The sequence below is a fragment of the Megascapheus bottae genome, chromosome 30 (assembly GCF_031878675.1).
Source record: "Megascapheus bottae isolate mThoBot1 chromosome 30, mThoBot2.hap1, whole genome shotgun sequence".
Lineage (NCBI taxonomy): Eukaryota > Metazoa > Chordata > Mammalia > Rodentia > Geomyidae > Megascapheus > Megascapheus bottae.
Window position 1 is genome coordinate 3,201,805 of NC_143538.1, and position 138,176 is coordinate 3,339,980.

At 49.7% G+C, this 138,176-nt stretch overlaps 5 protein-coding genes and 1 non-coding gene across 16 annotated transcripts in view; all 6 read left to right on the forward strand.

Annotated features, from left to right (window-relative positions):
• Hexa (hexosaminidase subunit alpha) overlaps positions 1-15,308 on the forward strand; it is a 20,771-nt gene extending 5,463 nt beyond the window's left edge. Inside the window, exons 2-14 of the mRNA XM_090321722.1 lie at positions 1,097-1,189; positions 2,196-2,261; positions 5,308-5,354; positions 6,290-6,400; positions 8,599-8,700; positions 9,103-9,235; positions 10,232-10,412; positions 11,523-11,606; positions 11,857-11,929; positions 13,087-13,270; positions 13,416-13,506; positions 14,038-14,142; positions 15,085-15,308. Coding sequence (XP_090177848.1) covers positions 1,097-1,189; positions 2,196-2,261; positions 5,308-5,354; positions 6,290-6,400; positions 8,599-8,700; positions 9,103-9,235; positions 10,232-10,412; positions 11,523-11,606; positions 11,857-11,929; positions 13,087-13,270; positions 13,416-13,506; positions 14,038-14,142; positions 15,085-15,148 — 1,334 coding nt within the window. The 3' untranslated portion in view covers positions 15,149-15,308. The remainder of the gene's footprint in view (positions 1-1,096; positions 1,190-2,195; positions 2,262-5,307; positions 5,355-6,289; positions 6,401-8,598; positions 8,701-9,102; positions 9,236-10,231; positions 10,413-11,522; positions 11,607-11,856; positions 11,930-13,086; positions 13,271-13,415; positions 13,507-14,037; positions 14,143-15,084) is intronic.
• Positions 15,309-23,467: 8,159 nt separating this feature from the next.
• Positions 23,468-45,208, forward strand: Celf6 (CUGBP Elav-like family member 6). 3 transcript variants are annotated; one of them, XM_090321355.1, is made up of 12 exons: positions 23,468-23,760; positions 28,070-28,152; positions 36,224-36,272; positions 40,610-40,738; positions 40,843-40,922; positions 41,018-41,161; positions 41,411-41,543; positions 41,637-41,783; positions 42,027-42,107; positions 42,330-42,473; positions 42,875-43,030; positions 43,762-45,208. In XM_090321355.1, exons 1-11 carry the CDS (start codon positions 23,499-23,501, stop codon positions 43,000-43,002), a joined length of 1,380 nt encoding a protein of 459 aa, XP_090177481.1. In that variant the 5' UTR covers positions 23,468-23,498; the 3' UTR covers positions 43,003-43,030; positions 43,762-45,208. The 3 variants fall into 3 exon arrangements, with proteins under 3 accessions (XP_090177481.1, XP_090177483.1, XP_090177482.1); XM_090321357.1 differs by lacking the exons at positions 23,468-23,760; positions 28,070-28,152 and adding exons at positions 34,885-35,065; positions 35,962-36,099; XM_090321356.1 differs by lacking the exons at positions 23,468-23,760; positions 28,070-28,152 and adding an exon at positions 34,885-35,065.
• Positions 45,209-49,507: 4,299 nt separating this feature from the next.
• Positions 49,508-79,755, forward strand: Parp6 (poly(ADP-ribose) polymerase family member 6). 7 transcript variants are annotated; one of them, XM_090321637.1, is made up of 24 exons: positions 49,510-49,632; positions 50,930-51,184; positions 53,869-54,041; positions 55,455-55,532; positions 56,527-56,621; positions 57,069-57,129; positions 57,372-57,462; positions 58,142-58,208; positions 61,323-61,472; positions 62,654-62,864; positions 63,637-63,690; positions 66,144-66,239; positions 66,712-66,804; positions 67,926-68,051; positions 69,239-69,304; positions 70,167-70,234; positions 71,910-71,958; positions 72,183-72,295; positions 72,707-72,779; positions 73,403-73,472; positions 78,500-78,579; positions 78,899-78,962; positions 79,123-79,207; positions 79,383-79,755. In XM_090321637.1, the coding sequence occupies exons 3-24, from the start codon at positions 54,039-54,041 to the stop codon at positions 79,483-79,485; spliced, it is 1,896 nt and encodes a 631-aa protein (XP_090177763.1). In that variant the 5' UTR covers positions 49,510-49,632; positions 50,930-51,184; positions 53,869-54,038; the 3' UTR covers positions 79,486-79,755. The 7 variants fall into 7 exon arrangements, 6 of the variants coding, with proteins under 6 accessions (XP_090177763.1, XP_090177768.1, XP_090177767.1 ...); XM_090321642.1 differs by having other exon boundaries at positions 62,654-62,804; XM_090321641.1 differs by having other exon boundaries at positions 49,511-49,632; positions 72,186-72,295.
• Positions 79,756-86,776: 7,021 nt separating this feature from the next.
• On the forward strand, positions 86,777-105,273 carry Pkm (pyruvate kinase M1/2). Its single transcript, XM_090321654.1, has 12 exons — positions 86,777-86,868; positions 91,481-91,597; positions 93,464-93,630; positions 93,932-94,023; positions 97,420-97,551; positions 97,661-97,847; positions 98,642-98,912; positions 99,446-99,596; positions 99,758-99,910; positions 102,543-102,709; positions 104,115-104,296; positions 104,591-105,273. The coding sequence occupies exons 1-12, from the start codon at positions 86,819-86,821 to the stop codon at positions 104,695-104,697; spliced, it is 1,776 nt and encodes a 591-aa protein (XP_090177780.1). The 5' UTR covers positions 86,777-86,818; the 3' UTR covers positions 104,698-105,273.
• On the forward strand, positions 88,300-88,439 carry LOC150044141 (small nucleolar RNA SNORA29). The gene has a single exon (XR_016533332.1). It is a non-coding gene; the product is annotated as a small nucleolar RNA SNORA29 (small nucleolar RNA).
• Positions 105,274-121,462: 16,189 nt separating the features above from the next.
• Positions 121,463-138,176, forward strand: part of Gramd2a (GRAM domain containing 2A) — a 19,462-nt gene continuing 2,748 nt past the window's right edge. The window contains exons 1-10 of one of the 3 annotated variants that reach the window (XM_090321450.1): positions 121,463-121,658; positions 122,406-122,463; positions 122,753-122,828; positions 123,527-123,630; positions 124,174-124,272; positions 124,507-124,578; positions 125,245-125,307; positions 126,125-126,260; positions 126,753-126,852; positions 127,438-127,546. In XM_090321450.1, coding sequence (XP_090177576.1) covers positions 121,546-121,658; positions 122,406-122,463; positions 122,753-122,828; positions 123,527-123,630; positions 124,174-124,272; positions 124,507-124,578; positions 125,245-125,307; positions 126,125-126,260; positions 126,753-126,852; positions 127,438-127,546 — 930 coding nt within the window. In that variant the 5' untranslated portion in view covers positions 121,463-121,545. Of the gene's footprint in view, positions 121,659-122,405; positions 122,464-122,641; positions 122,829-123,526; positions 123,631-124,173; positions 124,273-124,506; positions 124,579-125,244; positions 125,308-126,124; positions 126,261-126,752; positions 126,853-127,437; positions 127,547-127,724; positions 128,275-138,176 lie in introns of those variants that run through there. The other 2 variants (XM_090321449.1, XM_090321448.1) reach the window with 2 other exon arrangements.

A 138,176-nucleotide genomic window follows, 5' to 3' on the forward strand; every position in this document is an offset into this window, starting at 1 on the left:
CCAGAGTCAGACCAGCCTTTCCTGATTTCCCCTGGGCACTCCTGGTCCCCTGAGGCTTCCAGTCTTGCTGTCCCAGCCAGACTCACGGTGCACCTGTTCATGTGCTTGTTGGCTGGTGGGTGTGGGTGTAAGTAGGGGCAGCTGTTTTGGCCCCTGCCTGCCCCCTGCTCCCTCCAGAGCTGAGCATGGCACCACAGAGACAGGAAACCCCAGCTGTGACTGTTTACCTCTTGGGAGATGACCCGGTGTCCTTCCTGTTTTGCCACTTCCCTAGACTTTACTGCTGGGATCACATTCAAGCCTCTGAAATTAGCAGCCAAAGCCAAACAGCCATTTTGGCATCATTGAAAGTGCTCAGGGAGTTCATTAATTTCAGGCTTCAAGAGCTAAGATGGCTTCCTGAGGTTCAGCAGAAATCTTCCGTGGTTCGAAAAGAATCTTTAAGAAGGGGGTGAAGGATGTAGGGGGCAGGGGTAAGGAGTGGGGGAGTGGCTCCAGGTGGACAAGCTCTGAGTGCTGCCTCTCAAAAGTATGGTCTGCACCTTAGCTGATGTCTGGAATATATCATTAGAGGGAAGCTAATATGACACTAGAATGTACACCAGATCTGGGATTAGTGGCTCGTACCTGTAATCCCTAGCTTATTGGGAGACTAGATATGAGGATCATGGTTTCAAGGAAGCCTTGGCAAAAAAGTCTGTGACCTCCAGTGAATCACCAGAAATAGAGCTGTGGCTTAATTGGTAGAGCATCGGCTTTGAGTATAAAAGCCAAGAGAGAGCCCTGAGTTCAAGCATCAGCTCCAACACCAAAAAGAAACAAAACAAAATACCATGCATCAGTATCTGAGGGCTTTTCCTGAAGAGGACACTTATTTCAGGGTACCTGCTCTTATCTCATTGTACACCAATACTGCAAGTATTCTGCTCCCCAGGGAGCAGTTTTAGAAAAGTCTAAGAGGGAGCAGATGGCAGAGCCCCTCCTGTGCAGCACATGTCCTATGGGGTAGAGGCTAGGGATCTCTGTGGAGGGCCTTGGCTCACCATCTTGCTTCCAGGGTCAGGACAACCACACTAAGTTTCCCTTGTCCTTGCAGGAAACCGGCATGCCTTGGAGAAGAACATGTTGGTTGTGTCAGTGGCCACGGCGGGCTGTAATGAGTTCCCATCTTTGGAGTCTGATGAGAAATGTAAGTACTGCCCTGGCCCCTAACCTGCAGAGCAGGCACTGATCCAGAGCTGGAACAGATGTCCTGGCCCAAGCCACTGCTGCTTGGCCCTCTGCTAATGGGACGGACATAGTTTTCTGCTAACAGCTGATGTGAGCTCATGTTTCTGGCCTGGGCACTGTTCCTGAGCTCTTCAGCACAAAGCTACTTCCCTACCCCTTGAGCCACAGCACCACTTCCAGTTTTCTGGTGGTTATTTAGAGATAAGAGTCTCATGGATGGCCTGGAGTTTGGCCTAGTGGTTAAAGTGCTTGCCTAGCATGCACAAAGACCCGGGTTCAATTCCTCGGTACCACATACATACAAAAAAAGCCGGAAGTGGTGCTGAGGCTCAAGTGGTAGAGCTCTAGCCTTGAGAAAATCCAAGGACAGTGCTCAGGCCCTGAGCTCAAGCCCAGGACTGGCAAAAAAAATAAAAATAAAAAATAAAAAAGAGTCTCATGGAAAAGTCCATGGAAAAGTGCCTGAGCTTGCTTGGAACCATGATCCTCAGATCTCAGCTTCCTAAGTAGCTAAGATTACAGGTGTGAGCCACAATACCCCGGCTCATGAGCTTCTTTTTGCTCAAGGCTAGCACTGTACTTCTACAACACCATTTCCAGCTTTTTGGTCAGTTGCAGGGCTTGAATTCAGGGCCTGGTGCTGTCCCTGAGCTCTTTTTAAGGCTAGTCCTTTACTGATTTGAGCCATAGCTAGCTCCATTTCTGGTTTTCTGGTGATTAATTGGAGATAAGTATATCATGGACTTTACTGCTTGGGCTGGCTTTGAACCATGATTTTCAGATCTCAGCCTATTGAGTAGTTAGGATTATAAGCATGGCCCACAAGCATCCAGCTATGTATTTATTCTTTTAATGGGATCCTGCTGGAAGTTTTAATTCCAATGATTCTGTAAAATATCTAGTCTAGATTCTGAGAGTAAAAAAATGAACCAAATGAATTTTTGTTTGTTTTTGTATCATTTCAGACACCCTGATCATAAATGATGAGCACTGTTTACTGGAGTCTAAGACTGTCTGGGGAGCTCTTAGAGGTAACGGGGTGGGGTGGGTATAGGGATGATAGGGGATTGTCGGCATTGATGGGGTAAGAGGACAGCTTGGGGACCTGGTGAAAACTCCCACTGAGGGTGTCTTTCTTTACTAAGGAGACCAGGTTGAGTCCCTATCCCCATGCTGCTCTGCCCAGATGTTGGCAGGCCTCACCCTCGGCAACACAGGGGACAGTGAAAGAGTCTTCAGTTGCTGGGGAGGGGCTGATGGCTGCTACACATCTGCCTGTCCAGCTCCTACTCAGCTCATGCCATCAGAAAGCCTTTACTCTCAGCTACTAGAGAGGCTGAGAGAGGAGAATCGCTTGAGCTCAAGAGCTCAAGGACAACCAAGCAATAAAGCAAGAGCCTATCACTTAAAGAAAAGAGAAGAAGAAAACTGGACAAAAGAAATCCACAAATATATTTCATGCATGTGCCAGTATTTGGGCTTGAACACACTGCAGGGATGCTGTTCTTTAGCTTTTTTGCTCAAGGCTGGTATTTTACCAGCTACTCCAGTTCCTCTTTTGGCTTCTTGGTAGTTAATTGAAGATAAGAGTCTCTTATATGTGTCTTCTCAGGCTGGCTTTAAACTGGGATCCTCATATCTCTGCTTCCTGAGTAGCTAGGATGGCAGATGTGAGCCACTGACATCTGGTGATAAGTATACGTGTGTGTGTTAAGTTAAATGGTGTCCCTTTTCTAGAGCAGATGGTAAGCCTCATCCTTCCCCTTCACTGGAGAGGGATTGAGTTACTAAATCAAGACTTGCTCAAACCTCTGCTGGTGACAAGGTAAGGAAAAGTCTCCTGAACACAGCAATTTGTTTTAGTTCATCATCATCCTGCCACCTCTGCTGCCATCCTTTAGGGAATAACTGATAACTCTCTCTGATTCTGGGCAGGTGCTCCTTAGTCAAGAGCTGGAGTGCTTGGGGTCAGAGTGCACCAGTGATGTGCTTCACCCTTGGCTCTGATTGAACAGATAAGACCTCATAGATTCCTAGTTTGTTTGTTTTTTTCCATTTCCAGCTTTAGTTTTTTCTATGGATGTGGTACTGAGGAATTGAACCTGGGTCTTCATGCATGGTAAGCAAGCACTCTACCACTAGGCCAAACTCCTGGCCTCTCATGGATTCTTTTGATTTAGAAATGTAGGGGCTTTGAAGATTTTCTTTTTCTTTTTTCCTTCTTTCTTTTTTTTTTTTTGCCAGTCCTGGGGCTTGACCTTAGGGCCTGAGCACTGTCCTTGGGCTTTCTCAAGGCTAGAGCTCTACCACTAGGCCAAATTCTCAGCCCAGATTTTCCTTTTTAATTTATACAAAGGAGTTGCCATTTATCAAAGCAGTTTATGAATACAGTCTATCTTTATCAGTCCTTACACTATGCTCATGTCGGCTTTTTTTTTTTTTTTTTTTTGCTGGTCCTGAGGGCTTAAACTAAGACCCTAGGCCCTGTCCCTGAGCTTTGATGCTCAAGGCTAGTGCTCTACCACTTGAACCACAGCACCACTTCTGGCTTTTTCTGAGGAGTTCATTGGAGATAAGAGTGTCACCGACTTTACTGCCTGAGCTGGCTTTGAACTACAATCCTCAGATCTCAGCCTTCTGAGAAGCTAGGATTACAGTCATGAGTCATTTCAGGATTCTTTACAGGATTCTTTTCTGGGTTTCTAGAAGTACGCCAACTGTTGAGAGTGCACCCCCACTTTATACTTGTTCTGTCTGCATGTGAGCCTTGCTAGTCTCTTAAGAGACTGAGTTGGTGAGATTGGCAAGCTTCCAGTGGTCTGGTCTCTTCTCATACCCTAAAGACAAATCATGGTGACTCCTGGTCACTCCTGGTTGGTTAAGTTCAGTGATGGCCTCAGGCTGTGGGAAACTCCATCTCAGATCACTTTTTCTGCACAGTCAGTAGAGTCTGGGATAAGGGAAGATGAGTAGACTAGCCTTTCCTTGGCTTCCTTCACTCCAGGTAAGCTGTATCCATGGGAGGCCTTAAACCTGGCAGATCTTCTTAACTCTGTATCTTTCCTGAGAAGCACACACATCATCCTTTCCTCTGGTGTGTGTTTGTTTTGGTGTATATCCTGGAGCTTGGGTGCCTGGTTGCTATCCCTGAGCTATTTTTTTTTTCTGTAGGTCATGAGGCTTGGACTCTGGGCCTGGGCACTGACTCTGAGCTCTTCAGTTCAAGGCTACTTACCTACCCCAGAGCCTGGGTGTTGTCCCTGAGCAATTCAGCTCAAGACTACCACCCTACCCCTTGAGCTATAGTGCCACTTCCGGTTTTCTGGTGGTTTAATTGGAGATAAGAGTCTTTAGTACCCAGGCTGGCTTTGAATCATGATCCTCAAATCTCAGCCTCCTGAGTAGCTACAATTATAGGTGTGAGCCACTGCACCCGGCTTGTCCCTTAGCTTTTTATTCAAAACTAGAGCTCTGCCACTTGAGCCACAGTTCCACTTCTAGTTTTGTGGTGGTTAATCAGAGATAAGACCCTCACAGACTTGGGGCTGGGAGTTTGGCCTAATGGTAGAATGGTTGCCTAGCATGCATGAAGACCTGAGTTCTATTCCTTGGTACCACATACATAGAAAAGCTGGAAGTGGTGCTGTGGCTAAAGTGGCAGAGTGCTAGCCTTGAGGAAGAAGCCCAAGGATAGTGCTTAGGCCCTGAGTTCAAGCCCCAGAACTGGAAAAAAAAAATCTCACAGACTTTCTTGCCTGGCTGACTTCATATCACCCTCTCTTCTGAATGTCTTTGCAAATTCAAGGCTCAGGAAACAAAGATAAAAAGCATGTGAGGGGTGAGATTACTGGGGTGGTGAAATAGTCCCCTCCTTTCAAGGAGGATACTGGAATCCCTTCCCTGGCCACCTCCCAAAGTAGCCAGGGAAACCGGCTTCCTGTCACATTCTTGATGAGTCTTCAGACCCCTTTGTGTTCACTGTGTATGTATGCCTTGTGCTCAACCCCACTGAGAACCTGGCAGGTGAATGTATTTCTTCCTCTCTGAGTTTTCTCTCTGCCTCTCCACTTCCCACAGGTCTGGAGACTTTTAGCCAGCTTGTTTGGAAATCTGCTGAGGGCACGGTGAGTGTGGGCTCCCAAAAGGGCTCCTTTGTTTATTTGTTTGTGTAACTTTTGTTTATTTTGGTGCCGATCCTGGCGCTTGAAACTCAGGGGGCCTGGGGATTGTCCTGAGATTTTGTGCTTAAGGCTAGTGCTCTACCATTTGAACAACAGCTCTACTTCCTACTTTTCTAGTGATTCATTAGAAATAAGAGTTTCAGGGACTTTCCTTCCCTGGGCTGGTTTTGAGTTACTCAGACTTCTAAGTAGCTAGGTAACAGGCATTAACCACAGGCACCTGGTAAAAAGGGTTCCTTTTTAAACTCTGGGGTTTTCTCCAGGGGCCTAGAATATACCAAGGATTCTGGGGAAAGTCTTGATTTGCTTTTGACAGTTGTGGTGGCTTTAGATAGCCCCAGCAGTTGAAGGCAGATATGAGTAGAGGAATGGCTTGGTAGATTTATTATTTATTTATTGCCAGTCCTGGGGCCTGAACTCAGGGCCTGAGCACTGTCCTTGGGTTTTCCTCAAAGTTAGCACTCTACCACTTAAGCCCCAGCACCACTTCTGACTTTTCTTCTGTGTATGTGGTACTAAGGAATTGAACCCAGGGCTTCACGCACGGTAGGTAAGCACTGTACCACTAGGCTATGCTCCCAGGCCAGCTTGGTAGATTTGGTCTATTTGAAGTTACCGTAAGATGGCTCTCCCTAATCATTTCATAATGACCTGGCTGCCATAGTTCTTTACAAATACACCTGTCAGTGGTCCAGAAACTGCACAGCCTGTGCCCTCTAGCTGGACAGTGCTTCTGATTGCTGGATGTCGTGGTTGGCGGGGAAGAGTTAGGGACAGATATACTGCAGAATCTCACAGTGGCTTTTCAGGGGCCTTGGGACAGTTTCTTCTTCACCCTCACCCTGAATCCTGATATGTGCAATGATTGATCTCCACAGTTCTTTATCAATAAGACGAATGTTGAGGACTTCCCTCGCTTTCCTCACCGGGGCTTGCTGCTGGACACCTCACGCCATTACCTGCCTTTGACTATTATCCTGGACACACTGGTAGGCCCTAGGCCTTCTTCGTGCACGGGGTTCTGGGGTGATGAACAGGGGATAGACCAAGTTCCATGAGCCTCAAAAACAGAGATGCTCAGTGCTGACTGGCTCAAATCTATAATCCTAACTACGCAGGAGGTTGAGATCTGAGGATCACAGTTTGAAGCCAGTCTATACAGGACATGGAATTCTTTCTTTTTTTTTTTTCCTGCCAGTTCTTGGGCCTGAAATCAGGGCTTGAGCACTGTCCTTGGGCTTTTTCAAGGTTAGAGCTCTACAACTTGAGCTATAGCACCTCTCCCAACTTTTTCTATATATGTGGTACTGAGGAATCAAACTTTGGTCTTAGTGCATGCTAGGCAAGCACTCTACCACTAGGCCAAACTCCTGGCTCAGGACATGAAATTGTTGTATCCTATTAGCTGTAAATGTAGGTACAGCTCAAGTGGTAGAGCTCTGACCTTGAGGGAAGAACAAAAAACAAACAAAAAAACAACTCAAGGATACCACCCAGACCCTGAGTTCAAATCCTAGGACCAGTACAATTGAAAAAAGAAAGAGAATAAAAGAAAGTACATAACACACACCTAAATTTGTACAGCTGGTTGCTGTGGTCCAAAAAACAGACAGTTTGCAAAGATGCAGAAAATGTTTGTTTTGTTCTGTTTTGTTTTGTCAATTGTAGGGCTTGAATTCAGCAACTGAGCACTGTCCATGAGCTCTTTTGTTCAAGGCTAACACTGTACTATTTTTTCATGATTAGTGACAAAAGTGTCATAGACTTTCCTTCCCTGGTTGACTTTGAATCACAATCCTCAGATCTCAGCCTCCTAAATAGCTAGGATTACAGGCAGGGCCACTGGTGCCTGGCTCAGAAAGTATTTCAGAACTTGGCTTCTCTGGCCAAGGAGTGCCGAGTTGAGATTGGATAGTATTGGAGGAAAACTGTGTGCAAAGCCTAGCTGGGGAATTACCTAGCTTGAGTTTGATGTGCAGTCTTCTCTATCAACTGCTAATCCAATGCCTATCTGTCTTTCCCTGTGTTTCCATGGAGTCAATGGAGTAATCTGAAAGTGGGTGTGGGGGTATGCATGCATGCTTGTGTGCACATGCATATGCCACTTCTAGGGCTCGAATACTGGTAGCTGTCCTGAGCTTTTTCTTTTTTTCTTTACTTCTTTTTTCTTTTTTGTTAATTTGTTTTTATTGTGGTTCAGAACATAGGATGAGAAGGACCACTTTGGGGCACACCCTTCCCCCAGGAAATGTCTCTTCTAACCCTGAGGTGCTTTTTCAAGACTTTTCTTTTCCTTGGCACAAAACCCACTGCTGACTGGCTCTTCCTTGGAGGAGAATTTCCTCTTCTTGGGGCAGGGAGGCTGGCTGCCTCTTCTGGTTCATTTTCCACTTCCTCCTTAGGTTACTTCTTCCTCTTGGAAGGACTTATGCTGCCACCAGCTATCTCTTCAACATCACTACTAACCAGCTCCTTGGGGAAAAACGTTTTCTTTTTCTTTTTTTTGGTGGGGGGAGGTGGAGAAAGAGACAGAGGACTCTGGTTCTTCCACCCCATTTTCCTTGGGAGCCACCTGGGGCTTTTTCTTTTTTTTTCATGTTGTTTCCTCATTCTTTGGCGTACTGCTGCTACTCTGAGCTTTTTCATTCAAGGCTAGCTTGCTACTACTTGAGCCACAGCTCCTCTACTGGCTTTTTTGATGGTTAATTGGAGAAAAAAGTCTCATGGACTTTCCTGCTTATACTGGCTTTGAACATGGATCCTCAGATCTCAGCCTCTTGAGTAGCTAGGATTATAGGCATGAGCCACAGGTGCTGGGCTGGCTTCTGAAATTTATGAGTCATGGGCAGTGCGTTCCCAGAATACCTCAAGTTGGATAAGCTCCAGTCACATGACCTATCACCAAGGGCAGGAAGAAGTGTTGATCTTTCCACCCTCTTCTCAGTGGGGCCATATATAAATATATATATATATATAAATATATATGAACAATAGACCCCCCCCCCCACTTCTGGACATGTCCTGGGAAAAAAGCACACTGAGGCCTCCTGGCATGCCAGGGAAGGCTCAGTGGCACCGATGACCACCTCTCTGCAAGTGGCAGCAGGTTGAGCTTTGTGGGTTGCATGGCGCAGCCTGGCCCCCCATGGGGCTGTGATGGATTCATGGGATGTACTCTGACCTGCAGGATGTCATGGCATACAATAAGTTCAACGTCTTCCACTGGCACCTGGTCGATGACCCTTCCTTCCCGTACGAGAGCTTCACATTCCCAGAGCTCACCCGGAAGGTAGGCATTCGCCTGGAGCCCTGCCGGCTAGGATGAGGACTTCCACCTTAGCTGACCCACTGGCAGGAGGGAACGGCAATGGCTCTGGAGTCACAGCACTTGGTTTCAGGTTCAGCTGTTGCCATTCTTCTGCTCTGGGACCTGCAGGAGATGGTTCCCTCCCCTAGTGGTTGGCAAATATTCTGTTTAGTGGGCACAGTTCTCCGTCTTATGTACCCCATTGCCCTGACTGCTGCTCAGATGAAAGTAGATGTGTTGGCGAGTGGGGAACAACGATAGAGAGTCTTCAGGATAGGCCCCGTGCCCCTGAGGATATGGGCCAGTGTTCAGATGCCCGAGGTGTCTTGGGGGGCATTTTGAGCATCAGGACCCCGAGTCTGAAGGGCACCTTGGGCCTTTCAGGGATCCTACAACCCCGTTACGCACATCTACACAGCCCAGGATGTGAAGGAGGTCATCGAGTACGCGAGGCTCCGGGGCATCCGGGTGCTGGCGGAGTTTGACACCCCTGGCCACACTTTGTCCTGGGGACCAGGTAAGAATGATGCCCAGTGTTGGGGGGAGTTTGCTGATGGTTCTCAGAGCCATTTCTAGGAAAAGAGTCATGTTGTACTATTGAAATAGGAGCAAATTCTTCTCCAGGGCCCATAGAGGCTGCTGCATCCTAGGGTGGGTGGGAGGACTGACCCCCAGGGTAAAATCCAAAAAAGGAAATTCAGTGTACCCCACACGTCACTCTGTGGCTCACTCACTATCTCCTCTATGGCCTCCACCCCAGAGTGAGCAGCCCAGAGTGAACCCGAAAGCTCAAGGCTTAGTAAAGGAAGAGTGAAGCTGGGTGCTGATGCTTCATGGCTACAATCCTCCCTGCTCACGAGGCTGAGACCTGAGGACTGTGATTCAAAGGCAGCCCAGGCAGCAAAATCCTTGCTCTCCACTTAACAACCAGAAAGCCACACGTAGAACTGTAGATCAAGTGGTAGAGCTCTAGCCTTGAGCAAGCTCAGGGACAGCATGTAGGTTCTGGGTTCTAGCCCTAGAACCATCACCAAGGGGAAAAAAGGTAAGATTTTGAGGGTCTAGGGGGTGTGACTTGAGGGGTAGAGCACCTGCCAAAACAAGCAGGAAGCTCAGTATTCAATCCCCAGTTCGGGCTAAAGAAAAATAGGCGGGGGTGCCACTTGATCTCAGCCTCGGCTGGGAAGGGCCTGAGCTCAGGGAGATGCCCCTGAGGAGTGTGGAACATCGGAGTGATGAGGGCCCCATGGGGAAAGATGGGGCCAGAGGGCTCTGTCGAGAGCACCCTTTCAGAGCAGTGTGTCACAGTGTATCTGCGCTTTCAGTTACCTGCCTGTGACCAGCTCTGTCCAAATGTGGACATATTTGTGGCTAAACATTTGCCTGTGAGCTTCAGAGACAGCATGTGATGTTTATGAACAAAGTTGTCTTGCTCTACATGACTTGTCCTGCATGCTATTATGCATGGGGCCTGTGTATGGGTGACACTCACGTGGGCTCTCTGTTATCATAGGTATCCCAGGGCTACTGACTCCCTGCTACTCTGGCTCTCAGCCTTCTGGCACCTATGGACCAGTGAATCCTATTCTCAACAACACCTATGACTTCATGAACACATTCTTCTTGGAAGTCAGCTCTGTCTTCCCGGATTTTTACCTTCACCTTGGAGGAGATGAGGTTGATTTCACCTGCTGGTATGAACCTCCCCACTCTTCCCACCCCAGTTGACGAGTGGCTAGCTCAGAGTAGAGAACCTCTGACACAGGGTCCTATTCCAGCCCAATGGGAAACCCTGTGTGACATTAGTAAGGCTGACAGTGGAACCCCTCTCTTCCTTCTCTCTCTTTGCTCTCTCCTATCTTTGAGATATTTATGGAAATACCAACCCTGACCTCAGAAATGTCTTGGGAAATTTTCGAGGTAGAGAAAAATAGGGCCTGCACATCAAGGCTTCAAATAGTGAACAAATCAGGAGCTGGTGGTGGCTCATGCCTGGAATCCTTGCTACTTAGGAGGCTGAGATTTGAGGATCAGGGTTCAAGGCCAGCCTAGGCAAATAAGTCCAAGAGACTCTTACCTCTAGTTAACCACCAAAAGCTGGATATGGAGGGATGGGTGAAGTAGTAGAGTGTCAGTCTTGAATGGACAAGCTAAGCAAGAGCTGGAAACCCTGAATTCAAGCTCGAATACATGAGCAATGTCTAAATACACGGCCTGATCAAAGAGTTATTCTCAGAATTTCAGGCTAATAGATGGCAGTATCTACTATTAACACATAATCCAAACCCCTCAGAGCTATTTAGCTCAAAAGAGGCTGAGTGGCCAGGTGTTGGAGGCTCATGCATTTAATTGTAGCTATTCCAGAGGATAAGATGTAGAGGATTATAGTTAAAGGCCACCCCATTGAGAAAAGTCCATGAGATTCTGTCTCCAAAATAATGAGCAAAAAAGCAAGCCTAGAGGCATCGCTCAAGTAGTATAGAGCCCACTGAGGAAGCAAGCCAAGAACAATAGGTCCTGAGTTCAAGTCCCGACCAGCTCCCCAAAAGGCAGAGGGGCTTCAAGAAGTGGACACTGGTACACAGAGGCCCCTCAGGCTTGGCACTCTGCTCTAAGCACCACTGCCCTGCCCTACATGCCTGCCTTGCTGCAGCTCTGCTTGGTCATGCCTTCCTTCCTGGGACAGCCCAGACCCTCAGTGCTGTTTGCTTTTCCTAGAAAGGGGTAGTTGCAGAAGCCAGAGAGGAATCTCTAGGCCTTAAGGTTGGTAAGAGACCTGATTTTCCTTTTCTCTTGGAATTCAGGCGATCCAACCCTGATATCCAGGCCTTCATGAAGAAGAAGGACTTCGATGACTTCAAACAGCTGGAGTCCTACTACATCCAGAAGTGAGGAAGGCAGGGTTGGGGGGTACATTGAGGGTCGCCTCCTCTGGGGTCTTAGTCAGGCCCTGCTCGCCCACTCTCTGGGCCCCCGAAGGCTCTTCTCTGTCCTGTCCTTTCAGGTCCCAACCCTGGGGAAGCGACTGCCCAGTGAGGGCTAAGCCCCCCGGCCAGGCACCACCGCAGCACCCCAGCACGCAGCCCAGAGCCTGGCTGGGCTGAGCAGACCCTCTCTTGACGCTCCTCTCCTCTCCAGGCTGCTGGACATAGTCTCTTCTTATAACAAGGGCTACGTGGTGTGGCAGGAAGTGTTTGATAACAAAGTTAAGGTGAGTGGGGGCAGAGAAGGAGAGGAAGGTTCCTATGGTGTCTCCAGCCATCTCCTGCCAGGCTTTGGTGGTTAAAGCACTTAGAGACATCTCTCCATTTCCCTCCAGAAAAGCCACGGAACAGCTGGGCTTAGAGCCACAGAATGTGGCTTAGTGTAAAGTCCTTGTGTAGCATGCGTGAAGCCCCTGTTTGATTCCTTAGTACCACGTAAACAGAAAAAGCTGGAAGTGGCTCTGTGGCTCAAGTGGTAGAGCACTAGCACAGAGAGGCTCAGGGACAAAGCCCAGGCCCTGAGTTCAAGCCCTAGGACTTCCAAATAAAAGAAAGAAAAGCAGCCAGATGGGTTGGTGTGGTGGCTTACACCTGTCATCCCAGCCACTCAGAGGCAGAGGTCTGCGGATCAGAGTTCCAAGCCAGTTCGAGCAGGAAAGGCCGTGAGGCTCTTTATCTCCAGTAAACTACCAAAAAGCTAGGAGTGGTGTTGTGGCTCAAATGGTATAGCTCTAGCGTTGAGTGAAAAATCCCAAGGATAGAACCCAGCCCCTGAGGTCAAGCTCAGGAGCAGCATACACACACACACACGCACGCACGCACGCACGCCCTCACGCCCTCACACACACTCATGCAAGCCCCTGGGTTAGAACCCAGCCCCTGAGGTCATGCTCAGGAGCAACACACACACACACACACACACACACACACACACACTCATGCAAGCCCCCGGGTTTAGGTGCCAGCACCTCTGTCTGTCTTCCACATTGAGAAGGAATCGTAGTTCCATGCGATTCCTGAGTCATGGGTCTGGCTCTTCAGGATCTGGGGAGATGGGCTGCCTTTTATCTGTAAGGTCCCAGCTCCCATCCCCCACCCCCCCACGCCCCCTCCCACAAGAACATCTAGACTATTGGACTTGGTGGCTTCTGGGCCCTACTGCTGTCTCCTGCTTCCAGCCAGCATTCCTGTCCCCCTGTGGCCTGGGAGGCTGCAGGGCCCTGGGGAGGGACAGAGCAGGCAACTCCCCTCCAGCCCTGGCCCTTGGCGCAGCCCTAGGTCTGAGCTAAGCTATCTGGAATTGTGGGAGTATCCTATGCCATGGGGACCCAGGGCAGCCTGCATCCCCAGGCCTGAGAATTTCCTCAGCCTTATGCCATAACAGGTTCGGCCGGACACCATCATACAGGTGTGGCGGGAAGAGGTGCCAGTGGGGTACTTAAAGGAGATGGAGCAGATCACCAAGGCTGGCTTCCGGGCCCTGCTCTCTGCCCCCTGGTACCTGAACCGCATCACTTATGGCCCCGACTGGAAGGACATGTACACCGTGGAGCCCCTGGCATTTGAAGGTGGGGGCGGGGCGGGGACCCGGAGATTTGCCTTAAGTTTCTGGTCAGGAAGTGGGGTGATGCAGGTGAGGGGAGGGCATCTGGGATGGTGGTTGAGCAGTCCCCTCCCACACATACACCTATGATTCTCTTGCTCTTCCCTCAGGTACCAAAGATGAGAAGGACCTCGTGATTGGGGGGGAGGCCTGCATGTGGGGAGAATACGTGGACAGCACAAACCTGGTCCCCAGGCTCTGGTAAGAGGGACTTGGGCATTAAGGCAGGGCTTCTCCCTTGAGAACCTAATCCCAGCCCGCCAGCTGGAGCTTGGCTTCTGGGCCTTAGAGAGATGGAGCCCTGATGGGCTGGGACTTGCCCGGCTCCCTCCTGCAAACCCCTTCTCGGAGGGCAGTGATTATTAGGTTGTAAGTCCCACTTGTCTGTGGAGCTTGTGTGATCCGGAGGGCACAAGATCCTTGCTCAGCACCCAACAGCAAGTCTGTGGCCTCTGGGCTCCCCAAGCCTGGCCAGATGGGCCGGGCTTACCTTTGCTGGACAGCGGCCACTGCTGTGAGTCACAGCCCCCAATGTTCCTTTATCATCCAGAGAGGAGAAGGGTGGATCACTGTCCACAGCTGAACTGGTGCTGAGTGAAGTATGAGTTCCAGCCCTTGGCCCTGGCTAGTCCGGGCGTGCATGAAGGGTGGTGTTCTGTGGGTTCTGAGCCTCCTCAAGGAAGCACAATGCCCCCCAGCCTGCCACTCCCCACCCCACCCCCCTTTCCCCAGGCCCAGAGCAGCTGCTATTGCTGAAAGGCTGTGGAGTAGCAACTTGACGACTAGTCTGAACTTCGCCTATAGACGTTTGTCCCGCTTCCGCTGCGAGCTGCTGAGGTGAGCAGGCTGGGTGGGGGGCTGAGACCCCGTCCTGTGGAGGAAATAAGCCCTGTGCTCAGCCCTAGGCAGGCTCCACCTCATGTGCCATAGCTCACAAGACAGATCAGAGTACCTGACCCAGAGTCCTCAGCTATAGGACTGGAATGAGGTCCACTTCCATGGGTCCACATGACACCCAGGCCCCTTTGAGATGCCCATAATTCACTGTCATTTCCCTGGCCCTGCCATTGACTGGGGCTTGAGGACCTCAGCAGAGGACACACAGTGTGAGGCCTGAGGCTTAGCCATTTACAACGTGCTGTGCGACTTTAAGCGGCCTCCTTGCCATCTCTGAGCATGTTGTGTATTTGACTAAGGAAGGGAGATTGAGCTGGTATTCAAAAACTCAGCTTCATGCCCAGAAAATGGACTGGACAGCTTCTCAGGTCCCCTCTGCCCTCCACTGCCACCCTGCAGTGTTTCCAGCATACAGGGACCAAGAACAGGGGGCTAAGGGGTTTGGAGTCCTGGGCACCTTTGGGCCTGGGCCTCCTTTGGGTTTTGTTTGTTTTTGTTCCCCCCACTGGGGCTTGAACTGTTGGCCTTGCATTCTTGTTCAGCTTTTGTTCTACTCTTTGGGTGCTGTCTCTGAGCTTCTTTTGCTCAAGGCAAATGCTCTACCACTTGAGCCTCAGTGCCACTTGTTTCTGTTTTTGTTTGTGTTTTTTGGGGTAGTTTGTTGGAGATGAGTTTCAGGGGCTTTCTGTCCTCTAAGTATCTAGGATTACAGGTGTGAGCTACCAGTGCCTGACTCTTTTCTTTACGGGTTACTTGGGGTGGGGGTACAGAGACAAACAATAGAAAGTGGGTGATGCTCCTGTGGTTTTGGTATGCAGTGACATTTGGGGGTTCACTGTTGGGAGGTGGGGCTTACCTTACTGTCTGTGTGTCCCCCTGCAGGCGAGGCGTCCAGGCTCAGCCCATCAGTGTAGGCTACTGTGAACAGGAGTATGAGCAGATCTGAGCCCACAGCCCCACGCACCAAGGAAGGTGCTGGCCCTGACAGCGGTGGGGGGCCAGGCTTCTACTGCACTCCGGCCGGCTGGGAACAGAGCCCCGAGCCACCATGCCTGGAGAGAGGAGACTGGTGCTGGCGCTGGTGTTCAATAAAGAGTGACGTGGTATTTCTCTGTGATGATCATGGGTTACCTGTGTCAGAAAAGAAAGTATCCATGGCCAAAGGTCATGGCCACGTGCATGTCCAGGAATAGTTCTGTGTGTGTGTGTGTGTGTGTGTGTATGCGCTTGGGCTTGAACTCAAGACCTCGCACATTCACTTGGCCTTTTCATGCAAGGTCCATTGGCCACACAAGCATCGTCGTCCCTGCAGGAGGGAGACAGCAGCCTACAGCCAGCGTCCATCTGACCTGGGTCCACATCTGTTTTCCACCCATCTCTACCTGCCCTGAGCTAACCAGGACTACTGGGGCCTGCTAGTTCTCTCTGTCACCACCAGGGGGCAGGAAAGTGTCACGCTGGATTCCTGACTCCCTTGGGAATGTAGAGCACTGGTGACTTTGCTAGGTGCCCTGTCCCCCCAGTCTGGTGAAAAGTGGTGGCACTGAGGTTTCAGGTGCCTCTTAGTGGGTTACCATAGGGATGGCATGCAAAAATTGGGGGGGAAAGCCTTTAGCTGGGCACGGGTGGCTCCTACCTATAATCCCAGCTACTCAAGAAGCTGAAAACTGAGGACTGAATTTCCAAGCCAGCTTGGCACATGAGACTTTTATTTCCAGTTAACCACCAGAAAACCAGAAGTGGCACTGTGGCTCAGGGGGTAGGATGGTAGTCTTTTTTTCTTTTCTTTTTGCTAGTCCTGGGCCTTGAACTCAGGGCCTAAGTACTCTCCTTGGGGTTTCTCAAGGCTAGAGCTCTACCACTTGAGCCACAGCACGAGTTCTGGCTTTTTTCTGCATATATGGTATGGAGGAATCGAACCCCAGTCTTTGTGAATGCAAGTCAAGCATTCTACCACTAGGCCAAACTCCTGGCCCTAGGGTGGTAGTCTTGAGCCAAAGAGCTCAAGGATAGTGCCCAGGCCCAGAGTTCAAACCCATGACTGACCCCTCCCTCCCTCGCGCCGGCAAAAATAAATAAATAAAAGCATACACTGACTTCAAACTGGGCCTAGCAGTAGAGTGCTTCCCTAGCATACATGAAGCCCTGGGTTTGATTCCTCGGTACTACATAAACATAGAAAGCCTATAGAAATAGTGCTGTGGTTCAAGCAGTAGAGTGCTGGACTTGAACAAAAGAAGCTCAGGAACAGTGCCCAGGCCCTGAGTTCAAGCCCCAAGACTGGCAAACACACACACCTCAAATTAACCACCAACATGCCTGAATAGAGGCATAAGTGAAGTGGCTAGAAGCATCAACTGAGCTAGCAAGCTAAGGAAGAATATAAGACCCTGAGTTCAAATCTTGGTACCTGCACACACTAAGTTTCAACAGGCTTTATTTTATAATACAAATGGTTATGTGCATCTTTATTTTGTGTGTGAGTCATGGGGCTTGAACTCTGGGCCTGGGTACTGTCACTGAGCTCTTCATCTCAAGGCTACTGCCCTACCCCTGGGCCCGGGGTTGTCCCTGAACTCATCAGCTCAAGGCTACTGCTCTACCCCTTGAGCCACAGCCCCACTTCCCTTTTTCTAGTGATTAATTGGAGATAAGCGTCTCACATTCTTTAGTACTCAGCCTGGCTTTGAACCACTGTCCTCAGATCTCAGCCTCCTAAGTAGTTAGGATTACCGGCGTGAGCCACTGCACCTGGCTGATTAGATGCATCTTTAATCACCAAGTATGTATAGGCATAAACCCTGGCTTCTCATGATTTCTAAAAATCCTTTGGAAAGTGAGCTGTGTGTTTCTGCATTTTCCAATCATGTTATTTTTCTTTGCCAGTCCAAGGGCTTGAACTCAGGGCCTGGGCACTGTCCTTGAGTTTTCTCAATGTTAGCACTCTACCACGTGAGCCATGGTACCACTTCCAGCTTTTCTGTGTATGTGGTATTGAGGAGTAGAACCCAGGGCTATGTGCATGCTAGGCCAGCACTCTACCACTAGGCCACCCTCCCAGGCCCAATCATGTTATTTAAATTAAGATGTCCATGAGCTTTGTTTTGCTTTGGGGTGTGCGTGTGTGTACTGGAACTTGAACTCAGGACCTGGGTACTCTTGGTTGGCTTTTTTACTCAAGGCTGGCACGCTTCCACACGAGCCACACCCTACACCTATTTTGTTTTGTTTTGGTTAATTAAAGGTAATAGTCACTTGTCTGAGTTGGTTTCAAACTACCATCCTCAGATCTCAGCTTCCTGAGTAGCTAGGATTACAAATGTAAGCCATCAACACCTCACCTGGTTTTTAAAGAGATGAAACATCACATTCTTCCTCAAATTTTATTTTCTTCCCCTAAATATGACTTCCCCAAGTTGATTTTAAATCTGGCTGTCTTCTGAAGTGTCTGGTACTCAGCTGTGATTTTTCCTCATTATTAATAAGTCTTTTATGGCTTGCTTTACAGCAAACTACAAAGGGAGGCTTGGGAAGCCAATCAGTCAGAAAAGGTGGGTGGGGTGAACGAGAGAGTACATGCACTGAGTGACAGTCACTGGTGGGAGGGTGCTTGCTCCACTAGTGTGCCACAGAATGGGAGAGAGCCTGTGACTGGGAATCCAAATATTCTACTTACTATGAAAGAATGGGAACAAAACTGGAATGTTTGGGGGGGGGTTCCTATCCATTTATGGGGCTTGAGGGCTTGAACACTGTCCCAGAGCCTCCTGTTCAAGGCTAGCACTCTACCAATTGAACCACACCGTCACTTCCGATTCTGGATTTCTGGGTGCTTTATTTGAAGATAAGAGTCGCTGGGGGACTTTTTTTTTAATCCAGGCCAGCTTTTGAACCACGATCTGCAGATCTCAGCCTTCTGAGTAGCTAGGATTACAGGCACACACACACACACACACACACACACACACACACACACACACACTTGACTAGCAAGTGCAAGGCTCTGGGTTCAATCCCCAGCACTAGAAGAAACAAACAAATTGGGCAGCCACCTGTCATCCTAGCTACTTAGGCAGTTGAGATCTGAGGATCAGAGTTAATAAAAGGCATACTGGGCGGGGCGGGGAGTTTGGCCTAGTGGTAGAGTGCTTGCCTAGCATGCATGAAGACCCGGGGAGTTTGGCCTAGTGGTAGAGTGCTTGCCTAGCATGCATGAAGACCCAGGTTTGATTCCTCAGTACCACATACATAGAAAAAAAGCCAGAAGTGGTGCTGAGGCTCAAGTGGTAGAGCTCTAGTCTTGAGAAAGTCCAAGGACAGTGCTCAGGACCTGAGCTCAAGCCCAGGAGTAGCAAAAAAAAAAAAAGCCATACTGGACATCTTGTCTACTAAATCACCATCCCCACAGCTCAAAAAACAACAACCATGAGTTCAAGCCCCAGGTCTGCCAAAAAAAAGAAAAAGGTACAATCTATATCTCTGTTAAACAAGAAGTCAAAAATCTAAGCAACCTAAACTCCATTCAAATAATAGTTGAAGAAAACTCTAGCTTTTCCAAATTGTTAATAAAAATATATAGGCAGACTTTAATACATATAAATAAAAAGATAAACACTTCAAAACTAAAGGCTACTTTTCCATAATAGTACACAGGGATGTTGGATTGAGGGGAGGATAACATTGGGGATTGAACCCAGGGCCTCTTGCTTGCGGCCCCAATGGGGAAGGAGCTGGAACAATCTTGCCCTTAGAGAAATGCCTGAGGGCCTGTGCAATAAAGTATGATGAGCAATTGATTGGATGTACTAGGAAAAAGACTCAGATCCACAATGGTAAGTCTAACATTTGGGTCATGTCTCCACTGGGTATAATTGCCAGCTTTGAATAAGAATTTGCGGTGACACACTTCTGGCAAAATTACTGGTATGAGGTTTAAAAGAATTCAAAGTAAGACCTGAAAATTTAAATCTATGAGAAATCAGAGAGCAAATTCTGGAAGTTAAGCAAGGGTAATTATTTTATGAATAAGATTCCAATTGCCTAGAAGAAGAACAAAAATTGATAAAATGGGACTTCATCAAAGTTTCTGCATAGCCACAGAAATAATTACCAAAACCAAAAGACAATATACCAATTGAGAGAAAAATCTTCACTAGCTATCCAACAGAGTATTGATATCCAGAATATGGAAAGAACTAAAAAAAGAGCAAGAACAAAAAAAATCCAATTAGGGGCAGGTGTTTGGCCTAGTGGTAGAGTGCTTGCCTAGCATGCACGAAGACCCGGGTCAATTCCTCGGTACCACATACAGAGAACAAAGCTGGAAGTGGTGCTGAGGCTCAAGTGGTAGAGCTCTAGCCTTGAGAAAAGTCCAAGGACAGTGTTCAGGCCCTGAGCTCAAGCCCAGGACTGGCAAAAAAAAATCCAATTAATAAATGAGCAATTGAGCTGAACAGTTTTCAGAAGAAATACAAATGGCTAATAGCTACGTGAGGAAATGATCAACATTTTTAGCTATAAAGACAATGCAAATCAAAGCTACACTGGTAACTCTCCTGAGTTACAAGTTGTCTTGTCAAGATGGGGATTGGTAGTGTGGCTTAGTGGTAGAGTGCTTGCCTAGCATGCATGAAGCCCTGGGTTCCATTCCTCAGTACCACATACCCAGAAAAAGCTGGAAGTGGCACTGTGGCTCAAGTGGTAGAGTGCTAGCCTTAGCAAAAGTTGCTCAGGAACAGTAACCAGGCCCCGAGTTCAAGCCCCAGGGCTGACAAAATGAAAAAATAAATGTTCATGAATAGTATTCATCAGCAATAAAACTAAATTTCAATTTTTGATAAAGTATTGATATTTCAAGAATATGAAAGAAAAGAAAGCAAAGAGCAGCAGCCACTGGTGAGGATATGTGGGGAAGAGAACCCTTACATACTGACAGATAGTGGAAATGTAAACTATTGCAACCACTATGGAAACCAGTATAGATGTTTCTCATGAAGCTAAACATGGGCCCTTTCCCATGACCCTATCTTAATGTTATTGGTTAGAAATCCAAAGGAATATGAATCAATATAAAAGAAAGATATTTGTTGCCCCACAATAGATAAAAGGATCCAAAAAATATGGTACTTATACACAATGGAATTGTACATAGCCATTAGAAGTAAATAATGTCAATTGCAGGGAAATGGGTGAAACTAGAACAAATCATGTTAGTGAGGTAGGCCAAGCTCATACAGACAAATGATACGTGTTCTCTCTGGTATGAGGAAATGAGTTCTAAAATATACTGGGATATGACAATTTATACAGGAATCTAGATACACATAGACCAAAAGAGGATACCCTTAGAAGAGAAATACAAGAGTACAATGCCTAAGTGCCTTTTTATATTTATATAAAATAATGTACAAATTGAAACAAACTCCAAAATATGGAAACAAGAGGCCACTCTCTTTCTCCCTTCCTTTTTTTCCCTTCAGTTTTCAGTTTTTGATGAGTCTATCTTCTTTGTCCTATGTATATTGTATTCGAGTGTACATCTTTGGAAGGCTGGGGAGAGGGCATGGAACTGAAGGACAACTGAAAAGTGCAGCTGTGGAGCTCATAGGATACTGATGAAAGTGATCCCTACAACCTGTGGGTGGAGATGGAGGGAGGGACTGGGAGAGAATGAGGGAACCGGAGCTGCAGTATGAAAGGAAGTATTCTCATTACCTGACTCATGTAATTGTAATCCCTCGTACATCAACTCTATAATAGTAAAGTAAATTAATAATAAAAACAATGATATCTGCAAACCCATGTTTGTTGCAGTATTGTTCAATATCCAAATCTTGGAATTAACCAAAGTGTCCAATAACAGATGAATGGATAAAGAAAAAGCCTTGGGCTGGGAGTTTGGCCTAATGGTAGAGTGCTTGCCTAGCATGCACGAAGTCCTGGGTTCAATTCCCTGGTACTACATACACAGAAAAAGCCACTGATGATACTGTGGCTCGAGTTGAAGAATGTTAGCCTTGAGAAAGCTCAAGGACAGTGCCCAGGACCTGAGCTCAAGCAGCAGGACTGGCAACAAACAAACAAACCAACATGTAGTCTACACACACACACCCCATGGAATATTACACAGCTATAAAAGAAAATAAATGATAGCATTTTCAGGAAAATGGATAGAATTGGGGAGAAGGAGAGAGCCAAATGGCTGAATGAGGATGATACAATCAAAGTAGTTTGTTTTCACATATGAAAATGGAATGATGAAAACCGTTGAAGTTTTTTAAGGAGATGGGATAAGGGAGAGTGACAGAAGGGTGAGATTGACAGAGATATTTTGTATACCTGTTTGGAAATATAATAATAAACCTTTGTAGGACTAAAGTAGGCTAACAAAAATAAAATAATTGACCTGGAGCGATGAAAGATTTGTAGTCTACAGGCTAAGTGCAATGGCTTATATCTATAATACCAGCTACTCAGGGGACAGAGATTGGGAGAATCAAAGCAAAAAAAAAAGTGAGATCCTGTGTCAACCAATGAGCAGGGTATGGTTAAATACTCTTATACTTACAGCTCTGTGGGAATGCATAGTGATTATTTCTGGAAGACTCAACTTGAATTGGAATCAAGAAGATTTAACCACAAGAAAGTCTCGTGGGTTCTGGAGCCGGTGTCTCACACCTGTAACTCCCGCTATTCAGGAAGCTGAGATCTGAGGATTGAGGCTCAAAGCCAACCAGGACAGGAAAATCTGTGAGACTTTGTTTCTGTGTGTGCATGGGGCGGTGCGTAATGGGGCTTGAACTCTAGGCCTGGGCACTGTCCCTGAGTTCTTCATCTCAAGGCTACCGCCCTATCCCTTGAGCCACAACACCCCTTCCCTGTTTTCTAGTGATTAATTTTAGATAAGAGTCTCTCTGTCTTCAGTGCCCAGACTGGCTTTGAACCATGATCCTCAGATCTCAGCCTCCTGAGTAGCTAGGATTACAGGTGTGATCCACCACATTCAGGGAGACTCTTTATCTCCAACAAACTACTCAGAAACAGTTGAAATGGCCCCCAGCCATTGAGACGCTTGTCTGCAATTAACCAGCCAAAAGGATAGAGCGGAGGCACGCCAAAATGGCAGAGCACCAGCAAGGAGAAAACAAGCAGAGCAATAGGTGCAAGATGCAGCGTTCAATCCCAGTTCTGCCCTCCACAAGCCAGCTAAATAACAGAGATAAAGAGGGGGGTGTGGGGGGGGAGATTAGTCCTGCTAGGGGCTCATGCCTATAACCCTAGCTACTCAGGAGGCTGAGATCTGAGGATCGCAGTTAGAAGCAGTTGGAAATCAGCCTGGGCAGACAGACCTACCAGATCCTTACCGCCCATACACCAGCAAAAAGTCCTAGGTAGAGGTGTGGCCCCGGTGGTGGAACTCAGGGACAGCGTTCAGGCCCAAGTTCAAGTCCCAGGACTGCGCGCGGGCGCGCACACACACAGCTTTACACATTTTCCACTTCTGTTGTGTATATTTGCGACCATCAGGGGCAAACCTTAAATCGACTGTGAGTGATAGATATTTAGATGCACGGTTTGTCGATTTCCACGTTCCTTCGCCCCGCGCCCAGCACCACCAGCGCAGGGCCGGCCGGCTTCTTTTCAGGATCTAGGAGGGGTGAGGAAGCAGCTGAAGACACCTACAGGATGCGGGATGGGGAGTGGAACTCCCGCAGAACACGCTCGGGCTCTGGGCAGAGCTCCAGCCCCGCTGACAGCCCCAACCGCGCAGGTCGACGCGGCCCGGGGCGCACACGCTCGGCGGCCCGCGACCGACCACACCCGCACACACTCCACGCAGGCTGAGCATCTCCGGCTGCGGTTGCCATGGTGAGCCCGGAGCGCGTGAGCCCCGCCGTCCCGCCCCCGGCCCCGCCCCCGGCCCCACCCCTCCGGCTGAGCGCGGCCAGCTCTCACTCTGATTGGCCACCGCTGCTTCATTATGCAAATCGCTTGCGTAGCCTCCGCGGCCAGCTGTCTGACGTCACCGGGCACGGGGGCGGGGGCGCGGGGCTGGGCCGGGCGAGCTCGGGCGGGAGCCCCGGGGAGCGCGGCGCGGGGACCTGCAGCTGGACAACCAGCTTCCCGCCGCCGCCGCCGCCGCTGCCGCCGCCGCCGCCGCCGCCGCCGCCGCGCCCCCCCCGGGGCCCCGCCCCGGCCCCGCCCCTCCCGGCCGGGCCCCGCCCCCGCGCCCCCCGGCCCTCGCCTCCGGGCCCGGGGAGGGGACGGCGGGCCAGGCGGGCGCAGCGGGCGGGGACATGGCCGCGGCGCCCGGAGGGTCTGCGCCGCCCGCCGGCCCCGGCCCGCGCCTGGCTTTCAGCACCGCGGACAGCGGCGGCGGCGTGAGCGGGCTGCGCCCGGGTCCCGCCGTGCCCACGAAGGACCACGACGCCATCAAGCTGTTCGTGGGGCAGATCCCGCGGGGCCTGGACGAGCAGGACCTGAAGCCGCTCTTCGAGGAGTTCGGCCGCATCTACGAGCTGACGGTGCTGAAGGACCGGCTCACCGGCCTCCACAAAGGTGCGCGGGGTCAGCCCAGCCCAGCCCGGCCCGGCCCGGCCTCCACCGGCCCCCCACACCGAGCCCCACGCCCACAGCCACCTCGGTGCCAACCACGCTGCCCCCGCCTCCCCCGCCCCGGCCTGCGCGCACCCCGACCCTCGCGGCTGTGAACTTTCCACCTCCTCGCTCGAACCCTGAACCCACCCCTTCCCAGAGCCCTCCATCTGCGACCACCCCCACTCAGGCCTAGCCACTCGTGCCTCCCTCCCACGGGCACCCCATCTTCTGCCCTCCAACTTCAGCCAACCCCCGAACCCACCCAGCACCTGCCTTTGACTCAGTTTACTTTCTAGCCTCCCGGACCCCAAACTCTGCTCCTCTTCAGAACCCAGACGTCATTTACGAAAATCCTCTCTGGTCCACATGAACCCCTCATGTTTCGCCCCCCACACACACCCCAACTCTACCCTTTTGCCAGAATTACAGCACTCCACCTCCTCCTATCCGAGTCTGGAGCCCCAGCCTCAGCCTGGAACTTCCACCTTCCTGCGGCTCAAATTTTACCGAAGCTGAATCCACCGCTCTCAGCCTAAAATTCTCCCTCCCCAGCCCTTTTCTTTGCTCCTTCCCAATGCCCCCTGATGGCCTCTGACTTTCCTTCCCTTACAGGCTGGTTTCGACCCAAGCTTTCTTAGGGTGGGTCCAGCTGATGGTGGGGAGTGGGGGGGGAGAGGATTTTTCTCACTGCCCTTGCCGGACAGGGAGGAGCCCAGCCACACCTCGAGAGAGAGAGAGAGAGAGAGAGAGAGAGAGAGAGAGAGAGAGAGAGAGAGAGAGAGAGAGAGAGAGAGAGAGAGAGAGAGAGAGAGAGAGAGAGAGAGAGGGTGGAGACTTGTTTACATGCAGAAAGTCTGTGCAGGCTGGGCTTGGAGTAACCATGCCAGAGTCATAGGATAACATGGAAGAGAAACACTCCTATGTTTTCCCCAAGCCACCCACCTGCCATAATTTGGGGGTTTGGGCAGGGAAAGGTTGCTAACTTGCATTCATGATCTTCCTGAGAGAGGAGTGGCAGGCTTTGGATCTCATTCCTGAGGGCTGGACTGCCTTTTTCATCTGGGAGAGGGCTCCGGGAAATGCCCATAGAAGGGGCTGGGACCATCTGGATAGGGGGTGTGTCTTCCGCGCTTGGGGTGGGGTCATGCCAAAGGGCTGTGGAATGAACAAGATCACACCATTCCAATTCCTTATCATGCCATCCAACTGCCTGTCTTTCTGTCTCGCCACTTATAGTAACTTTTTTGTACGCTCTAGACATTGATTTTTAGCATGTACATATAAAGTCAATTTTATAGGTCATCTGTACAATAAAGGAAGTGTATAGAATCCTTCTCACACTTTACAGTCAAATGCTGTCAGTTTCTGAACTGTTCCCTCATCCACGCTTTCTCTCCAATTTGGCTCTGATTCTTCCTGGTTTGTTTGTTTGTTTTTTATTTGTTGGTCTTTCAACCCATGCTTCTCTGGATCCTTCCATTCTTCCACACTCTGTTTCCCCCACCCCCCCCCCCAGGCTCCTTTACAGAGCAACCAGGCTTTTGACCCTTCCAGAAGCTCCTCCCCTTCTCCCCCCTCTCTGGTTCTGACATCAGATGACATGATCTGGTGGCAGATGATGGAGCTGTGATGTAAGCAGCATCAGGTGTTTGGTGATTTATTCCCAAACCAACCTACACCTTCCCAAGAAAAGTGTTTCCTTGTAAGATAAGTCAACATCACCCCACTCTCTCCCCAGCAACAGTGATGTCCAGGAGTGAGAATGACTCATCTTCCTTCTGATAGCTGGGTACCCAGGGAGGCAGCCACAGGGCTTCAAAAAGAAGCTGAGTCTTGGAGTTAGAAAGTTCCAAACCTGGGGCCAGGAGTTTGTCCTAGTGGTATACTGCTTGCCTAGCATGCAGAAAGACTGGGGTTCAATTCCTTGGTACCACATACCTAGAAAAGGCCAGAAGTTGGTACTGTGGCTCAAGTAGTAGTGCTCTAGCCTTAAGAAAGCCCAAGGAGAGTGTTCAGACCTCTAACCTCAAGCCCCAGCACTGATACCAAAAAAAAAAATGCTTTCACTCTTCCCTCAGCCTCAGTTTCCCCTGGAAATAATCAGGGTTTAGCCAAGTGTTTTCTTGAAGGGTCCATTTTATTCAATAACCCACTCATCTCAAGACAGCAGCCTGATTGAAGGCACCAGGAAAAAAAATATAGACATTTTGCTTTTCTGTGCTGAGGTCTAAGTGGAAAATGACATTGTCTTTAATGATTTCCCACAGGCCATTTCTCTTCCTTCAGTCCTCCTTCCTAGCCTCCAGAGGCTCTCTCTCTCGCTCTCTCTCTTTTTTAAATACAGGTCTCACCACGTCACAACCCTACTTAAAACCCTTGAGTGGATTTCCACAGCTCTTAGGAAAAGTTCAGATAGAGGCTCACTAGGCTTTATGTGACCTAACCCTTACACCAGCCACTCTGTCCCATTACTCCCTGTACCACCCTAGCCTTCTGTCCACTTCCTGACACAGTAAGTTCATCACTCCATCTTCATACATACTACTCTTTGTTTCTGACAGAGCTGCCACCATTCCCGTCACCTGCTTCTAGAGGCATCCATATTCGTCTTGAGGACTGTGTTTTTCCTTTTTGTTTTTGGCCAGTCCTGAGGCTTGAACTCACTGGGTTTTCTCAAGGCTAGAGCTCTACTACTTGAGCCACAGCACCACTTCAGGCTTTTTCTATCTATGTAGTACTGAGGAATTAAACCTGGGTCTTTATGAATGCTAGGCAAGTACTCCACCACTAGGCCCAACTCCTGGCCCCTAAGGCGGTGTTTTTCTTGAGCTATCACCAGTTCTTTGGACTCAGTTACTCTGCTGGACTGCTGTGTTATTTGATTCTGCTGCTTCTCTATGCTAAGTTCCATAATAATTCCCCACTAGAGGCCAGGACCTGATGGCTCATGCCTGTAATCCAGCTACTCAAGAGACTGAGATTTGCAGAGCACCAGTGCCTTACACCTGCTATCCTAGCTACTCAAGGAGGCTGAGGTCTGAGGATCATGGTTCAAGACCAGTCCAGGCAAAAAAGACTCTTACCTTCAATTAACCATTAGAAAACTGGAAGTGGCACGGTGGCTCAAGTAGTAGAGCACTACCCTTGAGCTGAAGAGCTCAGGGACAGTGCCCAGGCTCAGAGTTCAAGCCCGATGACCAACGAATAAAAAAAAAAAAGAGGCTGAGATTTGAGGATTGGAGGAGTTTTATTTTTTTTTATTTTTTATTTTTTTTTTTTGCCAGTCCTGGTCTTGAGCTCAGGGCCTGAGCACTGTCCTTGGATTTTCTCAAGGCTAGAGCTCTTCTGGCTTTATTTCTATGTATGTGGTACCGAGGAATCGAACCCGGGTCTTCATGCATGCAAGGCAAGCACTTTAACCACTAGGCCAAACTCCCGGCCCCTGGAGGAGTTTTAAAGCCAGCTGAGCAAAAGTATCTGTGAGATTCTTATCTCAAATTAATCAGCAAACAGCCAAAAATGGAGCTGCAGTAGAATGGTAGGGTATCAGCCTTGAGCTCAAAACCTAAGGAACCAAGTCCAGACCCTGAATTTAAGCCCCAGGAATAATAATAATAATAATAATAATAATAATAATAATAATAATATTTTCCCCACTCTAATAAGTATTCTGTATTTTCCAAATGAACATGTATTCTATAAATTTGGGGGGAGGAAGATTCTTAGCAGCCTACTGTTTCTGAAATCAGAAAAAGAGAAGCAGGAGTATTTTCCCTAGGCAAACTTCTTTGCTCTCTGCCAGAATTGGGACAATAGCCCCATTATGAGGCCTTATCCTGAAGCCCAGGGTTGGAAAGAAATCGAGACTGATCCAAGACAACTTCATGAGTCTGTATGCACAAAGAAAGAGAGATCCCACGTTAAACATGAAAACAAAATGCCTTAGGAAGGTTTAACACCAGTGGGACAGCTGGGTGGGTGGGGAGGGGAAATGTGGGATGGGATTCAAACATGACTGGATATGAATACTTTTGTTCCTGGGAAGGAGGCCAGGAGCCAATGAGAGAAGGAGCCATATCCTGGGTCAAAGGTCCTCCCACGTGAAGACCCTCCCTTCAGAGGTAGTGGAGGGCAGGGAATAGTACTTACTCAGGAGTAGTGTTTTTGTTTAAAAGAGAGTCATATTGACTTTGTCAACTTAATGGTGTCTTTCCAAGAAGATTGTTGGGGGGTTTTGAAGGCCACCCTGAATTCATCTCTTCCTCCTCAGGCTGTGCCTTCCTTACCTACTGCGCCCGGGACTCTGCTCTCAAGGCCCAGAGTGCACTGCATGAACAGAAGACTCTGCCAGGGGTAAGTCCACAGGATGGGGGTTGGGGGTGGAGAGGGAGGTTAGTAATGCCCTGTGAAGCTAGGCTGGAACTCTGGTCTAGCAGTGTTAATTTTCTCTACCTGTGTCCTGAACAACTCCAAGTTCTGTGTTATACTCAGTCTTCTGTTTCAGAGAAGCAGGCCCAAGAATCTGGCACCAAGCGTTCCAACCCATCTTTTAAGCAGAGACATCAATTCTGTGATCTAAGCCCATATATGTCATCTTAGCCAGGTCCTGGTGGCTCATGCCTGTAATCTCAGCTACTCAGGTGGCTGAGATTCTGAAGATCATGGTTTGAAGCCAGCTGGGGCAAAAGAGTTCATGACTCTTATCTCTATTTAAGCAGCACAAATGCCAGATATAGAACTGTGGCTCAGGCACAGTGCCCAAGCCTCGAGTCCATGGCTTGGTACTAAAAAAGAAAAACAGGTGTCCATCTTGACTAAGGCATGACTTCATGTGTCATTTGTCACTGGCATGACCATATATGTTATTACAGGGCTCTGCTGGGGTGCCATTTTTTCCAGTCTTGTGGTTCTTGATGGCTCTCTCCTCTGGTCTTCTTCCTGTGATACTTTTTGGGGTGTCAAAACCATCTTCCTTCCACACTCCAGACACTTGGATAACCTGAGACCTGATCGATAGGGAGGCAGGCTTCTAAGAACCAGTCATGCTTGATCTGGCTATTGCTTAAGGGCTGTCACTGGACAAATGGCAAAGTGGGATCTATTGTCTATGTGATAGCAAGCCAGCTGCTGGTGGCTCAGCTCTGTCATCCTAGCCACTCAGGAGGCTGAGATCTGAAGATTGTGGCGTGAAGCCAGCCTGGAATGGAAAGTCAGTGAGACTCATTTCCAATGAACTAACAAGAAAGTTGGAAGTAGTGTTGTGGCTCAAGTGGCAGAATGCTAGCCTTGAGTATAAAAGCTAAGGACAGTGTCCATACATATAAAAGATGCTAGATTTAATTCTTAGCTCTTCCATGAAGCAATTCTACATCTCTGGATACATAATTTGGACTCTCATGCTTAGTACCTCATCTCTAAGGAGTAGTAACTCCTTGCTCACTGGTTTGTCATGGCGATTCATTGAGGCCTAGCAAGTATTTGACACAGGGTGAGATCTCAGGAAACACAACAGTGGGGGACGAGTGTTTCTGCCATCAGGTTCTGTAGTGGTTCCAGACATCAGAATCAGAGAGCATGAAGCACTGTCATTGGTTTCGGCGCAGTGTAAGGAAATGTCCTTTATGAACTGAATGTGTAAATAATGGGACAATCTTTACCAAGACCCGACCACACTGTGACCAGGGTGACATCCAAAGCCAATCTGAGTGACTGAAACAACTGGAGCATCACCCTTGAATCTCAGTACCACATTATACCAACTCATCACCATTACCAACTCTTCGCATGCAGGCTGTGGGCATCAGGCAGTGTTGAGGGTGGATTCAGGCCCCATCCCTGACTGGCTCTGGGATTTAGGCAAACTTTTATATGTAGACCTCACTTCCTTCATCTGTACAGTGGAACTCACAGGGAACTATAATGGCTAAGTCATGTAACATGCACAGTCAATCTAATAGCCAAAAGTTCTCAGCAAAGCTAGCTGGTGATAGGGGCCTCAGTATAGAATTCTTCATTCACCTCACAGAGGGAGCAGTGACTTGTGCTGTAAGAATTGACAGTCAGTGAGACAAGTTGTGACACTAGTACAAGAAGTTGGCCTGGTGAAGGCATAGACAGAAGGGCTGTGAAGAGAGGTGTGTGACCCTGGGGGTTCGGTCCAGCTGGGGTGATCTGCATAGGGCAGATGGACAGATGGTCATAGGAAAACTGTGTTGGACAGGCCCAGGGGCTTGGGCTTTATCCTCAAAGCCAATGAGAGGCACTGAGAAAAATGAACGTGAACCTTTTCAACCTGCTGGGGGAGCTCTGAGTCCATCAGGGCTCCTGAGCTGTGGCTCTAAAACCCTAGAAAGCTAGGAAAGTTCCTAAAGCCAAAATAAGTTGGATGTGACTGGTTCACACCTATTATCTCAGCTACTCAGGAGGCTGAGTTCTGAGGACTGTGGTTTGAAGCCAGCCTAGGCAGAAAAGTTCGTGAGCCTTAGCTGCAATTAATTAATAAAAACCCAGACGTGGAGATTTGGCTCAAGTGTTAAAATGCCAGCCTTGAGTAAAAAAATGCTTCAGGGTGAACACTAGCCTGAGGCTCAAGCCTTAGTACCAGCACAGAAAAATAAAAGCAATCATAACAATATAGATGGCTGGGTCATTCTCAATGAAGAAGGAACTGTATTGGCATCCTCATTTTATGGATAAGAAAACCAAGTCTTAAAAATAAAGCAACTTGGGGCTGGGAATGTGGCTTAGTGGTACAGTGCTTGCCTAGCATACATGAAGCCCTGGGTTCCATTCCTCAGTATCACAAAGAAAAAGCCAGAAGTTAGCCAGGTGCAGTGGCTCACACCTATAATCCTAGCTACTCAGGAAGCTGAGATCTGAGGATCACAGTTCAAAGCCAGCCCGGGGCACTAAAGTCCATGAGACTCTTATCTCCAATTAACTACTAGAAAAGTGGAAGTGGAGCTGTGGCTCAAAGGGTAGGGTAGTAGCCTTGAGCTGAAGAGCTCAGGGACTGGGCCCAAGCCCAGAGTTCAAGCCCCAGGACCTTTGTAAACAAAACAAAACAAAAAGAACTTACCAGAGGTAGTTTGTGGCTACTGATAAGGAGATTTGGGTTTGGAACCCAATGAGTCTGGCCCCAGGACTTACTTACTCACCTTCTGCTCTGTTACCTAAGCCAGGCTGGTAGCAGACAGGGGTCTTGTGTGGTGAGGGACATCTGCCCTCTCCTGTGAACATGGCTTAGCTTCCTCAGCTTCTGCCAGGATTAGCTTTATTCATCCTCCCCAGCTTAACAAAGTGAAAATTAATATTTAATTATTCTCCTAACTGAAAATCAATGTCTGTGTTGGCAAGCCCCAGCAAAGTCCAAGCCATCAATCTTTCTTCTAGGCTTGCCAAGGGCAGCAGCAACTTTAGTCAGCTGAACTCAGGCTTTGCCAGCTACAGTGAGGAACTGGTGCCTGTCTCTATAGGCACTGGGTTCTGGGCACTGCTGCCACCTGCTGGAGACACAAGGATAAGACTTCAGTTTGGGCTCCTGTGAGCGTATGGCAAAATCCAGGAAAAGTTCCGACAACCGCTGAAGAGAAAGACTAAAGCCTCAGGGAAAATACTGAGGGAATCTGATGGACTAAGACCTCCTCTTTCCTTCCCTGCCTCCAATTGAAGTCTGGCTTCTGCTCAGCACTTCAGTCCACTGGGCTCCCATTTTCTGTAGTCTTTTTTTCCCCCCAGCTACACAGGCTTCTTTCAGGCCCACTTTAAAAAGTAAGGCCCATTTCAGCCCCACTTTCTGGGATTCAGAATTTGAGCTCTTATTGGTTTGTGTCCCTGCCTCTGACCTCTACTTTCTTTGGGGAACAAAGCCCATCAAACTCAGTAGAGGAAGCAACATAACTGAATAGGGAAATGAATTTTTTACAAGTTGTACCCTGCCCAAAATAGCTTGTGCCCAGTGCCAAGGGCTCATGCCTATAATCCTAGCTATTTGGGTGGTGGAGAATGGAGGATTGTGGTTCAAGGATCGTCAGGGCAGAGAAGTTCACAGACCTCTTCAGGACATGTTGCTAGCACACCTGTCACCCTGAACTGCATGGGAGGCTGAGATAAGGAGGATCACACTTCCAAGTTAGACTGGGCAGAAGTGTCCTAGAGACTCCACCTCAACAGAGGGAAGCTGGGTGCGTTGGTGTGTACCTTTCATCCTAGCAACAATGGGAGCCTAAAAATACTCAGTTGCATTGTGGGTATACACCTGAGCAGGAAGTGAGACCCTATCTCAAAAATAACCCAAACTAAGAAAGGACTGGAGGCATTGACTCAGCAGTAGAACATCTTCACAGCTAGTGTCAGGCTCTGATTCAAACTCCCTCAGTATGGTCAAACAATGAGGAAAAAATGTGGGTGGAGGGGGCAAACAAAAGCTAAAATGTAAGGGCTAGGAATGTGGCTTAGTGATAGAGTGCAAGAAGCCCCAGGTTCAATTACTCAGTGCTACATAAACAGAAAAAGCTGGAAGAGGAACTGGAGCTCAAGTGGTAGAGTGCTAGCCTTGAGCAAAAGAAGCCACGGACAGTGCCCAGGCCCTGAGTTTAAGTCCCAGGAATGGCAAAAAAAAAAAAAAGCTAAAATCTAGCTATATTCTATTGACCAAGTTTTGCATATTACTGAAGGTCTATATCAGCCCAAAGGAAGGGGTACATTTTTTAAAATATACTTTTATTGCAGCATTTTTTCTTATTCATTTTTCTAGTATTTCATATAACAGCAAAGAATTAGCAGATGAGGCTGAATCTTTGCCCTCCACGAACTTCCAACCCAGAACTAACTCCTTGCACCTCACTAGGGCTATACATGGACGGGAGTGGGCTGAGGAGCTACTTTGAAGAACAGATACTATCTTCTAAGATCTGGTGTATTGGGGGGAGTGCATCTAGAAACTTCTGAGATTTGGGGAATAGCATGAGCTGAGGCAAGAGGGTGTGTGGAAAAAAGAACTGAAGCTACCTCCTAGCTAATCAGGAGGCTGAGATCTAAGGATCTTGGTTCAATGTCTGCCCAAGAGCAAAGTCTGTGAGACTCTTATCTCCAATAAACCACCTAAAAACCAGAAGAGGAGCTGTGGCTCAAAGTTGTAGAGTATTAGTCTTGAGCAAAAAAAGCATAGGGACAGCGCCCAGGCCCTGAGTTCAAGCCTCACAACAACAAAAATAGAAGAAGAAGAAGAAGAAGAAGAAGAAGAAGAAGAAGAAGAAGAAGAAGAAGAAGAAGAGGAGGAAGAAGAAGTGGAGGAGAAGGAGGAGAAGGAGGAGGAGGAAGAAGAAGAAGTGGAGGAGAAGGAGGAGGAGGAGAAGGAGGAGGAGGAGAAGGAGGAGGAGGAGACGACAACGATGACTGAAGGTTTATTGGGAGAATGGCAATGAGGGATTATGAAATATTTACTAAGACACGACTAAAGGACTTATTCTCAAATATGACCATGGCTACAGTCAAGGTTAAGAGGAGCTGGCTACTCACACTTGTAATCCTAGTTACTTAGGAGACTGAGATCTGAGGAGCACAGCTGAAAGTCAGCCCTGGCAAGAAAGTCCATGAGACTCTTCGCACCCATTAATTAGCAAACAGACAGAAATGGAGTTGTGGCTCAAGTGGTAGAGCACTAATCTCGAGTGAAAAAGCTAAGGGACAGTGTGAAGGCCAAAGTTAAACCATCACACAAAAACTAATGAAGGGCCACAATGCAACACATGGCATCTTCATTAGCAGATAGACAGACAGACAGGCCTGGGAAAATCTCAGCTCAGCCACGTACCTGCCATGCGATCTTAGACAAGTGACTCAACCTCCCTCAACCTCAGCTTTCTGTGCCAGTAGCATGCAGACCATGCTCTCCCCTTGCTGAACATCTGGGAGGACTCAGAGACTCCAGGAAGGGCCTGGTGCATGGGGTATTCGGGGCGGGGGAAACCCTCAACAACTAGTAGCATGATGTCTGTGAGCCCAAGAGAAGGCCCTCATGGAAGTTACCAGAAAACGCGAAGGACATGTCTGAGTGGTAAAAGGCTTGGGTCTCCAGCTTTAGGCCTGGGCCCTGGCAGGTGAGCAGGGAAACATGTCCTCTTCATCAAAGGGTGGTGAAGTAGATAGGGGGAGGACAAGGGGCGTCTCCCCAGAGCACCAATGAACAGCATCTTCCAGGAAACCCATTGGGGAGGGAAGCAGCTGCCATGGAAACCGCTGCTGTCACTTGCGCTCGTCACGCCAGACCCCAGAGACTCTAAGAATCTATTTAAGAACTAATAAAATAATGATGGTCTTGATCACCCTCACCGCTCCCCACCCTTCCCTAGGCTTCTTCCCCTCTGTCCTTCCTACCAGGCTTCTCCCTGTTTTTCCTGATTCCTCCCCACCCCCTCCCCACCCCCCCAAAAAAACCCCCATGCTGCCATTTCCTTCCCATCGCCACCAGTAATTCCATTTCATTGCCCCTTTCTAAGTCTGTCTCTTACTTCCATCATTTCTGTCCTGTGTGTCTCCATCTCTCCGTGGCTCTGTCTCTTGGTCTCTCTCCCACAGTCACAGGTGGCCATGTTCAGGGACGGGTCCTGTCCTCTTGGTCCCTGGTCTCGGCCAGTCCACACCTGTCCAGCTTGCCTTGACCTGCTTGGATTGATCTGTCATCCCCTCTAGACTACAGCCTGAATCCTGCCAATGTCTCGGCCCCCACCCACAGTGGGGTACACGCAGGTGCTTCACCACCAGCGGGTGGGTGTGTCAGGGTTTTAGGGGGAGAGAGAAGGGATGGCACCAGTTCGGGTTTGGCCTGCTTTCCTTTGCTTTATTTTATTAAAAAAGGAAAATTCCCTCCCCACCCCTCCTATCTCCAAATTTGATCCAAAGGAAATTGCTCAACTGTGACTGCCAGGGTGTTACCATGGTTACCGGGTAGCACTTGTGGCTATGGTAACGGGAAGCTGCCTGTTGTCTCGGCAACGAAGGGATGGAGTGGCCCCTGATTGGTGCAGAAGCAGTGCATTTCCTGAGGGGAGGGGTTCAGATCATCACCTTCTCAGGCCAGTTGGGCATCAGCACCCCTTCCTCCAAGAACGGGAAGGCCGCTGTTCTTTCCTCCTGGCTCTCAGCTGTCTCCCCCCGCCCCCAACAATAATCCCTCATATCCCACGCACCCAGCTCTTGGCAGTTTACCAAGACCTTTTGCTTCCCCATTACCTCATGTGGCCCCCACAACACCCATGAGAGGAAGGTGAGATGGGGATTCAATCATGAATTCACTTAGGGTGGTTGGAGGGGTGGGGGAGGGTGGGAGGGGAAATGCTAAAATCACCTAGGACCTTTTTCAAATTATACAGTCCCTCAACTTAAGAATCAAATATGGTTCCCAGGTGTTTTTTTTTTGTTATTGTTGTTGGTTTTGTGTGTGTATGTGTGTGTGTGTGTGTGTGTGTGTGTGTGTGTGTGTGTGTGTGTGTGTGTGTGTTTTAAACCACCTGAGACCAGGGAACCCTTGAATTAAAAGGCAAAGCTGGTTGGAGTTGGGGTGTGTGGGAGAGGTGTGGAGAGAGAAGCCAAGCTGCTGTCCAGGTTTGTGACTTGAGACAGGTTTGGGAGGAGAGACCAGCTCTGGTCTGATTTGGGTATGTGAAAAGGACTGTGCCAGCCGGCCTTCTCTAAGTCAGGATGTCCAGCAAGCTTCTGAGAACATGGGTCTAAGGCCCAGGAGAAAATGGTGGGCCGAGAGACGCCACATCGTGAGTCACCCTGTGTGGGTCACAGCTGGTGATGGGGGTGTGGGTGAGACTATCCAGGAAGAATAAATGGGAAGAGTGAGCTCTTCCCCGGCATCCCCAGAGGAGGGGACCCCAGGGAGGGAGTAGAGGGGGTGGGGGAGAGATGGGGTAGAGGGTACAGAGGCATGAGAGGGAATCTCCCCCATGGAGGAGTTGGGTATGAGAGAGTGACTTCCTTCAAAATCATACAGCCATGAAATGGCAGAGTTGGTGGGTGGATAGCACTCGGTTGGATCCCCAGATTGTTTAATCTCATTTATACATAGCATTATGTCCTCCGTTGTAGACATGAAACACAAATGTGCAGTATTGATCACACTCTCACTCTCCTCCCCACTAACTTCTTACTAAGTCCAAGAGCCCGAGAGACAACTTCGTATGGCCCCGCCGACAGCTCAAAGCTTCAGCCATCCAACTCCCAGCCACCCATCCCTTCAGCTTCTAGAAGTTTCTAAATTCCTGAGTTGAAGGGAAGGAGTCTACAATTCCAGTGAGAGCAGAGGGACTAAGGCTCGGACCCTGAGGAGGCCGGGGAGGTAGGGTAGGGTGGGGACGGGCAGGCCCTGGCCCAGGCCTTCATACTGAATGGCTTGTATTCATCCGATGTCTTTCAGATGAATCGTCCAATCCAAGTGAAGCCGGCTGCCAGTGAGGGCCGAGGAGGTAACTTCCCTGTCTGACAAATTGTGGGGCCTCTCCCCTGCAGGGGGTGGTGGTCTCACTGCTGGAGTCCGTTCTTCCTGTGGCATATTACAGCTTTTCCCCAGATCAAGGGGATAAAATGGGACCCACAGCTGTACCAACCATCCTAAGGAGGGATGGGACTCTGGGAAGCACAGAGGAAAGGAGCTCTCCCACCTTACCCCTGCAGAGCAGTTGTTCCTATTTAGTGAGAAAGAACTGACAATTCTATTCAAACCATCAGACTGGGTTACCCCAGTCTTCACTTCCTAGATTCTTGTTTCCCAAGAGCCTGTCTGTTCTGAGTTGAGGCACATTCACTCACCGGAATGGTGTGGTTGAACTAGGGGCTGACTTCCCACATGAGTGAGGATCATGACTCTATGCTTTGTTGGGGGGGGGGTGAATAGTGGCTTTATTTCCTGGGAACGAGCTCCCCCAAGAACAGGAGTGGTAGGAAGCTTTTGAATGACAGCTGATTGCAGCCAGCATCCACGCTAGGAAGGAAGCTCTGGCTTCCTGTGCCCATTCTTAGAGTCTTTTTTCACTCTGGATCATTTAAATCCCATTAACTAATACTTCTGTTGTTGTTGTTTTGTGTGCTGAGAATTGAACTCATAGTCTTGCACTTGCCTGCCTATGAGCTAAATCCCCAACCCCATCAACCTATAATTACATTTTAAAAAATGCTGCCCAGTCTGGCATTGAACTTAAGACCTTTGGCCTTCTGAGTTGTGTTCTGGGGTTTCCCTCTTTTTTTAAATCTTGCACTTTGGTTTAGCTCAACAGCTAATTAATTATCTGTTATATTAACGCACCTGTTGTTTGTGATTTATGCCTGAACTGGCAAGAGTTTGCTTAAATACTGGCCTAGATTTTGAATAGTAACATATATTACTATCATTTCCAAATTTGTTCTAGAATTCTACCTCACTTAGTATCTAATAACTATTTTTGAGTTGTTCACTACAAGCATATTCAAATACAACCACCTTTTTCACTGTTGACTTTGTATCTTACAACTTTGCTGGATGTGTTTATTAATTCTACCAGTTTTTTTTAAGTATTAAAGTCCACTGGTTGCGAGATGGCTTATATCTGTCATCCTAGCTCTTCAGGAGGCTGAGATCTGAAGATCAAGGCTGAGCAGGAAAAGCCATGAGATTCATCTCCAATGAATCAATCAAAAAGCTAGAAGTAGAACTGTAGCTCCATTGATAGACCAAAAAAGCTCAAGTACAGAGCCGGGTCCTTAGTTTAAGCCCAAGTACTGGCACACAAATAAATCAATAAAATCCCTCTTGGGGCTGGGAATGTGGTTTAGTGGTAGAAATGCTTGTCTGGCATGCATGAAACCCTGAGTTCAATTTCTTAGTACTATATACACAGGAAAGGCCAGAAGTGGCACTGTGGCTCAAGTGGTAGAGCACTAACCTTGAGCAAAAGAAGCTCAGGGATAGTGCCTAGACCCTGAGTTCAAGCCCCAGGAATGGCAATAAATAAATAAATAATCCCTGCTTATCATACCTGGTCAGGAGACTATTTATCTTGGATATTTCCTTTACTTATTTCCTCAGTTTTTCCTGTCTTCTTATGCCATCATCATTAGCAACAACTCCAGAAAAATTGCCTTGTTTCAAGTGTGGTCACCGACAGGACTTTCTGGGGTAGCAAAAGAAGCATAGGGACAGTACCCAGGCCGGGAATTCAAGCCCCATGGCCAACCAAGGCCAACCAAAAAAAAAAAAATCCTGATGTATATGATCAGCCACACAAGGACCCCCCCGAGTTTCCCATGGGTTTGAAAACTTTGATAAGAAAGAGCCAGGAGTGTTGCCAACAGGCAAATGCGAGGATGCCGTTTAACCAGGGCTTTTCAACTCTGCCTCAACCCCACAGTTCTGCTGCCTTCCAGTTCCTTCCATGCCAGGAAAATCTGATATTTACATGCTTTCAGTTTTCTCCGGACCTACTCATCAGCACTGGCTGCTCTTCTCCAGACATTTCTTTCCTGTCTTCTTGGGTTTCTGAATAGACCCTGTTTGTAGCGCTATTCTCCATCTCCTTGGTCAGTCAGTGATTTCAACGATTTTTCCCAAATGCCAGGAACTAAGGGAGGACCAAGCAGGTTTTGGATTAAGCATTCCTACTTTTCTCTTACATTTTAAACTTCATCCTAGTATTTTCATTGGAACAATGTATTCCATAACTATTTTTCTTTTAATTCTTCTTCTTTCAAGATAAAGGGAGTCGACAATCTGTTTTAAGGACTCTGTTCTATGGCTAATACCCCGAGAAGCACAGAATACCCACAGGATTGGAGTCTTAACACAACAGGGCAGTACCTCCTTCAGAATTCCATCCCTTTCTCACTCAGATCTCTGGACTGTCTCTCTGGACTGCCAGCAGGATTCTGCTGAAATACCTTCTACCTGCCCCACTTCCTTCCACATAGCAACAGCATCAGCAGGATCCCCAAGGCAGCCTAAGCTGAACGCCTAGACCACTCAGGTTGAACGGTGCCTGTTGTTTTTATTCAGTCTTATTTTTCTGTGAGGCTAGGGATCAAACCAAAAGCCTTATGCATGCTAGGCAAGTGCTCAATGGCTGAACTCCATTCCCAACTCCCCAGGGACATATGGATAACACATGGTGCTTGGTGGGTTTGTTCTTTCATTCCACTGTCACCTAAACTTTATGACTTCCCCCCAGGCTTGCCTCTTCAATGTCCCCAAGGATCCCCATCTGCCTAGCCAGTCTTGTCAAGGAGTACAGACAGGAGGAGTTCAGGGAGGGTTTTCCTGAGCTGCAGGATCTTGAAGACTAAAGCGAGATTCCTATCCACTCTTTTCCACACTATCTATGGATTAAACTCATTCTAAATTTGAAGACTAGTTTGGTACAGAGAGGAGCCAGACTTTTACAATAGATCCAGAGGGCTCCTGGACAGGAGAGTGAAAGAAGCATGGCTTGTTCAGAGAGGAGGCAAATCTCCTTGACTTTCTCTCTCTCTCTCTCTCTCTCTCTCTCTCTCTCTCTCTCTCTCTCTCTCTCTCTCCCTCTCCCTCTCTCTCTCTCTGTCACGTGGGCGCTGTCCCTGGGCTCTTCAGTTCAAGGTTATTGCTCTACCACTTGAGCCATAGTGCCACTTCCATTTTCTGGTGGTTAACTGGAGATGAGTCTCATGGACTTCCATGCTCTGGCTGGCTTTGAACCACCATCCTCAGATCTCAGCCTCCTGAGTAGCTAGGATTACAGGTGTGAGCCACCAGCACCCAGCATTCTCCTTGACTTCTAACCCCAAACTGCCAGCTCTATTCAAAGAAGGCAGGCCCTGTTTAAGAGACCCTTGGTAGAATCGCTGTCACTCCCACAGGAAATGTGGAGCTTCGCTGCGATCAGACTTGTTTTCCATGATCACCTACATCTATAAGCAGAATTTCTTCTCCCATTGTGTGAGCATTTGAGGGAAGGCCCAGGGCAGGCAGGGAAGTTAGAAGGGCAGTCACAGAAGCTCCAAGAAGGCCTAGAAATTAGGCAGGGGGCTATGGGTGAAAGTTGGAATTAAGGAAGGGGGAAGAGAGCACAGCAAGTGCAGTGGAGAAAATACTCCAGTTGGAGGCAGAGAAACCCAAGCTCCTCTGGGGCCCCTGGGCAAGGCTGTATTCCGAGGATGAGGCAGTAAGATGACAGCTGTTTTCTTTCTTTCTTTTTTTTTTTTGGTATATATATATTTTTTGCCAGTCCTGGGCTTAAACTCAGGGCCTAAGGACTGTCCTTGGACTTTCTCAAGGTTAGAACTCTACCACTTGAGCTTCAGCACCATTTCTGGCTTTTTCTAAGTATGTGGTACCAAGGAATCAAACCCGGGTCTTCGTGCATGCTAGGCAAGCACTCTACCACTAGGCCAAACTCCCAGGCCATGACAGTTGTTTTCTGAGCAGACTTTTAACAGGACCCTCTCTGAGGTGAGCCAGAAAGGCGTTTGATTCTAGCCACTGTCCCCTGGGATTGTTTTATGGAGCCAAACACAGAATCTTTCTCCAAGCACCCTACCCTTCATGCAACCCAAATGAACCGAACCAGCACCCTCAATCACAGCAAGGCAATCAACTATAGGACTGGACCTACTCAGCGGTGTCTGGGCAGGGGGGCGGGGAGAGGCTTGGTTTCTCCAGGACCCAGATGGAAATCCACTCCTCCAGAGCCACCCACGGTGCCCCCACTCCCTAGGGAAGGGGCTGCACGGTCTGTTCTACCCAGAGCTGCCCGGCCGAGGCCCCCTGCGTCCCCCTGGTCACTCTTGGCTTTGTCCCCAGAGGACAGGAAGCTGTTCGTGGGGATGCTGGGCAAGCAGCAGGGAGAGGAGGACGTCAGGCGCCTGTTCCAGCCCTTCGGCCACATCGAGGAGTGCACGGTCCTGCGAAGTCCCGATGGCGCCAGCAAAGGTAACTCCAACAGCCCCGTGGGGCCTCCTGGTGACTTGACCTTCTGTGCACTTGACCCCGGCTGGGGTCCGCGCTATCCATCCCGTCCCTCTCTTCCACCCCAGGCTGTGCCTTCGTCAAGTTCGGGAGTCAAGGCGAGGCCCAGGCGGCCATCCAGGGCCTGCACGGCAGCCGGACCATGGCGGTGAGGACGGGTGCTGGGTGAGGCTGAGGCCCGCGGGCGGGGGCGGGGGGGGGCGGGACTGGGATCGGGGTCAGGACCCGCTCCGCCCTGCCCAGGGCGCCTCCTCTAGCCTCGTGGTGAAGCTGGCCGACACCGACCGGGAGCGCGCGCTGCGGAGGATGCAGCAGATGGCGGGGCAGCTCGGGGCCTTCCAGCCGGCGCCGCTGCCGCTGGGCGCCTGCGGGGCCTACACCACCGCGGTAGGCGGGGCGGCGGGGGCGCGCGGGCCGGGGCGGGGCGGGGCCGGGCCGGGGCGGGGCCGGGCGGGGCCGGGCCGGGGCGGGGCCGAGGCGGGCCGGGCGGGGCCGGGCCGGAAGGCTCGCGCAGGGGTGCGCACCGGCTGGCGTCAGGACAGATCGGCCAGGCCGGGGAGGCGAGCCCTGGCGTCGAGGGCGCACACAGCGGCTGCCTGAGCTGAGTCCGTCCCCTGCCCGCCTTCCTCCCCAAAGATCCTGCAGCACCAGGCAGCCCTGCTGGCGGCGGCCCAGGGGCCTGGCCTCGGCCCCGTGGCTGCCGTGGCGGCCCAGATGCAGCACGTGGCGGCCTTCAGCCTGGTGGCCGCACCGCTGCTGCCCACAGCAGGTACGGGGGCTCGCCCACAAGACCCGGGCGGCACGGGAAGGGGCTGCGGGGGGCATCGACCTGACTCCTCCCCCGCCCCTCGGTCCCCCACAGCGGGCTCCTCGCCTGGAGGCGGCCCAAGCACACTCCCCGGCCTGCCAGCGTCCATCGGGGTCAACGGATTCGGTCCCCTGACCCCCCAGACCAACGGGCAGCCGGGCTCCGACTCGCTCTACAATAACGGGCTCTCTCCTTACCCAGGTGGGCACCGGGGCTCCCCGCCCCTCACCGCCGCACCTGAAGCCCCCCTGGGCCGCGCTCCTCTCTCCCTGCCCTGGGCACTGCTGTGCAGGCGGGCGGGGGGGGGGGGGAGGAGCTGTGGGGGATCACCCCAGCCCCTAACGACTTCTCCTGGGACTAAGACTGGGTTGAATTGGCCAGGCATCCGGGCCCTGCTTAGGGAGTGCCCCGGATTCACTGCTCTCTCTTCACCTCCATCTCCAGCAGCCTACCAGTCAACCTACGCTCCGGTGAGCACAACTTTTTCCCAGCAGCCTTCAGCTTCGCCCCAGCAACAAAGAGAAGGTGAGGAAGTGACCAGGTGGCCTCTGGGGCTGGAGATCTAGGTCCGGTCCCTCCCCTGAACCAGCCCCACACTGTTCCTGCAGATCCAGGGGACTTGAGATCTGGGCCTGGTGGGGTGCCACTCAGGCTTCCTTTCCCCAAACGAGCCTCACACTGTTCCCACAGGCTTGGGGGGCTCGGATCAGGGTTCCTCCCTGAACCAGCCTCACACTGTTCCTGCAGGCCCGGAAGGCTGTAATCTCTTCATCTATCACCTGCCTCAGGAGTTTGGCGATGCAGAACTCATACAGACATTCCTGCCTTTTGGAGCTGTTGTCTCTGCCAAAGTCTTTGTGGATCGAGCCACCAATCAGAGCAAGTGTTTTGGTGAGCCAAGCACCATCCTGGGTACTCCCCCAGTCTCAGCCTCAGGATTCCCTGCAAACCCTACAAAAGGCAGTGATCTCCAGAGACAGAATGAATGAATGACCTGAGCCTAGATCAAGAACAAGTTCACCGGGGAGGCTAGGAGGTCAAGCTTTTGGAATGTGGCCAGCGCAGGAGACCCACATCGGGGACCAAAGATACCCTCCAAGTCCAACTGCAGTGTTAAGACCAGAAGAAGGGAGGAGAGGGAGGAAAGGGGAGGAGGGGGGGGTGGTTCGAGCCAATACAAGCCAGGAAAAGAATGCTTCCAAAGAAATCTCAAGCCATATGCCTTCGTAAGTGCGAGTGTGTGTCCATGGTTTATGTGTGCACATGTGTGTACCTCTTCCCATATCCTCTAGGGTTTGTTAGTTTTGACAATCCAACCAGTGCCCAGACTGCTATTCAGGCCATGAATGGCTTTCAGATTGGCATGAAGAGGCTCAAGGTCCAGCTAAAGAGGCCTAAGGATGCCAACCGGCCTTACTGACCTGTTCTCACTGACCAGCAACAGAAAGGTGAGTCCCCCATGGGTGACAGGGCCATGCACTGACCAGGCCTTCCCAGCCTTGATGTTCCTTTAGGAGTGTTGGGGGCATCCAAAGAGAAGAGTCGGGAGCTAAGATGGATCCTTGGATAGAGATTTTGTACTTTCCCTTGAATCCAAGGACTGTGATAAGTTAGATAACTACAGAAGTGGAGGCCTACATAGGCGAGTGGGGGATGTGCTTCTATTACCTTGTGAAGGAGGCCACAGGCTATGACTTCTGACTGTGATGAACAACCAGGGACAGTTCCCAGGCTCTGAGTCCAAGCCTCAGGGTTGGGGGTTAGGGTCAGGGGAGACAGGATTTGAGGGCTGAGATAATGATGGCAACGAATGTGGGGGTGAAAGGAAGGAAGCAAATATATCCACAGGTTGAATCTTCCAGGCCTGGAGGTGGTGGGTGGAGAGTGACAGGTTCAGGGTTCTTGCCAGAACCATGAGACTCCATACAAGGCTGCATGCAACTCTGAAAGTCAACCTGGCATGAACTGTCCAGGACTCCCAGCATGGGTATTGGTTAGGGTCACTTCAGCACGCAGGGTCTGGCTTCAGAACACCAAGTTGCCTACAGGGAGAGAAAGGCCAGCTCACTCAGCTGAGATGTCACAAAGGAAGCAGGCTACCTTGCTTTGGCCTTTAGGGTGACTTTTGCCTTCTGCCCTTCTTCCTCTCCCCATTTCCTTATCAATGACTACCCAACAGAAACTGAAGAGTGAGAAGAAAAGGAAAAGCACAGACCTGCGGGTGTGGCCCTTCCAGAAGAAGCTGCAGAAGTTGGAAGTGGCGAGTGGGGCTCCAGGCCACTGGGGAACTGTTCTGATCAAAGAGCTGTTCTGTATCTGTGCACAAGCCAGCGGAGCAGCGGGGGGGCCTGTGGAGGACCCACTGACCATCTGGAGCACCAGAAGAGGGCCTGGGGGTGCCACATGCTTCTCACCAAGGGAAGCCTAGATTCACATCATCCAAAATCATATCATTCCTTAGAGTTTAGGGACCAAAGGACTACTGCCTTTTTTTTTTAAGAATATATATTAAATATATATCTATATAAATTAAAACAAAGAAAAAAAAAGAGAAACAAGCAAAAGACAGTATAGAATCTCATAAAAGCTGCCTTTAAATATCCCCAGGAGACAGGGTGAAGGAGACCCTTGCTAGCTCCAACCTAAGCAGAGGGGGCTATGAGAAAACTGTGCTGTGTCTTGTCCCTACTGCAGCCACTCCCCCAATCCTGCCCTTATAAAAAATGGTTAAGGGTTGATCTTGGCTCGTATGCAAGTTCACAAGAAGGTTACAGAGATGGTGGTCTCATAAAACACAATCCCCAAACCCAGAGAGCTACAGAAATTGAGGCCTATTCCAGGCCCCTGGGCCTGCAGGAATGGGAGCCTGCCTTCTCCTCTTGACAGCTTTTCTCTGCACAGCCAAGCCATGTGAGCCTTTCCCGGTTTAAATAGGCAGAGCCTGGCCTCTTTGGCGGAGCCAGAATCACTTCCTGTTTCCCCTCCCTTTGAGCCAGTCCCCTGTGTCTTGCTCCAGGCTGCCTTCTGTCTCTTAGTTCAAGTTTGCCTACCTGTACCCTAGATTCCGGGTAGCTGCAGAGGGCCACGAGCACAGACTTGTAAGGTTTGCCGCTGTATATACTGCCATTGAGAACGGGTCATTGTCACTGTGTTGAAGCTTCAGACTTAGAGGTCCCCTCTCTACCCAGGACCCGGGAGGGAAGTAGATGTTTTTGCCAAAATACTTCGTTCTTTTAAAAAGTCCATCTTCGCTATGCAGGAGTGTCTCCGAGGTGCTTCTAGATAATGAGCAGTGTTGACCTTAGAAGTGGTGTGTGCTGTCTGTCTCTGTCTGTCTGTCGTGTATAGTGGATGCCATATAAAGCTGATCAATGGTGGTGCTTCCTGCCTGCTTCTGTGAGATGGCCAAAAGATTCAGCCTAGAATGCCATGACTGCCCGTGTAGGTCAGGTTTCCTGATCCTGCAGGGTTTGGCCCCTGTTTTGCCTTCCACCCCAGGGCCATGGAACAAAACGTAGTGTAGGGCTCCAGTTTTCAGGGAAGGGGAGCTTAGATCCCGGATGTGGCTGAGGCTGGAAGTCTTTGATCTGATATCATTCAGAACATGGCTGGGGGTTTGTGTGTGTGTCGGGGGGGTGGGTGGGGGATGGCTTTTCCTTAGTTTCTAAGAAAAATTTTTGTTCCCACCTGTTGCTCTGTCTTTGACTCATTTTTGGAGAGAATGGAAGTAAGACCTAGGGGTGGTGCAAATTTTTAGTACATGCACATCATTTCCAAAGGGAAAAACTGCAGCACAGTGCTCTGAAGTAGACTGAACACTGGACACCTCCTGCACAGGTGATGACCGAGTGCCTCCTAGTGCTTAGTGCTAAACATTGTGCAAAGTGCTAAGTCTGTGTCCTCCTCCAAGTACTGGGAGTTAAGGGAAAAGATGCACCAACGGTGCAGGCACAACGAAATGTCTATACTAGCACACGTATGAATACCTAATTCAGAGCTGGAGCCGGTTGGTCATAACTGTAATCTTGGCCACTCAGAAGACTGAGATTGGAGGATCATTGTTTGCAGCCAGCCAAGGCAGAAAAGACTTAGAGACTCTTACTTCCAACAGCAAAAAGCCAGAGGGGATGTGTGGTTCAAGTGGCAGAGTGCCAGCTGTGAACAAAAAGACAACTGAGAATGGAAGGCCTTGAATTCAAGCTCCAGTATCAGCATACATACAGAAATAATGCGTAATTCAGGTTTTGTTTCTGGGGGAGATGGACAAAGGCTTCCTGAAGCATAACAAGGAGGAACTCAGATATGAAGCTTAAAGAAATGGCATCGTGTGTGTGTGTGTGTGTGTGTGTGTGTGTGTGTGTGTGTAATTTTGTTATCAGGGCAGGCAGGTTATTTCAAAAGTAAGGTAATGAGTTGTGGGACTTGAACTCAGTGTCTGATGCAATCTCTGAGCTTCTGCTCAAGGCTAGTGCTCTACCAGTTGATTAACTGGAGATTAGAGTCTCCTGTTTTTTTTTTTTTCTACCCAGGCTGGCTTTGAACATGGATCTCAGCCTCTTGAATAGGTGGGATTTCAGATGTGAGCTACCAGTACTCATCATAATAGCATTTTTTTTTTTTTGCCAGAACTGGGGCATGAACTCAGGGCCTGGGCACAGTCCCTGGGTTTTTCTCAGGGTTAGTGCTCTACCAGATAATGGGTATAAGACAAGTCACATTTCCCATCCCTTACTGGGCATGACTGAGTCATGTCACAACACTTGAACCAAAATAGCACACTGGGTATTCTGCATCATACCTTAGAGTATGAGTCTGGGGCTGCAGACAAACTCTCAACCTGTGGGGTGTGACATGATTTAGGTCAGGGGTTGACAAACTATGGACTGTGAGCCAAGTAGCATTCCTTTTTTTTTTTTTTTTTAGGTCAGTTGTGGGGCTCAAACTCTGGGCCTGGGCATTGTCCCTGAGCTTTTCAGCTCAAGGCTACCACCCTACCCCTTGAGCCACAGAGCCACTTTCAGTTTTCTAGTGGTTAATTGGAGATAAGAGTCTCACAGACTTTGGTGCCCAGGCTGGCTTTGAACCGCGATCCTCAGAACTCAACCTCCTGAATAGCTAGTATTACAGGTGTGAGCCACCGTGCCTGGCTAGCATTACTTTTTTGTTTATTGTGTGTGTGTGTGTGTGTGTGTGTGTGTGTGTGTGCACCTGTGTGTGTTTTGTGTGCCTGTATGGGGCTTGGATTCAGACCTAAGCCCTGTTCATTAGCTTTTGTTTAACTCAAGATTGGCAAGCTACCATTTGGGCCACATCTCCCTTCTCAACTTTTTGGAGATAAGAATTTCACACAGATTTTCCTGTTCTCCTGCATTGGCTTCAAACCATGATCCTCAGATCTCAGCCTCCTGAGTAGCTAAGGTTACAGGTCTCAGCACCTATTTTTTCTTTTTCCTTTCTTTTTTTTTATTTCAAAATGAAATGGTGACAAAAACAAAACAAAGCAAAAGAAAATAAGACAAAGACCACATATATCTAGAATGGCCTTGCTCGTCAAATCATACATTTTGTGTAGGTCATATAACACTTGTATAGTGCCAGATTTTACATAAGACGGTATCTTTATGTATGCATGTATTAGTCTGAACCCTTTCAGCTTTATTTTTATTTTTTTTTCCAGTCCTGGGCTTGAGATCAGGGCCTGAGCACTGTCCTTGGACTTTCTCAAGGCCAGAGCTCTACCACTTGGGCCTCAGCACCACTTCCGGCTTTTTTCTATGTATGTGGTACCAAGGAATCGAACCCGGGTCTTCATGCATGCTAGGCAAGCACTTTAACCACTAGGCCAAACTCCCGGCCCCCTTTCAGTTTTAAAGTGGCAAAAAACCCCACCAAACCCACAAGTATGTTTAAGCCAATGGGAAATGATTGGGCTCACATAACCAATCTAAGACTGTACCTGCCTTCAGACATAGCTGGATCTAGGTATTCAAAGGATGACACAATGACACATGTTAGTAACCCCAGCACTGGGAAGGTAGAGGTAGAGGATAGTGAGAAAGGCCTAGGGTATGTAGTAAGACCTTGTCTCAACAAGAAAGAAAGGAAAGAAGCCACTCACTTTCCCACCATCCTTCTGGCCGCCTGCTCTACCTGTGTAGAAGAGATCCAGAAAGCAGGCTACAAACCTGGTTCGGGCTTTTCCCAAAGGGTGGTTTAGGGTGCTCAGCAGAAAAGAGAGCCTGGAGGGTGAGCCTCAGGTTGCTGGGAGGAAAGCTGATTACCTTGGCATGGGACTCCCTAAGAGAAACCCCAGTGGCCTGGGCAAAAAACCCTGCAATGAATAGGGAATAAAATCTTCACAATCTTTCTGGGACCCCACAATTAGACTCATTGTTGATTATGTCTTTTTTTTTGCCTGTCCTAGGGCTTGAACTCAGGGTCTGGGCACTATCCTTGGGCTTTTTTCCCCCCTCAAGGCTAGTGCTCTACCACTTGAGCCAAAACACCACTTCTGACTTTTTCTGTGTATGTAGTCCCAGTAATTGAACCCAGGGCTTCATGCATGCTAGGCAAGCACTCTACCCCAAGACTACGTTTCTGGCCCTTAACAAGTCTTCTTGAAAGCAAAATCTGAGGTTGGATTTAAATGATGGCTAAGCTAGATAACAGTGCCTCAATGCCTTTAATCCTAGCTACTTAGGAGGCTGAGATCTGAGAATCAAAGATGTTTCTCAAGTGGTAAAGCACCAGCCTGCAGTGTAAATACGAAGGGACCAGCACCCAAGCTCTGACTTTAAGCCCCAGTACCATCACCAAAAACATATGTGTAAAATAAAATAAAATGTCGGTCCTGGGAGGTAGGATTCTAGTACCAGGAGTCATGCAGGGTCACCTGAGCCATGAAGACTGCAGTCATACAGTGCAGTGACTGGCTTCTTGGCTGGGAGAAGCTGCATTTTGGAGCAATTCACCATGCTCAGCTCCATTGTGCATTGGCCAAGGTACACCCCTGACAGTTAACTCTCCTACACTTACCTGTTACACCGTTAACACCCTTACTGATGATCTGAAGAACAGAGGAACCCATCCCAGCACCCAGATGTGGTTTTCTAGTGCATCTTTGAAATCTCCATCTCTGATGAATACATGACCTGCATCTCAGTATAAAGTGGGTTAGAAAGCCAAGCACCAGTGGTTCACACTAAGATCCTCAATTTGGAACCAGCCAGAGCGGACACATGTAAGATGCTTATCTCTAACTAACCAGCAATAAGCTGCAAAGTGGAGATGTGGGTCAAAGCGGTAGCGCTTTAAAAGGATGCGTAAGGCCCTGAGTTCAAACCCCAGGATCGGGTGGTGGGGATGATAATATCATGCAGTCACCCTAAAACTATCTCATCTCATCCTCATCACAGCAGCATGCAGCCCACCCAAAGTGCTCACCAAGTGCCAGACCCTGAGCTCAAATCCCGAGACTGCCAAAAGGAAATGAGACCCTTCAGGGTTTGAGAGATTGGCAGGACATAGGAGGAGGCTGGTCTGTAGAGCCTGGCTGCAGCCTTCAGCAAGAGGACTCCCCGCTGACCCGCGGACGACGCGGAGTGCGGGGCTCTGCGAAGTCCTCCCCGCCACACGGGGCGCTCCAGGCACGGGCCGGCCTGTGGAGAGCCCTCCTTTCGCCCTCGGAACCTCTCTTCCTTTCCCCCACGCACCAGGGCGCAGGCACCACCCACCCGCTCCGCACCCTCCCCTCCTCGCCAATGGCGCCCACTGCGCAGGCGCCCCAGGGCTGGCTTCGCGGGGGCGGAGTCGCGCCTGAACTCAGACGCCGTGGTGATTGGTCGGGGGCGTACCTCGTGATCGTGACGTCGCCGCGTGAGCTTGCGCAGACTGGCTCAGCGCGTCCGTGACGGAGAGGCTCAGCGTGAGGAGCGCGACCTCGCCCGCCCGCCGGCCCGGCCCCCGCCCCTCGGCCCGCCGCTCCGCCCCCGCGGGGCGTCCCGGGCCGCTCGTCCCCCTCGGCGGCGGCCGCGTGCGGCCCGGGGTCGCCGTGAGTATTCGCGACGCCGCCCTGTGGGGGCGTCCGCCACGGGGACGACGCGGGGCGGGGTGGTGGGCCGCGGGAAGGGCCGGGGACTGACGGGCTGGGCGCGCCGGGCTGGGCCGGGCGGCGCCATCCGTGCAGCTCCTTCCCCGGGAGGCGTTCGCTGTCCGTGGGGCTCCCGAGATGGGCAGTAGCTGTGGTCCCTAGGCGGCCGCGCGGCCTGCCCGGCCCGCGTTCCCCCATCCCGGCCCTGGCTTCGCCCGCCGCGCGGACGCCAGTGGAGACACCAGGGCTCGGGTCGCCCCTCCGCGGCCAGGCCCTGGCACGCGTGGCGGAGCGGGGGCGGCTCCTCTCCCACGACCGCGGGTGTCTTGTCAAACCTACAGACCGGTCTGACCGGACCCAACGCGGTCACACCGGGATCAGGCTGAGAGCCCGTACTTTAATCCCAGTTACTCAGGAGGTAGAGATCTTAGGGTCGCGGTTCGAAACCAGCCCGGGCAGGAAAATCCAGGAGACTCTTATCTCCAGTGAACCACCAAAAAGGGTGAAAGTGGGGTTGTGGCTCAAGTGGTAGAGCGCCAGTCTTGAGCACAAAAGCTCGGGGACAGCAGCACCCAGGCCCTGAGTTCAAAGACCCAATACCGTCGTAAAAACACAAAGCAAGACTTTGTGTGTGTGTGTGTGTGATCCAGACTTGAGGCTTAACTTACATTTGGCTCTTCCCGTGGAATTATTTGAAGCATTCTCCACTAGGTGCCACCATCAGAAAGAAACATAAAGCCTCACAGCACCCTTCTCTGGGCATGCTTTCTGTAGTCTGTTCTTGGTCCAACTTCCCTTCTTTATCTCATTTCCAGAAATCAGATAGCTTTGTATTCTTAACGCGTTATTAACAACTCTAATTAGTTATAAGTGTACCACAGAAAAATCAGATGTAATTAGAACTTGTCAAAAAACGGTCTTGATTTCCAAGATACTCCTAGCTTTATGCAAATTGCGTGATGTGCCCTAGGCCTAGAAAAACTGAAAGCTTTGTTCTAGATCATCCTTGAAGCCTTATTATTATTATTATTATTATTATTATTTAAATGCTTGTGCTTCTGTGAAAACAATGACCCATCACCTGCCTATTTTCCTGTCTGTACCCCTTAAACCTGTTTTCCTTCTCTCTTAGGAAAGGGCATTTAGAATTCAGGAATCTAGTCCCTATTGGTAAAGCGGCTTGGTTTGTAAAGGCTGTTTTTCACAACTGTATCTTTAAAAAACCCTCTCTTTGAACTACTTTTCTTTCCTGTGACAGCAACAGAAACTAAGCAACAGCCCTTGGAGAGATGCTGAGATATTCTTGACTTCTCCAGTGACAGAGACCTTGAGAAAGTTGGCACTTCTGTCCTACGCTGCCACACCATTCTACTACTCACCCAGAGCAACCCAGGCTGAACATTAGTGCCTCCATCTAAGAGTGTTCCTCTGGGGGTCACAAGATCAACATTTGACTGTTTATTTTTGCATCTTACAAAGATCTTCATATACTGATTTCCAACTGTTCCTGAAGGTGAAAAGTCTTGGTTTTAAGAAATGTTATTAAATTAGCATATATATTCATTGTACAGCGGAATTTCATTGTGACATTTCCATACATAACAATGTGCCCCATCAAACTCACCACCATCCTCTTTTTCTCCATCTTTGTTTTTTTTTGCTTGTCTTGGGGCTCAAACTCAGGGCCTGGACACTGTCTCTGAGCCTTTTTGTGCTCTGTGCTAGTGCGCTACCACATTGAGCCACATCGCCACTTCCAGTTTTCTGATGATTAATTGGAGATAAGAATCTCACAGGTCTCTTGTGCCCAGGCTGGCTTTGAACTGCAATCCTCAGATCTTAGCCTCCTGAGTTTCTAGGATTATGGGTTTTTAAAACAACTTTAACAGATTTCATGGTTCTCTTTTCCCATGTGCATGTCATCCTCATTTACCATCCAAAATCATTTTTCTATGATTTTGTGTCTGTGTAAAAATATTTACGTTCTTTTATGTATTTTCTATGTGACTTAGATATACAGCCGAGAGATTGTTCAGTAATTCAGGAAATGTATTAAAGAGTCTGGGACATAGCACATAAGTGTGTGTTAGCTATGATGCGTTGTGCAGCCTTAATAGTAAAGAGGGATAAAGAGTGCCAGCATGTGTGTTAGATTGTATGTTAGTCTGTTGCATGTGTTAGGGTATTACACTTCACATAGGTGAGTTAGAGTAACCTTTGAGCAGTATAGTTATCTGTGAAGAAACATTCTAAGAAGGAGAAACAGCAGAGACAGGCTTTGGTAGGAAGGTACTTGCTGTGTTGTCTCCCTCTCCCCTCCCCCTCCCACACTACTGGAGGTAGAGCTTGAGGTTTTCCACTTGCTAAGTGCTTGCTTTACTGCTTGAGCCTTCTAAACCCTGATTCTTGTGTGTGGAGGACAGCGAGGAAGTAAGGGCTAGCTACCCTGTTAGTAGTATTTAGGGTTGACTTTCTATGAACCCTTGTGAGAGGGGCCTTTGGTTTAAAACTTTTTGTTATAAAATTTTCCAGCTCTATACAAAAAATGAGAATAAGATACTCTTGCTGAATGCCAATGGCTCATGCCTATAATCCTAGCTACTCAGGAGGCTGAGATCTGAGGATGGAAGTTCAAAGCTAGCCCAGGCACAAAAGTCAGTGAGATTCTTATTTCCAATTAACCACTGGAAAACTGCAAGTGGTGCTGTGGCTTAAATGGTAGAGCATTAGCCTGGAGCTGAAGAACTCAGGTATAGTGCTCAGGTCGAGTTCAAGCCCCATGACTCACCTCCCCTCAAAAAATTAAAAAAAAAAAAAAAGGACACCCCTATGTACATTATTCACCTTCATCAGTGCCAAATTTATTTAATCTGTTTTCCCATTTCCTTTGTGTATTTATTGGTATTGAAGTAGGATTTTAAAGCAAATCTCATATCAATTTACTTTATCTCAGAACTGAAATTGCACTGTGTGTGTGTGTGTGTGTGTGTGCGTGTGCGTGTGCGTGTGCGTGTGCGTGTGTGCTGCGCTCATGCATGCCAGTTCTAGGGCTTGAAGTGAGGATTATGGTACTATTTCTGAACTCTTTTGCTTGAGGTTACCAGTCTACCACTTTATCTATAGCTCCATGTTTGACTTTTTGTGTTTAATTGGAGATTAGAGTCTCATAGTCTTTTTGCCTGGGCTGGCTTTGAACTGTGATCCTCAAATCACAGCCTCCTGTGTAACTAGGATTACAGGTGAGAGCCACCAGCACCCAGCTAGAAAGCTTTTCTAGCTGTCACCCCTTACTCCCCTTGCATAAGGAGGCTCTAGTTCTGTTAAAATTGTCTGGTATAAGGTGGGGCAAAGGCTAAGGATTGGTGTTTTTCTGAGCCATTGCTGGGACCATTATATAAATTTATTTGGGTAGGTAATCTTACATAGTGCCTTCATAATTATCTTGGTTCCAAGATGATTCCAGAGCATTAGTTTGGCTACAACAGCTCAAACCATGTTCACTGGCACATCTTCAGTGTTTATGAGGACTTTGTAGCTAGATATAATCATCATAAAATGACTTCTAGTAATATTTATATAAATGTAAATGAGTCTGCTCTGGTTGTTATCTCTGATGAAGGCTGGTACTGTGAAGAATGATGAAGCAGAGATAGTCGAAGCAGGTGGTCCTGCCATTCTTTCTTTTGACTCGGGATGTTGTAGCATAATGAACTAGAGCAGCAATTGGCTCCAGTCCCAGGTCTCCAGTTTGAACAGAATGACAGTATCTTATGTTTATTTAGTGCTTTCATGGCTATACATAGAAATGTCTGAGCTGGGCCCTGTGGCTCACCCCTGTAATCCTAGTTACTCAGGAGGTTGAGATCTGAGGATCGAGGTTCAAAGCCAGCCCAGGGCACTAAAGTTCCTGAGACTCTTATCTCCAATAAACCACTAGAAAACCAGAAATGGCGCTGTGGCTCCTGGGATAGGGCTGTAACCTTGAGCTGAGGAGCTCAGGGACAGCGCCCAGGGCCAGAGTCCAAGCCTCACAATGGACAAAAATAAATCAATAAAATAAAAAAAATAAATGTCCATGATTGCATATGAGCATGTCTGCAGGCAAGTGTCCATTGATGTGGATGGTAAAAGTGTGCCTGTATATGCAGCAACCAGGTGTGAAGTACCGATGAAATCCATTGTTACTATTTTCCACAGGACAGTGACTTGCTACGCGGCAGAAGGTCTCCAGTGGCCCCTGACATCACCTCTCCCACACCTCCCTGTGTGGCCTCCTAAATGCCTGTCTCATTGGCCTGGGTTCAGCTGGTGGTATGGAGGGGTGCTGCTTAGCACTGACCCGGGAGTGTGTGTGACCCACTGACCCAATGGTGAGAATGGACTTCCCTCTTCTCCCAGCTTGTCAGGGATAGATGAGATAAGAATACAGACTTGATAGCTGGTGCCAGTGGCTCATGTCTGTTATCCCAGCTACTCAGGAGTCTGAAATCTGAGGATCAAGGTTCAAAGACAGCCCAGGAACAAAAGGACCTGAGACTCTAATCTCCAATTAACCTCTAGAAAACAGGAAGTGGGGCTTGCCCCAAGGGTAGTAGCCTTGAGCCGAAGGGCTTAGGGACAGTGCCCATGACCCACAAAAAAAAAGAAAGAAAAAAAAGAATACAGACTTCATTTTCCCTGGTATTTGTCCTTTTGACTTTTTCTTAGGGGGAGGGCGTAGTCTTGGGGACAGAACTCAGGCCTGAGCACTGCCCTTGGGCTTTCTTCAAGGCTAGTGCTCTATCTCTTGAGCCACAGCACCACTTCTGGCTTTACTATGTGTGTGCTACTGCATGCTAGTTCTGAGACTTGAACTCAGGGCCTGCACTCGGCTCAGTTTTTTCACTCACGACTAGCACTCTACCCGTTGAGCCATGCCTCAACTTTCAGCTTCTTGCCAGATAATTGGAGTAAGAGTATCAGATTTGTCTGCTCAGGCTGGCTTTGAACCTTAGTCCTCAGCTATCAGCATTACAGGCATGAACCATTGTCACCAAGTTTTCTTGCTCTTCTGAAAAATATGACTCTTTAAAATTAAAGGAGAGGGCCAGGTATATGGCCTCGTGGTAGAGTGCATTCCTAGCATGCATGGAGACCTGGGTTTGATTCCTCAGTACCACATGGATAGAAAAAGTCAAAAGTGTTGCTGTGGCGCAAGTGGTAGAGTGAGGGCCTTGAGAAAGCTCAAAGACAGTGCTCAGGCCTTGAGTTCAAGCCCCAGGACTGGCAAAATATATATTAAATTAAGGGAGGTAGGACCATGGAAATAGTATAAACCTGGTTGCTAGGATTTATGACTAGGTTTTCCAGGAAGGAAAATGCCTTAAGGAATAGAAGGGGATGTTGGAACAAGTGTGCTTAGGTGTGTTTGAGAGCTGCCCTGGGCCGTGATCCAGCAGAGGCCGGCGCTAGAAATAAACCTTGAGATTGAAATCTTTTTTTGTGTCCCTCTTCCCTGTTGACAGCCAAAGCCTAAGTCATTATATTGTGTCTTAGGAAAGCCAGAATTCTCTGTGATTTTCTTTTGTCCCACCAAGTGAGAGCTAGGTCACAGATAGGATCAGATTCGGCAGGACACAGACTCCCAGAGAATTAAGAGAGGTGTGAAGAGCTTAAGGCCCTAGTTTTTCTGCTCAGGCAAATATTTCCATTCCCTGTGGGCATCTGTGTCCATACTGTCACCTCACCTGATTTATGCACTAACAGAATCCTGACAAGGAACATGTTCCATTTCTCAACTCTAGGACATCAAAGGCCAGTTCTGGAATGATGATGACTCAGAAGGTGACAATGAATCTGAGGAATTTCTCTATGGAGTTCAGGTGAGGTTGCACTCTGCAAAGCTTAATGTGGGCAGGGGAGTTGAGATTTCATGAGTGAAAGTGGCTGTTCTGGGACAGAGTTGAGATGAGGGATTGTATTGGTGTGGACCAGTTATGGTCTTGTCAATAGCTGACTCAGTATCTGTGTCCCTGCCTGGGGCTTAACTCCTGTTCCTGAGTAAACGGCATCCATTGTATCCATCCTCATTTCCCCATTAGTCAGTGAGGATTGTTTCCAATCAGAGTGCTCTCTGGGACATTGCTCACACACATTGCTCTTTAGAGGGCAAACCTGAGTTTGAACTTGGCTTGGTGTAGTCTTGTGGCTTTTCCTTTTTTTTTTTTGTCTCTTGTGGGACTTGAACTCTGGGCCTGGGTACTGTTCCTGAGCTCTTCAGCTCAAGGCTACTGCCCTAACCCTTGAGCCAGAGCACCACTTACGGTTATCTTGTGGTTAATTGGAGATAAGAGTGTCGTGGACTTAAGTGCCTGGGCTAGCTTTGAAACACAATCCTCAAATCTCAGGTTCCTGAGTAGCTATAATTATAGACATGAGCCACTGTGGCCAGCTTCATGTGGCTTGTTTGCTCCTGGATGGCACTCTGCCATTTGAACCATACCTCCACCTTTAGTTTTTGCTAGTTAATCAGAGATAAGGAGTTTTGTTCATTTCTTTCCAGACTGGTTCAGAACTTTGATCCTCAAATCCCAGCCTCCTGAATAGCTAGGATTATAGGCATGAAAGACTGGCAGCTGGCAAAAATGCTGTTTAGATAGACTCTTTCTGAGGTTTCATAAAAGGTTATGGTCTGAGAGAAAAAGCACTACCACCAGGGAGAAGGGAAAGTGCCTTTCATGTCCCCATACTCCTGCTGTTTTGTTTCTTCTGCTCCTATTGTCTTCTCTTGTTAGTTTTTTAAATTCTCATTTCTCCTCTTCATTGTTTATTTCTTTCTGCCCCTTCTGCTATCAACATTCTTTGCTGCTGTTTCAGGGTAGCTGTGCAGCTGACCTGTACCGACACCCACAACTTGATGCAGACATTGAAGCTGTGAAGGAAATCTACAGTGAGAACTCGGTGTCTATCAGGTGGGACTCCAGGAATGACAGGGGAGCAGGCTGGCCACTTCTTTCTGAGTTGCTGAAGGCTAGAGGGTTTTTTGTTTTTGTTTTTGTTTTTTTTTTTTCCTTTTGATGGTGTGCTGGGGAATAACTATGAGCTCAGTGATGGAAATTGCTCTGAATGTTTAAGCCCGGCTGACGTAAGTGTGTGTGGGGGGGAGCGGGGGAAGTCAGGCTATGTTTGTTCAAAATTCCCTCTTGTCTAAACCCCTATAGGCCAATACTTTCACATTTGAGGTGAGAAGGGCTTCTCCCCCAGAGGGATGCCTCCTAGATAAGACTGAACATAGAGAAAAGCCTTCCGTCCTTTCCTCTCCTCTGTTCAGGCTCAGCTAGCTCTCCCTCCACTTCCGTCTCTGTTCCTTCCTTTTCTCCCTTAATGAGCCTCATGTGTACTTGCCTGTGTCTCCGTAGAGAGTATGGAACTATCGACGACGTGGACATCGACCTCCATATCAACGTCAGCTTCCTCGATGTAAGTGGTCGCTAGCACCTGCCAACACCATGTCTAGCTGAACTTGTGGACTTTGTCATGTGGGCCAGGAGTCTTGTTCCTGAGTGCTGTATTTGGAGCACATATTCTTTCATCTCTCTCTTTCCTAGACCATCAACAGACAGTGGTGTGTACTGTCATGTGCATGTCTGTGTCATACGTGGGAAACTTGCCGTCCATTCCTCTGTGTGGAAAACTGCAAGCTGTTTCCCTGTTTCTCGTAGGAGGAAGTGTCTACAGCTTGGAAGGTCCTCCGGACAGAACCCATTGTGTTACGACTGCGCTTTTCTCTCTCACAGTATCTTGATGGGCCAGGTAAAGGCGGTGGTGACCTTAGGCAAACAGGTGCTGTACGTCCCACGTTAGCTGATATAGAAAAAAAAACTGGAAAGGTGGCCACTGGAGCGGCTTTTCAGTGTCTTTTCATTGGTAGTTTTATCTCCTATCATGTTAGGCCATTTCCTAAAGGCTTCCATGGTTGAAGTAGTTCTCTGTCTAGTTCAAGCTATCATTTATTTTTCTTCCTTCCTCCAACTTCCTAATGAAGATATATAAAATCGTTGAGATCACTTCTAGAATCTACCCTCTGCCTCAGCATTTTTCCCTTCCACAATTAGTGTTTGGAGCATCTGTAGTATCTAGAGTAGACTGGAGTCTGTACTATCTGGTGTGGAGTATCTAGTATTTAGAGTAGTCTGGAGTATCTGGAGTATCTATGGTAGTCTCGATCACCTGTAGTACCTAGGATAGTATGGAATATCTAAGGTAGTCTAGAGTATCTGCAGTATCCTGGTTAGTCTGGAGTATCTAGAGTAGTCTGCAACATCTGTATGATCTGAAATCATCTGGAGCATCTCTAATACCTAGGAAAGTCGGGAACATGTGGTTTTTTAGATTCAGAATACTGTCCCACTGCCAGTCCAGAGCCACTGTGGCTCTGGGCTCAGGAGGATGGAAATAGGTACTTACTAGGAATTTTCCTTTCTTTTTGCAGAACCGTCGATTGAGGTTTTCCAGCCGTCAAATAAGGAAGGATTTGGGCTGGGTCTTCAGTTGAAAAAGTAAGACCTTTGAACTTTTCTGGTCATGGACTAGTGAGGGAGTGAATAGATACTTGTGTTAGTCATTTCTATGAAAAATACCTGAGATATGGGGAAGGAGGAAAGGTTTACCTCGTTCCATTTTGGCGGTGTGAGTCCATGTGGCTTTGGGCCTTCAGCAGCATAGTTTGCCATGTTGGGAGCATATGGTGGATATGGCCTGTTGACCTTGTGGCAGGTAAGCAAAGGGAAGAGGAGAACCTGGGGTTACAATATCGCTTTGAGGGCATATCCCCAAGGACCTGACTTCCACTGAGCCTGCCTTCTATAGGTGCTGCCACAGGCTGGGGACCAGCATGCACACAGGCCTTTTGGAGCACTTACAAGATTCAATCTATAGCACTATGTTGAATGGATAGGCAGAGTTATGGATGGAATATTTTCTTCCCAAACTGTCTTTTTGATAACATGCCCAGGAAAAGTTAAATTCAGGAGCCAAATTTATGATTATAGAGGGTCCGGTCCACCTGTAGTTATAGTGATAAACTGGAAGTTTAGGGAGGATCTCATCATTGTTTAGTATATAAAGGACAGTACAGCCCTGCATTCAGTTTGTTTTTATTCTCTTGTGATTTCCTCAATGGGCTCTAGGAACTCAAACCACTTCAGATTATTGAGTGTGTTGATAATTTTTTATTTATTTATTTTTTTTGCCAGTCCTGGGGCTTGAATTCAGTGCCTGAACACTGTCCTTGGACTTTCTCTAGGCTAGCGCTGTACCACTTGGGCCACAGCACCACTGCCAGCTTTTTCTGTGTATGTGGTGCCAAGGAATTGAACCCAGCCTTCATGCATGCTAGGCAAGCACTCTACCACTAGGATAAACTCTTGGCCTCTGCTGATAATTTTCTTCCAAATATTTGTATATAAAGAGAAATGCAGCGTATTTTCCATCTTAGTCCTGTTCCAAATAGTGTCCAACACAAGTGCAACCATGAACATAGAGGGTGTGAAAAGGACAGCAAAGGAGGAGTGACTCATGTTGGTGATGGGGAGAGCTTCGTGCAAAAAAATAAGAGGGAGATGAATCATGGCTGTCAAGCATGGATAAAAGTTTTCTGTGTAGTTAGGCATTGGTGGCTCATGCTTGTAATCATGAGGCTGAGATCTGAGGATAGCAGTTCAAAGCCAGTCCAGGCAAGAAAGGTTTTGAAACTCATATCTCCAGTCCATGACTACAAAAAGGGGGCGGGGTTACTTTAGAATACAAGTGGAGATGTTCAATATATATATGTCAGTTTGTTACTTTCAGATAAGAGTGAAAGGTAAGCCATTAGTGTGGGTAGAAATTACAATCAATGAACATAGGATTGCTGGGGCAGAGCATGATAAGTTGAAAAGAAAACAGAATCAGAACTAACACCCAAACTACCTGAAAAACTATCTGAGTAGGCCAACCAATAATAAACCCTGAAGGATGCTGGTGGCTTATGGCTGTAATCCTAGCTACTCGGGAGGCTGAGATCTGAGGATCATGGTTCAAAGCCAGCCTAGACAGTAAGGTTGGTGAGACTCTTATCTCCAAAAAACTAGTCAGAAAATGCTATAAATGGCCAGGAGTTTATAGCCTAGTGGTAGAGTGCTTGCCTAGCATGCACTAAGACCTGGGTTCGATTCCTCGGTACCACATACATTGAAAAAAGCTGGAAGTGGTGCTGAGGCTCAAGTGGTAGAGTGCTATGCCTTGAGAAAGTCCAAGGACAGTGCTCAGGTCCTGAGCTCAAGCCCAGGACTGGCAAAAAAAAAAAAAAAGAAAAAGAAAAAGCTACAAATGGTACTGTAGCTCAAGTGATAGAGCGCTAACCTTGAGAAAGCTCAAGTACAGTGCCCAGGCCCTGAGTGCAAGCCCCAGGACTCGCCGGGGGTAGTGGAGGGAAGAAGACTTAGGAATGTCCGCTGGATTTAGCAGCAAGGAGAATATACTTGTGAGTGCTCAAGGGAGAAAGCAGGATACAGAGAGCTGAAAAATTATTGGCTGACAAGAAAGGGGAACCAGGAAGGAGGAGGTAAAGAATTTTGGGGAAGATAGCAGGGGACGATGGTGAGGCAGATGCGGAACCGAGATGATGGGAAGCTGGAATTTGTAGTCTTAGGGCATGACGACTCAAGAGGAGGCTGATAGATCAGGGCCCTCAGCAAGCCTGGAAGGGACTGTGAGCTCAAGAGAGCTCAGTCTTAGGTAGGACTCGCCTTGTCTCCACAGAGCACAGGGACCAAGGTCAGGGTGGACACAGACATGGATTTGGTAATAGTGTTGGTTCTACAAGGGAAAGTCATTATTGTAAGATTTTGAAGAAGCTGATGGGAATTTTGTCTAGTAGTGTAATGATGCTAGACAGAACCCAGGAAGGGTGAGTGAAAGGACTGGCAAGTCTGAATGGGAGTTGGAAACCATAAATTTGGGGATGTGACTTTTCACCCCCTATTATGAGGCAGAGGGTGATACTAACTTCTGTTCTGCTGCCTCTGTGGTTATCCGTGCTCTCTCCCCCGTGGTCGTCCTTGGCGGTAAGTCTTGAGGTCTATAGCCTTTGAAGGTTCACCTTCAAGTTCTTTGGACTTTTTCTGTCTCATATTAGGGTAGGCACTGGGAGAGAGTGTTTTATCAAACTTAAGAGTGCAAAAAGAGTTTTAGTGTAATGGTCCTGTCACTAAGTATTTTTTTATTTTTATTTTTGGCCTGTTCTGGGCATTGAACTCAGGGCAATAGCACTGTTCTTGGGCTTTCTCAGGGCCAGAGTTCTATCACTTGAGCCACAGTACCACTTCCAACTTTTTTTTTTTTATTTGCCAGTCCTGGGCTTGGGCACAGGGCCTAAGCATTGTCCTTGGGTTTTCTAAAGGATAGAGCCACTTGAGCCATAGCACCACTTCTGTCTATTTTTTTCTATGTATGTGGTACTGGGTAATTGAACCTGGGTCTTTGTGGTGCTAGGCAAGCATTCTACCACTAGGCCAAACTCCCAGCCCCTGTCAATGAGTATTTAGACACATTCCTCTAATACAACCTGCTTTGCCATCCTTGCTCTGAGCACTCCATCTTGCTTCAGCCTGCGATGCTTTTTGAACCCTCAGGATCCTTGGTCTATTCACATCCCAGCAATGGAAACATCTAAGCAACGATTTCTTGAAGACCCAGCAGGAGAAAAGACATAGTTGGTTCAAGGCAAGTGGTACCATCAAGAAGTTTCGAGCTGGCCTCAGCATCTTCTCACCTATCCCCAAGTGAGTACACCCTAGAGCTGATCCCCTTTAATCTCCTCACCTTAAGTCTTTCTCCTCCTCCTCCCTTTTTTTGTCGTTAGGGGGAGCTTGAACTCAGTGTTTGGGCGCCATCCTCAAACCTCTTGTGCTCAAGGCTAGTGCACTGCCACGTGGGCCACAGCACTGCTTCAGGTTTTTGAGTGTTTAATTAGAAATAAGAGTCTCACAGTCTGGCTTCTGGTGGGGCTGGCTTCGAACTGTAATTCTCAGATCTCAGCCTCTTGAGTAGCTAGGATTATGAGCCACCAGCACCATCACCCAGCTCGGGCCATCCCCCCCCCCCTTTTTTTTTTTTGGCTAGTCCTAGGGCTTGAACTCAGTGCCTGAGCACTGTCCTTGGGCTTTCTCAAGGCTAACACTCTACCACTTGAGCCACAGCACCATTTCTGGCTTTTTCTGTGTATGTGGTACCCAGGAATCAAACCCAGGGCTATATGCATATTACGCAAGCACTCTAACACTAGGCCATACTCTCAGCCCCTTTATTTTTTTGTTTTTCTTTTGTAATGAGGTATTTTATTTTGACTGGACCTGCTTTGACTTTAGTCCACCTACACTGGGGTGACAGTACACACCACTTTATTCAGCTTTTTTATTGGTTGAAATGTCTCATGAACTTTTTGCCTAAGCTAGTCTGGAGCTGTGGTCCTCCATTTTCCTCTTTTTCAGAAGGTAGGACTATAGATGTTAACTACCCTATCTGGCTCCAGGTCTATATTTTTAGTCCTTGGGACCTTCTGATCTCCCTAAAGCAATGCACAAATCCAGATTTATGGTTTGCTGATGGATATTGGACATTAGGTTCTTTATCCAGTCACCTATTGCCTAGTATCTCAGTTAACACTTAATCCTTCTCTCTCACAAAATGCATAAATGACCTAGGCATTCCCCCAAAGTTGTCCTGTGCCTGGCCTGAGAGCCCAGCCCAAGCATCTTTTCCCCAGTCCCCCATCTGAAGACTAGAGGATGACTTTCAATTGTATAACCTACATTATCTTCACAGGGTTTAAGATCCATGAACATTGCTGAGATGTGAGGTTTTGTTTTGGGCTTAAGTTCTTGGGTTTTCTTGACTCTTTTCCCCAATTAGAGTGCACACTGAATCCTCAGCTTTCTTAGTTCCTTTTGCTCTGTCTCCTCAGGTCGCCCAGCTTCCCTATCATACAGGACTCCATGCTGAAAGGCAAACTGGGTGTACCAGAGCTTCGTGTGGGGCGCCTCATGAACCGTTCCATCTCCTGCACCATGAAGAACCCCAAAGTAGAGGTGTTTGGCTACCCTCCCAGCCCCCAGGCAGGTCTCCTGTGCCCCCAGCACGTGGGCCTCCCTCCCCCAGCACGGACCTCTCCTTTGGTACATGGGCTGCGAAGGGCTTGATGGGTATGCGGAGGGTGGGGGTGGGGTGGGGATGGGAGTGGAGGTGGAGGTGTGGGAGATGGCAGAAGTGGTTGTCCAGACAGCTGAGGTCAGACCTGGGCATATATTATGCATGGGTAGACCAGAACACTTTTTTTTTTTTTTAATATCTAGAACTTCTACTAAACTTGAGTCATGGGTTTGTATAGTAGTGTATCATGAAATAGAGTCTGGAGATGGGTGTCCGAAGGAGTCATTCATGATTTTATTAGGTATGGTTAGTAACAGTAGTCAGTTGCTATGCTAACTTATTCCCTCTGTGTGTGCGTGCATGTGTGTTGTGCGTGGGCATATACATCCACACGCACACGCACACATCAGTACAGAGGTTTGAACTCCAGACCTACCACTTCTACCTCTGGCTTTTTACTGTTTCATTGGAGATAAGAATCTCTTACATTTGTCTGCGTTTTCTGTTTTGAACCTCAATTCTCAGATCTCTGCCCCCTGAGTAGTTAGCATTATAGGTATGAGCTACCAGAACCTGGCTTATTCCATCTATTTTGAAGAGGGTTATCAAGAGACAAATGCTTTTTCAGAGCCTTCGGCAAAAATGTCTAAAGATGATTTCTCCAGCTTTGATATTTCCTAGGCCAGTCTAAGCGAAGGCTTAGCTGTTTTAGGAGAACACTGGGTGATGGGTGTGGGTGAGGTGTGTGTAGGGCCTGTTTTGTAGAAGCTAATGGGGTCTGTCTTGTACTCTTTCTAGGTCAGTGGTCACTGCAAGAACATCCCCACTCTGGAGTTCGGGTTCCTAGTTCAGGTAATCAAGCCCAGCACCCTGCTTTCTAACTATATGTTCTGAGGCTTCTTGGCTCTCTATTTGGTTCAGTATTTCCTGAGTTGCCTTCCTCTCAGAACCGTACTGTGTTGAGTGGGTAGGGCAAAAGAGGACATCCACTTAGCTATGTAGGAGACTAAAACCTGAGGATTGTGGTTCAAAGCCAGCCCAGGTACAAAAGTTCATTGAAGACTATCTTGCTCGTCACTGGTGGCTCACACCTGTAGTCCTAGTTACTCAAGATGTTGAAATCTGAGGATTGAGGTTCAAAGCCACCCTAGGCAGGAAAAGTCTGTGAGACTCTTATCTCCACCAGAAAATTGGAAGTGGATCTGTGGCTCAAAGTGGAGTGCCAACCTTGGGCAAAAAAGCTCTTGGACAGCACCCAGGCCCTGAGTTCAGGCCCTACAAACAACAGTAACAACAACAGCAAAAGACTGTCTCCAATTAACTAGCAGAAAAAATGTTTCAGAAGTGTGGCTCAAGTGGTAGAGCTCCAGTGTGAGCAAAAAAGCTTAGGGAGCAAGGTAGGCCCTGAGTTCCAACCTCAGTACCAGTATTACCAGGGACATACAGGCCATCAAGATCAGATGCAAGTTTTTGGCAAGTGGTGTCCAGATAAGAGTTGGGGCTCTGCTGTCTTTGTCACTCTGGTGTCTCTTGTGCAAGTGGCCTTTAGTTTTCCTCACAGACCTTTTTCACTGCTCTCTACTGGCAGTTTGCTTCTTTAAGAAATCACTTTCTCAGCCTGCAGTTTGGCCTAGTGGTAAGAGTGCTTGCCTAACATGGACAAAAACCCAGGTTCTATTCCTAGGTACCACATACATTGAATAAAGCCAGAAGTGGTGCTGTGGCTCAGGTGGTAGAGCTCTAACCTTGAGAACAAAGCCGAAGGACAATGCTCAGGCCCTGAGTTCAAGCCCCAGGACTGGTCAAACAAACAACAACAAAAACAAACAAAAAGAAATCACTTTCTCCCCATGATAAGCTCTCACTTCTACATCTCTTTTACTTCACTTCCTGGCTCCCTTCCCAATTCTGCCTCATATAACCATGGCTCACATGCCACCTTTCCCATAAGACCTCTAGTTATCAGTTTTCCTACTCCATTGCTAGAACTGAATCATGTCTTCTAAGCTGAAGAGGTAGAACACTGTCCTAGCAAGCCCAAGGCCCAGGTTTCAATCTCAGTTACCATATGCACAAAAGGTTAATCCTAGGTGTGATCTTTCCTCAGAACCCTTACAGTCCTTTTTGCTTTATGTATCACCTGTGTGTCACATGTCATAGTCTGCCTTAGGTCATAACCCGCCCATAAAACTTGTGTGGCCCCTAATAGGACTGTCCATAATGGACCCAACTACCTGATTTATACCTAAAAACCAGGTTGATATAGAAATGAGAATAGCAGACTAGAACAGTAGTGCAGGAGCTCTGCTTCTGCGCCTGTGCCTTCCTCCCAGCACAGAAGTGCCATTTTTGATCTGTCAGCTGGCTTATTATTCAGTAGTCAGAACTACTGCTTCTCATACTCCTTCATTTGATTTGGACTTAAAGAGATAGTCTGTAATTACCACTATTTCAGTTAAGAGTTGATTAGCACCTATTGTTGTTTATAGTCCACTTTCAGGGACATAATCTTTTTTGTTGTTGTTGGTTGTAGGGCTTGAACTAAGGGCCTGGTCACTCACTGTTCCTGAACTCTTTTTGGCTCAAGGATAGGGCTCTACCACTTTGAGCCACAACTCTACTTCCAGCTTTTTGTTTTTTGTTTTTGGCAGTCTTGGGGCTTAAATTCCAGGCACTATTCTTTGGTTTTCTCAAGGCTAGCACTCTACCACTTGAGCCACAGCACCACTTCTGGCTTTTTCTGTCTATGTGCTACCAAGGAATCGAACTCAGTGCTTTGTGTATACTAGGCAAGCACTCTACCACTAGGCCACCCTCCCGGCCCTACTTGGTCTTATTTTATACTAGTATGTGAACTTAGCTCTTGGGTTAGGCCATAAGTTGAAATGCAGGGTCCAAGAATAGATACTGCCTCGGGCCGGGAGTTTGGCCTAGTGGTTAAAGTGCTTGCCTAGCATGCATGAAGACCCGGGTTCGATTCCTCGGTACCACATACATAGAAAAAAGCTGGAAGTGGTGCTGAGGCTCAAGTGGTAGAGCTCTAGCCTTGAGAAAGTCCAAGGACAGTGCTCAGGCCCTGAGCTCAAGCCCAGGACTGGCAAAAAAAAAACAAAAACAAAATAAAGTAATACTGCTATAAAAAAAAAAAATTAAAAAAAAAAAGAATAGATACTGCCTTTGGCAAAGACCTCGAAGGGAAGAAAGAACTGGAAAAGAAGTTTAAATTATTTCTTGCATCCCAGCAATTAGAAAAGCTCCTCTGTCTGTGCCTAACTCCCAGAAGACACAGTCTTTTCTCACCTCAGATCATGAAGTACGCTGAGCAGAGGATCCCGACCCTGAATGAGTACTGCGTGGTGTGTGATGAGCAGCACGTCTTTCAGAATGGATCCATGCTCAAGGTAGAGACCCCATGGACCATGAGCCCCAGGCCTTCCACTTGAGCTCTCCTTTCCTTCTTGCTCTCATTGTAAAAGAGTAAATTCTTTCCATATTCCCAGAAATCATTGTTTTCCTCAGAAAACAATTCTGTTATCCTGCTTGGATCGCTGTGGACACGAGGACATGGTCCTCATTCAACATTTAAAGCAGATCATGGGTAGACAGAGCTTTGCTGTAAAGTGCCTTGCATAGTTAGTGCATAGAAGAGATAGGAGTGTTGCTTTAGAAAGTCAGAAGAGAGCCTTTGACTCCCTAAGAGGTCATTGAAGTCTGAAAAGTTAGTATAACTCAAGAGTACTTGTAAGGCATTCTCATGAAAGCTTTGCCTACTTAGGTTTTTTTTGATGTACGAGGCCACAAATTCCTACTGTAGCATAGAGTTGTCTAAGGCACAGCCCGTACCTCAGCCACCTATTTAATATGTCATTGCAGCCAGCTGTCTGTACTCGTGAGCTGTGTGTCTTTTCCTTCTACACATTGGGCGTCATGTCTGGAGCTGCAGAGGAGGTGGCGACTGGAGCTGAGGTAGGGAGTTCAGCCTCCAGAATGCTTTCATGTGTAAGGATCTTCACAAGAGCGTAGTTTATAAGACAAAGCCCGGGTACGGTGACAGAGGGTATGGTTAAAGAACTTACAGTATATCCTTCTAGTAAAGATACAGTGATTATAAATATAAATATCAAAAGGTAAGTGCCTAGCTGGGCATAGGGGCAATACCTGTGGACTAACTGCTGGAGAGATTGAAACACGAGGATTGCTGAAGTCCAGGAGTGCATTCCTGCAAGGGTAGGGGGTGTGGAGGTGGGAGAGAAGAGGTACTTTGAAAAGAAATTTATTTTCATAGCAAAAGTATCATCAAACTTAAATGTGGACTAGTAGTAACTCCTTTGTAAACTATTGAATATAATTTAAAATAAACTCCCAAATATAAATATACACTTCATCAAACTTAAGTCACTTACTGGTAAGAAAATGAGATTTGTTTGTGTGCATGAGGATAATATTTAACTTTTTCAGTAATTATTTGGTTATCACCTGATGTTTTATGATCTTATATTTTCTAATTTGTAAGTCATGAGCACATGTTCTTTTTTGTGTGTGTATATGTCATGGGGCTTGGACTCTGGGCCTGGGCACTGTTCCTGAGCTCTTCAGCTCAAGGGTACCCGCCCTACCCTTTTAGCCACAGCCCCACTTTCCCTTTTCTAGTGATTAATTGGAGATAAGAGTCTCACTGTCTTTAGTGTCCGGCTGGCTTTGAATGGTGATCCTCAGATCTCAGCCTGCTGAAGAGCTAGGATTATAGGCATGAGCCACCTTACCCAGTGCATATTATCTTTAAAAAGAAAAATATCAGGCAAAAATGCTGGATACTGGGCTGGGAAGGTAGCTTAGTGGTAAAGTGATTGCCTAGCTTACATGAAGCCCTGGGTTGGATTCCTCAGTACCCCATACACAGAACAGCCTGAAAGTGGCACTGTGACTCAAGTGGTAGAGTGCTAGCCTTGAGCACAGAGAAGCTTAGGGATAGAGCCCAGGCCCTGAGTTCAAGCTCTAGGACTGGCCAAAAAGAATATGCTGGATACCCTGTGGCTCATAGAAGTGAGCATAACTTAGCCTTGCCCCCTTCTCCCCTTCCCCCTCAGGTAGTGGATCTGCTGGTGGCCATGTGTAGGGCAGCTTTGGAATCTCCTAGAAAGAGCATCATCTTCGAGCCTTACCCCTCTGTGGTGGACCCCACGGACCCCAAGACTCTGGCCTTTAATCCGAAGGTATGGTGCTCAAGGAGAGAGTTAGGGCTAAGAGGCAGAAATAGAGATAGATGGAGACTGGATGTAAGGGAAAAAAGGAAGACTTGTTTTCTGGGAACTCTTGCATCCTATGATGTAGCTGTTTCAGTGAGGGAACAGCTGGGTGTGTCAGAGGAAGGAAGGGAAGTTAACATTAGTTACATCATGACACTGGAAGCAGAGAGGCCTGGATTTCCTCTGAGGATCTGCTCTCCCCTCGCCGAGTACACTTAGGAGGCCACTCAGCTTCCTGACTTTACATGCCAGATAACATGTAAAGTACCCTACTCGAATTCCCAAGATAATCAGAAGCAAGAGATGTGTTATATATATGAGTGAATGAGGTTTAAATTCCATGGCCAGCTGGAGTCCATGGAGAACTTGTGTCTCAAGTTCCAGTCTAGAGACCTGAGAACCAGGACTGGTTTAAGTTCCAGTCTGAGAGGCAGAAGGCTGAAGGCTCCCAAAAATCCAGTTTTGTAGTTCATGGGTGCCATAACTCAGGAGGAAAACTTTCCTTGAAAGGCAGGTGTGGGGCATCACTAGGCCTTTCATTGTATTTTGGTCTTCGGCTAACTGGATGAAACCCTTCCACGTAAGGAGGGCAATCCACTTTATTTGACTTCTCATTCTGATGTTAATCCAAGCTCCAAAATACCTGTGTTCGTAAACCCATAATGCACAGTTGGCCAAAGGTCTAGGTACCCCATGGCCCAGACAGGTTGATTCCTAACGTTAGCTATAACATATAGTTGGTGTATCAAGTACTCTTCCACACTCTTCCCCTGTTGTCAGGGTATTAATCCTCAGGACGCCTCTGTGAGAGAGTGCTTAGTTTTGTTGTTTTCATTTGTAAATGGGCTAGAGTGTAGCTTGATAATAGAACTCTTGCTTAGTATACGAGGCTCTGGGTTTCATTCCTAGACCATCCATATTCCCCCACCCCCCCCCCCCAAAAAAAAAGTGAAGCTCAGTAGCACGCAGGTAGCTGCCACTAGAGAACTCCAACCATCCCAGAACTCCAGAACTGTCTGGTGTCACGCTGTGTTCTTCCAGGAACACATCCTTTCTTTGAGTCTAGGCCTTTGGTCATTTTCCCCTCCCTTTAATCAAGTCTTCCTCTCTCCTGTACTGTTCTTTATCTGGTTCTTCTCTTTACTACTCCACAGAAAAAGAATTATGAGCGGCTTCAGAAAGCTCTGGATAGTGTGATGTCCATCCGGGAGATGACCCAGGTATTCTGCCCTCTCTGTCCACTGCTTGCTTGGCTGAGCTACCTGTTCTGGCTTCATTTGTTGGGGTGGGCTGAGGATTTAGATAAGCTCCTTGTTTCTTTAAGAGTCTCTCTGTGGCCTTCTCAAGTCTTGTTCTCTGGTTGCCAGCTCCTAGTCTTCTCTCTGTACTTAGTGTGGTCTCTCAACATTTGTCTCTGTTGCTGATTCCTTCATGAGTTCATACTAGGGAATTTTCCCTAATGCTTAGGGGATTAGAGAGCTGAGGGGATTGGGAGGGTGGGGAGTGGGGCTTGGAGGTAGTGATCTAGATCCAGAGCCTGCATCTTTTGTCTTCCAGGGGTGGGCAGCCACAGGGAACAGCCACAGTCCTTTGCCTCACTGCTGTCCCTCACCAAATTTCCCAGCCCTCGTGTGCAGTGCACAGGCATAAATACTCATTTGGACGCCTTGCTCCAGCCAGGTCTATCCTCAGCAAATCCCGTGTGAGCACACTGGAGAGCTGATTAGATTGGTCAGAAGCACTCCGGTCAGAAGCACTCTGCTCTAGCAACATTTACCACAGGGTTCTGTAGCCTAATCTTTCTGGGACACTGATTTTATGCTTTGATTTACAATCAACTTTTTAGGGCTGTAGGAATTGCATAAAATGAGGGAGACCCACTAAGCTTTTTTGGTTATTTTCACATTTTTTTTTTTTTTTTTTCCTGAGTCTCCAGCTTCTGTGAGACTCATTGAGGATGGGAACTCCTTGTCACCTGTCCTCCAGTAGCCCTTGGCTAACCTGCCGTGGGCCCTGCTGGTCTATGGAAAGTGCAAGGGCTCCGCTTCTCCTAGAGGTTATCTTACAGCCATTGTTTTACAGGGCTCATACTTGGAAATTAAGAAGCAGATGGACAAGCTGGACCCCCTGGCCCATCCTCTCCTGCAGTGGTACGGCTGAGTCTTGCTGCGGTGGGTGAGGAGGGGACACAGTATGGGATGTGGAACCTATATCTCTCAGCAGCAGTTTCTAGCATCTTTTATAATACTCAGTGTTGTGCTCCTTCCCGGACTTCCACTGTTGACTTCATGCCTTGCCATGACAGAATCCGAGATCCTTCAAAGTTGACATTTAGCTGACAGATTTTCTTTAAGCGTTCCACATTTCTTGAAAGGTTTTTTTTTTTTTTTTGGTGCTGTACTAGGGCTCGAATTCGACCTTGAATTCTCACTCTACTTCTTCCCTCATGGTTATTTTTCAACTACTTGACCTATGCTTCCAGTCCAGCATTTTGCTTGTTAATTAGAGATTAAGTCTTGAGGACTTTCGTACACAGGCTGGCCTCAAACTGTAATCCTCAGATCCCAGCCTTCCAAATGGTTAGCAATACCGGGATGAAACACTAGTGCCTGGCATATTTAATTTTTGTTTTGTTTTGCTTTTATTATCAGTTGCGGGGCTTGAACTCAGGGCCTCAGCACTGTGACTGAGCCTCTCTGTGCTCAAGGTTAGCACCCTAATTTCTTAATGAACAAAAACTGCCCGCACATGTCATGCAATATGATATTTGGAAATATGTGATACATCCTGAAGTGGCTTATTAGAGGTAATTAACTTAACTTATCACTACCTCACATAGTTATTTCTTGTGGTGAGGCACTTAAAATTTACTCTCCGCGATTTTCAGAAATACAGTAACATGGTTGCCAGTCACCACCAATAGGTTGCAGTGTAGGAATTAGCAGTTTATTTCAGCCAAGCTTTCTATGTTTCCCTTCCTGTTGTCTCCTGCTGGCTGATTTCCTTTTTCCTCCTTAGCCTTGACATCGGTACTGATGTGTACAACAACTTTGCCCCTCTTAGCACAAGCAATGACCGGACATGGACCATGGTGTGGGCTCAGATGAGGCCACAAGGGAGACAGTGTTCTCCTGCTCAGCCCTACTATTTTGTCTTGGTTCTCTTTTGTCATCCATGTCTGTCTCTCACTCCTGAGGAAGTTCCTTCTAGTTTCTTCTGCTTCGTTCTTTTTTTTTTTTTTCTCCCAGTCCTAGGGCTTGAACTCAGGACCTGGGCACTATCCTTGCACACTTTTGGCTCAAGGCTAGTGCTCTGCCACTTGAGCCACAGTGCCACTTGCCACTTACGGCTTTTATTGTGTATGTGGTACCGAGGAATCAAATCCAGGGCTTCGTGCATGCTAGGTGAGCAGTCTACCACCAGGCTATACTCCCAGCCCTTCTGCTTCATTCTTTAGATAGTAATGTTCTTACTATTCCTCCCCATCCCTGAAAACCTTCGAGCTCCCTCTGCACTTAGGCACAATGGCTCCTGAGCACCAGTTCTGAGTCTGAATCCCAGGTTGTCATCATCCTCTCCTCCAAGTGACTCCTTGTATATATTCTTTCATACAAGTTCTTCCTCTCACTTATCCTAGTATGTAATTCCCATCTCATCAGAAGCTTCTCCTTGAAATTTTTGTATGCCAGCATCCTCACTCAAGAAGAATAATATTCAGCCATGATCTGGTGTGTCACTTAACTGTGACAGCTTGGGAATCAGGGTCATCAGAACCACACACTTACTCTGTCCTTTCTATTTTTCTCTGTTCCCCCCCTCCGCCAGGATCATCTCCAGCAACAGGTCACACATTGTCAAACTACCTCTCAGCAGGGTAAGTGATTGAACCAAGTGTGTGGTGGTGAGGCAGGGTGGTCTTTTGGCCTTAGTCAGCTGACCACATTGGTACTAGATCTGCCTAACTCTCTGCTCCTCAATATAGACTTTAGGCACATACTTACTTCCCTTTTTGGGGGGTATTGCAGGCCTGATTAGTTCCTTTCCTTCCCTGATCTCCATTTCTGCTCTGTTTTCCTGACCCCACCCCACCCTGGGCAGCAGCTGAAGTTCATGCACACCTCACACCAGTTCCTCCTGCTGAGCAGCCCTCCTGCCAAGGAGGCCCGGTTCCGGACTGCCAAGAAGCTCTACGGCAGCACCTTTGCCTTCCAGTGAGGAGTGGGGAAGCTGGGTGGGGGTGTTGTGGGGTGGGGGGATTGGAGGAATAGGAAACCTACAATTCATGTCTGAATGTGAGAGGAAGGACAAAAAGGCCTGAAGGGTAACTTGGAGTGTTGGTCCTTTCTTCTTAAGATAGTCTGTGAAGTCTTCCTCAAGCCAGTCTGGGGCTGAGCAGTGAGTCTGTTACATTTGAGATGAACTTGCTAAATCTGAAATACAGAATAGGGCAAATGAACATACTAAACCATCCCCTGAGCACAGGCCTGGAATGAAGATGGAGGGTACACACACATACTGCCCATGCCCATCTTCAGGCCTATGTGGATGACAGCTGGAGGGCCTGGCTGTTCTCTCAGTCACCTCATACTAGAGGAGACATGGCTTGTTACTTTGCCTTACAGTGGGTCCCACATTGAGAACTGGCATTCAATCCTGCGCAATGGGCTGGTCAACGCATCCTACACCAAGCTGCAGGTGAGGTGGTCCTTTTCTCCTGCTCTCTGTCTTCCCCTCTCTATGGGAGGCTGCATTTGGGAAGCTGGTTTGCTCAGTGTCCTCCCGCCTGTCTTGTTTGGGAGCTTCCCTGGGTGGACGTTGGAATTGTACTTCTAAATGCATGTGGCTGTTGTAGACTTGAGCTTAGGGGATGGGAATTTGTCTGTAGGCAGGGAGGTGGAATTGCTGGTCATAGCTGCTAGGATGCATTAACCCAGAGATAGATAGATAGATAGACAGACAGACAGACAGCACACTTCAGGTTTCAGTCTTTCTAGGAGTTTGGAGTGAGAACTGTTCCTTTGCCCTGAGAGAGACGGGGAGTGGTTGTTCCTCTTGCTGGCTGCCTCTTCTGTAATTCCTCTTTTTGGGGACTGAATATATACCAAGGTCTCAGACTGGGATATGGGTGCTGAGCAGGTGACTGAGGGGCCCTCCACCAAAGCATTAATCTGTAGCATTTCATAAGCACCTTGCACTGTGTCAATGAGTACAAGGTAGATAGGTGGAGGGACAGAGAACTGGATAAGCCTTGTCGATGCCTAATGTATGGCCATGGGAGGACCCAGGCTCATGTGTCCATCCTGGTGTTTCCCCGCAAGCTGCATGGAGCAGCCTATGGCAAAGGCATCTACCTGAGCCCCATCTCCAGTATTTCCTTTGGATACTCAGGTAAGAAACAATGCTCTGTCCAGCCACCTTGACTCTGCTTACATCGCATCCGTTTGTGAACACGTGATCTGTGCTGTCCCTTCCCATTGTGGGCACTGGGTCTCTGTCCACCCTCCCTAGTCATGGTTACATTGTCTCCTTCTACTTCCTGTCATGACAAATGTAGATTTTGTAGGAGGTTCTTGTTTAAAAGAGTGGCTTTGTACATGGTAGAGATGGCTTAAGGAGGTGTAGCTGCAGAGTGCATGTGTCTGAATATTTATGGGAATACATATGGCTCGGGTCCATGCTCCTTCAGGTCCAGGTTCCTCCGTTTGCTTTTGCTTTTGATCCCCACAGACTTGGTATAAGGGATTCCCATCACATACTTGGCATGCCTACTAGATGAAGGTAATTAATTGTTCAGGATCCTTAGCAAGCTGTGCTTGGTAGTCCATGCTTGTAATCCCAACTCAGGCTCAGGCAGGAGGATCAAGAAATAAGTCAAGCTTGGGAAGTTAGTGAGGGCTTAGCTCAAAATTTGAAAAAGGGACTGGTAGCTGGACACTGATGGCTCACATGTATAATCCTAGCTACTCTGGGAAGTGAGATCTGAAGGATCACAATTCACAGCCAGCCCGGGCTGGGCCCTGGTGGCTCATGCCTATAATCCTAGTTGCTCAGGAGGATGAGATCTGAAGATTGTGGTCTGAAGCTAGCCTGGGCAGAAAAGTTCTTTAGCTCCAATAAACTGCAGAAAAAGCTGGAAGTGGCGCTGTAGCTCAAGTGATAGAACACTAGCCTTGAGCAAAAGAAGCTTAGGGGCAGTGCCTAGGCCCTGAGTTCAGACCCCACAAAGAAAAGGGAAAAAGAAAGAAAAAAGGAAAGAAAAGGCAGACAGAAGGAAGGCCAGGAGTCCGGCCCTCCCTCGTGTTGTACATAAGGTGACTAGTCCACTGGAGCCTTTGCTGCCTGAGGGGCTGCCACTCATTATAACCATTTTGGAGAGCAGTATGATGTCATTGCCTTCCTGCAGCTGCAGAGTTGATGGCTATGGCCCTGGCGTGGCCGTCCCTACTTACTGCAGGCCTGACATTGCTCTCCTTGCCAGTGCACCAGCATGGGCATGTGTAAGAATGTTTACTGCAGCGCTGCTGCAGCACTAGAAACAACTCGGGCACTCCTCAGGCATACTACTGCAGAAGTACAGTTGAGATAGTCAAGTGATGGAGTTCATCAATGACATGCAGCAACAACATAGACAAACAAACCCTGGTGGCTCTTACCCTCAGAGGGCTAATCCTGCCCAGGCACTAAAATCAGTGAGATTCTTAAAATTTTTTTTTTTTTTTTAATGCCAGTCCTGGGCTTGGGCTCAGGGCCTGAGCACTGTCCTTGGACTTTTCTCAAGGCTAGCACTCTACCACTTGAGCCTCAGCACCACTCTCGGCTTTTTTCTATGTATGTGGTACCGAGGAATCCAACCTGGGTCTTTGTGCATGCTAGGCAAGCACTCTACTACTAGGCCAAACTCCCAGCCCCGAGAGATTCTTAATTTCAATTATCATCATGGAAAACTAGAAATGGAGCTGTGGCCCAAGTGGTAGAACACTAGCCTTGAGTTCAAGCTCCAGCACCAGCACAAAATAAAAAGGAAGACAGTCAAATAATAGCTCTGAGTAGAGCTCTTGTCGCACATGCATGAAGCTCAGGGTTTGGTTCCTGGCACTGAAAAATAGGAACTGGAAGTTTGGAATAGCAGTGCTCTTAGGGGTCACTCTGACATATAGTTCTTAGATGGGGTCTCTAGGGATTTTCCTTTAAAAACTAATAACACGTCAGCAGATCATGATTGACTCACAGGAAGTTGGCCAATCCAAGTTTATTGAATGTGTGAATGAATCAGTCATACTCTGTGCTTCTGGCCAAAGTGGAGGGGGCTGAGGTGTTCCCGTGGACTTCTGTCTCAGGTGCCTCATCTTTGTCCCAGCCTCAGCATTCCTTTGATTCAGCTGTTTCCCAGTATGCCGATTCCTGTGGCTTTTAATAGCCATGAGGTTCGTCTTTTCTGTGTTCCTCCACCATTCCTACCTTTTCCTCCCTCTTCCATCACTACTCTTGTTGACCAGTAAATGCCTGAATATCTTCAGTATCTCAGTGGGCTTCTCATCTTCCCTCAACACTCCACTGATGATATATAGGCCTCATACAAACCATCCCCTCCTCTAAAACAGGCATATGCACAGATCAGAAATTCGATAGCAGTTTTACTATCCAGGTTATATCATCTAGCCCAGTTCCTTATTACTTTACAGATAAGAAGCTGATTGACAGCATGTTAAACTGCTTCCTCAAGAGCCAGCTCTGAGTAGCAGAGGCGTGACTGGAATCCATGTCTCCTAACATGTAGGCTGGTGTTCTATGGGCTGGTGGGGGAGGCTTTGGGTGAACCACAGTCTCTGAGGTCAGAATCGATGTCACTTTGGAAGGGATGTATGCAAATGTCCCACTTCCTGTAGGTATTCTGACATCTGATTATCCATCCATGCGTCTCCTTTTCTTCCATTCTGCCCTGGTCCTCTGAATTTTCTTCCTTGGGCGCCTTTAGCTTAGTGGCCCTGGATGCCTTCTGCACCCTTTGGGGTGGAGACTAGTACAAATAATGAAAGTCCATTTTACCAATGGATGCTCTGATGGCGTGGTCAAAATGTGCCATTTGAAATGAGGGACAGTGGGAAAGGAGTTGGTGAATTCCATCTGTTTAGTTCTGTTTGGGAACTAGTAACTGGATACAGAGTGCATAGAGATTATTCCTGCTGACATGTCCTCAGGCCTCTTCCCTGGACACGGACAGATTAGGGTCAGTACTGATTAGACAGTGGAACAGGCTTGGCCGTGGGAGAAGATTCTGTTCTATCTCAAGTGTTTCCCTGCATCCCACTCCCAAAGACAGATTGTTCTTTTTTATCCCCCATCTACCACCTGAGGGGAATTTCTCTCAATGCTGGGATACCCAATATGATATGTTTGGATGCAGGCTTTGTCCTATAGGAAGGAGTGGGCATTGAAGCTGAGAGATTCCCTTGTCCTCCCTTTTGTTCAGGCTGTGAGGCTGTCCTGGAGCTTCTGTGTGGGAGTGTGGGGAGGTGACAGATGGTGAGTGCAGAATGTACTTCCATTGGATGTCACCCACAGCTTCACCATGGCTGTCGAGAGTGCAGGGATTGAAGCAGGGTTGAGCTAGTAGTGATAGGAAATTGTAGCCAGGCACTCATGGCTCATGGCTGTAACCCCAGCTACTTCTGAGATCCACAGAATTCTGTTGGAACATAGCCAGGGTAGGAAAATCCTCAATTCTCCTTAATTAATTAATTTTCCTCTCAGGCTTGGGGCTTGAACTCTGGTACTGGGCACTGCCCATGAGCTTTTTTTGCTCAAGGACATCACTACCATGTGAGCCACACATAGTTCTACTTTCAGATTCTTGGTGTTAATTGGAGTTAAGAGAGTTATGGACTTTCCTACCTGGACTGGCTTTGAACCTTGTTCCTCGGACCTCAGCCTCTTGAATAGCTAGTGAGCCTCTGGTACCCAGCTTTGGTTCTCCATTTAATCTACGAAAACACTTAAGTTGGAAGCTTGGCTCAAATAGAGGGAGTCATGAACAATTGTATGAAGGTTTGCGTTTCGTACTTGCACAAGAAAATCAAATATAAAAAAATTGTAGGGTGGGATGATGAGGTTGGATTCCTGCTTATGAGGTGGTTGGATTCCTGCTTGTGGCCTCTGATAGCCTCATTTCCCTCTCCATTCACCTCCCTCTTGGTTACCTTCCCCCCCCCCCCCTCGCACACTGCAATGACGGAGGGCTGGTGAGATGAGACTTGTGATAAAGCGCTATACAGAGGCTGAAGTCCTGTCCTCAGGCCAGGAAGACACTCGGTGCAGCTTTGTATTGGATTCAGGAAGACGCAAGTTGAGTCTAAATGTTCTAAAGCAGGCTTTTGCAGGGGAGGTGATGATGGTGAAGCCTTAACATTTGGACAAGGTGGATACCAAAGGGCCTGGCTTCTCTTTCTCTAGTCTCGGAGGACGAGGATGAAGGTGTTGTAAGGAAAGGAGCACGGCGTCTTCAGGCAGTTGCTGTCATGGAAGCACTCTGCTTCTTTCCACTTAAAGGACCGCTCGGTTTTTTGTATCTGACTTGTCTGCCTGGCCCCGCTTGCCCTCTCCATTCATGTCTCAGCCTGTCAGTTGGTCTTGAGGTGTGGAGTCCTCTCACCAGCCACTCCCCTGGCTGCATGGCGCCTGTCACTCCCTGTGTCCGAGCCTGCAGTGTCTGCTCCCGCAGCACCTCCTGCCGCTCCTCCACACCACTTCTCTGCGCCACTTCTCCACACCTCGACCCTCATGTATCTCTCCTTTAAGCTTCTTGTATCCTGTATGTCTCCAAATGCTAGCTCCTTCCTGTCCACCATTTTAGGTGGACATGGTCTTGGAGCCCTGGGCTAGCCTCATTCCCTTTCTCTGTGCTCTTCCCATCACCACCTGGGCTAGCCTCATCCCCTCTCTCCTCTTACCATACTTCATGGTCATTGCTCATTCCTTGCCTGTCATCTCCACCAGACTAAATCCTGTGTGGGCATGTAAATGCCATTTGTTTTATTCACTGCTGTATTACCAAGCATCTCTAGCTCAGTGTCTGGCACCTTGTGGGCACTTCAGCAAATACTTGATAAAGAAATGGGTGAATGAAGCCGGGCACTGGTGGCTCACGCCTCTAATCCTAGCTATTCAGGAGGCTGAGATCTGAGGATCTCGGATTGAAGCCAGCCCGCGCAGGAAAGTCTGACACTCTTACCTGCAATGAACCACGAAAAAGCCTAAAAGGGCATTGTGGCTCAAGTGGTAGAGCACTAACCTTGAGCAAAAAAGAAAAAAGAAAAAAAAAAGCCTCAGGGATAGCGCCCAGGCCCTGAGTTCAAGCCCAAGACCAGCAAGCAGAAAAAGAAGTGGGTGAATGAACAGAGTTTGTTATCCCGTGACAGGAATGGGAAAAGGACAGCACAGGATGCCCTCCAAGGACGAGCTGGTGCAGAGATACAACAGGATGAATACCATCCCCCAGGTACAATCTGCCGGCCCCTCCCTGAGCTAGTTTAGGCTGCAATGTGGGTGGGGACATGGTGGGGCTGGGATCATCATTACTGATTTAAGGACATCAGCTAGGTCCCAAGGGAACACCCTTCCCCAGTCATGTGTGGTCACTCCTAAGACAAAGGGCCCAGACTGAAAGATGGAATGAAGAAAGTGGAGCCATGGAGGCAGATAGGCATGAGCCAACTTTTGCAGGGCAGCTGGGAGCTCAGGAGGCCATGACCCATTCACTCTTGGGAAAAACTCTAATGTTCTTTCGGATTCTGTCCTCCTTTACTTTCCTCTCGCAGACCCGATCCATTCAGTCAAGGTTCCTGCAGAGTCGGAATCTAAACTGTATAGCACTTTGCGAAGGTAGGTTGGTTGCCCACTAAGTTCCTGTTTTGGGGGGAATCCTCAACATAGATGGCTGGTGCATCTCTGCATGCACCCAAAGGTGCTTTGAAGCCTCCTTATTTCCCTGCCTGGGCTGAGCTGTGTCCCTTGTTATGTGTGCCTCCCCTTCCCGCTCCAGTGATCACATCTAAGGACCTCCAGAAGCACGGGAACATCTGGGTATGCCCTGTGTCCGACCATGTCTGCACACGGTTCTTCTTTGTGTAAGTTCATGAGGGACCCGGGGGGCGGCTGGAGTAAGAGTGGGGGAGATCCTTCCATGGTGGGAAAGGCTTGGCTTTGGGGGTGGGATGGTTGCACTGTGTAGATGGTTCCCTTAGCTGACATGACTGGGCAGGGGTTTCCTGTGTCTGCTCACATTCGCCTTGTCTTCGGCAGATATGAGGATGGTCAGGTGGGCGATGCCAACATTAACACTCAGGACCCCAAGATACAGAAGGAGATCATGCGTGTGATCGGAACTCAGGTTTACACAAACTGAGGGCCCCGCCCTCCGCCACCCTGTTCCCCAGGATCCCTCTGCCCTCATAACAGGGCTCAGGAGCAGCATGGGGGACTGCCCTGAGGGGCCGAGAGGCCATTACCACGGGGCAGGAAGGCTGGAAGAGGCGGCCTTCGTGTTGGAGACTGACCCAGGATCCACACTGCGCGTGGAAGGCCCAGACTGACTCCAATCCCTGACTCGCCCACTTGACTTCACCCTGTTTGTAAATAAAACAATAAAATGGAAGGTGCTGTGGCCTGGATATGATCACTGTGGTTTGAGCACCTGCCCCAGGGCTTGGGGGTGGGGTGGAGGGGGGGAAGGGAGTGGTGTACCCTGAAATTGGTTGCTTGTGCTTCATGGAGTATTGTACACTACAATTTATTTATTTATTTACTTTTGCCAGTCCTGGGCTTGAGCTCAGGGCCTGAGCACTGTCCTTGGACTTTCTCAAGGTTAGAGCTCTACCACTTGAGCCTCAGCACCACTTCTGGCTTTTTTCTATGTATGTGGTACCGAGGAATCGAACCAGGGTCTTCATGCATGCTAGGCAAGCACTTTAGCCAGTAGGCCAAACTCCCGGCCCTACAATTTATTTTTCTTTTACTGCCAGTTACTGGGTTTGAAGTCGGGAGGACCTCATGCTTGCTTGGCTGGCTTGCTTTACTGGCTCATACCACTTGAGCCATGTTTCCAGTTTTGGTATTTGGCTGGTTCATTAGAGTCTTGTAGACTTTTCTGCCTAGGCAGGCTTCAAACTATGATCAATCTCTTGAGTAGCTGGGACTGCAGGTGTTAGCCACCCCGGCTTGCATCGGTTAATTTCGAGGTAGGATAACATTCTTGCCTGGGTGTGCCCTAGTGCCATGCCTAGCTTTCCCTCACAGAGATGGAGTCTCCCAGACTTTTCCTGCCATACAGGCCTGGACCAAGATGTTCCGATAATGGTAGCTGATAAAGTTTAAAGGTGAGGTAGAACAAATCTAATTTAGACCTCATGAACACAAGACTGCTTTCATTGTCCCGCAGCTTGCTGGGCAGGACCTTGAGTTTCCTCCTTTAGCCTGGAGGTGGAATGAGGCAGGGCTGACCGTCCCCCAGCAGGGGCCTAGCTAGCTGGCAGCCTCATCCTTCACCCGGGTCCAGGCTCTAGGCACACCCAGGTGGGTAGTTGCCTACCTTTCAGCTGGTCCAAGACTCAGGCCAGTTGCTTCATTTAAACCTGGACATGCTAGTTTAGGGATAGAGTCAGGAAAGGAACTCAATTAGTTCAGGCTAGAGTAGATGACTGTGATTCCTGGACTGAGGACTCACAATCTCTGGGTTTAACCTTCTCTTCCCTGATGTTCTGGTACTTTTCCGAGCAGGCTGGGTGTGGCTGTGACTCAGGTTGTGGGGAGGATGTGGCCATCTTGGGGAGGAGCCTCTGCGGGGGTTCTGGTTGGAGGGGGGCTGGAGGCGGCTGCTGAGTCATGACTGGGTTGTGAACGTGCCAGCTTCTAGAATGATTTGAATGGACATATGGGGATGTCTTGGCTTCTGGGAATGAGGGAGGTGGCATGTCTTCATGGCTCCCTGGAGCCTTCTGCTGGCAGTGAGGGGTGGGGGAGCTCAGTTTCTTTGGACAGATAGCCAGCCCTGGAGCACAGTACTGCCCACCACCCACCAGTGGCCAGAGAGGCCACTGGAAGCCAAGGTGTTGCCAAGTCCTCTGTCCTGGGTGTCCTTGGAGAAAGTGGGTCAGGGAGCTGGCAGCCAGTGCTGTGGACAGACATGTGGGTGGGAGTCTAAGGAAAAAGGCTCTGGAGTGCAGCAGGAGGAATTCCTTGGGAAAGGAGCACAAGATCTGGTCCTCTGAATCTTAGAGACCCCATCTCTGCTCATCCTACCACCCTGTATGTCAGCAAGCCTCTGTCTCTGCCCTGTCCTTGAAATAAGGATAGAGAGATAAGGTCTTTACAATCCCACGTGCACAGAAGGTGCCTGGGCTAGGGGAAAGGACTTCAGGGAGCCTTCCCCAGGAGAACAAGGTCACTTGAGGTGACAAGATCACCTTGGTGGAGGCAGTTCTTCCTGCATCCATTTCCTGTTTCCATGTGTTGCTGGGGCATTTTACCGGAGCCTGGGAAAACCTGAATGCACAAAGGCAGTCTGAAAACTCAGCCTTTATTTCCTGCATAGTTCACCCCTGCTCCCCCCTTCCAGGCTCCATCCTCACCCACTTTCATGTGTGGCTCAATTGTCTTCTCCATGAAACCTCCCTTCTCTTTAACCCCAACTCCAAAAGGCTGGCATTTCCTTCGGTGCAGCCTGTGGAGTCTCCTGGTCTAGCTCTAGGAAGGGTGAGTAAAGTCTGGATTAGGAAGTATTTCTGCCTTAAAGCTGACATCCAGGATCTGTGGGCAATCTGCCATGCCATGCCAGGCCCAGGCCTCACAATCAAGCTTTTCTTGAGGCTTCCAGGATGGGGTCTGCTGTGCTCTTAGACACAGACCCCTACCCCCAGGAAATCCAGTTAAACCATTACACTCCAAGTCCTGTGCTTCTGTGGCCAGGAATGGAATCCAGAGCAACTGAAATGCCATTCTAATGAAGCATTTGCTTTAGGGTGAAAGGCAAGCTTGAATTGAAAAGGAAAACCCCTCCAAGACCCGTGAGCCCTCCAAGGAAGTCTTCCAGGGCCATTTCATATGAACATGAGGTCAAACTTCACTCTATGGAACAGGAATTGTCCTCAGTTTCCTTCCCCCCTCCCCACCCATGGAAGCCAGGGCCTTGGGCTTGGAGCATGTTAAGGGAAGTATCGTTTTCCTATCATTTGAACCACATCCTCAGCCCTCTGGTTTTGCTTGTCTTGCTAGTTCTGGGGTTTGAACTCTGTACTTTAACCTTGCTAGACCCTCAGACACTTGTATGAGCTCTTCAGGTCAAGGCTACCATCCCACCCCTTGAGCCACAGCACCACTTCCAGTTTTCTGGTAGCTAGTTGGAGATTAGAGTCTCATGGACGTTAGTACCCAGGCTGACTTTGAACTGTGATCCTCAGATCTCAGCCTCCTGAGAGCAGCTAGGATTATAAGCGTGAGTCACCACACTTGGCTAGCTTTCTTCTGTGAAGGAATTGGATTCTAGCCCTTTAAATTATGGAATATGGCCATAGGGTGAACTAGAACAAAGATAGGGTAAGACCCTTCGGGCTCTTCCATACAGAGTGTCTTCTCAGCAAAATGAAGACAAAGGTCTTTTTAAAGCCAAAGTGGTGCCTTGGTGCCACGTGTGTGTGTGTGTGTGTGTGTGTGTGTGTGTGTGCACCCGTGCACACGCACGCACGCTAGGATATAGGGCTTGAACTTGGCCTGGGCGCTATCCCTGAGCTCTTCAGCTCAAAGCTACCAACCTACCCTTGAGTCAAGCCCTACTTCCCATTTTTTAGAGGTTAATTGGAGATGAGTCTCAGGTCTTTTTGTGCCCGGGCTGGCTTTGAACCTTGATCCTCAGATCACAGCCTCCTGAATAGTTAGGATTACAGGCATAAAATTGCTTTGTTGTTATTATAGAGGTGATATTCGAAGGGGTTCCGTTTACCTGTCAGGAAATGAGTGCATGTCCTTTCTTACAGTATCACCAGTTTTTTCATTCTCTTTCAATCTCCCTTTCTCTTTGCTGTCTCCACCCTTGAGTTGTATAGATCACTTTCATCAAAGTGGAAGCTATGGCCCTACCCTTGAGCCAAGCCCCACTTTGCATTTTCTAGAGGCTAACTGGAGATAAGGTCCTTTTGTGCCCCTGCTGGCTTTAAACCTTGATCCTCAGATCTCAGTCTCTGGAATAGCTAAGATTACAGGCATGAGCCACCTCGCCCAGCCTGGAAGCTATTTTTATAGCTGTCAGATTCTTTGGAAACAGGGCCTCAGGTTGACTTGAACTTTTCATCCATCTTGAATGCTGAGATAACAGGGGGGTGACTAAGATTTAAAACTCTTAACTTCCTTTTTTTTGGGGGGGGGGAGGTGGATTGTGGGGCTTTAACTCTAGGCCTGGGCAGTGTCCCTGAGCTCTTCAGTTCTAGGCTACCACCCTACCCCAGGGCTTGGGCAGCTGTCTCTGAGCTCTACAGCTCAAGGCTATCACCCTATCCCTTGAACTACAGCCCCAGTTCCTGTTTTCTAGAAGTTAATTGGAGGCAAGAGTCTCTTGGACTTAGAGTGCCCGAGCTGGCTTTGAACCACGATCCTCAGATCTCAGTCTCCAGAGTAGCTAGGATTACAGGTGTGAGCCGCTGCACCTAGCTCTTCCCCCAGTCCTGGGGCTTGAACTCAGGGCCTGGGCACTGCCCTTGATCACTTTTGCTCAAGGCTAGCTCTCTATCACTTGAGCCCATAGCGTGATTTCCAGCTTTTTCTGTGTATGTGGCACCAAAGAATCGAACCCAGGGCTTTGTGCATGCTAGGCAAACATTCCATCACTAGGCTACATTCCTGGCCTTAAGATTTACAACTTTAAAACACTAGTTTGGCACCAACCAGGGTGGAAGTCCGTTACCACTCCCGGCTTGTTTCCTCCCAAGTTCCTGCTCTCTCTCTATCTTAAATGAGCCAATACTTTCTACCCCCAACTAAGTAGACCAGCAACGAGGCTGGTGGCTCATGCTTGTAATCTTAGCTTTTCAGGAGAAGGCTCAGATCTGAGGATCTTGGTTCCAAGCAAGCCTAGGCAGGGAAGTTCATGAGACTCTTGGCTCTAGTTAACCAGCAACAAACAAACAAACAAGCCAGAGGTGGAGTTATGTGGCTTGAGTAGTAGAGTGCTAGCTTTGGGAGAGGGAAAAAAAAAATCAAGAGGTAATACCTGAGTTCAAACCCCAGGACTGGCACAGAAATAGATAAATAGAACAGACCAGCAACGGTTTACAGAAGAAATAGGTTTCTTCAACTGCAAACCAATTCAGTCTTGGGCTCCCCCTCACCCCCCATCCGCGCTCTGGGTGTCCTTAGGGGCCTGGGATTGTTATGGCCGGGCGGGCGGGGTGTCTGCAGGCCTCTGGGACTCAGCCACTTCCTATCTACTCCGAACTCCTGCTCAGGTGCAGGCCGTGGGTCCCGCCGGGCATCGCTGGGAAATGCCCAGACACCACAGGGACTGCAGGCTGCTCCGCAGACCTCTGGCCCGGAGGTTGCGACCTGGTCCCGGTTCGCCGGGGCCAGAACCCTCCCCGCGCGGATCGCAGGCCCGGCCCCGCCCTTCGCTTCCTCGTTCCGGGCACACCCGGCGCCCGTGCCCCGAGTCCCGCTCCTCGCCCAGCGGCCCGGGCCTGCGATCTCCCCCCGCCCTCCCGCCGCCAGGCGGGGCTGGGGACGCTGCCGGGGCCCGTCAATCTGGTCCTCGAGCTGATAAGGCCGGGGCAGCTGGGGCGACCTGGGCCGGAGGCCAGGAAGGGAGCCGGGCGCGGGCGGCCGGGGCCTGCGACAGGTGTGCCGGGCGCCCGGGGGTCGGGAGGAGGCGGCCCGCCCCCGTCGGCTCCCGATTGGCCCGGGATCCGGTCCCCGTCGCTTCTGCATCCCCCGTCCTGTCGTGTCCTTCCGCCGCGGAACGTAGTCCTCTCGAGAAAGGGCAGGGCCCGCCCTCCCCCCGCCCTGCCGTCCTCCCCCCGCCTCGCCGTCCACCACCCCACCGGCGGGGCGCGGGGCGGGGCGCGGGCGGCCGCGCGCGGGGATTGGGCGCGGGGCGGGGCTGCGGAGGGATCGCCGCCCGCACCGGGGTAACCTTGAGGCCCGGGCCCGGCTCCCGCACACGAGCTCCTCGTCCCCAGCGCCGCCGCCTCCTCTCTCTGCAGACGCAGCGCAGCCCGAGCCGCAGTCGCAGCACGCCGCAGGTGAGCGGGGCCCCACCGCGGGAGGGCCTCCTCCGCGGGCCTCCACCGCGGCCGCCTGCCCTCCTGGCGGGTGCTCACTCCGGCCCCCGGGTCTCGGGGCGGCTCGGACTCCGGGCAGGGCTGGGGCTGGGCTTAGGCCGATGCGCATCCCCCGAATCCAGCCCTCTCCTCGCCTCCCATCCCGGTCCCATCCGTCCGCCTTTGTCTTCTCCTTCCCGTCGTGGTCCCCCCCCACCTCCTCCCGCCTCCCTGCAGGCCGGTGCCCGCTCCCCGCGCCTTTACGCCCCCAGCCCTGCGTCCTGACGCCTCCGCTCAGCCCCTGCTTCCAGCCCTGGCCCCCCTCGTGCCCCGCTCCTCCTCCTCCTGTCCCCTTCCTCGCCCCCCGGCCCACGGCCCGTTACCCTGCCTTGCGCCCCATCCCAGCCTCCTCGTGCTGCTGTCCCCCTCCTCCTCGTGGTCCCCCTCCCCCTCTCCTTGCGCCCCAGTCCCCCCTCCTCCCCCCTCCTCGTGCTCCTAGCTCCTCCCTCTTCTCTTCCCCTCTCGCCTCCTCCTCGGTCCTGGTCACGTCCGCCCCGCATCTCTCTGCTCTCCCCTCCCCATCCCGTCCTTCTCGGGTCACGTCCACCCCGGGGTCCCGGGACGCGGGTTACATAACCCTGGCCTCCCTATCCCGCGACCCCGGGTCCCGCGCCACGTGCGCCTGGGGCCCGACGGGGGCGGGGGGAGGATCGGTGGCCCTGTCGACCCAGTGAGGTTTTTACGCTTGTTTAAAGATGGGGTTTTCCCTCTGGGGTCGGGGATCGGGGCGCCTCGGGCTGCACCCGCACTCGGGTTGTGTGACAGGGGGATGCTGGAACATCCGTCCCAGCCCCAGGACAGCCAGGAGCAGGGGGCCAGCCTCGGGATGGAGCCTGGACCGTGCCTGGGCTTCCTCTGCTTTCCTGGTGCTCCCCCTGCGGTGCGCGGGGGAGGAATCCCCCCCCCAGCCCCGCGCGTGCGCCCTCGCCGCGCATCCCCCGCGTCTCCGCGGGGATCCCGGCCCTGGTTACCGAGCGGGGTGACTTGGTAGTTGAGTAATGTGACTTTGCAACTCCCCACTGACGCTGGGGTCTCGGGGGAGCGGAGCCTCCAGAACAAAGCCGCCGGGGGGGGGGGGAGCGGGGCCTTGGTTCATGGTGCTTTGCCTAAGGCAGAGACAAAGTTGCACCTCACCCGGAGATCTTCCCGTTCCAGCTCCACGTGGGCACCGTCCGGCCTCCCCGTCCGGCCTCCCCGCCGGTAACTGCTCAGGGTGTGGCCGCCTTCGGGGTACTGAGCACAGCCCAGGCCACTGCTCCTGGGACAGCATTGTTAGCAAACAATTGAAAAATACCTGGCCTGAGCATGCTGGGGGGGGCTGAAGCTGGGGGGCTCTTCTGTGGGGAGGTAATGTGATCCACCAGAGGTTCTGCGCACAAGATGGGGCAACCTTTGGACTTAGCTGCTTTTGAGCAGGTTATCTTCATTGGGTGAGTGGGAAAATCGTTCCGTTTTCTTTGGTGGTGGTGGTTGCAGGCGTCAAAAGCCCCCTTTCAGCAGTGTATGCATCCCTGCAGATTGCAGAGGGCTCTGCTGGCTGCACGCGGGCGCCCGTGGTTGGGGGGGAGTCTTCCTGTCTCCTGTGATGGGCGGGGAGGGGGTGGGAGAAGTGAGTCACGGTGGAGGGACAGTTTCCGCGTCCCACTGGTGACTTAACCGCCCTCCTCTCGGGACGCCTTTCATTTAGAGCGGTGCATTCAAACTTAACAAAAGAGCATCCAGAGCTTCGGGCCAGACTACTAACAGTTGGGGAATGAGGATAGTGGGGAGCAGGGGTTGTTACAGGAAAAATGGTTTCTTAAGGTGCGGGCGGTGTAAGAAAGAGGAAGGAAGGGGTGGTGGAGAAAGAGATGCAACTCTAGCTGTACAAACTTGGGGTGCTGGGGGGCGGGGCTGTTTTATTTTTTACTTCAGCTTTTCTGAACCAACTCAACCAGCCTCAAATGTCCCGTTCTCTACAGAGAATCACTCTGCCCAACTCCAGGGGGTGAGCCGACCCCTGGGAACTGAGGTCTGTGGTCCCCCTTTTCCTGTAATAGCTCTTGCAAGGGGCTCTCAGCACCACAGATAGGAGTAGGGATGGGAGGCCAGGAGACAAAGGCCATTCCAGCATGGGTGGGGGATCAAGGATTGGGCTCAGGTTACTTCTTTGGGGGAGGGGAGCGGGGCAGTGAGCAGCCTCCCGCCTCTGAGGGCCACCTGGTGTGAGTGCCCAGTTTGGAGGGGGGGGCTTGGAGCATTCCCGCAGTGCGGAGGCCACGCCCCTGCAGTGGCTTGTGCCTGGACGCACGTAGGAGATGGTGAGCTGGGCTGCAGTACCTGTGGCGGCCACTACAGGCGCCCTCCCTTCCCCATTCTGTCCATCACAGGTTTTCCAGAGCCTAAGCCTCCAGCCAGACAGGCCCAGCATAGCACTTAAGTATGTGACTAAGAGGCTAAGAGACAGCACCCAGAGGCCAGTTCCCACTAGCTGTGTGCAAGCACACGCTCACACAATGTCTAGTGTTTTTTGGGGGGATGGGGCTTGAACTGGGCACTGTCCCTGAGCTCTTAGGCTCAAGGCCATCCCTCCGTACCCATTGAGCCACAGGGCCACTTCCTATTTTCTATTGGTTAATTGGGGATAAGTCTCACAGGCTGGCTTTGAAATGCAATCCTCAGATCTGAGCCTCCTCAGCTAGTATTACAGGCGGGAGCCGCTGTGCCTGGCTACAGTGCCTCGTGTTAAAGGTGGATTCATAGTGACACGGTGACTTAGCTAGATCTATATGTCAGCCTATGGATATTGTGTGCTGTCCTGCGTGGAAGAGCAAGCCGACAATGGCATGCATCGAGTAATGGTGATGGAAAACACCCAGCCTTTTCCCATTCGACTACCACATTTTCTCCAAAAAGTAGATCTTTGTGGCTGTGCTTATGGGATATAGTAAAATTGTCATGATCTGAAGGGGGAGGGTTCTGAACTGCCCTCTTTCTATATGAAATGGCTGTACAGAAGGAAAAAGCCAGGCCTGAAAGGTGGCTTAGTGATAGAGTGCTTGCCTAGCATGCTCGAAGCCCTGGGTTCGATTTCTTAATAGCAGAGACACAGAAAAAGCCCGAAGTGGTGCTGTGGCCCAAGTGGTAGAGTGCTAACCTTGAGAAAGGAAAGCTCGGGGACATTGCCTAGGCCCAGAGTTCAAGTCCCAGGACTGGCAAGAAAGAAAAAAAAGCATGGAGGCATATTGACATGGGAAGTGTGGCTTAATTGTCAGGGAAAAAATATATTTAATGAAGTAAAAGGACACAGATATTCATGACAGGATCAAAAATGATGATAGCCAGGTCCTGGGGTGCCTGTACTCATAGCTCCTCAAGGCAGATTGATTATTTGGGCATTGGTGGCTCATGCTTGTAATCCCAGCCATTTGGGAGGCTGAAACGTTGTGAAGCCAGCCCCGTGAAAAATAAAAGGTCCTGGATCTCATGCCTCCAGTTAAAAATTCCCTGAACAGCCAGAAGTAGAAATGGGGCTCGAGTGCAGGCCTTGACAGGGAATTTTGCTGGACCCCTCAAGTGGCTCACAATGTTTGGTAATGCCACACCGTGCATTGTTGGCCTGCTAGAGTTGAAGAGCAGACTTCATTCTGACCCGGATCCTATCCAAAAGAAATTACATAGTATATAAGAGGGTGCAATTGTCTTTTTATTGGATTATTTTAGGTAAAATAATCACTGTGTAGCACAGGCTTTCCCCAAGCTTATGATGTTTTCCCCCCTCAGCCTGCCAACTGCTGGGATTGCAGGCGTACACTACATTGTCTTTACTGAACAACATCTCCAGACCTCCCCCAGTTGGTTTGGTGGGTGCTAGAGCTCTCTCATGCTGAGTCAGTGAGAAAGGGAGGATCACTATTTGGTATAAGTTAAGGAGGGAGTTGGGGTGGGATGGTACAGGAATTGGCAGAGTGCGGCTTGATTGAAAGGAGCTGCAGGATAAGAGCAGAGCAGAGACAGGGGTGGCTTGGAGTTGAGCTGTGCCCCTGCCTGCTTCAAGCTGCCCCACTGAGGCCTTGGTGCTGTGGTTTCTCACAGGGAGATGGCTTTGAGGACGATCCTGCAGGCTCTCAGGCCTACTGTTGCCTGCTGCCAGTGGGCACGCCTGGCCCCTGCTGCTCGCTGGAGGTTGGCTCTGCATGTCTTTGCCTCCCTAAGAGGAGGGTGCAGAGTGAGTCGAGCTGTCCTGGGGGGGGGGGGGCTGTGTGTCCAGGCAGCTGACGGGCACAAGGAAGAACTTTCCAGAGACCTGCCCTGCCAACTCAAGGCTGGCTGTACTCTGTCAGCAAGAGAGAGCACAGGGGAGATCTGCCTGCAACTTCCAGATACTTGGTTGGTCTCAGTGGACACCCTGAGCTGGACAGAAAAGGATTTTGTGACTGGGTCTCGGGGCCAAGGGCTTCTGCTTATAATGATAGCAACACTGGAGGCAAGGGATGGTGTTCAGATGTGAGTTCAAGTCCCAGTACTGGTGTATGTGCGCCCAGAAACGCGAGTTTGCTAACAGCTGGTGTGTAAAATTCACTAAAACATTAAAGCCACTCATTTCAAATTTTCTTTTTTTTTGCCAGTCCTGTGGCTTGAGCTCAGGGCCTGAGCGTTGTCCTTGGACTTTCTCAAGGCTAGCACTCTACCACTTGAGCCACAATACCACTTCTGGCTTTTCTTTAAAAAAAAAAAAAAAAAAGAGGCTATAGGCTTCAGTCTTAGCTGTGAATGGTGAAATAGAATGTTTTGGCCTAACGTGGTTGGACCTGAAGTCTCCTGGCCTGGAGGTACTTGGGCGTCTCCAGCCTGTCCTTGTCACAAAGGTTTTACTGTGCAGTCCCAGCAGACTAAACAGGAAGAGAAGCTGGCTGGATCCTGTCTTGTAGCATGGGATTGTCCTTGGACTATATTTTCTCAGTATGCGGGGAGCCTCTCAGGTCCTCAATGGCTCAAAGTTTATCTTCCCAAGCTGTTGGAAATGCCTTGAACTTCTTTCAAGGCACAGAACAGTATCTCCTGCCCCCCACACAAAGCAGAGGATTTCTTTTCTGTTATTTTTACTTTCCCAGTCATGGCACTTGAACTCAGGATGTGAGGGTTGTCTTTGAGCCTTCCTGCTCAAGCCTAGTCCTCTTACCACTTGAGCCACAGCTCCATTTCCAGCTTTTCTGGTAATTAAATGGAGATCTGAGTCTCATGGATTTTCCTGTCCAGGCTAGCTTTGAACCTAGACCCTCAATTCTCAGCCTCCTGAGTAGGTAGAATGACGGTTGTAAGCCACCAGTGCCCAACTATTTTTTGATCAGTGTGCCCCCTTCATCTCTCTCCCTTAGAGCCTTTGAGAGGTCCAGCATTGACCCCTACCCAACATTTTGTTTAAAGAGGTATGCTTAATGTGTTATCAGTAATTTTATTAGGAAAATACATTTTCTATAATCCTACCACCCAGATTACTCACGGGTAAATTTTGGGCATGTCTCCTCACGTACTTTTTCTGTTTTGATTTGGTGCCCCTACCCACAAAGGTTCTCAGAATAAATAATGTTAGTAAAGTGCAGGCCTTGAAACTGCAAGGCTTGCCACTGGTGGTTCATGCTTGTAATCCTAGCTATTCAGGAGGCTGAGATTCAAAGCCAGCTGGCAGAGAAAAGTCTGTGAGACTTCTAGTCTCTTACAAATCACCAAAAAGCCAAAAGTGTAACTGTTGCTCAAGTGGTAGGTTGCTAGCCTTGAGCACAAAAACTCAGGGGTAGTGCCCAGGACCTGAGTTCAAGCACCAGTGCTGGCACAAGAAAATACGGTGAGGGCAAGGAGTAAGCACTTGACAAGGCTGGGGGACAATAAGATTTCAGTGCCATGAGAATTTAGTCTCAGCACCCCCTGGCATTTATTTCTTGGGATTTTTCTACTCTCATCTTTGAGGACCTTCCATCTGGAAGCTAGATTCTTAGGTAACTTTCTCATCACCCAGTAATAGTTTTCAGTTAAATTCAGATTTTCACTTTAATCCCTGTTCAGCTCTCCAGGGCGGACTGTATTCAGCTCTGAACGATCTATACAAGTGGGCCCGAGGAGCCAATTTGAGAAAAAAAAGGAAAGCTTTGTCACCGGAAACACAACCCCAAAGACCCAAAGGTATGGTTAGGTGTTAGCAGCCGCCTCGGCGAGGTCCTCGCAGCGAGACCCCCTGGCTGTGCCAGATCTGGAGCTGATCCCAGTGGATTGTTCTTTAGGGAGAATGCCCGTGAGCACTCCCACACATAGAACCCTGCGTGCTTCCGGGGCCTGTCCTTGGATTTACCAAGCTTTAGAGTACGTCTGGTTACTGGGCACCCAGAGTGGAGAACCAGGCCAGGGCCTGGAGGAGAGATGGCTGACTTTTGGTTAGAAAGTTAGGAATTTCACCCTGGGATGAACACTTGCCATTGCCAAATGGGTTCTGGTTAGTTGACTTCTGAATCGGGATCTTCTTTCCTTGCCTTCTAATTGCCAAATATCTTCCTCAGTAGGGCGTGCAGCTCTGTAGGGGAGGTGTCTGTGCCATTGGCTTTCCTGGCTTTTCACTCACTGCTGGCCACAAGCCTCCTTGGGCCTTTGCCAGGCTGTCAAAGGCAGGAAGAGAGTTAGGCATTCTGTTCTAAAGGCACCAGGCAAGCCACCAAGTGGGTTCAGAAGAGAACTCTGGGATTTGAAAAGGGGGCTCTAGTCCTGAGTCTGCTAGAATGAGCCTTTGGTTGGGTCCATCTCTATTTGGGCAAACTGCTTGGGAGCTCCTAATGAATTTTTTTTGTAGTAATCAGCTAGCTTGCCGGCCCAGTGAGTTTCACTGTTAAATCAGCAATAAAGCAAAGGTCAGGGTAATTGCTGGAATTATGGCCTGACCTGGGATGGTTAATTGCCTGAAACAGGTGGTTCTGAGACTGACAGGGGACAGTATTTGTGTCAAAATTTGAGACTTGTAAATAACTGCGTGATCCTTGTTATCTGAGGCTGAGGAGGGTTCCACCTCAGCTCAGGCTATATCATGAGACCATTTCTCAGAAAAGCAGACAAGCTGTGTCCTCCTAGTTCACGCCTGTAATCTTAACTACTGAGATTGAGATCTAAGGATGGTGGTTCAAAGCCAGCAAGGGCAAGAAAGTCTGAGATTATCTCTAATAAAGTTCTCAAAAACAGCTGGAAGTGGCACTGTGTGTGGTTTGTGTGGTAGAGCCCTATCTTTGAGCACAGGGAGGCTCAAAGATAGTGCCCAGGCCCTGAGTCTAAGCACTGGGAAGAAAGAAAGAGTGACTGATTTTGTTAATGGACTTGTGTTACCTTAGAACCTTACTGGTTCTTGGTTACAATGCAACATGGTAGTTGTTTTTGGTTGTGTGTAAATAAAGTAGGTGAAGTTTTGAATGGCTGGAGAATCCTAGCAGGTACAATTTTGCCTCCATTGGGAGTCCAAGTCCAGCTTCTGAGCCAGGCCTTTTCTTGGTGAGCTTGGCCTTACCCTCATGCCTGTTAGGGGTTGAATAATAATGCTGTGATTGGAAGTCATAGACTGAGTGTGATGGGAGCTACCAGCGCCTGACTTGAATGAGACTCTCCTCCACCAAAGCAAGGCTTGTAGCTCAGAAACATGCATGGATGTCTTCTTTACCCAAGGAAGCGGTTTCCAAGTTAGGAGAGAGTTAGGAGATGTGAGGTAGAACTTCGTGCAGATTGGCAGGTAGGCGCTAGGGTTAGTGACGTGAGTCAGTGGTTGAGTGTCTACAATGTACAGAGCACTGGGAGTTTGGTTTTTAGCACTGAGAGAAAAAAGGAATCACAGCTGGCCTAGTGCTGGGGGAGTCGGGGGTCAGTCGTGGGGTTTGGGGAAGCTCACAGTGGGTCTGGATGTGCTCGTGGGGTTTTCTGTTCACAATCCCTTGAGTCCTTGGTGCACCCACACAAAGCCTCGCGTGATCTGGCTTCCTTCTCCATCTGATCACTGTGTCTCCGCTTCGCCTGAGCCAGGATCGCAGAAGCCATGTCGAAGCCCCACAGTGACGCCGGGACTGCCTTCATCCAGACCCAGCAGCTGCACGCAGCCATGGCCGACACTTTCCTGGAGCACATGTGCCGCCTGGACATCGACTCGGCTCCCATCACTGCCCGCAACACTGGCATCATCTGCACCATCGGTACAGGACTGGCACCCCTTGGCCATAGGCGATATGTTTTTTTTTTTTAAGGGGGGACAAAGTCATATATGAAATGCAAAGTGCTAGAATCAGAACCGAGAGGACCTTTTCCTTAAGGAACTTAGTGAGAATGTATTGAGAGACCAAAAGCTCTCTGCAGACAGAGCTGGCCCACAGCTTGGCCAGCTAGGTAGGAAGGAGCCAGCACCATGGGAACACAGAGCAGTGTTGGGGGAGCCCTTGCCTGGCACTCGGCTTATCCTTCTATGTACTTACATGTTTTCCTGCTTGGGGTTTTCAGGCCCGGCTTCCCGATCTGTGGAGATGCTGAAGGAGATGATTAAATCCGGGATGAATGTGGCTCGTCTGAACTTCTCCCATGGAACCCATGAGGTGAGTCTAGCTGGTCCTTGAGATGTGGACCAGGATGCTTGTATAGAAGGACAGGGGGCCGGGATTACAGGCATGAGCTACTGAGGTGGTTGAGACCTGATGATTGACTTTGAAGCAAGCCTGGGCAGGGAAGCCAACCATCAAAAAGCCAGTGCCAGCTCTAGCTTTTTTTCAATGTGCTGAGTAGTCAAACCCAGGGCTTCATTCATACTAGACAAGCTCTACTTACTACTAAGCTACATTCCCCGAGCTGACACTTTTAAACTGGCTGACCTGTGGGGAGAGGCCACACCCGGGGATCAGCATTGTTCCTGCCTCTTTTTACTGAGCAGTGAGAGAAGACCAGGGGACCCCCCCCCCCACCCTGCCATTGGTGGTAGACTTTCTTCTCTGTTGACTTGAACTGCATGTTCAAGACATAGGCCGTAACTGGTGTGTATGGGCGGGGAGGCTGACCCTCTGGCCTTTGAAGGCTGGTATTAAGGTCACACTAAAAATAAATCCTTCAGTTCAGCAGCCCCAGAGAATTCCTTCTTTGTGGAAACATGAGACTCTTCAGCATGAATTTCCTAGGCCAGGTTTTAATAAACAGCCAGTGGTTGTACTGTGTCCCCCCTGCCCGCCCCATATCCTGGGAGTTGGGGGTGCTGAGCTCATCTGGCAAGCAGGAAGGTTTAGATCTGTCCCTGTCAGACATGCTGGGAGAGACACCTGTCATCTCAGCACTCAGGAGGCTGAGCAGGAGGATTGAGTTTCTAGCCCACCTTTGGCTCTGTCTCTAAGAAGTAATACAGTGACTGTGCACACATCTCTGTTAATGTTCTCTGCTCAGTGATCTGGCTCTCAGCAGGATTTGACAGGAGTTAATTACCCAGTGTGATAGCTGAGGTCAGGGAGCTCAGAAGACAGCGCCTATCAGCTCTCCCTGCTGAAGCAGTCCTCTAGCCTCCTGTGTGAAGGAAAGGAGCAGAAATAGAAGGCTAGGTGTTGACCTTTCTCAAGGCTCCCTGTATCTAGTAATGTGATACCATGGGACTCTGAGATGGCTGGGACCGTGGGTGTGCCACCTGCAGAGCAGAGACTGGCCAGCAAATTTATTTCTTCACTTTTTTCCTGGGGCTTAAACTGTGGGCCTGCATCCTGTTCCTAGGCTCTTTTGAAAAGGCTAGCAGTCTACCACATGGGCCACAGTGCCACTTCTTTTTTTTTTTTTTCCCCTTTTTCTGTGGCTAATTGTAGTCTCATGGTCTCGTGTTGGCTGTGAACTGCAGTTCTGATATCTCACCCTCCTGAGTAGCTAGGATTACAGGCGTGGGCCCCTGGCATCCAGCAACAAATTTAATTTACAAGAGGCATTTAGAGATGATTTGTCCTTTCAGTCTTCTTAAGCCCCTCTTAAGTGCTTGTTCAGGGATTAAAGTAGGATGATGAGGTCGTCCCCTTGAGTTCAGAGACAGGGGGCATTGGTTTGCCTTGCTGTCTGATCTGGTTGGCAGAGCCCCACTTTTGGCAGTTCCTATTGTCTTACTGAACATGCATGCCCCATCATCAATGCGAGCCAGAAGTACTGGCCTTTACACTCCCACATCGAGATCCTGGTGAAGGGGGAGCAGCCTACCAGCAGCTTGTCAGGTGAACAGGCAGTGCACCTGCTGGTAATGTGCCAGCAGATAACCATGTAGAGAACGAGGCGCTGAGCCGTCTGCTCACCATTTATGGTTATCTGGTGATTTCACATCCTCGGGTCAAAATGCATAGAGGCTTAAAACCTGGGATGAGGCTCACTGGACACCTGCCTGTCACATGTAATGCCCAAGGTCAGGCCCAGCACTAAAAGAAAACCAAATTAATTTGCTATAAACACAGAACCAGAAAGTAAAGAGTGAATGAAATACAGAAATTTATGGTTTTGTTTTTGTTTTTGTTTTGGCCAGTCCCAGGACTTGAACTTAGGTCTTGGGCAACTGTCCCTGAGCTACCACTAGAGCCACAGCACCACTTCCTGCTTTTTTTGTTTATGTGGTACTGAGGACTCAAACCCAGAGCTTCATGCATGCTAGGCAAACACTGCCACTAGGCCACATTCCCAGCCCCCCCCCCCCCACACACACAAAATATTTTCATTATTGCTGGGAGAGAGTAAGAGAGGGGTCATATTGTCCAAAAGGAAAATACTCTGTTTCCTAAGTCAGTTGATGAGAATCAAGATTAAAGCCAGCCTGGGGAAAAAAGTCCATGAGAGTCCTGTCTTCAATTTACCGCACACCCAAAGAATTAAAAAGTTGGGTAGAGCTGTGGCTCAGTCGGCACTAACTAGGGTTGAGTACAAAAAGCTTAGGAGACAGCCCCCAGTCCCTGAGTTCAAGCCCCAGAACCGCACACACCCATACACATACACACACAAAATAAAAATCTCAAAATGAAGCAGCAAAAAAGCCCAAACTATTTCTATTTTTCTTCTGCATTGTCTGCTAATGTAGCTGACTTATAATTAACAGAACCCCACCAGTCTCTCCAGAGTAAGCTGTAAGCTGACATGCAGGCCCAGTAGCCATCTTTGGAGATTGGCTCTGCCTGTCTATAAGCAGTTCTGCATTGGTGGTGAAAGGAAGACAGGGCCCATAAAGTGCTGGATTAGGTGCCCCGGTTATCAGCAGTGCCTGGGGAGTGCGCTGTTTGGCTATCTTATCTTGGCCTGGGTCACTTTTGAATCTAATGGTGGTGATAAAGGGAATCTTAGAGCCAAGATTACTGAAAGCACAGCCAAGGGAGGCACCTGACCAGCTGTTTCACTACACTTGAGAAAATACTTGTGAAACCTGGTCTGACCTTAGCAATGGGTGGATTGCCTTGTGCTTCTACAACGTAAGTCAATAATGGAGTTTGGATAGTGGTTGAGATCAATAGAGAAAACACAGAATCTGCTACCAATTGTCAGCCAGGGCTGACAGTTCTAAGCACAAGTGCTCACTCTTTTACCCCAGATGTTTGCTGTATTTTGTGAACTATAGAGGTTCTGAGGTTCCTAAGATTTGCTTCATTATTATGAGTGGGGCTTGAACCTGAGGGCCTGCCTGGGCTCTGTTCCTTCTGATGTTCTTGGGAGATTTGAATCTCTCAGTCTTAGCTCCAGCAGCCTTTGAACCGTGGTCCTCATATTTCAGCCTACTGACACTGATGTCAATAGCTAGGATTACAAATGTGAGTCGCCAGTGCCCAGCCTAATATTTGATCCTGGGTAGAAGAGGTTGGGGCCACTGGAGAGGGAAGAATGGGGGACAGTCAGGTTAAACAAGGGCAAATGGAGGTTGATTGTCTTCAGTTTTGGCTCTGGCTGAAAGCATGATTTAAGCAGGGGTGGACATAATAACCTCCTTTCTCCCTCTTACATCCCAGTACCACGCAGAGACCATCAAGAACGTGCGCACAGCCACAGAAAGCTTTGCATCTGACCCCATCCTCTACCGACCAGTTGCTGTGGCTCTGGACACCAAAGGGCCAGAGATCCGGACTGGACTCATCAAAGGCGTGAGTGTCCTGAGGGGGCCTGTGGAGGGAGGATCGCAGAGGGAGGCTGGGCAGTGACTTGTGTCTCTACTAATACTTTTCTGGACACCCTTGCCCATCTCCTGTGCAGAGTGGAACGGCTGAGGTGGAGCTGAAGAAGGGGGGCAAACTCAAAATCACCCTGGACAATGCCTACATGGAGAAGTGTGATGAGAACACTCTGTGGCTAGACTACAAGAACATCTGCAAGGTGGTAGAGGTGGGCAGCAAGATCTACGTGGATGACGGACTCATTTCTCTGCTGGTGAAAGAGAAAGGTACGTGGGACTCTGGGGGTGGCTGGACCAGAACTCAGCCTGCACTCTTGCTTAGCCTTTTCCATTCAAGGCTGGCTCTCTACTGCTTGAGCCACACCTCCACCTGTAGCGTTTTGCTGCTTAATTGGAGAGAGAGGAATCTTGGAGATTCCAGCCTCTTTGAGTAGCTGGAAATAGTCATGAGCATTCTCCAAAGACAGGATGAAAGGTTTAGATCTGCCTCTGACAGCCAACTCCCCCACAACTCTGCGTGTGGTGGGCTCTGTGGGCTTAACAGTTAGCTTTCTTCCCAGGTCCATTTTTCTCCCAGATACAAGGAGGCTCAGGTTGGATTAGAGAATAAGCAGAATGGCGCTCCTGTGGAAGGTGGATTTTATCTGAGTGAATTAATTCAAGAGTGCAAATATAAATTCTGGAAGGGAGAGGAGAGAGATAAAAGCTAATTAATTAATGAGCCCTTCTGTTCACTTCCATACTCAGGAGAATTGCCAGCTCAAAGGAAATGGTTCTATTAAATATGCACAGTCTGCTGAGCTCTGTTCTGAGCTCTGCTTCCAGTGTCAGTATGGGCTCACGCCCGTCACCCTGGCCGCTCAGGAAGGGAAACTGGGAAGACTAGGGTTTACGGCTAGACTGGGCCAGAGTTGAATGTGCTGGGCCCTATTATACATCCATGAGAAACTGCTGGAAGCCCATGGGTGCTGGCCTGCTCATCATAAATCCTCAAAGACATCCCTGAACAAGGAGACCAAGCCCGTGCTTGCTTTTCATTGTGCTGTCTCTAATTCCCACAGGCCCTGACTACCTAATAACAGAGGTGGAAAACGGTGGCTCTTTGGGCAGCAAGAAGGGCGTGAACCTTCCCGGGGCTGCTGTGGACCTGCCTGCCGTGTCAGAGAAGGACATCCAGGACCTGAAGTTTGGTGTGGAACAGGATGTGGACATGGTGTTTGCATCTTTCATCCGGAAGGCGGCCGATGTCCACGAGGTCAGGAAGGTCCTGGGAGAGAAGGGGAAGAACATCAAGATTATCAGCAAGATCGAGAACCATGAGGGCGTCCGGAGGTGAGGCCCCGCTACCACAACCTGTGCCTTCACTGTGTTTAAAAGGCACAAAACCATACGTAACTTTCCCTGTGATCCAAAGGCCAGGGAAGGGCCCTGAAACATCAGTGGAGTCTTGGTTGGGGCCACAGCTCCAAGAGCAGAGGTCACCTTGTCCCTAAGTTGGAATCACTGTGTGCATTTATTTCCTTTGTGTGTGTTAGTCCTAAGGCTTGAACTCACATCCTAGGTGCTGTCCCTCAGTTCCCTGAGCTTTTCTGTTCAAGTCTAGCACTCTGCCACCTTGAGCCAAAGTTCCACTTCTGGTTTTCTGGTCCTTAATGGGAGAAGCGTCTTATGGCCTTTCCTGCCCAGTTTGGCTTTGGACCGTGGTCTTCAGATCTCAGCCTCTTGGGTAGCTAGGATCAGACATGTGAGCCACCAACACCTGAGCTTCTTTTGTTTTGAGGGGTGGGGAACTCTGCAGTAAGAGCTTCGTGGCAGATGCAGGCTTAATCACTTTTTCCACATAATCTGTTTCTCTCCCTCTCCAGGTTTGATGAGATCCTGGAGGCCAGCGATGGGATCATGGTAGCTCGTGGGGATCTGGGCATTGAGATTCCAGCAGAGAAGGTGTTCTTGGCTCAGAAGATGATGATTGGCCGTTGCAACCGAGCTGGCAAGCCTGTGATCTGTGCCACACAGGCATGTGCCCTCCCTGACACGGGCCTCTTCCCGCGATTCTGTCCCATGCCCACCACACAGCTTCCCCCACACCCCATACATGTACACTCACCTCCCCAATTCAGGGAGTCAGCTTGCCTGAGCATCCAGCCCCATCTCATCAGCACCCTGTCCCCTCCCAGATGCTGGAGAGTATGATAAAGAAGCCCCGCCCCACCCGCGCCGAGGGCAGTGACGTGGCCAATGCTGTTCTGGATGGAGCTGACTGCATTATGCTCTCTGGAGAAACAGCCAAAGGGGACTACCCCCTGGAGGCCGTCCGCATGCAGCACCTGGTGAGTCCATGCTGCCTGTCCTTGGCTGGACTGGAAACCAGTTCCAACAGAGGGAGGGTACCGTGCGTTGGTGGCTCATAGATGCGTGTGCTGTGGGTTCTGGATTTTTGTTTTTGCCTTCTATGTCCCATGGAATGTCCCATCAGAGGATACTGAGCAGTATTGTCAGTCTTCAGGACCCGAGGCCTGGGATCCTGATGAAATGATGCTTCATATTTTTCTGCACAGGCCAGAGGGCTTGGCTACCTGTTCAGATTGGTTCAGGCCTTGGGCTCCCAGCTGACCACTCTGTTGGGCTTCCAGCCTGACCCTCAGAGTATGTGCCCACGCTGACTGGGCCATGCCAACTGGTCTTTGCATGGTGCCTGCTGCATGCTTGGGTCCTGCCGTGCTGTTTCAGGCCAGAAAGTCTGGCCAAGTGTGTAGTGGTGGCCTGTCAGTAAGACATGGGAGGGCTGGGATGTAGCCCAGTGGCAAAGTACTTGCCTACAACTGCATCATCCTGGGTTCAATCCCCCAGTAGCAAAGATGACCAAAAGAAAAATAAAATGGATACGGAGAGAGGCCTCCTTTTTCTTCACTGTCCCCTGGAGCTTGGGCAAGTTCTTGTCAGCTCTAGAATTTTCTACTTACTCCTCACCAGTTCTCAAGACTTTGCCAGGGAAAAAGAGACACAAGTTGACACAGATCTAAGAGAAAATTACACAAAAGGGCAGGAGTTGTGTAGCACTCAGAATGTTAGTTTCCAGTCAACACATGTAAATAATGGAAAGTATCTTACCATGTACAATCGTGCCTAGGTTTGTACATGAGGGCCCTGGGGCACCATGACAGTTTCCATAGCCACAGAGAACAGATTGGAGACCAAAGCTCCTCACATTTGGGATCCCATGTCCTTTCAGTGTTGACAGGCAGAGCCTGCCTGGCATTGTTGGGGGGAGTTTTTCAGGCTCTGGGCCAGGTTGCTGCTGCTCGTTTACCGGTGATCCCGAAAAAGTCACTATTTTCTCTTCAGTTACACTGAGGAGTTAGTTCAAGACCCCCCTATCAATAACTAAGAACTGAGCTGTGCCAGGTATCAACCAGTCTCCTTGAATCCCCCCTCTATTGCATGCATTCATTCTGTCCTTTAAACATCCATAATTGTTGCTTTAACCTGGTCAATGCAGCTTCCTTCCCCTCTGCTTCCACTGTCAAATGAAATGAGATGGTAATGCTGATTCCCCCCCCCACCCCTTTCATCCATCATTCATTGGAATCCCCTAACGCTGGCCTTCCCTCCTATTCCTGGCTTATCTAAGCAACTGGTCTTGAAATAATTCGGCAGCTTGGTCATAACTGCATTTTAATTCATTTTAATGACTGTCCTGTTCAACATGTCTGCATGCTTCTCTGGGGGTGTCCGTCTCTTCATGTGGCTGTTGGCATGTTTGCTGGAGTTACTTGTATGCCTGCTTAGAACTTAATCCAGCTGCCCAGCTTTGCCTTAGTGACATCGCACGGGCATCCCCTGTGTCCCAGGCCAAGCGAGCGCTTGCTCTGTGCCGGCAGCTTGTGCCAGCAATGCAGCCATGTGGGGAGGCGGGCCTCTTCCTTCCTGTCAGCTATATCAGACGGCAGTGTGGTCAAGTCCTGTGGGGAAGTGGAGTGCTTAGCCCGGCATGTGCTGATCAGAAAGCGAAAGAGCCCTGGTACTGGGGGCTCAAGCCTATAATCTTAGCTATTCAGGAGGCTGAGCTCTTAAGGTTGAGGCCAGCCCGGGGAGAGGCTGGTGAGACACCTTTCCTTCATTTGCCACCAACAAAAAAAAGTCAGAATCAGCAATAAGGCTCAAGTGGTAATTATCCTTGAGTCAAAATAGCCAAGTGGGACCCTTAGTTCAAGCCTTAGTACTGGCACACCCAGAAAGAAGGAAGAGCTCTGCTTCCCTGTTATTGAAGCTGGCAGAAGTTGGCACAGAATCTTGTACCCTTCCCAGAGCACATGGACTTGTACCACACCTGCCCCTCACGGAATTAATCTCCCCGATTAATTCCCCCATTCTGTCTTTCCTTGTGTTGTTCCTCGTTTGTTTTTTCTTCCTTGACTCCTCCTCCTTACCCTCCCCTCCCCAACCCTGCAGATAGCTCGGGAGGCTGAGGCAGCCATGTTCCACCGCCAGATGTTCGAGGAGCTTTCACGGGCCTCCTGTTACTCCACAGACCACATGGAGGCCATGGCAATGGGCAGCGTGCAGGCCTCCTATAAGTGCTTAGCGAGCGCTCTGGTAGTTCTCACCGAGTCTGGCAGGTAGGGCCCGAAGGGCAGGTGGCACCATAGGACCAACCATCCGATCTTCCCTCCAGTGCTCCCACGACAAGGCAGGCTCAGCCTGGTCTCTGCGGAAGGTAGCCAGGGAGGCGACACTAGGGCAGGCAGGGCCACAGACAGAGGTCCTCAGTGGTCACAGTGGATATGCACGCACATCTGGTGTGGGCCATGGTTCTCGTGGAGTTTGCGATCTTGGTGCTGGGGACATGGCCCTCCCCAGCTGTCTGGCTGTCCCCTTCCCTGTCCCCTTGTGACAAAGCGCTGACCAGCTCTGTCCCCCCCCCTTCGTCCCTCTGGACGGATGTTGCCCGCCCCCACCCAGATTGCCCGTGAGGCAGAGGCTGCCATCTACCACTTGCAATTATTCGAGGAGCTCCGCCGCCTCGCACCCATTACCAGCGACCCCACAGAAGCCGCCGCCGTGGGCGCCGTGGAGGCCTCCTTCAAGTGCTACAGTGGGGCCATAATCGTCCTTACCAAGTCTGGCAGGTAGGAGGCGCTAGTGGACTCTCCTGGGGATGCTCTGTTGTGCACAGCGCCCCCTGCTGGTCCTGGAGTCCTGTGCTGAGACAGGTAAGGGGCCTCCCCAGGCCAAGGCCCACAGCCCTGGAGTGGGCACATGGCAATGCCGTCCCTGGCTCTGGAGGCTCCAGTGACTACAGACCGCAGGTGTTCAGCCAATCAGATGCAAAGCAAGTTTGCAGCCTCTAATTACCATCCGCTCTGGATAAATTCCATTCGGAAAATCAGTGCTACTTTTTGTTTCCTTTGGGTGCCCCGGCCCCAGAAAAAGATTGTATTGCCATCTGTCTGGCATTGACTTGAGATCCCTTCATGGCTCTCCCCTCCCTCCTCTTGGTCTGGGAGTGAGTGCTCCCTGTCCCTGCCCCTGGGGCAGCACAGGCTCTGAAAATGGGTGCGGAGGTAGGTGCTGTTCTTGGCCACACCGCCCCACCCATTCCGATGACCTTTGTGAAAGGTCCCCGCCCCTGCTGTTTGACTATTTTTACCTTTAAGCTTCTGAGATTTCACTCAGCTGGGAAGGCTGAGTGTGAAGGCCAAGCCTGAACAGAGGGTTCGCCATTTTGTGTCTTGCTATCCACACCTGTCACATAGCCCCAGCTGGCTTTTGGGGCCCAGTTCCTCCTTGCTCTTACTAGGTTCTTGTAATGTCAGAATCTCAGGGGCCCTGTGTGCTCCAGGGAAGCTTGGACAGTCAGGCGCTTACGTGCCATGCCTGCTCCTATACCCTGGTTTCTAACGCCTTAGATCTGCGTGCTGTTGGCTCATACCTGTTATCAATCCCAACTTCACAGGAGGCTGAGATTTGAGGATTGAGGGTTGTTTTTTTTTTTTTTTGCCAGTCCTGGGCCTTGAACTGACAGCCTGAGTGCTACTGTCTTTGGGCTTTCTCAAGGCTTGAGCCACAGCACCATTTCTGGCTTTTTTTTTTTTTTCTATGTACGTGGAACCGAGGAATTAAACCCGGGCTTTTGGTTGTTGGATTGGTCTTTGACACTCAAGTCAGTTGCTGAGATTTTCAGGGCAGAGGAGCCATGTTAAGGGAGCGGATGTGAGCTCTAAGCCTGGTTGCCTTCCAGTGATATAGTCACTCCCTTTGCAGAGAGGCTAGGCTGGTAGGACTGTCTCTGTGCCAGGTAATGGGCTTCTGCCACCACCGGCCGCTTGGTAACTGACCCTGCAGTGTTGGGGTGTGATCATTCTACAAGTTGTGGCGTACCCTGCTGTCGGATGCAGGAGAAGGGTTTAGTCAGCCTAGAGAAGGGCAGTAGGAAGAGACCCTGTGAAGTGAGTCCGGTCAGTGGGTGTGCCTAGGCCCTAGCATGTTTCTTGGGACTGCTGCCTCACTCTTCCTGGTCCCTTTTCCTACCAGGTCTGCTCACCAGGTGGCTCGATATCGTCCCCGTGCGCCCATCATTGCCGTGACCCGGAACCCCCAGACAGCCCGCCAGGCCCACCTGTACCGTGGCATCTTCCCTGTGTTGTGTAAGGACGCCGTTCAGGATGCCTGGGCTGAGGACGTGGACCTGCGGGTGAATTTGGCCATGAATGTCGGTACGTTCATTGTCCTTTCTTGGACATTTCTTTTTTCATGCAGTTGTCTAGCTAGAGCTGCTGCACCGTGGGTGTTATGTCCTGATAAACATGAAGCCCCTAGCTCTGACCTTGAGCAAGGCAAGGCTATAGTGTAAACTGATGCATGTCCCCAGGACTCAGTCCTGTCCCCTTTGCCAGGGTTTGGGGTCTGGCACCACCTTGTGGTGGGAGGAAGTCACGGCAGCTGGCTGTAGTAACCTGTGTGAACTTCTGGCTTGGCTTTCACTTACCCATCAATCTCTCCTCTTCCAGGCAAGGCTCGGGGCTTCTTTAAGACGGGAGATGTGGTCATTGTGCTGACTGGCTGGCGCCCAGGTTCTGGCTTCACCAACACCATGCGTGTCGTGCCTGTGCCTTGATGACCTCTGCAAGCCCCTCCTGCAGCCCTTGTCCCTCAACCCCACCCCACCCCATCCATTAGGCCAGCAACGCTTGTAGTGCTCACTCTGGGCTGTAGTGTGGCACTGGGCTGGGACTTCAGGGCAGTCCGCCTCTGAAATGTGGCTGGGTTCAGACCCTTTTTGATAGGGGATTGCCCGGATCTCGGCCTATCCAAGTGGCTAAGGCAACGGATGAGGGAGAAATACAGGACTTACTGCAAGTGGGCAGCGACTCCTTCTTGTGTAGTTGGTTCATTTACCATAGAAAGGATGTCCGGAGATCTCCCAGCCCTGGCCTGGAGTTTGGAGACTGCCAGGGAAAACGTAGGGCTTAGAGCAAGGGGTCGAGGTTCCAGTGTAGGCACACTGACCAGCCTCGGCCCACCCTTGCTTCCCAGAATACCTAGCACCCCTCCCCACCTGTTCCCTGTGCTCTGCCCTGCACTCCACTCAGCTGTCAAACAAACACTCCACCTTGAAGTTCCCCACTGCAGCGGCTGCAGGCCTGTTGCTACAGAACCCACCTCTGTGTCAATAAACAACAGCTGAAGCACCTGTTTCCTCTTTTTTTATTTTTTGGTGGAAGGGAGGGTAAGAGAACCCTGCCTCTGAGCAGGTGAGAATAACAAAGGCTTGTGCCTGATGGTAGGTACTATAGTTTAAAGTGATAAGCTGCTGAGGTAGAAGTGACAAGTACCCCCCCTTCCACCCAGGGGTGCCCCGGCTGTGATCTACAAAAGGCTGGGTAATGCAAATGATGGGTGGGTGAAAAGCCCAACAATGGTGGCTCTCCCCAGCTGCCTAATGACTGTGATTTGAGCCCTGTGAGCTGGGGACCTGGGAAGGTAACCTCAAATCAGCAGACCTGGTTGTGAGTCTTGGGAATGGCCCTATCTGGCCGGTCCTTAATCTCACCAGAGCTAAGAGATGAATAAGGTGTGGACAGGAGGAGATTTGGGCCCTCAACCCCAACAACCATTGCTTCTGCTTCTTCCTGAAAGTTGGTCTCAGGTAGACTCAGGGGAGTGTCAGGACCAGGTTAGGCTCCTTGACTGCAAAGGAGGGACCTCCCCCGGACCCTTTGGGGACATCAAGTGACAGATCCCAGGTCTGCCTTCCCGCACCTTGCGCGCTAGGCGGGGTCGCCCGGTCTCACCTGTGCTTCCCGGAACGGGGCTGGATGAGCCGATGGGCGGGGTTTGCCCGGGGCGGCCATCCGATAGGTGGAGCCCGGCCCGTGCCTCCAGCCAGTGGGCGGGGCCAGGCCCGCGCGGCAGCCAATGGGGGCGGGGCCCGGGGCGGGCGGGGTCCCAGGCGGCTGGGGCTGCGCGCGGCGGGAGGCGCTGCGCGCCGGCTCCTCGATGACCGTCCCGGGCCGGAGCGAGGCGGCCAGGTAAGAACGAGGATCCCGCGGTCCCGGCTTCGCGACTCGGAGTTGGCTGTCTGGGGCCGCGGCTGCCGGGCCGGTTCTGCCCCGCGCTTCTCGGACGCGGCGGTGCGGGCTCCGGTGCGGAGCGGCCGCAGAGGGTGGAGGAGTTCGGGGAGCCCCACGGGTGTCCGGGCACTGGACAGCGGCACCCGGGCTGTCTCGCCGGGGTCCCCCGCTGTCCTCCCGGCCCTGCTCATTCATCTCCCGGCCTCACCAAACCCCCGACCCCCGCGTCCTACCGGAACGCCCCCCTCCACCCCGGCACTGCCCGCTCAGCCCGGCCCCGCGTCCTCTACGCCGGACCCCCGCTGTCTCCGGTCGGCCCTCCGCGCTCAGCCCGGTCCGCACGGGGAGGCGGCGGCGGCGGCGGCGGGCGCGGAGCGGAGCTGTCCCGGCACGACGCGGCCGCGCCCCTGCGCCAGCCCGGGCGGGCCGAGGCCGGTCTCCCCGGCCTGGAGATCCGCCCCGCAGCCTGGCCCGGGGAGGCAGAAACTTCTTCCCCCCGGGCGGTGAGGACCCGGGGGGGGGGGGGGACGGGGCGGGCCGGGGCCCAGGCAGGCGCGGTGGCTTTGCAGGTGCTGTCGAGGACTGAGCGTTGGTGTGGCCACACCTGTCATCCCAGCCCCTCGGGAGGCTGAGATCTGAGGATCCAGGCTCAAAGCCAGCCCGGAGAGCAAAGGTTCACGAGACTCTTATAATAAATGACGCAGGGAAAAAGAAAAAAAAAAAAGCTGAAAGTGCAGCTGTGGCTGTGGTTCAGATGGTAGTGTGCCAGCCTTGACAGCAAAAACAAAAAGCTCAGGGACAGCGCCCCAGCCCGGAGTTCAAGCCCCGGGACTGGCACACACACTCACAGTCAACACTCACTTGCCCGCTGGCACGCGCGTTGTGCTGGCATACCTGGACACCAAGGCGACGCCTGGCAGGGATGTGGGATCTTGTGCCTAAAGCAGCCCTGGGTACACGGCAGGTGAGAATCTGGTGAGAAACACAAGGTCCTGCCTTGGCTTTGTTCTCTACAGCTTTGGGGGGTCATTACTGCCTGGCATTTGCCTTCTTTCACCATGCCTCACCCCACCTGACTCTGCAGAGGTCAGGCTCCTGGGAAATGAGGAGGTGCTGAGATGTCCACAGCCCCAAGCTGGCTCTGAGGTCAGATATCAGAGTAAAGACAAGCCCTTTGCCAGGAGATCTGAAGTGCAGGGCAGGCCTCTGTCCTGCAGGGAGAAACCCCGGTGTCCAGCACAGCCCTCTGACACGATGCTACTGCTGCTGAAGCTGAAGTTCAGGTTTGGCAGACACAAAAGGTGGCCTGGATGGCCATCATGCTTGGGAAAGAAAGGTTTCAGGCTTCCTAGAAGTGGGGAGCAGCAGGGGTGGCTCCACCCTGGACCTTAGGCAGGCAAAGGCTTACCTAGAAGTGTCTCAACCTCACACTGCTCCCACGGGGTGTGGGACATGATTTACTGGTAAGAAGAAGGGCCTGCAGGCAATTTAACCTCTGAACCTCCTCCTCTAGGCAGTTCCTCTGGAAGTCTGATAACAAGTTTCCTCCTACTGTTTGAAGGTGTTTCCTTCCTAGTTTATCACATGACTGCTTTTTACAAAGCCCAGGAAGTTCTCCTGAGCACCAGAAAATAATTTGTGTCTAGCTATCCTGTCTGAGAAAGGAAAGTAATGGCCCATGGTCTGCTGCCATATCCCATGCAAGAGTAACTTTGAACTTGAACTCAGTCTTGTCAGCTGTGCATCAGACTCTCATCTCATTACCAACCTTTGGGCTTTGATTAAGTCTCTATCAGTTTATTAATGAGATAGGGAGAACAGATCCCACTGGGAAAGATCTTGTGTGATATATATAGGTATTTTTTGTTTGTTATCATGGTTGAACTCTGGGCCTGGGCGCTGTCCCTGAGATCTTGTGCTCAAGGCTGCTGCTCTACCACTTTGAGCCATAGTGCCACTTCCAGTTGGGTCTTTGGAGATAAAAATCTTAGGAACTTTCTTGCCCAGGCTGACTTTGAACCTCAATTCTCAGATCTCCTGAGTAGCTAGGATTACAGGCATGAGCCACCAGGGCCTGGTTCTTGTGTAGTTAGAAGGTCACGGTGTCCCGAAGTCTTCCTACCTGCTACCCAACAGATTCCAGAGAAAAGCCTGGCTCTTTAGAATGTCTCACCTCTCTTCCACGTTCACTTATTTTCTGGTAGAGAAACAACCTGCTGAAATGGGACAATCTTTACACTTGTACCCTAAAGATGTCTACTATTGATGGTTGATTTTCTAAAGTAGATTCTAAGTTTTGGGTTGTGACTTTAAAAAAAAAAAAAAAAAAACAAAACAAAACCTGAAACTAAGAGCATTTAATTTCATTAGCCAGGTGCCAGTGGCTCATGGCTAAAAAAGCCTAGCTACTCAGGAGGCAAAGATCAGAAGAGCCTAGTTTAAAGTCAGCCTGGGTGGAAAAACCCATGAGACGATTCTCTCCAATAAACCGAAGTGGTGCTGAGGCTCAAGTGGTAAAACGCTAGCATTTGAGCGCAAAAGCTCAGGGGCATTACCCAGGCCCTGAATTCAAGTCCCCCTCCCCCCAAAAAAGAATTCACTGACATAATCCATTCAACGATTATCAAATAATTGTCAAAATCATTCTAGTATTATATTTCACTGCTGTTTTTTTTTTGTCCTTTGACTAAAGTAGTTATAATACATTGATTGATTGATTTTTTTTTTGTCAGTTGTAGGGCTTGAAATAAGGGCCTGAACGCTGTCCCTGAGCCTCTTTGTGCTAAAGGCTAGTGTTCTACCACTTGAGCCACAGCACCACTTCGGTTGTTTTTTGTTTTTGTTGTTGTTTGTTTTTGCTCTTGTTTTGCATGGTTAATTGGAGATTAGTCTCACGGGGACTTTTCTGCCCAGGCTGGCTTCGAACTGGAATCCTCAGATCTCAGACTCCTAAGTATCTAGCATTACAGGTGTGAGCCACTGGTACCTGGCAATATAATACTTTTTTTCTATCTGTAGAAAAACACTGACATCTTTCTAACACAGTGCCAATTAACCAAACCACTCAAACTAGCCAGTCATCTCATAGGCCACACACAACACTATTTTTATTTTAATTCTATTTATTTTGTGGTGGCACTGGGGCTCTAACCAGAGCTTCAAGAATGCCAAGCATCTGTTAGCCACTGAGTTATGCCTGCAGCTCTTTGTGGATTTTGAAGAACTTCTCAAATTTTATTTTACAATAACATGTCATATTTGAAATTCATACGGTCCTTCTTTTAGCTACCAAGTTGATATATGCTCATATTTGAATAGCTATCTTTTGTTTGGGGGGGACACCTTGAATGCTGTGTCTTAATCTTTTCTTAAGCCACTTAAGCCACAGCTCTACTTTGGGTTTTTTGTTGTCCATTGGAGATTAGAGTCTCCCAGACTTTCCTGCTCAGGCTGGCTTTGAACCATGATTCTCAGATCTCAGCCTTCTGAGTACATTGCTCACTTTTGGTTGTAGATAGCAGTGTACATACAGGGGGCAAGGTGGAGCCTGGTATAAGTGACCTGCGCCTGTCACCCAGTTTCAACAATGATTGGGTCATCAGTCAGGCTCATTTGGAGGATACCTCCCTTCTACCCTGCTTGTACATAGGCTATTATTTAGCCTATAGATATTTCAATAAGACCATACAAATTAATGTCAAATTAGATTTTGACATTATTAATTGAAAGCTGAAAATGGGCATTATTAATTTAATTATAATAATTATCAGAAATTAATACACTTATTGAAATTATCGAATAATTCCAAAAGACTATTTTCATGATTACAGCCATACCATTATTACACTTGAAAAATGGTGACTTTTGAAAAACATCAGCAGCAAGTCGACATTTAAGTTTTCTCTATTGTATAATATCTTTGTAATATTTAAGAAATATCTAAGGGGCCGGGAGTTTGGCCTAGTGGTAGAGTGCTTGCCTAGCATGCATGAAGGCTCCAGTTCAATTCCTCGGTACCACATACATAGACAAAAGCCGGAAGTGGTGCTAAGGCTCAAGTGGTAGAGCTCTAGCCTTGAGAAAGTCCAAGGACAGTGCTCAGGCCCTGAGCTCAAGCCCAGGACTGGCAAAAAAAAAAAAATCGAAATGTGGTTTATGCAGAACTTGACCCCTTGCTTCTATGTATGATCTTTCTCTTTTTCTTTTTGATTTGTGGGGCTTGAACTCAGGGTGCTTCCTCTCTCTCTCTCTCTCTCTCTCTCTCTCTCTCTCTCCCTCTCCCTCTCCCTCTCCCTCTCCCTCTCCCTCTCCCTCCCTCCCTCCCCCCTTCCCCTCCCCCCCCTCTCTGATTTGTCTGTTTGGACTGGCTTTGAACTGCAAACGTCAAATCTTAGCCTCCCGAGTAGTAAGATTACAGATGTGCAGCACCTGGCAGACAATTTTGTTTTTCTATCCACTTGGATATTTCTTACTTTACATCAAGGCTCCAGAGACAAATGATACTTACTGAAGAAGGTTTTGTGGTCAGTGTGGGATTAGATCATGTGACGTTGTTGCCACGTAGATGGTCAAAATGAAATAAATCATAGGAGGAGCCTCTGCTTGCTTTTTCTAGGTGTGAAGCTCATTGCTGTTTATCTCTTTTGAGTGCTGGAGGGGTTGAACCCAGGGCCTTGTACATATTAGGCTCACACTCATCCATTCATTAAAAAGAAAAAAGTTTTTGTCAGTCATGAGGCTTAAAGTAGACACTGTCCTTTTGCTGAAGGCTAGCACTCTACCACAGTGCCACTTTCAGTTTTTGAAAAGTGGTTATTTGGAGATGAGTCTCACTGGGACTTGTCTGCCCACCCTGGCCTGGATCTGTGATCCTCAAATCTCAGCCTTCTGAGTACCTAGCATGACAAGCATGAACCATACTATTGATTTTCCTTTCTTTTTTTTTTTTTCTTTTGCCAGGGCCTGAGCACTGTCCTCGGGCTTTCTCAAGGCCAGAGCTCTGCCATTTTAGTCACAGCACCACTTCTAGCTTGTTCTGTGTATGTGGTACTGGGGAATGGAGCACTCTACCACTAGTCCAAACTCCCAGCCCCAATGTTACTGGTTTTTATGTTGATTTTCTAACAATTAGAAAAGTGATTAGCTTGATACACTATGTGCTATTGATTTTAATGTTGGTTTTATAGCAATTAGAATAGCAATTAGCTTGGTAGACCATGCCCACCTACACTGGATTTTTATGTTGATTTTGTAATTAGAAAAGTAATTAACTTGATGATTAATTCTTGGGGTTGGGGATGTAGCTTAGTGGTAGAGTCTGGCATTGCCTGAGGCCCTGGTTCTGTACCTGGTATTATGTCTGAATATTCCCTTCCTAACGCTGTGCCTCCACATAAGGCATAAGCTTCTGAAGGGAGGCTGAGATCTGAGAATCAAGGTTCAAAGCCAGCCTGGCACAAAAGGACCTGAGACTCTTATCTCCAATTATCCTCTAGAAAATGGGAAGTGTAGCTTGGCTCAAGGGTAGGGTGGTAGCCTTGAACTGAAGAGCTCAGGGACAGTGCCCAGGCTGGGTTCAAGCCTGAGCCACTTTCTTGTGATTCATGAGTTGACAGTGGTTTTTTTTTTTTTTTTTTTTGCCAGTCCTGGGCTTGAGCTCCGGCCTGAGCACTGTCCGTGGACTTTCTCAAGGCTAGAGCTCTACCACTTGAGCTTCAGCACCACTTCCAGCTTTTTTCTATGTATGTGGTACCGAGGAATTGAACCTGGGCCTTCGTGCATGCTAGGCAAGCACTCTACCACTAGGCCAAACTCCCGGCCCCATAGTGGTTTTTTTTTTTAACCACCTCCAGATACTTGATTGTGTCTTTAAAATCTATAAGGAAGTCTCTTATTTATTTTTCTTGCCTTGTGCAATGACTAGAATCTTCTGAGTGGTTTTGAATAGTCCGTTATGCAATCTAGGGCACTTCCTGGAAGAGGAGGCACGAACCCAGCAGACCCCTGCAGACTAGATCATCACTTAGGAATCTGAACCCTCAAGCTTGAGTGCTGTGCGGGGAGCCTCACCCTGCCTGGAGCCGGCACAGGGTGGGCGAGGTGCCAACCTGGGGTTCTGGCCACCCATCCTGGTACAGGTGGGGCTCTTCCCCATCTCCCCAGCAGGCAGGTGAGGCCCTGGGGCTGTGCTAGCTTAGACCCACCAGCCCCTCTCCTGCCTCCTGCAGAGGGTGTGGCCCACACTGGCAGGGCCAGGGGTATCACTGCAGGTGCTGCCCTGGGAGCTGGAATTCTGGGTGCGGCCGTCCTCACTGAGACCTCAGGGCAGGGCTGGGATCTGTGTCTCAAGTGTCCCTGGGGGTTACCTGGGGTAGAGTAGCTCAGAGGACCTGGCTGCAGGACCCCATGCCCAGGAACTAGGGTCCAGCACTGAGGTTGGGTAGTACTGAAGAGCTGGCTTGGCATCTCCTTCCTCTCTGTCCTCATGGGCTGTCCTCCCCGACACGACACGCACTGAATGTCCCGCCCACGAGGCTCACTCCGCTGCTCTTTCTTCCTGTTGCTTCTTAGTCTCTGCAGCTTTAGTTCTGCTTTTCTATTCCTCTGGAATCTGTCCCACCTGGATTTCTTTCTCTCTCTCTCTCTCTCTCTCTCTCTCTCTCTCTCTCTCTCTCTCTCTCTCTCTCTCTCTCTCTCTTTCTCTCTCTCTTTCTCTCTCTCTCTCTTTCTCTTTCTCTTTCTCTCTCTCTCTCTTTCTCTTTCCCTCTCTCCCTCCTTCTCTCCATTCTTTCTTTTGCCAGTCCTGGAGCTTGACTCAGGGCCTAAGCACTGTCCTTGGGCTTTCTCAAGACCAGAACTCTTATTACTTGAGCCACAGCACCACTTCTGGCTTTTTCTATGTATGTGGTACTAGGGAATCGAACCCAGGGCTTCATGCATGCTAGGCAAGCACTCTACCACTAGGCCATGCTCCCGGTCCTAATTTTTTCTTTTTGTCCATCATGAGGCTTGAACTCAGGGCTTAGGTGCTGTCCCTGGGCTTTTTTCACTCAAGGCTAGTGCTCTGCCACCCTGAGCCACAGCACCACTTCCAGTTTTCTGGTGGTTGATTGGAGATAAATGTCTCATGGACTTTCCTGTCCTGGCTGGCTTTGAACCTTGATCCTCAGATCTCGGCCTCCTGAGTAGCTAGGATTGCAGGTATGAGCCACCAGCACCCAGCTTGCTTTGCTTGCTTGCTTCCTTTTTCTCTTTTCTTCCCTTTTCTTCCTTCCTTCCTTCCTTCCTTCCTTCCTTCCTTCCTTCCTTCCTTCCAGAGAGAGAGAGTTGCCAGAATCAAGATCATGGGACAGCCTGAGACCATGGATTTGGGGACTCCTCATCAGAGGCCCCACACAGCCTGCACAAGCCTGCTGTGTGTCCTTTAGCCCCTCTGAGTGCCTGTGCTGTGCACACTTCTGGGGTCCAGCAAGGGCAGTGGGTCATGACAATATGCCCTGGGGCCTGCACAAGTGATTGCTCAGGGCCACGAAGATGTCATGTCCAGGGCCTGTGAGTGACTTACCAGGGCAATGGGGCCAGAAGCGTTGGCGTGTAGTATTTTATATGGACATGTGTTTCTCTCAGGTATCGTCCAGAGGAGCAACTCTAGTCACCATCTGAGGAGCCACCAAGCTGTTTTCCAAAACAGCTACTCTCCAGGGCTTCAGCTTCTTCACAGCCTCTGCTTGGTCCTCATCTCCTTGTGGGTGTGAAGTGGGGTCACCTTGTGGCTTTGATTTACCTTTCTCTGATGATGTAAGCTCAGCCTGGCACCAAATTCTCAATCCTCTTGTCTCCACCTTGTGTAAGCCTCTCAAGGGCCATTCCCAATCTGAGCACTGTTTTATGTGCATATGGATCATTGAACATCTTCTTTTGGAGAAATACTTAATCAAGCATTTGCTTGTTTTAATAGGGTAATTGGTATTTTTTTATTGAGCTATGAGAGTTCTTCAAATGGGAATGTATGTGTGTGTGCCTGTGTATGTGTGTGCATTCATGCTTGGTACTGGGCTTGAACCCTGGGGGCACTCTCATTTTCTTTCAAGGCTAGCACTCTTTTTTGGCCAGTCCTGGGGCTTGAACTCAGGGCGTGGGCTCTGTCCTTGGGCTTTCTCAAGGCTAGCACTCTACCACTTGAGCCACAGCATCACTTCTGGCTTTTTCTCTGTGTGTGGTACTGAGGAATCGAACCCAGGGCTTCAAGCATGGTAGGCAAGCACTCTACTACAAGGCCACACTCCTGGTCCAGCACCCTACGTTTTGTGCCACAGCTCCATCATGGCTTTTTGCTGATAAATTGCAGATAAGAATTTTGTGGCGCTTGAACTTGGAGCCTGGGCACTGTCCCTGAGCCTCTTTGTACTCAAGACTAGCCCTCTACCACTTGAGCCAAAGTGCCACTTCGGATTTTTTTTTCCTGAGGAGTTCATTGGAGTTAAAAGTCTCATGGACTTTCCTGCCTGAGCTGGGTTTGAACACCAATCCTCAGATCTCAGCCTTCTGAGTGGCTGTGATGACAAGCGTGAGCTGTCAGCGCCTGGCTCTGATGCTTCTTTGGCAGCATCTTCTCTGGCCTCCTTCGCTGAGTCAGGATTCCAGCAGTCTTCCTCCCAGGATCCTGTTCTTTTCCTTCAGTGCACATAGTCCACAGTTGTAATTATATACTGGTTTATGTAAATATTTGTTTCTTGTCTGCAGCAGATATAGGACAGACGGTACCTGCCCCCTCCTAAGACACACAGCCCTTACCCAGACCTGAAGAATAGCAGGCATTCAGTTTAGTATTTGCAGAAGGAAGGCAAAGAGGAGAGGGACTGTACTCTTGACAGACTATCCTGGGGCAGAATTCCTGATCACAATGAGCCTGCAGTTCACCCACCTTCTGGCCCCTGCAATCTCTTCTTCAGCCACTGTGCTTTCCTTTGCAAAGGAGGGACAGACACTCAGGGAGCCTGACACCAGTGGCTCATGCCTGTAATCCCAACTATTCAGGAGGCTAAGATCCAAGGATATGGTCCAAAACCAGCCAAGGCAGGAAAGTCCATGAGCCTCATTTCCAGTAAACCAGGGTGTTGGGGCGAGCCTAAAGTTTAGGTGTGCCTCAATGGTAAAGAGCCAACCTTGAGCTGAAAAGCTAAGAGACCAATGGTTGCTTTTTCAAGGGACCTCAGAGAGATGCAGTTCCAGGCATGCTTCTGTTTTCTGCCACCACGATTAAAAGTTTCACACTTGTCTGTGGTTCTGAGACAAGCTGGGGGGTCTACAGAACTCTGGGTAAGCACGCCAGGTCCCTAGGGCTGAGCTATACTGAATGATGATAGGTAGACCGTTTTCTTGTCCTCAGAGGAGCCACAGCCCTGAGTGGGGCCGTCTGAGTGACTGGTGCTGTCTGCGGGGGCTGGGGGGGCCTCTCAGTATGCACCCCTCCCAGTGTCCCCGCCCCCGGAGCACAGGGCGTTCTGTTTCTTACTGAACACCGTCTGTTTGGAGACTTGAATGACCAGCTCCTTGTATGAATATGGCCCAGCCCCAAGTGGCCTGCCAAGAAAAAGTGGTCTGTCACCAGGCCCACGAATGCCAGCTCAGACAGACACTGCCCAGTAGTGGGCACTGAGGGTGAAACCAGCCAACCCTGCTGTATACTGGGTGAAAACCCACTGCCTGCCCCACCCTGTGGAAATGCTGGCACCCAGCAGAGGTCTGGGAGGAAAGCCTGGCTGTGTGAGTGGCGCGTTGCTGCCCTGTCTCCCCTCTGTCCTCACTGCACACACGTCCAGTGGAGGGAGGACATGGCTGGGCCTGAGCGATGCCCCAGCTGTGAGCCAGTTCCCTGATTCTGTGCCTCCCTTGAGTCCAGATCCACAAGGAAGAGTCGGGCACTGGGGCATGTGTGCTGCTCTGTGGGTGCAGTGGGGGTGCAGTTACGGGACATGTGGTGCAGGTGGGGGCTGGGAGGGGCCCCCCCACAAGTTCACAGTAGCTCTAGAGATTCTCCACGTCAGATCCAAGAAGGGAATCCCCAGCTGGCTAGGCCCAGGCTCAGAGGGCAGGGGCTTACCAGGGGGTTGGATGAGTTTTTCTCACTTCGGGGCTTGTGTGTCACCAGACCGAGGGGCACCTCCTCTGGGAATACGTGCTTAGTCAAGAGTTACTGGGTGGGTGCTCGCTGCTTGCTGGAGCTGTACCAGTCCCTGGGGATAAAGGACAAGTGGGACACGGGACAGAGACAGACTGTACAGGGCAGGGCCACCATGTAGCAGCCTGAGTGGGTGCATGGTATCTGTGCTCCCCAGAGGCCACCAGAACCCAAGGCTCTGCTCCCATCTCTGGCTGCTAGGGTGGGAGATAGAGGCTGATGTTGCTGTCAGCTCTCCCAGCATGGGAGCTTAGCAGGGCTCTGAGACCCCCCCCCCCCCCCGCTACCTCTGGGGGGAGGTGAGAGAAGGAGCTTGTGTTAACACCACAGAGAGCTTCTGGTTCACCCTGGATCCCTCCCTCTCCAGAAGACTGAGCCTTCCCACACCTCCTCCTGAGCCTTGAGTGCCCTCCATTTGCTTAGCTCTTTGAGGAGGGAGGGTAGAGGGGGGAGCTCCGATCTAGAGAACCCCGTCCCCAGAGGGCCCCAGAAACCTCTTTTTAGTCCCCTTCTGGTCCCCTCTTGGAGTGTTTGGAGAGGGGGAAGATGGGGAGGAGTCCTTAAACTCTGGGCTAGAAGCCAGACTGGAATATAGATGAAGGCTCCCTAGTCTTCCAGGTGTGTGCTTGAGCTCTGGGCCTCAGTTTCCCACTCTGTAGCTGAGCCATGTCATCTATCTGCCTGACAGATCTAGAGCTGGATGAGGTTAGAGGCACCCGAGTTGGACAGTCACTTTCTTCTCCCCATAGCTGAGCCAGGAACAACATAGCTGCTCAGATTCAGGCCCAGAGTTCTTTCCTCTTCCTGGTCCTCAAGGACCATAGGGGTGGAGATATAGCTTTGACCCAAGTATAAGACATCTCCATGGAGTCTCCATAGAGTCTCATTTGACCCACTTGTCACCTGAATAATATCACCATGAGCCGTGACTTTGGGGCAAGCCAAGCAGTGTCTCAAAGCTGCCCTGGGCATTTTTGTTGTTGTTGTTGTTATGGGCCTTGAACTCTGCAATTGGATGCTGTCCCTGAGCTCTTCAGCTCAAGGCTACTGCCCTACCCTTGAGCCACAGCCCCACTTCCCATTTTCTAGTGATTAATTGGGGATAAGATTCTCCCCGGGACTTTAGTGCCTGGGCTGGCTTTGAACTGTGATCCTCAGATCTCAGCCTCCTGAGTAGTTAGGATTACAGGTGTGAGCTACTGCGCCCAGCTTGTCCTGGGCATTTCTAACCACACCTCTGCCTGGGAAGTGGGAGGGAAGAAAGCTAAGAGGTGGGCAGGATTTTTCCAATGGCTTCCTCCCTTGTCCCTTCTCTCTCTCTCCCCCTCCCTCCTTCCCTGCCCCCCCTCTTCCTCCCCCTCTCTTCCTTTCTTTCCATCTCCCTCCCCCTCCCTCCCCCTCCCTCCCCCTCCCTCCCCTGCCCTCCCCCCTCTCACATCCCTCTTCTTTTTTTGTGCTAGCACTGGGGTTTGAATTCAGGGCCTTGCATTTTTTTTTTTTTTGCCAGTCCTGGGCTTGAGCTCAGGGCCTGAGCACTGTCCTTAGACTTTCTCAAGGCTAGAGCTCTACCACTTGAGCCTCAGCACCACTTCCGGCTTTTTTCTATGTATGTGGTACCGAGGAATCGAACCCGGGTCTTTGTGCATGCTAGGCAAGCACTCTACCACTAGGCCAAACTCCTGGCCCATCCCCGTGATTTCTTAACACATGCTGCATCTTTAAATTCTGCTAGGAATCTTTCAAGGCCAGGAGGTATCCCTCCAGCTGCCTTGTGAGCTGGCAGTTCTGCTTCTAAATGTTTATCTCATGAGTAAGGACGTGTGTTCACAAGGTTATACTAGAAGGCTTGTTTTTTTGAGGGGGGGGGAGGAGTTGGCTCAGATGGTAGAGCACCAGCCTTGAGTGAAAAACCAAAGAATAAGCACCTAGGCTCTAAGTTCAAGCCCCAGTACAGGCACAAAATGAGCCAATAGAAGCATCACGTACATGAATACACTTGTTGAAATGAGTCGCTGGTGATTCCAATGTGAACACGTTCGTCTCTTTATTCAATCTGACAAGCGGCCGAGTGTCTTGTCTCTCAGAGGTAGGAGGTGACCAGAGTGCTGAGTGGAGGTGGGGTGGTATGGGGGCCTGGAGGCCACTAGGGAGGAGCCTTGGGTGCTTGAAGTCCCCAAGGGAGGCAAGTCCCCTCTTTGGATGTTTGTTCCAGGCTCCTGGGCCTGAGCTGTTTGCGGTTTCTGGGAGAACAGTGTTTTCTGTTCTCTCCCTGGGGAGAGATGCTCCCAGCATCCCTGGGCAGCCGAGCTGGCCCTGGGCCTGGCCTTGAGAAGAACTGACGGGACCACAAGATGCCTTCATATCTACTTGGGGGAGTGTGGGAGCCTCTGGGAGGAGGTGGAGTCCAGGCTGCCAAGGCCACAGGCGGCCACTCCTGGAGCTGGGTCAGCCCTGTGGTTAGCAAGGTCCACGTGGAAAGGCGCCGATGGCCTGGAGGGGGTGGGGCATGGCTGGCTGCCCTTACACCCCAGCACGCTGTCCTTTCCTGTCCCTTTCTCTACCCATCTTCTCACAGCCTGACCACCCCCTGGATCTGTCAGCCAGTGTGAGGGAAGGGAGGTGGGCAGTACTGGAGGGAAAGCCCAATGCGGGTCACCTGTCTCCCTCCCTCCCTCCTTTCCTGCCCCTGTCAGCCCATCCCTGTGGCCATTCATTCATTTTCTTCTTTTGCTGTTATTGGGGCTTGAACTTGGGGCCTGAAGCTTTTTCATTCACTACCTCTTGAGCCTACAGTTCCACTTTTTTTCAGCTTTTTTTGGTGGTTGATTAGTGGTAAGAGTCTCACCACCTTTCTTGCACAGGCTGGCTTTGAACTGCAGTTCTCAGCCTTCAGCCTCTTGTATAGCTAGGATTACAGGTGGGAGCCACTAGTGCCTGGCTCAGTGTTACTAGCTTATATATTTTTTCTGATTTTTTAGGTACTATCTCCCTTCCTTCCCTTCTCCTTCCTTCCTTCCTTCCTTCCTTCCTTCCTTCCTTCCTTCCTTCCTTCCTTCCTTCCTTCCTTCCTTCTTCACAGGATGTTTGCTGTGTCGAGGATGCAGAATTGTCAGAGACACACCCATGTTCAGGATCAGCGGGGGAAACAGCCTCAGAGTGCAGGAAGGGACACTGCGCCACAGAAGAGGGAGGGTGTGTCGCTGCTGGGGGCAAACCTGGGAAGGGTTCACAGAGGAGGCGGCAGGGACTAGGTCTTCAAAGGACCTGGAAGTCCCCTATATAAAGTATGGGAGGGATTCCAGGTAGAGCAGAAGCTGAGGTGCTCAGCTAGCTGCATGGGAAGGGGTGGCAAGTGGCGAGGGTAAACAGAAGCAGGAAGGTCAGGGAGGCCAGCAGGTGGTGGCAACTGCAGGAACTGTCACTGGGGGCCCCAGGTGGCACAGGCAGGTGTGGAAGGGAGCATTGACAGCATCCATTTCTGACTGTGTGTGTGTTGGGGGGCGGGGTTAGTTTAATGGAGATAGAATCTCATGGACTTTTCTGCCTGAGATGGCTTTGAACCATTATCCATAGATCTGAGTGTCCCGAGTGGTTAGGCTTGTAGGTGTGAGCTACCAACACCTGGCTGTCCAGAGTTTTTAAATAGGGGTTTTAATTTCATATATATATATACTCTCATTTTTTATAACGAACTTAAAAACTCCAGCGGGGGTGAAGGGGGTTCCATGAAATAGCACAGGACAGAACCAAATACAGGCCAAAATGACCACTGAGCGTCCCAAAGAGTTAAATCCCCCACAGAACTGCTCTTGGACATTCAAGAGACAGTCACCCAGTGCTTGGAGGAGGGGAAGTGTTCTGAGCAACATATCAGGAGGTGAATTTGGTAAACAAACGAAGGCATCTGTGGCATCACTCAGCGAGATAGTCTCGCGAGACGTCGGTCATGTATGCAGTCTATTCATTGAGGACTGGCAGGCACACGACTGTGCATCTAGATGTATGTGCCAGATCTTCTAGAAGGCTGAGGACAGAGGTCACCAGGCCACACGGCTGTGGCTGGGTTGATTTTATGGGTGAGGCCCACTGGCTCTTTACCATGTCACCCTGAGCTTGGCTCAGTTTTTTGTGGTGGGAGGGCAGCCTGGCTAATCTTGGCCTGTGTTACTCATTTTGGCCCTGCAGGAGACAGCTTGGACCTGCTGTTGTCAGAGAACTTGAGGGATTTTCTGGTTCCAGGTGCTAGTTCCTTCGTGGAAGTACCTGGTCCCCTGCCGTGGTCCTTGCCCTGGCATGGCACTGATTTGCTCTGATTAATCTGGCTGCCGAAGATTTACTGATGATGTAAGACTTGAAGCCAGAGCTGCGTGCTGGTGGCTCACATCTCATCAGAGCCAGCCTGGGCAAGAAAGTCCTGGAAACTCTTATTTCTAATTAACCACCAAAAAAAAAAAAAAAAAAGAGCCAGAGGTGAAGGTGTGGCTCAAGTGGTAGAGTGCCAGCTTTGAGTGAAAAAGCCAAGTGAGAATATGAGGTCCTGGGTTCAAGCCCCAGTGCTCACACGCACACCACTGGAGAAGCAGGTTTCAGAGGAATCCTATTCCTTGGAGCAGTTGGAGGTAGAAACAAGACCTCAAAGGCCACTGGGAGAAAGAGTGTGCCTACCCAGAGGAAGAGGATTCCTCCCTTCTGGAACATTTTTGGAATGATTTTACTGTCCTGGTTGAGGTGTCCTAAGTGTTTGACTGCAGGCCCCTCCTAGCTCCTCAGTGGGCTGGCTGGAGCCCACCACTTTCATATCTTCATTCAGCCCTTCGTGTTCTTCTCTTGCCCCACCCTCCTCCCCTGCCCTTAGCCCCCTTAGTGAGGCTCAGTGGCTGCCATCAAAACCCAACAGTTCCCAGTAATACTGGCTGGGCCCCTCAGAAACTTTTGCTTTCCAGCACAAACATGTCTCAGAGGCCTTGGTGCCAATGTGTCTCCTCAGGGTGGGGCTGGAGGCCTAACTCTGCCCCACTGAGCTGTTGCCTGGCACTTAGAATGAGGTGCACCGATTCACTTTTCCTTTCAGCTTCCCGGCTGAACTTCAGTGAGAAAGCCTACTGTGTCAGTGAACTTGAACTTGTATGTCTCGGACCTTACTCTGAACCTAGGGGAGCGGGGAGGGGACAGAGGCAGGTTTCCTGGACATGATGAAACCCCTCTTTCTGACATGGACCTGTTTCTGCCTAGCTGCCAACAAATGCATGGAAAGGAAACCTCTTCAAAAAGCCATGTGTGCTGCCCAGAACGGCCAGACAGGGCCCCGGAGTCCCCGGACCACAGGTGAGGCCCCTCTCCGAGTCAGACACCCCCCAGAGATGCTCAGGGAGCCTTAAGGGGAAAGTCTGACTGCAATGTTGCCCGAACCTCTTCCCCCCTCCCTGCCAGCCTGCCCCAGTGCACTGGGACCTCGCAGAAGCCAGGCTTCTCAGGTTACCAGCCACCTCCCTGCCCACCTGCCCCTGGGCCAACCTGGCCAGGGCAAAGGTTTGCATTTGGGTGCCACCCCCCCCCACTTAATTCTAGCCCTGAGCCTCAGGCAGGTCAGGTGAATGTGCTGGACTCCTTGAGCAAGAGAGCCAGTGAGCCTAGCAGCAGGCCACTGGAGGAGGCTACAAGGCGGGCACGGGCCTGCTGGCATCATGGCCCATGGCCCAGCCCCAGAGCTGTGAGTTTGATACCCCCACCTCACCTCGGTCCCCCCACAGCCAGCTCTTTCTGGAGCCAGAGAAGTGGGAGAGGGCGTTAGGCTGAGCATGGTCTTGGGAGGGGGGGTGCTCATCTCAGACCCCCTCCCAAAGAAGGGTGTTTTATGTTTCTCCTCTCATCCAGGAAGGTCTTTCCAAGGATGAGCTTTTTCTCCTTCCTTGGCTGTGTTCCTCCTTCTTCCCACCCCAGCCCCTGCCCCCAGATGGCTTTGCTCCAATATCTGCCCCAAGCTTCTGGCTGAAAGCCAGGGCAGAGCTGGCCCAGAGGACTGGCAAGGACTTGAGGGTTCCTTGTGTGTGGAATGGGATGTTTTCTTTGCAGTCTGCACTGGCCAGAAAGCTTGAAGGGCGAAGAGATCAAGAAGCATGGCCGGGAAGGGGTGAGTGCATGCTCGCTCAGGCCTTGGCCTGGGCCTCCTGGGTTCAGCGGGGGCTCCTTGGCTACCAGGCTTGTGGGCAGGAACCCAGGAGAGCTGAGTGATGGGGTGGCGATTCCCCTCCAGGGCTGCCTGGTACCACCCAGGCTACCAGCAAGCTGGGCCTAAGCACCCTCAGATTGTTTGCGGCCTGCTTTGTGCTCCATCTTGGGGAATGAGGGGGAGGGAATTATTTCTGGTTCTTTTAGTGGCCTGGTCTTCTCCAGCTCAGACCCAGTTCTTGTGGTTGCAGACGCTACTGAGTAAATACAACCAGCAGTACCACAAGCTCTTCAAAGACATCCCTTTGGACGAGACGGTCCTCAAGGGTGAGTAGCTCTACTCGGGAGCTTCATGTTTTGTTTGTGTATTGCCAGTCCTGGGGCTTGAACTCAGGGCCTTGTCCTTGGGCTTTCTCAAGGCTGGCACTGTACCCCTTGAGCCACAGCACCGCTTCTGACTGTTTCTGTGTATGTGGTACCGAGGAATTGAACTCAGGGCTACATGCCTGCTAGGCAAACACCCTACCACTAGGCCACACTCCTGACCCAATGGTTGATTTATTTTTATGCCAGAATGTGAACTCAGGGCTTTCTGGTTCTTGTTGAGCTTTTCCATTCAAGGCTGGAGCAATGCTTCCCCTTGGGGCTTTGTGGTGGGTAATGGAGTGAAGAATCTCAGGAACTTTGCTTCCTGGGCTGGCTTTGAACTGCAGTCCTTAGATCTCAGCCTCCTGAGTAGCTAGGAGGAAACCAGCACCTGGCTAAGTGGTTCTTCCTGAGCTAACTAAAGTCCACGTTTGGAGACCTGGGCGGGGGGCGGGGGGACCTGCGGGGGCTGTGGGGTGTCTCTGGCAGCATAGGGGGGTGGGGGCTTCAGTTATGGTCAGGAGTGGAAGCTTGGGTCTGGGATGAGGACTAGAAGAGGGTCAGGGAGGACACTGGGTGCTAGGGCCGAGCTTGGGTTCATGTGAGGACCAGGATCTGGGGTGACCTCTCACTGCGGTCTCCCCTCGTGCACCTGGCAGTGTGTTCCTGCGCCCTCCAGAGGGACCTCCTTCTTCATGGCCGCCTCTACATCTCTCCCAACTGGCTGTGCTTCCATGCCAGCCTCTTCGGCAAGGATGTGAAGGTAGTGATTTTGGGGCGAGCGTTGCCGGGTCTGGTGTGGAGAAACCTCAGCCTTGTGCCCCCGTAGACAAGCCTGCCCGACTTGCCTGTCCCTCTGTATACTGGGGACATGCTAAGCCTTCCATGGGTTGAGAGAGTGGTATCAAGACTTCGTGTCTGGTGTCTGGAAAGTAGTCCTGCCCCTCTTCTAAACATGCCCCCCCGTCCTGCTTCCCCATCCTGGCCCCTATATCCCAGCCTGCATAATCTACAGCCTAAAAGGTCTGCATCTCAGAGATCAGAGCAGAATGAAAACAACCAGCAGCCACTGGCTTAGCCCTGAGCTAATTCAGAGCCCCACTACCTGCTGGACTCCTATCTACATGAGGATCTGGGGTGACAAGTGTGGCCAGGGCCAGAGGGCAGGGTGATGGGGGTTCTTGAGGAAATCCCCTTATGGCCCCAGCTTCTCCAGGTGTTGTTCAGTACCAGTCCTGGCCCACAGGGTGTGTGTGTGTGTGTGTGTGTGTGTGTGTAGGGGGGTGAAATGCGCATGTCCTCACAGGTGGCTATTCCTGTGGTGTCCGTGCAAACCATCAAAAAGCACAAGATGGCCCGGCTCCTTCCCAATGGACTGGCCGTCACCACCAACACCAGCCAAAAGGTCAGCGAGTGGCCAGTACGTCTGTCTCCACACCTGGCCCATGCTTCTACCCACCCCCACCTCCCCAGGGAACATCTTAGGCTGTGAGAAGCTGGGGGAGGATTCCTAGCTGGGGGGGGTGGCCTTGGCTCTCACAGCCCTACATCTCCACAGGCTCCCCCCCCAGCTGTGGGGACAGGGTACACAGACACCCCATTTCACTCTCCTTCCTCCTGTTTGCTCTTCATGTCCCAGTACGTCTTCGTGTCGCTGCTCTCCCGGGACAGTGTGTACGACACGCTGAGGAGGGTCTGTACCCACCTACAGGTATGGGGCCCTAGGGGCAGGAGCTGGCCAGGGAGGTGGCTGCAGGCTGGACGTGGGTCTTGGGGCAGGCAGTGAGGGAGAGTTGATGTTTCTGTTTTGTGTGCAGCACGGGAGCAGAATGAGTCTGGATGGCATCTGGGAACATGGCTCTTTGAGCCCCCAGGACCCTGTGCCTCTCCACCCGTGCATAGTTTCTCACTTTCGCTTCCATAATGTCCAAATCGGAGCATGTGACAGGGTCTAAAGTGAGGATGAGCAGAAGGCAACAGTGTGGGAGTCAAAAGAGGCTCCTTAGCCTGAGCCGGGCACCCTGGCTCACGCCTGTCGTCCTCGCTTCTCGGGAGGCTGACATCTGAGGATGAAGCATTGCAGTCGGCCCAGGCAGGAAAGTCCAGGAGACTCTTATCCCCAATTCAGCGCCCCCGCAAAAACAAATGCTACAAATGCTTAAGTGGTAGAATGCTAGCCTAGAGCAAAAACAGCTCAGGGGACAGTGCCTGAGCCCTGAGTTCAAGTCCCAGAACTGGCAACCAAAAAAGCCTCCCTCTCCCCCTGCCAAGTCAGATCCAGCCTTCACTTGACACTGAGTGACTTATTTGCAGGGAAAGTCCCATGGGAGTGTCAGGGCTTCCCCCGGCCTGATCCTACCTTTCCCTTTCTCCTTAGCCTTCCAGCAAGAAGAGTCTGAGTGTACGAAAATTCCCACAGGAACCTGAGTGCGAGTCTCTGGTGAGAACTAAGCTCAACTAAGATCAAGTACTAAGTATTGGTGACACCAAGGCTTCAGGGCCTCCCAGGAGGGGTCCTGAGGCAGAACTGAGGCCCCGGGTTCCACAGACAGTCCCTGCACTGTGCCAGGGGGTGGCCTGGGCATCGAGCTGGAGCTGCTTAGAGCCTAGCAGCTGTGCCAACACTGAGCACAACAGGAATGCTGATCCCCAGGACCGGGCCCTGGGTGGGTCTCACATCTGTAGGCATGCAGGATCAGCCATCTTTCCTTTGGTCGAGTCCGGAGCGTTCTCTCCTAAGGCTGTTACTGTACAACCAGACTCTACATTTGCCAAGGTTCCATTGGCCTCTGCAGGCAGAGCTGAGTTCCTAGAGATAGGGCTGGGAATGGCCCCCGGGGTTGAGTGTGGTCAGGACTCCTCAGCAGGAGAGAGGAGAAGGCGCCTTCCTGTGTGTGTGGATGAGGATCCTGCATGGACTTCACTGAGGCCAACGACTCCATTCCCCATTGATCTAATCTATTCCACCCGAGGCAGGCTGTGCCTCGCTGGCTTGGACTCATCTGACCATGTTCCCGGGGATTGGTCAAGCTAAGATCCCACGATGGCTCTTTCCGTGGGGGTCTTCAAAGGGTTCTAGGGGAGCTGACGTCACAGCACAGGAGCAGATAAGATGTGGGTGATTGCCTGGTCTTTCCTGCCTTGGCATTTGAGTTGGCAGTCTCTGAAGAGAGCCTTGATAAACCTGGCCCAGGCCTCTTAGAGCAAGGGACATCTCCTGGGCCATGTCGCCACAAATCCTCTCGGCTTTTCTTCAGGAAGTCCTCATCCCAGAAATGAAGTGGAGGAAAGTGTGCCCTGCCTCCAGGTCTCTGTCACTCCCAGATAATATCCCTCGGGCCTCCACGGACTCTACAGACAGCTGTTTCCCCTCCAGGAGCGCTCCAGGGTCTGGTGAGTTCCAGCTGCCTCTGTGGTTCCTGTGTGCAGGGGCCCCCAGCTCCATGGAGGGACTCTTCCTGGCCAGCAGGCCTTCTGAGTGTGCTTGCCTTTTGTGCCAGTTCTGGTGGGGCTTGAACTCAGGATTTGGATGCTGTCCCTGAGCTTTCTCTCCCCCTCCCCCCACTCAGGGCTGGCGCTCTACCCCTTGAGCCATACCTCCTCCATTTCCAGTTTTTTGGTGGTTCATGGGAGATAAGAGTCTCACGGACTTTCCTGCTCAGGCTGGCTTGAAACCTTGATCCTCACATCTCGCCCCCTGAGTAGCTAGGGTGACAGGTGTGAGCCATCAGTGCCTGGCTTCGTGCTTTTGTTTTTGTTTTTTTTTTTTTCTTTTCTCTAAATCTACATGAAAAAAGTCAAGACCCATGCAGCTGCAGCCAGTGAGGGGAGGGGAGCAGGGCTCCAGCTAGCTGGAGAAGATAGCTAGCCGCTCTCCCATTACAGAGGAGTCCATCTTTGAGAATGATGAGCTGCAGGAGGAGCCCACAGGCGACCAGGAGCTGAGGCTCTGGGATTCCCGGCTTCTCAAAGTCGTCTTTGTCATGTAGGTGACTATTATGGGAGGAGGGCAGACCGGGGGTGGGGAGGGTGTGGGAGGGGGTGGGGATGGAGAATGTTCTCAGCCAAATTCACAGGGTGCTGTCTGGGGACCCCTGGGTTGTGGGGGAGGCAGCCTAGCTGTTTGCTCCAGGGCTCAGTGGAAGGGTCCAGAATTCCTGCTGGGCTGTGGGGACATTTCTACATGGACAAGTCTCAGGACCCCCACGTGGCCTGAAGGAAGAATGATGCCCAGGCCTGAACATGGCTGCAATGTAGACTTCTTGAATTCCTCCAACTGCAGACACAGCTCAGTTTCTTCATAGAAGGAAGATTTACCTCCCGGCATGGTGTGATGATCCATGCCTGTAATCCCAACCTTGGGAGAGGCTGAGGTGCGAGGGTCATAAGTTCCAATCCAGCCTGGGCTACTGAGTGAGGCCCTGTCTGAGAAACAAACAAACAAAACCCACCATAGCATTTTTCCTAGCTCTTCAGGAGGCTGAGATATGAGGATCGTGGTTCAAAGCCAATCCAAACAAACCCCAGACCTCCTAACAGCCTGAGCCTCTTCTTATCCCTGTTCCACCAGGATCTGCCTGCTGGTTGTGTCTTCATCATACTTGGCATTCCGCATCTCCCGGCTGGAAGAACAACTGTGCTCTTTGAACTGGGACGGGCCCAACCCCAGGCACAGGTGAGGCCTTTTGAACTCGAGGTTTGGAGCCAAGCTGCCTGTTACCAGGGCTGGATTTGCCCCTGCTTTGGGGTTGGGGAGATGACCCTAAGCAAGGCTGGAAGAATGATGGCATGGCCTCTTCTCCTGTGTGCACCTGCCTTCTGGATTTTTCTCTGATCCGATCATCTTTCTGTGTGCAGGTAACAGTGGCGTGGTCTTTGTCCCCCATACCATCTCCAAGAAGAACATTCTGGGTGCTAAGTCTCTACCAGCAATTTCCTTTGGTTGATGCTGCTCCTGTGCTGTGACGGAGTATGAGGAAAATATTTTAGATCCTTCTTCCTCCTCCTCCTCCTCCTCTTCCTCTTCATCTCCCCAACTCTTCAAGAATGGATTTATCCCTTAATCAGTGATTTCAAGTACCAGTTTGCAAATTAACTGGCTCCTCCAACTTCTGGACTTAAAAAAAAAAAGTAGATGTTTGGGACCAGTTAAGGAATTCTGCACCAAGCTTCAGCAACCACATAAATGAGAGAAAACGAAAAGTAGAAATGAGGGCTGGGAATGTGGCTTAGTGGTAGAGTGCTTGCCTAACATGCATGAAGCCCTGGGTTCCATTCCCCAGGACCACATGCACGGAAAAAGCTGGAGTAGCCTTGTGGCTCAAGTGGTAGAGCACTAGCCTTGAGCAAAAGAAGCTCAGAGACAGTGCCTAGGCCCTGAGTTCAAGCCCAGGACTGGACCCCTCCCCCCCAAAAAAAGTATAAATAAACCTGTTCTTTGGGAACAACTGGGCACATAGCAGGGCCCTGGAGGCCTCTCAAGGGGTGAAGGCCACGCTTTGATACCTATGAGAGGGATTAGGGCCCTTAGGTGGTGGAGGGGGTGGGGAGGGACAGAGGCCAGAACCCGAATTGCCTGTGTGGGCTTGGCTGTCCCTCACATACTGTGCTCTTGGCAGGCCTCAAAGACTCCCTGGTCTGGGGCCCAGGGGCAGGGGCTGTTGACTGCATAGAGGACAAGCTCAGGTTTAAGATTCCAGCAAGAGATGAATCTGTGTGTGTGTGTGTGTGTGTGCGCGTGTGCGCACGCGAATGCCAATATTGGGACTTGAACCCAGGGCCTTGTGCTATTGCTTGCCTTTTTCTGCTCAAGGCTGGCACTTGGCCATTTGAACCATACCTCCACTTCTGGCTCCCCACTCCCACCAAGGTCACCACACACTAGTGTTTTGTGTTTTTATTTTTTTTCTCCCACTTCTAGCTTTTTTGGCTAATTAACTGGGCATAAGACTCTCTGTTCTCATTTGTCTGCCTAGCCTGACTTCAAACTCATGATCCTCCAATCTCAGTTGCTAGGGTGACACCTGCCAGTGCCCAGCTTGGAAATTGCTTGTATAGTGCAGAACTGCATTTCTCCTGTTTATCACAAACGCAGATAAGTCTGGATAGATTGACAGGTGGAAAGCAGTTCCCTGGGCTCAGACCTTGGTTCTCTTCTCATCCCACTTTCTAGGATTGAGCTTAGCACCAAATCTGTATAACTCAGGTGAAACTTGGCACTCGCTTTCCTGCAGTGCCGCTGGAATGAATACTTCCCCCAACCCTTTGTTTTGTTGAGGCCTCACCCCCCCCTTCCCCATATCACTCTTTACCATCATATTTTCAGGGAAACAATCTCTTTGCCCTAGCACCTCCTTTCCCTGGTCCTTGCTGAAAGCCAAGGAGAATAAATCCATTCTCTGAGCCTTGCTAGGTTGTGCCAGGGGGCCCATATGAGATGCCAGGTTCTGTGTGGACGTGCCAACAGGCTGGCAAAACTCACCTCCAGCCAGAGCCCAGGTTCAGAAAGGGCAGGAGGTGAGGTGCAGGCTGGGTGGCTTTGGAGGTGTGTTTGAGGGGGTACAGGGATTGAGGGGGTGGAGCCTGAGCCCCTGTGGGATTCCCCACCCCCATCTGTCCCTTTGTTCTCCCACCTAGTCTTGGGACTGCTGTACGTTCTGTTTGCTAATTTATAACAGTGAGTATTTATATATTCCTGCTTGTTAGTGGAGTCTCTGCCAGTTTGGTACAGCTCCCCAGGCCTGCCCCTTTGACATTAGCCTTTGAAAACATTTTAAATAAATTAAAAAAAAAAAAACATTTTTTTTTTTTTTCCCTCCTGGCAGTATGGAAAGTTCATTTGTATCCCTTGGCTACACACTAAAGGTACTTTGACTCTCAAACTTATCACCTGGGAGAGCCAATGGTATTTAAACCTCAAAGAACTTTGTGTGTGTGTGTTGTTCCTAGGACTTGAATTCAAGCTTGGGTGTTGTCCCTGAGCTCAAAGTGGTAGGCTAGTGCTCTGTCACTTTGAGCCATGGCTCCACATCCAGCTTTTTTTTTTTTTTTTTTTTTTTTTTTTGAGGTCATGGCTTGAATTAGGGGCCTGGGCTCTCTTTTTGATCAAGTCTAGTGCTCTACCACGTTGAGCCACAGTGCCGCTTGGACTTTCCTGGTGGTTCACTGGAGATAAGCGTCTCACAGACTTTCCTGCCTGGGCTGGCTTCAAATTTTAATCCTCACATCTCAGCCTCCTGAGTAACTAGGATTACAGGCATGAACCATGAGTGGCCAGCCATCTTTCTGGTAGTTTATGGGAGGTAGGAACCTCACAGGCTTTCTTGCCCTAACTGGCTTTGAATTGTGATCCTCAGATCCCAGCCTCCTGAGTAGCAAGGATTACAGCATGATCCCCTGGCCCCCGGTACCGTCAAAGCACTTTATCAGAGCTGACTGAAACCTCAGACACAGGAGAGAAAAGGAGGACCAGAGATAACACAGCCTCCATCTCTATTGGGTGGACTCTTGGGAATATGTCCCCATTTCCCTTGGGCATGGGCAAAGCAGTGTTCTTGGCTCAAATCTGAATCAGGAATTAATGCTTGGGACTCAAAGCCAGAAACCTCCAGGGGCCTTTTCTATCACTAAATTCCAATTTGGGTCATAGTGCCTTTTTCTTTCTGTGGACCACAAAAATTGTTGAGCCCAGACAATGTGTTAGCTCTTGTCTAAGCAGTGGACATGTCAGTTGTATGTGACCCCCCCCAAACAATTTTATGTCTCATGTAAAGGTTAAGTTTCGATAAGTTTGTAAACAACATGACTAGAGATTGTGCTTGGATTTCATGAAGGAAAGAAAGAGCCAGATGCCAGTGGCTCACGCCTGTAATGTTGGCTACTCAAGAGGCTGAGATCTGAGGATCATCTCAAAGCCAGCTTAGGCAACAAAGTATAAGAGACCCTTATCTCCAGTTAACCACCAAAAAGCTAGAAGGGGAGCTATGGCTAAAGTGATAGAGCATCAGCCTTGAATGAAAAAGCCAAAGGACAGTGCCCAGGCTCGAAGTTCAAGCCTCAGTATCAACACACACACACACACACACACACACAGGCTCGAAGTTCAAGCCTCAATATCAACCAATAACACACACCAATAACAACCAATAACACCCCCCCCAGTGATGAGAGATAGAGAATTGGCAGCTGAGCACTGGTGGCTCACACCTGTAATCATAACTACTCAGGAGGCTGAGATCTGAGAATTGTAGTTCGAAGTCAGTCCAGGCAGGTAAGTCTGTGAGGTGCTTATCTCTAATTAGCCTAACCTGAAAACCTGAAGTGGCGCTGTGGCTCAAAGTAGTAGCCTTGAGCAAAAGAGCCCAGGCTCCAACTTCAAGTCCCACCAATGATCAACTTAAAGAGAACTAGTTAGGGTAGCAGAGAACTTTTGAGAATGGTCTGAAGAATAAGAAGCCAGCCCTGGGAGGAGCTGGGAAAGGAATTTCTGGAAGCCGAATCCCTATCTCAAGAGCTGGGGTAGGGGTGGAGTTTCTAAGTCCGTGGAACAGTAGCTGTCTACTTGACTAGGGACCTTAACCTTGAGAGGGAGAGGCCTGTGGAGGCCAAGTCAACAACAGTCACCAACAACACACCCAGAAAATGAGGAGTGGACTTCAGTAGGTATTTCTCTAAAAGAGCAAAACAGCTGAGTGCCAGTGACTTTCTACCTATAATCCTAGCTACTCAGGAGGAAAATCTGTGAGGCTCTTAACTCCAATGAAACACCAAAAAAACAAAAACAGAAGTGGAGCTGTGGGTCAAGTGGTAGAGCATTAGCCTTGAGCAAACTAAGGGAGAGCACTGAGCATATACATAATATTATAAAGAGGTTGGTGAGGTTTCTAGGCACAGAGAGTTGGGGTTTTCTATGTTCCTGGGGTGACAGATTGGATCAGAAGGTTTGAGGCTGGTAGGGTGGTTTAGTGGTTGCTTAAGTGCTTTCCTTTAACAGGATTAAACACCTGGATATAAAAATGGACATTAAGGGGCCGGGAGTTTGGCCTACTGGTAGAGTGCTTGCCTAGCTTGCACCAAGACCCGGGTTTGATTCCTTGGTACCACATACATAGAAAAAAAAGCCAGAAGTGGTGCTGAGGCTCAAGTGGTAGAGTTCTAGCCTTGAGAAAATCCAACGACAGTGCTCAGGCCCTGAGCTCAAGCCTAGGACTGGCAAAAAAAAAAAAAAAAAAGGACATTAAGGGTGACTATATATCTGAAAAACTTGGAGAAATCAAACTAATGTCTTCGCAGTAGTCTCAGGAAGCAAGTAATAACTACAGCAACACAGAGAAGATAAGACAATTATTTCTCTTATATTCAAGTTGAAATGAGCTGTGGGTCTTGAACTCAGGGCCCGGGACACTTTCCCTGACTTTTTTTCCCTTAAGGCTGATGTTCTACCACATAAGCCATACCTCTACTTCCAGTTTTTTGCTGATTAAGTGAAGATTCCTGGATTGAGGGCTGGGAGTTTGGCCTAGTGGTGGAGTGCTTGCCTAGCATGCACAAAGATCCAAGTTCAATTCCTCGGTACCATATACAAAGAAAAAGCTGGAAATGGTGCTGTGGCTCAGGTGGTAGAGCTCTAGCCTTGAGAAAGCCCAAGGACAGTGCTCAGGCCCTGAGCTCAAGCACTGGGACTGGCAAAAAAAAAAAAAAAAGATTCCTGGCTTGAACCACTGGTGCCCGGCTTGCAGTGAACTGGCATTTTAAGAGAAATACCTGCCTTAAGTCTGTAGGGATGGCTCAGGCTTATAGCATGGGTCTTAGCTGGAGAGGAAAGGTCCTGGGGAGTTCTAGCAAAAAGTCCTCTGGTGGATGAGTTCAGTCAGCAAGGACTTTTAGCCCACGGGGAGACATTCTGGGAATAAGAAACTCCCTACCCATTCACGAGCCTGCCCAAGCAGCATGTCTGCCACAGGTGAGATCCCACAGCTCATTTTGCAGTCCACCTGCAAACCCAGCAGGTGGACCTTGGAACCCAGGAGAAACTTCTCTGGTTTTGCCTCAACCCCTAGTTCTTGTGTCCCTGAGAAGGCAGGGATTGTGATTCTTCCACTAGGTGGCAGCAGAGCCCAGCAAGATTTCCTTCTCCACTGTCAAGAGAAAGGTCTGAGCAAGTCTCCAATGCTGGGTGAAAACAGGCCCAGGCCTCTTCTAATTCCTGCTGGGAATGGGCGTCCCTGCAAGGTCAGGGGCTGATCCTCTCCAATGGAGCACATCAAACCCTATATTCTTTGGCTCCTCTGGTTCTCTAGGGCGCTCCAGATGGTTTTGAAAGTCTGATTGGTGGGAAGGCTGGAAGAAAAGACAGCTATTGTGTGTGTGTGTGTGTGTGTGTACCAGTCCTGAGGCTTGAGCTCAGGACCTGGGTGCTGGCCTTGTGCATTTTTGCTCAAGGCCAGTACTCTACTACTAGAGCCACAGCACCACTTCTGGCTTTTTAGTGGCTAGTTCATTGGAGATAAGAGTCTCAGCCTTTTCTTCCCCAGGCTGGATTCCAATTGTGATCCTCAGATCTTAGCCTCCTAAGTAGTGGAGGATTACAGGTGTGAGCCACCAACCCCCTGGCTGAGGCTTGAAATTTAAATCCTAGCTGAAAGCAAAATAGGGGGAGGCCATGACACCTCTGAAATAACCATGGGTGCCCCCCTGCTTGTCTGACCCCTGGCCAGATGAGGAGCACCTGGCGCCCTGAAAGTCCCTGCCAACTGGGCTGCCTTTTTGCTGGCAGGGTTCCTTGGATTTCTGGAATGTTCCTTCTTGTATGCCACTCAGTGCCTGGCCCAAAGCCAAACTTGGGAGGCTCGGAATGTAGTTTCTCCGCTGGCTTCTTGCTCTCTTCGGCTTGGGGCGAGGCCAAGCCCAGGCCTCAGTGTCCTCACACAGATGCTTCCCAGGCTTGAACACAAACACTTGGGATGGGGTGGGGGCCCAGCAGAGAGGGCGGCAAATTGGTATCCACTCCAGCCAGCAGCCTTGGAAACTGGGCTACAGTGGGGACAGTTAGAAGAAGCTGCTTGGTGGCTTGTGTCCATGTTGGAAGGGCCACTTGGCATTGCTTTGGGAAAATGTGACACCCACGGCCCCCAAATCCCGAGTGGCAAGAAGGCATGCTCATTTGGTATAGGATTTCTGATGGGAACTTGTCTTTGCTGCTGGTTCAAACGCCAGGCTCTTTCGAATGGCTTGATCTCTAGAGCACATGACTCTATTTAAGCAATTTAGGAAATACTGGTGGGGGGGAGGGGGGATATGCTGCTAGAGATACTACAAGGCTATCATTTTCTGAGTACTTAGCTGCATACCTGTATGTGGGAGTGGGTGTATGTCTGCGTGTGGATATGTGTGCATGTGCTGGTGCTTGAACTTGGTGCTAGGATACTCTCCATTAGCTTTTTCATTTCAAGGTTGGTGCTTTTCCACTTGAGCCACATGTCTAGGTCCAGCCTTTTTGGTGTGGTTAACTGGAGAAAAGAGTTTCATAGATTTGTATGCCTGGGTTAACGCCAAATCTCCATCCTTAGATCTTGGCCTCCTGGGTTAGCTATGAGTATAGGCGTGATTCACGCACCTGGCTCTACAGGTAAGCATTGATCTCTTCTGACTCTCCATAGAATAACACAGTTTTCATACTTTATACTGTGGAAATGGAGATTGGTAGACCAGAAATACAATACAGCATCTTTCAGGGAGCTTCGAGGGAGGCCAATCGGGAAAAGTGAGGTTGATAACAATGTGAAACTAGTGAGTCCATGTTACTTGCAAACAGCCAGTGGGGAGTGGAACCAGCAGATGCAGCTCCTGTGAGGCCAGGTGGAAGTAGGACAGAGTTGGGTGGTACAGGGGAAAAACCTCACCTTGAGAAGACAATTACAGCTGCAGAGAGGGTACAGAAATGGACCAAGTCCTGGAGGGTCTAAGTTCTAAGATCCAGGATATGAGGGGGGAGAGGGAAAGGAGGGAGAGGGGATGGAGAAGAGGGGGAGGCGGTGAAAGACAGGGGAGGGGGTGAAAGACAGGAATTTTAGGAAGGCTGGTCTGGCAGTGCTGTTCACAGTGGATAATAAAGCCTGTAGTCCATGCTTCTCTAATTGTGGTTTCTTAACTCCAGATCATGGTCTCTTCAGCACTGTAGATATTTTGGGCTGGATAATTCTGTTATGGGGTAGGGGGTTATCCTGTTTGGGGTGCTTAGCTCACCTGGACCCATCTGACGCCAGTGGTCTCCCAACTTCTGCTTGTGACAACCAGATTCATCTTAGATTCCCCAGCTGGGGGTCATGGGTCTGGTTGGATTCTGGGACAGTTTCTCCTCTCTCCCTTCTCTTTTGTCTTCCTCCTTTTCAGTGCTTGTCCTGGGGCTTGAACTCAGGGCCTGGATACTGAGCTTTTTTGTACTCAAGGTTATTGTTGTACCTCTTACGCGACAGCTCCATTTCTGATCTTGAGCTTTTTTTGCTCAAGGCTAGTGCTCTAGCACTGGAAGGACACCTATGCTTCCTTTTTTCTGGTGATTAATTGGAGATAAAGAGTCTTGCGGACTTTCTTGCCCAGGCTGGCTCTGAACTTTGATCCTCAGATCTCAGCCTCTTGAATAGTCAGGATGACAGGCGTGAGCTACTGGTGTCATAGGGCCATTTTTGACACAGCTATTTGACTGTATAGAGATATAAAACTAACTTCTCAAACTTGCTGTTAAGTCTTAAAGGCTGAACTTGATCGCCACCCAGAAGGGGTGGCCATGTCGTGGTCTCTGTCATGTTCCTTGCACAGACATTCAGTCCTTACAGCATCTGCCTCAAAACTCCCTTCAGCTGGCAGGAGAGGCTCCATATCTCAGGCTGCCCCGGGTTCTAAGTTTATCACCGAGGACAGCTTAGATTTGATTAAAAATGTCCCAGGTCTCACAGCATGTAGGTTTCTGTAGTTATGTTCTCCTTTTCTACTGTAAGAAAAACCCCACATTTTCTGTATAAGTAAATAACTGTGTCTGATAAAAAACTTCAATGAAATTTTAACGGAATGATTATTTTTTAAAACATACTCAGTTGATTGGTGGATATTGAGTCTATGTAAGGCAGAATCATTAGTTGTTAGCACAACTAATATGTGCTAATAAATACATTGAAATTACATAAATACGAATAAAAATAAGTATATGAAACAAAAGCACAGTATATATGGCTATAGTAAGACTTACAGTCTTGCTTGAGCAAGATCCTTTCTCAAAGGAAAGTCTATTAAAAATGGATAAAGCATTAGAAGAAATATGATCTACTGGTAAATCAAAATTATCGAGGTAGGACCAGTGCTTATGCACTTCATAAATATTTGTTAATAAATAGCCCCTATAGACCTAGTGGAAATATTTGTGGTGAAGAAGTAATAAACAGAAAACACATTGATACTATTTTTGTTTTTTGTTCTGCTCCTGGGGCATGGGCCAGGGCGCTGTCCCTGAGCTGATTCACTTAAGGCTAGTGCTCTACCACTTGAACCACAGCTCTGCTTTGGGCTTTTTAGGTGGTGAAAGTAGAGATGACTCCATTACTGCTTTGCCTGCCTGCCTAGGCTGGCTTGAACCATGCTCCTCAGATCTCAGCCTCTTGAGTAGCTAGGATTATAGGCATGAGCCACCTACAACCAGCTGATGCTGCTTTTTTTTTTTTTTAATGACCATCCAGAGTTAGTTTTAGACATAATGACTGTTCTCAATTCCATACTGAGTGTGAGTGGGAACAAATGTGAACAGTTACAGCATAACACAGCAGCAAGTCTGAAAAGCAAGGTAATTCAGTTTGACTCTAACCCAACTTAGAATAATCTGCTTTCCTTTTGAATATTTTGAGGTTGTATTTTGCCTAACAGATCATTTCTTTTTGGAGACAGGATCTTGTTATGTAGCTGACACTGGCTTAGCATAGAAAGTGCTGAAACCATAGGCATGAACCACTATACCAGGCTCAGAGTTGATCATTTTGACTCTAAGAGAGAAGTGAACACAATACCAGCAGACCTATTTTGTATCATGTAACAGTAACTGTGAATGGTCAAACAGGTGCAAATACATGGTGTATAAGGTACAAAGTGTAATACTCCAAATTCAAACTCCTGTCTATTTCTTTTTTTTTTTTGCCAGTCCTGGGCTTGAGCTCAGGGCCTGAGCACTGTTCTTGGACTTTCTCAAGGCTAGAGCTCTACCACTTGAGCCTCAGCACCACTTCCGGCTTTTTTCTATGTATGTGGCACCAAGGAATCGAACCCGGGTCTTCATGCATGCTAGGCAAGCACTTTAACCACTAGGCCAAACTCCCGGCCCCACTCCTGTCTATTTCTAATACTAACTTACAAATGACACAACTCCTTTAACATGACACAGTCCAACAAGCTACATATTTGGGTGAGACCTTACAATCTCCTTTTTCTTAAAGGAATTAGCTCATTTAGAAAGAAAAAAAAAAGTGATTTATCCCTAGCATAAACCTTAGGGAAATAGAAAAGACTGACATTGAAGTAAGCAGACTTGGCTTTATCAGAAAGATATGACAACTTCTCCCAGGAGAGATTTGACGCTTTCAAGTCTAAGTCAACAGTCATGGAGATAGAATTGCTTTCTTATCTTTACCCACCCCCAGTGGCCTGTCAGAATCTAGAGTAGCTCTTCTTGCTGTCCCTGCTGGCCTTTTTACCTCTGTTTCATTGCCAGTGGCTAATCTTTTACGGACCCTGTCTTTCATTAGGTCTTTTTATCCCAACCATACTTAAATGAAGTGGAAACTTTTTTCTGTAGCTTTCTTTCTCTTTGACCTGTTATAACTCCTGTTTCACTCAGGCCTGCTATGCAACCTGTACTTTTTTACACTGTGTGTTTTCCCCTTCCTGGCTAAAAGGAACTGAGTTTCTGCCTCTGTGGCCACTGCTGGGGAGGTTATTTTGGGTTATGAGGGCTGCGGGGGTGGGGGTGGCTGAAGTAAGTTTTATAGGTGAAGTAAATCTTTGGTTTCAAAATGAGATTGCATTGCAATCTCATTTTCATTAGGAACAGAAATTAATGTGTGCTCCCAACTTACCTGTTGAGGATTATTGGAGTCAACTGAAAAAAAAAATCAGTGGCTTTAGAGAGATGATATTTCTATATGCCCCTGGCTACTTCCACATTTTAAAAATCACATTGTATTTTTTTGTCAGTCCTGGGGCTTGAACTCAGGGCTTAGGCCCTGTCCTTGGGCTTTCTCATGGCTAGCACTCTGCCATTTGAGCCACAGC

What these genes read in the sequence shown, in the direction of transcription:
- Celf6 (XM_090321355.1), top strand. Translation starts at nt 23,499, where the DNA reads ATGGCCGCGGCGCCCGGAGGGTCTGCGCCGCCCGCCGGCCCCGGCCCG. An exon ending in TCCCGATGGCGCCAGCAAAG is followed by an intron (nt 40,739 to 40,842) that starts GTAACTCCAACA and finishes CTTCCACCCCAG; the next exon opens with GCTGTGCCTTCGTCAAGTTC. An exon ending in GCCCCAGCAACAAAGAGAAG is followed by an intron (nt 42,108 to 42,329) that starts GTGAGGAAGTGA and finishes CTGTTCCTGCAG; the next exon opens with GCCCGGAAGGCTGTAATCTC.
- Parp6 (XM_090321637.1), top strand. An exon ending in CATCCTACACCAAGCTGCAG is followed by an intron (nt 72,780 to 73,402) that starts GTGAGGTGGTCC and finishes TTTCCCCGCAAG; the next exon opens with CTGCATGGAGCAGCCTATGG. An exon ending in CTGTATAGCACTTTGCGAAG is followed by an intron (nt 78,963 to 79,122) that starts GTAGGTTGGTTG and finishes TTCCCGCTCCAG; the next exon opens with TGATCACATCTAAGGACCTC.
- Pkm (XM_090321654.1), top strand. Translation starts at nt 86,819, where the DNA reads ATGGGGCAACCTTTGGACTTAGCTGCTTTTGAGCAGGTTATCTTCATT. An exon ending in GAGCAGGTTATCTTCATTGG is followed by an intron (nt 86,869 to 91,480) that starts GTGAGTGGGAAA and finishes ATCCCTGTTCAG; the next exon opens with CTCTCCAGGGCGGACTGTAT. An exon ending in TCTGCTGGTGAAAGAGAAAG is followed by an intron (nt 97,848 to 98,641) that starts GTACGTGGGACT and finishes TAATTCCCACAG; the next exon opens with GCCCTGACTACCTAATAACA.